A 108,687-nucleotide genomic window follows, 5' to 3' on the forward strand; every position below is an offset into this window, starting at 1 on the left:
CGGCTGGGTAATTCCCTCTGGGATTAGCAGCTATCCCGGGCTGGGAAGCGCTGAGCAGCTGGGAATGAGAGGGGCTGGAAGGGATCCCGAGGGAACATCCCGGGCTCGGGGAGCCTGGGAAAACCGGAGCTGAGGATTCCCCTGCAGGCTCCCGCAGATCCAAGGAGACCCCGATGCTCCTGCTGTCATCCCGCCGGAGCACAGCAATCCCTGGAAACCGGAGATCGGGAATTGACACAGCAATCCCTGGAAACCGGAGATCGGGAATTGACACAGCAATCCCTGGAAACCGGAGATCGGGAATTCACACCTCTCCTTGGCCGAAGGGAAGATCCTGCTCCTCCTCCCTCCTCGGGGTAGCCCGAGGTGTTTGAGGGCTCTGCTCACCCTGCTCCAGGGAAAAGCTTTCCCTGTGAAATATTCCTTTGGATCCCGGGGGCAGAGGCCACGGATTGTGGAGATTCCTGATTTCATGATTCCATGGAAAGAGCTGGAGCCCACCGGGCAGGACCGGGAGCTCTCACCTTGGGAACAGGGAATTCATCCCAGCTCATCCCAGTCCATCCCAGCTCATCCCAGTTCATCCCAGCTCATCCCAGTCCATCCCAGTCCATCCCAGTCCACCCCAGCTCATCCCAGTCCATCCCAGTCCATCCCAGTCCATCCCAGCTCATCCCAGTCCATCCCAGTCCATCCCAGTCCATCCCAGCTCATCCCAGCTCATCCCAGCTCATCCCAGCTCATCCCAGTCCATCCCAGCTCATCCCAGCTCATCCCAGTCCATCCCAGTCCATCCCAGTCCATCCCAGTCCACCCCAGCTCATCCCAGTCCATCCCAGTCCATCCCAGCTCATCCCAGTCCATCCCAGTCCATCCCAGTCCACCCCAGCTCATCCCAGTCCATCCCAGTCCATCCCAGTCCATCCCAGTCCATCCCAGGCTCTGCTCCAGCACAGCCAAATCTCCGCGAATCCAAAAAGAATCGGAGCTGCCACTGTCTGCACCAGGGGAGGAAAAAATCCCCCAAAGTCTCCCCAAATCCCCCCAAATTCCCCCAAATCCCTTTGTCTCTTCCCCACCGGAGCTGCAGAGCAATTCTGGAGCCCGAGGGTTTCACACCCGGCTCCGCGGCCTCCTCCTGTTGAGATTTAATTTGTTTGATGACTCGGGAGCCCCGGGGGTTCCTGCGTGTCAGCTCCCCGCTCTCCAAAGGATTTTCTCTCCGCCCAGAACCGGAGGGATTTGGTGAAATCATCACCAAGACAAGATTTAGGAAATTTCCCCCAAATTCCCGGCGTCCTCTGACGCAGGGACGCAGCGGGAATGCTGGATTCAGGAAAAGGAGCTGCAGATCCCCCTGGATTCCTGTCCATCCACCAGCAGAGCTGGGATAAATCCCAGCCTGGAAAAGGAAAGGAAAAAGGGAAATGTGCTGTGAGATGTGATTTGTGTTTGAAATCCAACCTCGCTCCTGCCAGCCTGGCCTGGAACATCAGGGTGGGAAAAACCGGGATGCTCCAGCCCTGACCGGAGTTTAGAGCTTGGGAAAGAAAGGGGAAGGGAAAAGGTTGGGAATGCTGATGGTTTGTCCTGCACAGAGCTGGGGGAGCAGCTGTGGGGATTGGGAATGGTGGGATGGGGGGGTCCAGTGGGATTGGGAATGGTGGGATGGGGGATTCCAGTGGGACTGGGAATGGTGGGATGGGGGATTCCAGTGGGATTTGGGTTCTGGAAGAGATGGGAGCCCACTGGAGGCTGATATCCTGGAGGAGTTGGGATCCTGGAGGAGTTGGGATCCTGGAGGAGTTGGGATCCTGGGGGAGATGGGATCCTGGAGGAGTTGGGATCCTGGAGGAGTTGGGATCCTGGAGGAGATGGGATCCTGGAGGAGTTGGGATCCTGGGGGAATGGGATCCTGCGGGAGTTGGGATCCTGGGGGAATGGGATCCTGGAGGAGATGGGATCCTGGAGGAGATGGGATCCTGCAGGAGATGGTAGTTCCAGTGGAGTTGGGATCCTGGTGGAGGTGAAGGTCCTGGAGGAGCTGAGGGTCCCAGGTGGGATCCTGGAAGAGAAGGTGATCCTGATGGGTCCCTGTGGGATCTGGGAGTCCCTGTGGGATCTGGGAGTCCCTGTGGGATCCGGGGGTCCCTGTGGGATCTGGGAGTCCCTGTGGGATCCGGGTGTCCCTGTGGGATCTGGGGGTCCCTGTGGGATCTGGGAGTCCCTGTGGGATCTGGGGGTCCCTGTGGGATCTGGGGTGTCCCTGTGGGATCTGGGAGTCTCTGTGGGATCTGGGGGTCCCTGTGGGATCTGGGGGTCCCTGTGGGATCCGGGGGTGCCCGGGACACCCCTGGCTGTGGGACATCCCCACCCCAGCCGTTGGCAGCACCTCCCTCCATTGTTTCCCGAGCTGCGTTTTTCCCTATGACCTCATCTTCCCTCGGCTCCCGCCGGCGATTTTATGATTTTATGGCAGGGAAATGATTGTGCAGCCAAAGGAAAGCAGATCCAGGCTTCTCTTCTTCCCCCCAGCCCGTGTCCAGCCGGGTTTGTTTCTGCTCCAGCAGCAGCACAGGGATGGTGTGAGGCCAGCTCCGCTCAGGAGCGTTTCCCTGTTCCTGCAGGAACACGAGAGGCACCAGGCAGAGCTGGCAACGATTCCCCTCAGGAACCAGCCCTGGACACCAAAGCTTCCCAGTTATCATCAGCAACATCCAGACTGGGACTGGGGTTTATCCAGGCTGGCATTTGGGTTTATCCAGACTGGAATTGGGGTTTATCCAGGCTGGGATTTGGGTTTATCCAGACTGGGACTGGGCTCCTCCAGGCTGGGATTTGGGTTTATCTAGACTGGAATTGGGGTTTATCCAGACTGGGATTTGGGTTTATCCAGGCTGGGATTTGGGCTCCTCCAGGCCGGGATTTGGGCTCCTCCAGGCTGGGATTTGGGCTCCTCCAGGCTGGGATTTGGGCTCCTCCAGGCCGGGATTTGGGTTTATCTAGACTGGAATTGTGGTTTATCCAGACTGGGATTTGGGTTTATCCAGACTGGGATTTGGGCTCCTCCAGGCCGGGATTTGGGCTCCTCCAGGCCGGGGTTTGGGCTCCTCCAGGCTGGGATTTGGGCTCCTCCAGGCCGGGGTTTGGGCTCCTCCAGGCTGGGATTTGGGCTCCTCCAGGCCGGGGTTTGGGCTCCCAGGAGCGCTGGGCGGGGGCAGGGGAGCAGCGGGAGGCGATGCAGCAGCGGCTCGGCTTTAGTTGCGGCGCGGCTGCCAAGCCCAACAAAGCGGCTCAGGAAGAACAGAAGCCATTCTATTCAGCAGCCGCGGGCTGTGGCCGTGCCCAGGGGAGGGGCGGGAGGTGAAATCCATCCCTTTTCCCGGCCCAGGTGACTCAGGTGCCGCGATCCGCCCCGGGCGCGCATCTCGCACCGCGAGCGGCTCCAGCCGCGCTGCCCGCGGGGCTCATAATGGGATTATTGTTCTTTATAGCGTGCAAAGCCTCCGCTGGGGCTGCCGGCCCCGCCCTGGGAACTGCAGCCGCCAGAGCCTCCCCCGGCCCCGCTGAGAGAGCCGGTCCTGAGCTCCTGCAGCCCCAGAGCCCGTCCTGCATCCCCCAGAGCCGGTCCTGCATCCCCCAGAGCCCGTCCTGCATCCCCTGAGCCCGTCCTGCATCCCCCAGAGCTCTTCCTGCATCCCCAGAGCTGGTCCTGAGCTCCTGCATCCCCCAGAGCCCTTCCTGCATCCCCTGAGCCCTTCCTGCATCCCCCGGAGCCGGTCCTAAGCTCCTGCAGCCCCAGAGCCCGTCCTGCATCCCCCGGAGCCGGTCCTGAGCTCCTGCATCCCCCAGAGCCCGTCCTGCATCCCCTGAGCCCTTCCTGCATCCCCCAGAGCCCTTTCTGCATCCCCCAGAGCCGGTCCTGAGCTCCTGCAGCCCCAGAGCCCGTCCTGCATCCCCTGAGCTGGTCCTGAGCTCCTGCATCCCCCAGAGCCCTTCCTGCATCCCCAGAGCCCTTCCTGCATCCCCAGAGCCCTTCCTGCATCCCCCAGAGCCCTTCCTGCATCCCCAGAGCCCGTCCTGAGCTCCTGCATCCCCCAGAGCCCGTCCTGCATCCCCCAGAGCCGGTCCTGAGCTCCTGCATCCCCCAGAGCCTGTCCTGCATCCCCTGAGCCCTTCTTGAGCTCCTGCATCCCCCAGAGCCCGTCCTGCATCCCCCAGAGCCCTTCCTGCATCCCCCAGAGCTCTTCCTGCATCCCCCAGAGCCCATCCTGAGCTCCTGCATCCCCTCAGCCCTTCCTGCATCCCCTGAGCCCGTCCTGAGCTCCTGCAGCCCCAGAGCCCTTCCTGCATCCCCCAGAGCCCGTCCTGCATCCCCCAGAGCCCTTCCTGCATCCCCAGAGCCCTTCCTGAGCTCCTGCAGCCCCCAGAGCCCGTCCTGCATCCCCAGAGCCCTTCTTGAGCTCCTGCATCCCCCAGAGCCCTTCCTGCAGCCCCCAGAGCCCGTCCTGAGCTCCTGCATCCCCCAGAACCTTTCATGCTGCCCTGGCAGCCCCCAGCACCCCCTGGGGAAGAGCCTTTCCCTAAAATCCATCCCAATCCCCCGACGCAGCTCCAGAATTCCCTGTCCTGAGCAGTTCCTGCCCCTCCACCGCCCCCCAGGAGGAAATTCCCCTTTTTCTGGGAAGGGAATCCCTTCCTCTGCCCCAGGCTGGCCTTGGACACTTCCAGGGCTCCAGGGGCAGCCCCAGCTCCTCTGGGAACCTCTCCCAGCCGGGAATTCCTTCCCAATGTCCCATCCAAAGCCGCTCTCCTTCACCTTGGGGCGGTGAGCTGGAGGAAAGGGAGGAGAACCCAGAGCCGGGCATTCCACACCCCGTTAATCCCGTTCCAGAGCCCTAATCCCTGGATAAACGCAGGGCCAGTGCCCTCTCCCAGCCACCAGCCACCTCCATCCTCCCCTGGAGATCTGAGAACCCCAGCTCGCCCCTCCTGGCTCCAGAGGAGCTTCCCTGGGGATTCCTCCAGCATCTCCTCACCGCTCACCCATGCTGCCTGCACGGTTTGGCCTCTGGAACACACCAAAAAAACCAACCAAACCCCCCAAAAAAACCACCAAACCACAATAAAAGCAGGAAAATCCACCCAGCCCCGCATTCCTGGGCTTTTCCAGCGTCAAGGCACTCAGCAGCAGCTCCAGTGCCAGGCACAGACACCTCCAGGCCTGGGAGGAACTGGGGGATTTCCCTTTCTTTTCCCATTCTTTTCCCATTCTTTTCCCATTCTCGGGTCACCCCCCTCATCAGCAGGGCTTGGAAAACCCCAAAACTCCCACAAAAGCAGCAGCAAAGAGGCCACAAACACAGGCTGGGTGATTTTAAACCCCACTGAAAGAAAAATACATTTATTTGGGGGTGTTGAACTTTAAACAGAGAGAGTTCAGAGTTGAAGTTTCCCTCCAAGCACAGCTAAAGTTTATCAGGATTTTAAGACCAAACTCGAGAATCTGAAGGTTTTATTGAAAAATGGGTGGAGGGGAGGGAGAAATGCCCAGCTCGGATTGGGTGTTTTGCTCACAGGAAGCGCACAGGACGTTTCAAACCCCTCCAAAAGCTCGGTATTCCCACGGAAAGGACGGGAAGAGAGGGATGAACCTTCCCTGAGCTCAGCAGGAGCGTGGGGCTGTGATCCAGGGGTCTGTCCCCGTTTTCCAGAGGCAGGGACAGGGGATGGGCCATTCCCAGGGATGGGGAGGGAGCACAGCAATCCCTCGGCTGCATCCTGATCCCCAGGATCTCGTGGGATAACTCTTCCCCTCCAGCCAAGGAGCATCTCCGTGTTCCAGGCCTTGGCTGGCTGTTCACCTTCCCTCTGCTCCCAAATTCCACTTTTCCATGGACATTTCCTTCTCCATTCATTTCAGGCCTGTGGAATGTTCTGCCCTCAGGAACAGGGAGTTAATTCCATTCCCCTCCAAACAGAAAAACAGGGAAAAAAGGGATTTTCCTCTGGGATTTCTGCATCCATCCCTCCCTCCCTGCTCCTTCCCTAGGGCTCCACCCTCATCTGGCCTGGCTGCATCCCGAGGGATTAAATCCTTCTTGTGGCATCATCTCCCAGAAATCTGATTACAAGGCTGCCCTTAACTCTCTAACGGGTTTTTTTTTCTCCACCACATGCCGGGAATTAAACCAGGAAACATCCCTGGCAGGCTGGAGAACCCCAAGCCGTGGACATCCCGGAGGATTGGAAGGTTTTGAAGGCTTTGGGTTGGACACAGAGGGCTCCAAGCTTCCCAGAGCCTGCAGTGCGGGCGGGATTAGGGAGAGCAGTGGGAGATGCTCCAGCCCTGGGAATGGGATGCTGGAAGGGCTCCGGTTCCCGGCTGTGGCTGATCCCTTCCCTCTCCTGCCCTGGGATACAGGGACAGCTCTCACCTTGGACAGGGAAGGGCCTGGCAGCCCCTGTTTATCCTGCTAAAGGCTCAATTCCCAAATTCCCGCCGTGCCTGGAGGGACCAGCTCGCACCTCCCAGGGATGCACGGCCAGGGTGGAACTGCCTTTCCTTGGCTTTTCCCCCTTTTCCCATCCCCAAGGGAGCTGCTCTCCCAGCCGAGGGGAAAGCCAGGAACAAGGAGGCTGGAGAAAGGAAAGGCAGCGGAGTGGAGGGAGGAGGAGCAAATCCGCGGATTTACGGCATGGAAACAACTCCGTGCAAACTCCATTTCCCATTTATTGAAAGCAATCACAGTTAAAAGGTCAAATCCATGGGCAAACAGGAGCTTTGGATCATCCAGGGGGACACAGAAAGGAAATCCAACGGAAAAACAAGGATCATACAAAAAGGGCCAACCCCAGCTCAGTTTATTCCAACCCTTGGGCTCCGGCGGGACCGAAGGCGGATCCGGGATATCCCAGCCCCGCTTCCAGAGGGGCTGAGCAGCAGGAGGCAGCCAGGAGATCCAGTTATTCCCATGGGAGGGCTCAGGGAAGCCCTTGGTGCTGGAGATGGGAGCTGGGATTTGCAGCATCCTTCCAACCCCAGCAATTCCCTCCTGCCCGGGGGACTCGCTGCTCAGCCGGGATCAATCCTCAGCTCCCAGGAAGAGCCATTCCATGAGAAACGCTTGGGAAGCAGCGGGAGAAGGGGCAGAGACCCCCGTGCGTGTTCCTGGCTCTCCGGGTGGGATAATTAATTCATCCCAAGGGATTCATTCGCTCATCCTGGAACGCTCCGGTGCTGGCTCGGCTCTTCCTGCGGGTGACCGGGATAACCCTGGCTTGGCTCTTCAGGGAATTCTGAGTCCCTTGGGAAGGCTGGAGAGCCCCACATGGAATTGCATCCAGGCAGGGCCCGTGTGGAGCCCCGTCACGTGCTGGAAAACGCTCCAATCCTCCTTTCCTGCTGGATTTTCCCCCAGAGAACACCCCGGATCATTGGACACTGCCCGCTGGAGACACGTTTAGGAAAAAAATGACATTTCCCTCTTGCAGAGATCCCAAGGAATTTCATCTTTATTTGCCTGGACTGTCTCCATCCATCCAAACCAATTCCCGAGGAGCAGCAGGACGTGGCAGAGCTGCGATCCCACGCTTTGTCACCTTCTCCACACGGGACAGGGAATTCCCAAGCTCCGATCAAAACCCCGAGTGCCTTTCCTTGGAGAATCCAGCCCAGCTCCATCCAACACCGCTTCCAAGAGGAAAACCAAAGCAGGATCTGGGAGGACCCACCCACGTTTGCACTCGCCAGGAACTCGGAGGGGAGGGGGAGATACAAAATCAGAGGGAATCAACACCAAACCAGATCCCAAAAAAATCTATGTACAGATCCAGTCCCGGGCCGAGGCGCGGCCGGTCCCAATCCCGCGGCACGCGGGGCTCTGACGGCTCCTGCGGGGAACGCGGCGCTGCCCTATCCCAGCCCCACATCCAGGGACATCATCACCACAAATCCCAGCATGGAGCTCCAGGACGCCAGCTTCCCGTTACCGCTGCAGGGAGAGAGGGGAGAGGGGAGTGCTGGAGGAGGGAACGCTGCTGTGTCCCACCCTGCCCGGGATTCACGGGACCCCTCAGCTCCATCCTGACCCTCCCAGGACCCCTCGGCTCCATCCTGACCCTCCCAGGACCCCCCAGCTCCATCCTGACCCTCCCAGGACCCCCCAGCTCCATCCTGACCCTCATGGGACCCCTCAGCTCCATCCTGACCCTCCCAGGACCCCTCAGCTCCATCCTGACCCTCCCAGGACCCCTCGGCTCCATCCTGACCCTCCCAGGACCCCCCAGCTCCATCCTGACCCTCATGGGACCCCTCAGCTCCATCCTGACCCTCCCGGGACCCCTCGGCTCCATCCTGACCCTCATGGGACCCCTCAGCTCCATCCTGACCCTCCCAGCATCCCAAACCAAAGAGATAAAGGATTTGGTGTGATTTAGTGTGAATTCAGTAAAAGCTGTTCAATGTGCTTTGAACCACTGCTTATATTTATTTTTGATTTTGGTTTGGGCAGTCATGCGTTGTTTAATTGGTGGTTTTTGCTTTGTTGATGTATTTTTTGCTTTAAATTTAAATTAAAATTTAAAATTTTAATTTTAAACTAAAATTTAATATATTAAGTTTTATAATTTAATAAAAAAATTATGTGTTTTTTGCTTTTGCAAAAAACTTGGTGGGTTTATTTTGGTTTTGAGGCTTTCTTGATTTAATTGGTAAAAGTTTGAAGTGTCGTCTTACTCGGTTTGATGCACCTGTGTCTGTCAGCAACATTTTTGTTTCTTCTTCCTTCTTGTAACATTAGTTTTTTATTTATTTATTATTTCTAATTTATTATTATTTATTATTTATTGTATATTATTTATTATTCCTGATCAATTATTATACATTATACATAATACATATTATATTATATTATATTATATTATATTATATTATATTATATTACATTACATTACATTACATTACATTACATTACATTACATTACATTATATTATATTATATTATATTCTATTCTATTCTATTCTATTCTATTCTATTATATTATATTATATTATATTATATTATTTGTGTATTATATATTATATATTATATATTACATATTATACATTATACATTATACATTATACATTATATGTCATATATTATATTTCATATATATTATATATTATATATTATATATTATACATTATATTTCATATATTATATTTATTATATGTTATATTTCATATATATTATATTTAATAAATTACATATTATTTATTCTTTATTATTTATTAATTTATTTCTTATTAATTTATTTCTTATTGATTTATTTTAACTTACAAAGATGATTTTATTCTTCAGTTTTAGAATGTTAGGCTGGCTCATTTACTCCATTTTTCCTGTAAATATTTTTACCCCAAACCCCATCTCCAGCCCCGGGACAACCTCCCCCTTCCCTGGAGGATTCCCAGCAGAGCCCATCTCCACGTCCCAGGCCGTTTACCTTCCCTCTGCTCCCAAATTCCCGTTCCCAGGGACACTGCTGGTTCCGGGGGTGGCAGGGGGGTCCCCCAGGAGTGGGGGTCTCACCTGGTGTGCGCCTCGGGGATGGGGGTCTCACCTGGTGTGTGCCTCGGGGATGGGGGTCTCACCTGGTGTGTGCCTCGGGGATGGGGGTCTCACCTGGTGTGTGCCTCGGGGATGGGGGTCTCACCTGGTGTGCGCCTCGGGGATGGGGGTCTCACCTGGTGTGCGCCTCGGGGATGATGTCGTCCATCACCACGTACACCATGGCTCCGGCCGCGAATCCCAGCGCGTAGGGCAGCAGCGGCTCCGCCAGCGCCACGGCCCAGGCGCCCAGCACGCCGGCCAGGGGCTCCACCATCCCGCTCAGCTGGCCGTACCTGCCGGAGAAACGGCCGGGAAAATCCCTGGAGAGCTGGAGAGGAGCTGGCACAGCCTTCCCAAAGGGATAACGAGGCTCCCGCATCCCCGGCAGGAGCTCGGACACCGGGCACTGGGCTATGGTAACAGGCAATTTGACCTAATCCAGCTGGATTTTCCAGGCAGGATCTAATTCCTGCCCCCAACAGCTCCGTGGGATTTGGGGATCCAGCTCTCCCAGGCAGAGGAAACCTTTCTAAGCAGCACAGCTCAATCCCAAAGAGGATTGAGCCACAGCCTCAAGTAGAACAAATCCACGTCCTCCCCGCTCCTTGTCTTTCCCTCTAGGATTGTTCCCAACTCTCTGGACCATGGGAATTCCCTTCCCAGCGGCAGAAATCCTGCAGCACTTCTGAGCTGGGTGGGAGGAAAGGAAAAGAAAACTTTGGAGCAGTTTGGGAGGCTCCCCCTGCCCTCCATCCATCACTCAGGGCAGGAACGCGGCTCCCGCTCCCAGGGTTTGTGCCCTTGGCTCCTGCGCCTCAGGGAAAAGGGGAATAAAAATAGAAGTGGGGTTAAAATCCAGCCTGAAGGGGAAGAAAAATGAAGTGATATAAAGATGAAAATAATTATAATAAATATTAATTAAATATTAATAATCAAAGGCAGTGCAGGATCTGGGAGCTCAGCACAGGCGCTGAAATGGGATGTGGGGATTGTTGGGATCAGGGATTCACCCCTTGGGATGTGGGGATTGTTGGGATCAGGGGTTCATCCCTTGGGATCTGGGGATTGTTGGGATCAGGGATGAATCCCTGGGATGTGGGGATTGTTGGGATCAGGGATTCACCCCTTGGGATCTGGGGATTGTTGGGATCAGGGATTCATCCCTTGGGATCCGGGGATTGTTGGGATCAGGGATTCACCCCTTGGGATGTGGGAATTGTTGGGATCAGGGATTCACCCCTTGGGATGTGGGGATTGTTGGGATCAGGGATTCATCCCTTGGGATGTGGGGATTGTTGGGATCAGGGATTCACCCCTTGGGATCCGGGGATTGTTGGGATCAGGGATTCACCCCTTGGGATGTGGGGATTGTTGGGATCAGGGGTTCATCCCGTGGGATCCAGGGGCTCGGATCTGAGCTCGGAGGGTGTGGAAGGAGCTGGAGAGCTGCAGCACTCCCAGCAGCTCCCCGTGATTCCAGAGGGAAGGCAGCAGCTCCAGAACAAGCCCATCCCAGCTCCCCGATGGAGCAGCCCACGGATACGGGAGGGAAGCAGCGGGCAGGAGGTGCAGAAGGGCTCGTTTTCCCGGGAGCAGCGGGAAGAGCTCACCAGAAGGATTTCCAGGTGGAAAATCCCGCGCCACGCAGAGGCAGGCTGACAGCCAGGCCCTCCGGGAAGTTCTGGATCCCAATCCCAATGGCTAAGTTCCTAAAAAAAGCACAAATACATCTTTTGACTTGTGTTAGGGGCACAGCTCAGCCCAGGACAGGCTGCTGGGAGCAGGGAAAAGGGGGATTAAGGATTCAGTGGAAGTTCTCCCAGCCCCAGGGCTCAAATTTAACAGGATCCCAGCAAATTCCATCCTCCAGCAGCTCCACAGCTTCCATCAGCTCCAGCACCTGCCCATGGAGCAGCAAGGAGCAGAGGGAGGAGAAGAGACTTGTCCTGGGAGGCCCCTGAGGCGATTCCAGCCCGAGGATTCCCGGGAGCAGCGGCATTCCCAGAGCTCGGCATCGGGAGCAGCCCAGGTTTGAGGGAGGGTTGAGGTTCCTCACTCCAGATTTTGCCTTCCCTCTTTTCCCCCTCTCTCATCCCATGGAAAGGGAACAGCCGGACTTGCAGGGTGAAAACCAGCGGAGGGGAGAGCGGGGCTGTCCCTCAGCCGTGGAATCACAGAACCCTGGAATGCTTTGGGTGGGATTTTAAAGCTCATCCCACCCCTGCCGTGGGCAGGGACAGCTCCCACTGTCCCAGGTGGCTCCAAACCCCATCCAACCTGGCCTTGGGCACTTCCAGGGATCCAGGAGGGGCAGCCACAGCTGCTCTGGGAATTCCCACTCTCCCAGGGAAGGATTTTGTCCTCACAGGGAAGAATTCCTTCCCTGAGAAGCTGCGGTTGGGTCCCCGCTGGAGCTGGCACATCCACCTCCCTCCCTCCCAGCTGGCAGGAGTTTGGGATTTCTGGGAATGTTCCAGGCACCAAATAGGGCTCAGGTTTGGGGCTCCTGGGGCTCCGCACGCATCCCTGCTCCACACCTGGAGCGTTTGCTGGGCTGTGTCGGCAGCACCAGGAGCGGGACCATCCTGGGGGGCTCCAGAGGGATCCCAGAGCCTCTCCCAGGCTCAGCTCCCCCTCTGCCAACAGCTCCCAGCTCCCTCCTCTCACCCCCTCGTTTCCTATGAGTAAAATAAGCCCGGTGAGAAAAACCTCTCGGAGTTGTTTAAACTTCTCCCAGGGTTTGGAGAGGAGGGGAAGGAAGGGGGAGAGGCTCCGGGTTCCCCTGGGCAGGACGGGCCATTACAATCACAAACATTATTCCAGGCAAAGAGAGGGAGGACGGAGGGGGAAAACCATCCCAGGCTGGAAAACACTGGAGCCGCTGTCTGGGCCGGGGTTTTTTTCCCTCCTTCCCTCGCCCGGCACAAAGCGGCTATTGCTGCTCCTGGCCACAACAAATTAACGGGGACGGAGCTGTGAATGGAGGGGTCTGTGTGGGAACAGGGGGAGACACCCCCATCCCCATCCCACCGGGAATCAGGACCCCCACGGGGCAGGAGGAGGGGATGGGACCGGGGGGAGATCCAGGAGAAACCCATCAGGGCTTGTTCCTGCTCTCCTTCCCACACACCCCCAGCACAATCCATCTGGGACTCCCAAAACCAGGAATATCCCTGGGAAAATCCATCTGGGACTCACAAAACCAGGAATATCCCCAGGAAAATCCATCTGGGACTCACAAAACCAGGAATATCCCTGGGAAAATCCATCTGGGACTCCTAAAACCAGGAATATCCCCAGGAAAATCCATCTGGGCATCCCAAAACCAGGACCCAGTCCAGCCCTGCAGCTGGGGCTGCAAGGAATGCCCCAGGCCAGGGCAGGACTGGATCCCTTTTCCCAGGAAACCTGGGTGTCCCCATGGTGCTCCAGTCAGGACAGGGACAGAGGCCACCAGGGGCCACCGCTGTCCCTGCACGTGGAGCCTCCACACCACGCTCAGAACGTCCCCACGGCATCTCCTGCCCGGTGCTTCCCAAAGATCCGCTCCCGTTCCCCGCGGAGCGCGGGCTCCTCCCGCCACCGACACCCCACAGCCCGCGGGGCCAGGTGAGCCCTTCCCAGGGACGCTGATCCCGCCGGGATAACTCCGTGAGGAACACTGAGGCCTCCCTGTTCGCCTTGCCCGGCTCACCGAGGGTGAGGCCACCCCTGTTCCCTGCAGCATCCCGGGAGAAGGACGGGATTCACCTCCAGAGCTCCAAAAAACCCATCCCGAGGATATCCCATCCCGAGGGGATCCCATCCCGAGGGATTTCCCATCCCGAGGATATCCCATCCCAAGGATATCCCATCCCAAAGGATATCCCATCCCAAGGATATCCCAAAGGATATCCCATCCTGAGGATATCCCATCCCAAGGGATATCCCGTCCCAAGGGATATCCCGTCCCAAGGATATCCCATCCCGAGGAGATCCCATCCCGAGGATATCCCATCCCAAAGGATATCCCATCCCAAGGGATATCCCATCCCAAAGGATATCCCATCCCAAGGGATATCCCATCTCAAGGAGATCCCATCCCGAGGATATCCCTTCCCGAGGATATCCCATCCTGAGGATATCCCATCCCAAGGATATCCCATCCCAAGGATATCCCAAAGGATATCCCATCCTGAGGATATCCCATCCCAAGGATATCCCATCCCAAGGAGATCCCATCCCAAAGGATATCCCATCCCAAGGGATATCCCATCCCAAAGGATATCCCATCCCAAGGGATATCCCATCTCAAGGAGATCCCATCCCGAGGATATCCCATCCCAAGGATATCCCATCCCGAGGATATCCCATCCAAAGGAGATCCCATCCTGAAGAGATCCCATCCTGAGGATATCCCATCCCAAGGGATATCCCATCCCAAGGGATATCCCATCCCAAGGAGATCCCATCCCAAAGGAGATCGCATCCTGAGGATTTCCCATCTCGAGGGATTTCCCGTCCCTCCCGGCCGTGCACAGCTCACACCTTCCCGCAGCTCCGGGCTGAGGAGGAGGGAATCAAAGCCGCATTGTGTCCGAGGGGAACAAAGGCGCCTTTTGACGGAAATAGGTGGGGATTCTTGGAAGGCTTCCCCCGGCTGCCAGGGAATACATTGGAAAACAGGCACGGACACACGGCCCGGCCCCGGGTGGCACCGGGACACGGGGGACACGGAAACGGGGGATGAGCCAACACGGCCAGAGGGAAAATCCATGGGGTGAAGGGTTTGGGGTCTCTAAAGAGAGGAAACGGAAGGTGGGGTAAGTGGTGGGATCAGATCCCGTCCGGTCGGATTTTCCAGCCCCTGGAGGTGTCCAAGGATGCGGCACTCAGTGCTCTGGGCTGACAAGGAGGGGATCAGGCACAGATTGGATCTTGGAGATCTTTTCCTGGGATTCTGTGGATGTGTCCCGAGCTGTGGCTCATCCCCAGCCTAGGAACGTGAGCTGCTCCAAGGGAGGCACATCCAGGGAAAATCCCACCGGGCTCTGCCGGGGGATGCGCGTGGCTCCGGAAACGTCACCCGGGTGACTCCTCCAGGTGTATCCTCGGAAGCATCACGGAACCGACACACAGCGGGTGTGTCACCGCTCCCAGCTGTGCCTCAACCTCCCCGTGTGTAAAACAGGGCTGATGGCAGCCAGGGGACAGCCACATCCTCCAGAACCGCCCTGACCCGGGCACAGAACCCCCAGCACACCCCCAGGCCAGCTCTGCGCCCTCCACGGCCGCAGAGTGCGGTTTGCAGGAGGAAAAGGTAAATCCATGCCCTCCTGGCTCCGTGTCCCCCGGGACGGCCGGACCTCCTGCCCCCCTCGCCTGCCAACCGCTCCGGCACCACGCTGGGAGACTCCAAGTTCACTTGCAAAAAAAAAAAAAGTTGGCATCTGTGCATATTTGCAAGGTCAAGGCACAGAAAGCCTTCTATAAGCCTAAAGCCTTGTTTTCAAGGGCCTATTCTTTGACGGAGTGATTATGAAAGCAGGCTACATATTCTTAACAAGCCCCTTTTCACTCGGGCTTTCAGTTCCCCCGCAGTGGAGAATGTGCATGTGTATTCTTGCATGGCAGCCCTTCCATACTGTTGGGATTGTTATCGGGGCCGCCGTGAAAGGCCCGATTGTTTGGGGTTGCCGCGATTACATCACGGCTGCCCCCGGGCCGCCCGCAGAGGTGTTTGATCAGGGCTGGCAGGTGGGAAGGAGCTCACGGGGCCCTTTCTCCAGACCTGCCCTACCTGTTCAACCCTGTTCCAGCTGCTCCTGGCCTCTGCTCCGCCGCCTCGCGCTCCAGGAGCGCGGAAAAACCAGCCCCGATGTCCCCCAGATGTCCCCCAGATGTCCCCCAGGCCACCCCTGGTGCCTTCAGCTTTTCTCTCGTGTTTCCCAGGTTCTGCACTGCGCTGGTAACCCTGAACTCCACACAAAGTGTCAGCAGGGTCTCCTCACAGCTCAGGCACGCACAGCAATCCTTCTCCAGCCCCACAGCCAAGGACACAGCAGCAGCTCTGGGCACAAAAATGCAACCAGAGAATTGAGGAGAGCAGCCTGGGAGGGTGGGACTGCATCACCTGAACTGCACAATTCACCCCAAGGTGGAAATGGAGCCAAAACCTGCAAACCTGGAACCGAACCATTTCCTGAGCAATGTCCTCGTTCCAATCCATCCCGTCTCCAAGGGGCTGTTTGTAAAGCAAAGGGGGCCCTGGAGCTGGCTTTAAAGCAGATTTTGTTTGGCATCACCCGGTAAGAAAATGGGTGAAAATGGCTTTGCCTTGCTCTGCTTTTCTCCCTTTCATTTGAAGGTGCTCAGGAAGCGAAGGGAGCGTTTTGGAGAGCAAAGCAGGGCAGGAGAAACCTTGGTGGGGAGGTCCTGGAGAGCTCCATCCCACAGGAACTGGGGCCATCCCTGCATCCATCGCTGCTGGGCTCAGCCCTGAGGGAAACGCGGCAGCTCCGGAGCCTCAGTCCTGCTTTGGGGCTCTCCAAACCCCCAGGGCCGGGGCCACCGCAGCCTCCATCCCCACCCTTCCCAAAGAAAAAGCCTGCAGGAACCCCCCCAGCTCCCTAATAAACATCCCCCTCCGGCCAGGCTAATTAAAGGTGTTTAATGAGCATCTTCCCCCTCTGTTTTGTACCCAGGGGCTTTGTTCTGCTCCCATTTCTCCTGGATCCAGGGAAAGGTGGGAATCCCCCTTCCCTCAGCCCTGGCTGGGTTCTTTCCCACGCCTTTTTCCACGAGGATCTGATGGAGATCAGGATCCCACCCCTCCTTTGGATCCCTCCTCCCTCTGAGCTCCACCGGATCCATTCCCCAGCAGGAGCCAGATCCTGCCAGAGAGAAATTCCCACCGTGTCTTCAGCTGGCTCCCGGGCCACAACGATTCCCATTCATCCCGAGAAAAAGCAGGAGAAGATTTTTGCCTGGTTTCAATCTCCTTACATTACTAAAATTCTTTTTTTTCCTCCCTTATTTTCTTTTTATTTTCCCCTTCCTCCCCCCCCAGCCTGAGAGACACAGCGTGGGAGGCACGGGCTGTCCCATGGAATAATATTTTCCAAGCCTTCCTCAAAGTCTGCCTGTCAGCCCGAAGCCTCTGTGCTGTCTGTTCCACCAAAGCTGGACAGGAAACAATCCGTGGGCACAGCAGATCCAAACAAGGCCGGCATTCCCAGAAAAAAAAAGGGCGGATGAATGGGAAGCATTGTGCTGTGCTGGAGGAAACACCCCCAGCATCATCCGGGGGGTGTGGGGGGGAGATATTTCTGTTTCCATCACTTCCCTGCTCACTCCTGCTCCTTCCCCGCCTGTCCCAAGAGGAGATTTCACGGAGGAAGATGAGGGTGGGGATGGGATGGTCCATGGGAGCCCAGGGCAGGCTGAGCTGGGCACCCCTAAATTAAACACGCTGTAAAACCCCATTTTCTCCTTCCCTGCATGCACAGAGAGCCAGGATCAGACCTGGAGCAGGGAGCAGGGATCCATCCCTGCCCCCAGAGCTCGGGGTTTAGGGAACAACAGCTCAGCAGGTGCTGATCCCCCTTTTCTGGGAAGATCCCAGCCCTGGGACAGAGGAACCCCGGGGGCTCTGTGGGACAAAGCCCCCCCAAACCCCTCTGCCAACACCCCACACCCCAAAAAATCCCCACTCAGCCTCATCCCAAGGCAGGGCTCTGCCAAAAATCTGCCTCCAGTGCTTTGAAGCTCCCCAAATTCTCTGTATCCAGCGGGGAGCTGGTGCCCAGACCACCCGTGGCTTAACAAAACACCTCCCTTTGCTTCCCAAACTTCCAGCCCTTTGTATCTCATCTGCTCCAAGGAATTCAGGGCATTTAACTCCAGACTGGCTTCACTTATTTGAACCTTCCCAGGGGAAGAGCAGCCCCCTGGCAGGAGCTTTTCCAGGGAAAAAGGCACATCTGGGAATGCTGTTGGCTCCTGTGAGACCAGGCACCAATCCCAAATTTGTGGGATGAGCGCTGGGATGGGAATTGTCATCCCAGCCAGCTCTGCATTCCATCACAGGGACAGGGATGGCCTGGGAAATAAAAACTCCGTGGGTTTTTGTGCAGGGAGAGTGCAGGAAATCCATCCCAGCCAGACTTGCAGGGATTTTTTTGCCTGCAAGCAGCCAAGTTATTCCCTGGATCAGCCAGGCCCTGATCCAGCTTTGTTTGGGATGGGATTGGAGAAGCAGCAGTGCCCTGTCCCTGCCAGGAGCACAGGGAAGGTGCCCCAGGATCCTGGAGTGCCAATGCCACGTGAGCTTCCCAAGATCCAAGCAGAAAAATGCAGGGAAAATCCTGGTTTTGGCATTCCCCAGGCTCCATTTTCCAGCTTTAACAGCAACCTTTGATCAAATATTTCCAATTAGACCCAAAAGCGATTGTAAAATAACCCCGAGGCTGCGGGATGGGGCGCTGGGAGCTGCACCCACAGGGAGATATTCCCACTGGAACAGCATCCCTGGAGCACATCCCAGCTGGAAAACAGCTCAGCCAGAGCAAAACCACGACTGGCAGCCAGAGGAATCAGCCAAGGGTGTGCAGGGAACATCCATCCCACCTGCTGGAAACACAGAGCTGTGATTCCTGCTGGAGAGGAAATCATCCAGCCAGGGATTGCCAGAGAAATCCAGCTGGTTCCAAGAAAATTCCGCACCAGATTCCCTTTTCCTGCTCCAATCAGCCAGCCAAGGTCTGTCTGCACACTCCCAAACCTTTCTCCTGTTAAAAGCAAATTCCTTGGCACAAGGTTTTGGGGTTTTTTTTCCAGCAGTTTTCTGTTTCCTCTGCAGCACAACCCGAGGAAATTCATTTTATGGCAAATTTCTCCTTGACAGAAAAAAAAAAATCCTCAGGAAGCAGCTCCGTAAGAAAATGGATTTGGCTTTTGTGTGCTCACCTCCAGCTCGGGGATGAGCTCCTGCAGACAGCAAACAGCTCCTGAGGGGTTTGGGAGGGGCAGATTCAGAATTTGGGAGGGGCAGATTCAGGATTTGGAGATGCAGATTTAGGATTTGGGAGGTGCAGATTCAGGATTTGGAGGTGCAGATTTGGGAGGTGCAGAATCAGGATTTGGAGGTGCAGATTCAGGATTTGGAGGTGCAGATTTGGGAGGTGCAGATTTGGGAGGTGCAGATTCAGGATTTGGGAGGCTCCTGTATCCCAAGCATCCCTCAGGATCACTCTGCTCCCAGAGCGTGGGATGAGGATCAGCTCAGCCCCCATGGAAAACACCCTGAAAGGGGCACTGCCACCATCCCAGGCTGCTCCAAACCCCAGCCAAGCTTCCTTTGGACACTTCCACAGCTTCTCTGGGAATTCCATCCCAAATCCTCACAGGGATCGATTCCTTCCCAATATCCTCTGGCAGTAGGGAGCCATTCCTGTTCCTGTTCCCATCCCCATCCCCATCCCCATCCCCATCCCCATCCCCATCCCCATCCCCATCCCCATCCCCGTCCCCGTCCCCGTCCCCATCCCCATTCCCATTCCCTGCCACAGCCTCTCCCTGGGTTCTCCCCACCCGTGAGAATCCCAGCCAGGCCAGGGGCTCTGATCCAGCTCCCGGAGGAGCCCGGAGGAGCCCGGAGGATCCCGGAGGAGCCAGGAGGAGCCTGGCCGCAGGAACAGAGCCTGCACACCCGGTGGCAGCAAAGAAACGCGCAGGAGAACGGGATGGGCCGGGAATGGGCAGGATGGAGAATCCCGGGATCCAGGATGGGCCGGGAATGGGCAGGATGGGGAATCCCGGGATCCAGGATGGGCTGGGAATGGGCAGGATGGGGAATCCCGGGATACAGGATGGGCTGGGATGGGCAGGATGGAGAATCCCGGGATACAGGATGGGCTGGGAATGGGCAGGATGGAGAATCCCGGGATCCAGGATGGGCTGGGAATGGGCAGGATGGGAAATCCTGGGATACAGGATGGGCTGGGATGGGCAGGATGGAGAATCCCGGGATACAGGATGGGCTGGGATGGGAAGGATGGGAAATCCTGGGATCCAGGATGGGCTGGGATGGGCAGGATGGGGAATCCTGGGATCCAGGATGGGCTGGGATGGGCAGGATGGAGAATCCCGGGATACAGGATGGGCTGGGATGGGCAGGATGGAGAATCCTGGGATCCTGGATGGGCTGGGAATGGGCAGGATGGGAAATCCTGGGATCCTGGATGGGCTGGGAATGGGCAGGATGGAGAATCCCGGGATCCTGCAGCACACAGCAAAGGCAGGACCCTCCCAGGAATTCTCCATGTCCCGTCTGCAGCTGACTGAATTTGCATTGGGATTTTCCTGCTCCAGATGCCACCTTTCATCTCCCATGATTAATGCCCTTGGAAATCCAGAGAAAGCACCAGCTGCTGCTGCCTCCTCAGCTTCCCCAGAGCAGCTGAGGGGGGAAAAATCTCCTTTTGTTCCCGCACCTCCAGAGCCTCCCCTGCCTTTGTGAGGAGCCTTTTATTTCCAAAGGGCAGGGAAACACAGCGGGTAAAGCTGGAGGATCCTGATTTCCTCACCGGGATCTGCGGCAATCCAAGCGTCTGGGGCAGCCAGGGATGTGACAGGGAATTGGGAATGGAAGGTTTGGGATGGGTGTTTGTGGGGCACAGCTTGTGCCTGGCCAGAGGAGGGGCTGGACAACCTGGAGAGGTCCAAAACCAGCCTGGAGAGGTCCAAAACCAGCCTGGAGGGATCCTAAACCAGCCTGGAGGGATCCTAAACCAGCCTGGAGGGATCCTAAACCAGCCTGGAGGGATCCTAAACCAGCCTGGAGGGATCCTAAACCGGCCTGGAGGGATCCTAAACCGGCCTGGAGGGATCCTAAACCGGCCTGGAGGGATCCTAAACCGGCCTGGAGGGATCCTAAACCGGCCTGGAGGGATCCTAAACCGGCCTGGAGGGATCCTAAACCAGCCTGGATGGATCCTAAACCAGCCTGGATGGACCCTAAACCGGCCTGGAGGGATCCTAAACCAGCCTGGAGGGATCCTAAACCAGTCCTGGAGGGATCCTAAACCGGCCTGGAGGGATCCTAAACCGGCCTGGGACCCCACAGATCCTTCGGCAGGAATCATGGAATGGTTTGGGTTGGGATCTTGAAGATCACCCCTGCCATGGGTTGATGGAGATGAGGAACTCATCCTTCCGCTATCCCAGGCTGCTCCAACCTGGCCTGGGACACCTCAGGGATCCAGGGGGACCCAGGGGAATCCAGGGGGATCCCCACCCTCACAGGGAGGAATTTCTCCCTAAAATCCAACCTGATCCCGTTCTCCTTAGGAACAAAGTGTCCGGGCCATGGCAGCAGGTGCGAATTCCAAGGAAAAGCGGGGAGAGCCCGGGCAGGGAGGTGCGGTTTGCCCGGCGGCCACCGAGAGGTGCCAGCGCCTCTCCCAAAGCCTCGGCAGCTGCTCCAGCTCCGCTCCGAAATTATCCCTCGCTCCCGTTTCTCCCAGCTCCAGCTCTGGATGGGCTGGGAATGGGCAGGATGGGGAATCCTGGGATACAGGATGGTCTGGGATGGGCAGGATGGAGAATCCCGGCATCCAGGATGGGCTGGGATGGGCAGGATGGAGAATCCCGGGATCCAGGATGGGCTGGGAATGGGCAGGATGGAGAATCCCGGGATCCAGGATGGGCTGGGATGGGCAGGATGGAGAATCCCAGGATCCAGGATGGGCTGGGATGGGCAGGATGGAGAATCCCGGGATCCAGGATGGGCTGGGATGGGCAGGATGGAGAATCCCGGGATCCAGGATGGGCTGGGATGGGCAGGATGGAGAATCCCGGGATCCAGGATGGGCTGGGAATGGGCAGGATGGAGAATCCCGGGATCCAGGATGGGCTGGGATGGGCAGGATGGAGAATCCCGGGATCCAGGATGGGCTGGGATGGGCGCTGTCCCCCAAGCTCTGCTGGGAGGAGCAGGAAACATCCCAAAATCCCAGGGTTTGGAGGAGCTGGATGTTCCCCCCGAGAGGCACAGAAGGGTTTTCCTGGGAGCACTGCCAGGAGCAGCAGGAATGCCAGGACTCAGGGATTCAGGGACTCATGGATCCAGGGACTCAGGGATTCAGGGATTCAGGGATTCAGGGACTCATGGATTCAGGGATTCAGGGATTCAGGGATTCAGGGATCCAGGGATTCAGGGATTCAGGGACTCAGGGATTCACGGATGCCAAGAGGAGCGAGATCCTTCCCTGCCACCAATTCCAGAATCCCGCGGCCCTGCCTGGCAGGAATGGGAGACAAAGGCACCAGATGTTCCCCAGCAGCTGCTCCCACCTGTTGGGAACGCTGCTTTTAGGGAAAATCCCAGCATTTCCATGGATCCATGGGGAGCAGAGCCAGGGCTGCTCCCAGCTCAGGTGGGACGGGAGGAGGAGGAGGAGGAGGAGGAGGAGGAGGAGATGAAGGAATCCTGCAGGGAGCCACGGAGACAGCGGGCAGGGCACTGGGAAGAGCAGGGTGGAGACTCCACCATTCCTGCTGCCAGCTCCAGGGAAAGGGACTCACCTGGCTGGGATTCCACCCATCCCCAGCCCATTCCCACATCCCCACCTTCCAGCCTTGTCCCTTTTCCCATCCCCAGCCCATTCCCACATCCCCACCTTCCAGCCTTGTCCCTTTTCCCATCCCCAGCCCATTCCCACATCCCCACCTTCCAGCCTTGTCCCTTTTCCCTGCCCTCAGCAGAGCAGCCGAGCATCCTCAGGGATGTTTAACCAGGAGAAGGGAGCAGGATAAACTCCCCAAAATCCCCGTGGGCACCCCCTGAGAGGTGCAGCCCCCACGGGGACACTCAGCTGCCTCCTCCCCAGCTCCAGTGATCCCAGAGAGGGGAAGAAACACCAGGGAAACAACAGCAGGAACCTTTTCTCCCGTCTGGCGAGCGCAGAGTGAGGAAAACGCAGCAGCGCCGGGAATTTCTTCCGCTCCCTTTGCCACCCTTGTGCTTCCAGGGGAATTTCAGGGACCCACGGATCCCCAGCCCTCCTGGCACGGGACAAGGTGGGACAGCCAAGCTCCGAAGGGAAACTCAAAAAGCGGGGTCGGGTCTTACCTGGCGCTTTGGAATGTGGCGGATGCGGATTTTCCAACGGCCCCGAATCCAACTCCCACCGCCAGGCCCTCTGGAACAGCAGGAAAAACCAGTCAGGGGCAGCCCCAGCCCAGCCCAGCAGGATCCAGCTCCTCTGAATCCAGGAGAATCCAAGCCAGCACTGCCCAAAGCGGCCGCTCCCGGGGCAGCCAGCACGGAGAGAAGGTTCTGGATTGAGGAGAGCCAAGAAGGGGGAAAAGATTCCAATCCCCACCAGCTGGAATGGGATTTTTCCAAGGAGCCAAGCACCAAAGCTGGTCCAAAACCTCAGCAAACCCCGGTGGATTCCTGAAGAATCCCAAATCCCAGCGTCTCCCATGGATCCCCCAGGAGCTAAACCAGGATCAGGCTCTCAGCCTCTCTTTCTGTGCCCCAAAACCGGCTCAAAACCAGCACAGCCAGGCTCCAAAGCACCAGGAAACCCAAATTCCACCAGAAAATTCCTGCAGATTGTCTGGTGCAGCAAATCCCATCATTTTAAATACAGCTAACCCCATAAACCCCAAGAACAACAGCTGAAAAGCCTTCCCAGGAAAAAAAAAAAACCCTGATCTTCAGAAAGCATCAAACCCTCAATTTTCTTCCCCCCCCCCTTTTTTTTTAATTTAAAATTTAAATTTTTTTAAATTCCCCCTTTTTCTAAATTTTTAAAATTAATTTTAATATTTAAAATTAATATTTAAAATTTGAAAATCCTCATTTTTGGGTTGGTTTTGGGGTTTTTTTGGTGTTGGTTTTTTTTTTTTTTTTGCAGCCTTCCAGCAAAGGTTGGGGGGAACGTTCAGAACCAAAAGGGGAGGGATTTTACAGGTGAGAATTCCAACAGGTGGGAAAAGTCCCTGGAGCATTTCCAAGCGTCCCAGAGAAGGAGCTCTCAGGGCACCGTGTGTGTGTGTGTTTGTGGCCCTGTGAGATCCCAGTTGCCTTGGAAACAGCAGGAAAAACCGGGATAAATCACAACATTCCCATTCCCTGAGCCCAGAACTGGAACACTCAGAGCCTGGAGCCAAGGACAGGGAGAAAAATCAGAGCAGAACCAGCCCTGAAACGGAGCTGGAGGGAAAAGAGCCCAAATGGGATCCAAAATCCTGGCCTTGGATCCAAAATCCTGACCTGGGGATCCAAAATCCCGGCCTGTGATGCAAAATTTTTAGGGATTTTAGATTTTCAGGGTGATTTTGAGTGGCTTGGGGTGATTTTTGGGTGATTTTGGGGTTTTGGGGGGTGCCAAAGCCGATATTGGGGCGATTTCAGGTGATTTTTAGGCTGATCTGGGGGTGAATTTCTTTCTCCTCCCCTGCTGCGGAGCGGGAATCCCACGGTTCATGGGAGCAGAGATCCCAAATCCTGGGAATGAGGCAGCAGATGGTGCGTGGGGAAGGGAGAGGAGGAGGAGGAGGAGGAAGAGGAGGAGGAGGAGGAGGAGGAGGAGGAGGAGGAGGAGGAGGAGGAGGAGGAGGAGGAGGAGGAGGAGGAGGAGGAGGAGGAGGAGGAGGAGGAGGAGGAGGAGGAGGAGGAGGAGGAGGAGGAGGGGAGGACACGGAAGCCTCGGGGTGTGGCCCCACATCCCAGGACAGGACACGGATCCCAAATCAGCCAGGTGTGGGTGGTCCAGGCACAGCAGGCACATCCCAGCACCTGGAAATCCTCCGATCCTATGGATCCTGTGGGATGGAGCAGGGATCAGGGCATGGAGCAGGGATCCTGGGATGGAGCAGGGATCCTGGGATGGAGCAGGGATCCTGGGATGGAGCAGGGATCAGGGGATGGAGCAGGGATTGCGGGATGGAGCAGGAATTGCGGGATGGAGGAGGGGATGGAGCAGGGATCCAGGGATGGAGCAGGGATCAGGGGATGGAGCAGGGGATGGAGCAGGGATCAGGGGATGGAGCAGGGGATGGAGCAGGGATCAGGGGATGGAGCAGGGATCAGGGGATGGAGCAGGGATCAGGGGATGGAGCAGGGATCCTGGGATGGAGCAGGGATCCTGGGATGGAGCAGGGATCAGGGCATGGAGCAGGGATCAGGGGATGGAGCAGGAATTGCGGGATGGAGCAGGGATCCTGGGATGGAGCAGGGATCAGGGAATGGAGCAGGGATCACGGGATGGAGCAGGGAGCAGGGGATGGAGCAGGGATCCTGGGATGGAGCAGGGAGCAGGGGATGGAGCAGGGGATGGAGCAGGGATCAGGGGATGGAGCAGGGATCAGGGGATGGAGCAGGGATCAGGGGATGGAGCAGGGATCAGGGGATGGAGCAGGGATCAGGGGATGGAGCAGGGATCAGGGGATGGAGCAGGAATTGCGGGATGGAGCAGGGATCAGGGGATGGAGCAGGGATCCTGTGGGATGGAGAAGGGATCAGGGGATGGAGCAGGGATCAGGGGATGGAGCAGGGATCCAGGGATGGAGCAGGGATCCTGGGATGGAGCAGGGATCAGGGGATGGAGCAGGGATTGCGGGATGGAGCAGGGATCAGGGGATGGAGCAGGGGATGGAGCAGGAATTGCGGGATGGAGCAGGGATCCTGGGATGGAGCAGGGATCAGGGAATGGAGCAGGGATCACGGGATGGAGCAGGGATCCTGGGATGGAGCAGGGATCCTGGGATGGAGCAGGGATCAGGGGATGGAGCAGGGATTGCGGGATGGAGCAGGGATCAGGGGATGGAGCAGGGGATGGAGCAGGGATCAGGGGATGGAGCAGGGATCAGGGGATGGAGCAGGGATCAGGGGATGGAGCAGGAATTGAGGGATGGAGCAGGGATCAGGGGATGGAGCAGGGATCAGGGGATGGAGCAGGGATCAGGGGATGGAGCAGGAATTGAGGGATGGAGCAGGGATCAGGGGATGGAGCAGGGATCAGGGGATGGAGCAGGGATCAGGGGATGGAGCAGGGATCCTGGGATGGAGCAGGGATCCTGGGATGGAGCAGGGGATGGAGCAGGGATCCTGGGATGGAGCAGGGATCCTGGGATGGAGCAGGGGATGGAGCAGGGATCAGGGAATGGAGCAGGGGATGGAGCAGGGATTGTGGGATGGAGCAGGGATCAGGGGATGGAGCAGGGATTGTGGGATGGAGCAGGGATCCAGGGATGGAGCAGGAATTGCGGGATGGAGCAGGGATCCAGGGATGGAGCAGGGATCAGGGGATGGAGCAGGGATCAGGGCATGGAGCAGGGATCAGGGGATGGAGCAGGAATTGCGGGATGGAGCAGGGATCAGGGGATGGAGCAGCAGTACTATGGGTACCAGCACAGCCACACAGAGCTCATCCCAAAAAAACTCATCCCTGTGATTAAACAAAGCACCAACACTTCCCAAATCCTGCTCAGCGATGCCAGATCCCGCAGGATCCGCACATCCCACGGCACTGGGACCCCGGGGCTGAGCTGGGAGCTCCGCTGTCCCCTCCCAGACGGATCCTGGAGCTGATTCTCCTGGCTCAGCACATGGAGAGGCTTCCTCCAGGAAGGTTCTCCAGCTGCCAAGGTCTCATCCATTATTCATCCCGCTCTTGGAAGAGCTGTTAAGTTCCTAGTGGGAAATTAATCTTGCCATAATGAGGTTTGGATTTCTCGGAGAGTTTAAGCACTGCCACTCAGAGATTTTTCCCTGCAGACTGAAGCTCAGCTCCCTCCAGGAATCATCGTTTTGCCATTATTGCTCAAGGATTAGCAGATTCCAGGGATTTTCCAGTTTGTAGGTCCCCACCACTTGAGGGTTTGCGGGCTTTCAGGTGGAATTTGGGAGGCAGGAGGAAATCCTGCTAATTCCAAATCCTGGTTTGACCCCCGCAGGAGCCAGCCCATCCTCATCCCACCCTTTGCTCTCTTCTCCTCCTCCCACAAAAGCAAATCCTCATTTCAATCCTCAGTTCAGCTCCACGGAGCTGCTCAACAGGAGCTGACAACTCAACCTCCACCTGATTTGAAAGAATTCCAGCTGGTTTGGAAGAATTAAATCAGCTGTCCAACATCCCCAAACCCCTCCAGCCTGGAAACATCTCTGGGAGCGGAAAACTCCTTCCCAAGTTACCAAAGCAGAACTGAGCTAAAAGCAGGGAGTGGAATTGGGCTGGAACTGGGCTCTCCTGACCCCACAGCACCTGAATCCATCAGAGATATTTAAAGTTTCATTCCCAGCACGTAAACGCTTTCTCAGGCCACTGCTCAGTGAGGTTTAATGTGGCAGAGCTGAGATCTGATGGGGACAAGGCAGGGAAGCAGCTCCCACATGAATATTTCAGTGGAATATTTCATTCCAGCTGGTGAAAATCCTGGATTTAATTGGCTTTTGTCACCTTTGTGGCTGTTGCTGCTGACAAAACACCGATGTGTTAGCTGCCTCCAAATGAGTCTGTGACAGATGAGCTGGTGGCAGGGGGACATCAGGGTCCCCTCCAGACAGTGTGAGCCTGGGAGGAGAACTTCCCAGCCTGGAAAACAGGGAATTGCCTCCAGCTGCCTGCGAGGAGCAGGGGGAGCACTGAGGGAGCTGAGCCGGAGACAACAGAGCCAAAAACAGCCCGAGAGCAGCAGCCACAGCTGGGGTGTCACCTGAGCCCTGGGGATGTCACCTGTGTCCTTCCCTGAGAGCATCACCCACTGCTAGAGATGTCACCTGAGCCCTGGGGATGTCACCTGAGCCCTGGGGATGTCACCTGTGTCCTTCCCTGAGAGCAGCACCCACAGCTGGGGATGTCACCTCAGTCCAGGGAATGTCAAGGAGGTGACAATTAAGGATTAATTAAGGAAAGGTCAAGGGCACCTTTCCCAGAGCAGCCAGGCTCGGGCTGATCCCGGAGAGGCGATCCCTGATCCCGGTGCTGCCGGAACGTTCCGGATGGAGCCGAGTTCCCGGCTCTGCCCCCATCCCCTCCCACCTCTCTTCTCCCCCCGGCTGCCCAGCACATCCCAGCTCCATGGCCAGCAGTCCCTGCTCATCCCTGCTCATCCCTGCTCATCCCTGCTCCCTCTGGAATTATCCCGGAGCTGCCTCGGGAGCCAACCCCAGCTGATTTCTCTCCAGAGCAGAAACGCTGTGAAGAATTCCTGGCTGTTCCAAGGTGCACCTTCCCATCCCTCTGAGCGAGCCTCAGGGCCAGCACTCCTGAAATTCCCTGAAATCCCCTGGAATTGCTGCCCTATGTGCTCCCCACCGCTCCAATTCCCTGAAATTCCCTGAAATTCCCTGGAATTCCATGGAATTGCTGCCCTGTGTGCTCCCCACCGCTCCAATTCCCTGAAATTCCCTGGAATTCCCTGGAATTCCATGGAATTGCTGCCCTGTGTGCTCCCCACCGCTCCAATTCCCTGAAATTCCCTGAAATTCCCTGAAATTCCCTGGAATTCCATGGAATTGCTGCCCTGTGTGCTCCCCACTGCTCCAATTCCCTGAAATTCCCTGAAATTCCCTGAAATTCCCTGAAATTCCCTGGAATTGCTGCCCCGTGTGCTCCCCACCGCTCCAATTCCCTGAAATTCCCTGAAATTCCCTGAAATTCCCTGGAATTGCTGCCCCGTGTGCTCCCTGCACCCACCAACCTTCCCGTACCTGCATCCTCCTCGGAATGCAATGCTGTGCTGCCTTTTCCTCCTTTTCCTTCCTAAAAACAACCCCTCCCAGCAGGAATGGAGGGTGCTCCAAGCGCCCAGGAAGAGCCAGGAGCAGGCAGGGCAGGGGGAATGTTGGAATTCCTGGAAGAGGCATCACCCAGATGAGGCACAGATTAATGGGTGCAGCTCCGGTCCTCACGCTCTGCTGAGCCCCAGTGAGGCTCCCAAATCCTCATTAAAACCAACAATTGGAAAACAGCCTCCATTCCAACAGCCCCACGGAAAATAAAAACCCAAAAAAAAGCCAGAATGTTCCCAGCCTTTTAATGGATCTGGGAGAATATTCATATAAATAATCAGCGCTGTTGATAATTGAGATGCAATCTGGCGCTCATTGCCCTTCCCCCGGGAGCGCCTGTCCCGGGAGGATCAATCCAATCAATTTTTGCTAATGACAAAAGCAGCCAGCCTGGAAATCACCTCCCTTCCCAGGAACTCCAATCTGCCGGCACAGCACGGAACCTCTGCTGCCTGCACAGCCCCCAGCCCTTCCCACCCTCAAATCCACCTCCGTCCCTGGAGCAGCTCTCGGCACCAGGACTGAGCTCTGCCCGAGCCCCGGCGGGATGCTGGGAGGGTTAAAAAGCTCAGAATTCATCCAGAATCCCACCTGGCAACAGCATGGATCAACCACAGGGGCACCACTGCTGAGGGAGCTCACCTGGGGGTGCCAAACCGCACAGGTCACATCCAAACCCCCCCTGGGTGATGAGGGAGCTCACCTGGGGGTGCCAGGGTCACATCCAAACCCCCCTGGGTGATGAGGGAGCTCACCTGGGGGTGCCAAACCCCACAGGTCAGGTCCAAACCCTCCCTGGAGAGAGGGAGCTCACCTGGGGGTGCCAGAGTCAGATCCAAACCCCTCTGGGTGCTGAGGTAGCTCACCTGGGAGTTCCAAACCCCACAGATCACATCCAAACCCCTCTGGATGGAGGGAGCTCACCTGGGGGTGCCAGGGTCAGATCCAAACCCCTCTGGGTGCTGAGGGAGCTCATCTGGGAGTGCCAAACCCCACAGATCAGGTCCAAAACCCTCCCTGGAGAGAGGGAGCTCACCTGGGGGTGCCAGGGTCAGATCCAAACCCCCCTGGGTGCTGAGGGAGCTCATCTGGGGGTGCCAGGGTCACATCCAAACCCCTCTGGGTGCTGAAGGAGATCACCTGGGGGTGCCAGGGTCAGATCCAAACCCCCCTGGGTGATGAGGGAGCTCATCTGGGGGTGCCAGGGTCACATCCAAACCCTCCCTGGAGAGAGGGAGCTCACCTGGGGGTGCCAGGGTCAGATCCAAACCCTCCCTGGGTGATGAGGGAGCTCACCTGGAGCTGCCAAACCCCACAGATCAGGTCCAAACCCTCCCTGGGTGATGAGGGAGCTCACCTGGGGGTGCCAGGGTCAGATCCAAACCCCTCTGGGTGCTGAGGGAGCTCACCTGGGGGTGCCAAACCCCACAGGTCACATCCAAACCCCCCCCTGGGTGCTGAGGGAGCTCACCTGGGGGTGCCAGGGTCAGATCCAAACCCTCCCTGGAGAGAGGGAGCTCATCTGGGAGTTCCAATCCCCACAGATCACATCCAAACCCCCCTGGAGAGCTCTCTCCTCTGCCTCCAGCCCAAGCTCCCCGGTTTCGCTCCCGAATTTCGGCCTCTTTGAGCAGAGGGCTCTGGGAAGGGGTAAAGGGACGTGGCAGAGCCCCCCAAACCTCCCAGAGCTCCACCTGAGGCTTCCTCTCCAGCTCCCAGCGCCAGAAAGCCATTAACGAGCTGGGGTTGATTAATTTTTAATGAGCAGGAGCCAGGGGAGGAGCAGGGCAGAGCGTGTGAGCCGGATTGGGGACAAACCCCAGCCGGGGAGGTGGCACCGTGGGCAGGAGGGACAAAAGGTGACACCTTGAGGTGGTGACAGCTGGGGAAGGGTGGCTGAGACTGCTCCGGGCTGGGGGGAAGGATCCTGCACGCCCAGGTGACACCAGACAAGTCCTGTCCCCTTGGGAGGTGGCAGCGAGAGGAGATGCCCTGGCTTGGCACTGCCCTGGTGGCATTTTGGGGACCCAGGAGGGACAGATTCACCCCAAATTCACCCCAAAAAGCTGCGGGGTGGGCTGTGAGCGGTGCCTGGAACGGGGATCACTGGGGCTGGTGTGGAGGAGAGGGGCAGGATTGCTGCTGCAGGTTTCCCCTGCAGGGAAAGGGATGATCCCGGGATAGGCTCAGTCTGGCACAGCACAAAGGGGGAAAAATGGGAATTTCAGGTTTCCTTGGCAACGTTCTGAGGGTTGGAAGCATCGGAGGAGCCCCGCTGCCTTTCCTGGAGGATGATCCAGGGATGGGGCAGGGCCTGGCTGTCCTGAGCCGATTCTGAGGATGGGGAACACGCATTTCCCAAGGCAGGGAATTGTCAGGAATTTCCCAAGGCAGGGAATTGTCAGCACCAGCACCTGCAGCTCCTCCCTGCCCCACCTGGACACCCACGGGGAGGGACTTGGGCCTGCCTGAGCCACCAAAAACCCCCACAAGATCCCTGAGATTCCTCTGAGGGCAGCTGGGGCATTTGGGAAGGGGCTGGAGCACCAGGAGAGGCTCAGGGATTTGGGATTTGGGAAGGGGCTGGAGCACCAGGACAGGCTCAGGGATTTGGGAAGGGGCTGGAGCACCAGCAGAGGATCAGGGATTTGGGAAGGGGCTGGAGCACCAGGGATCAGGGATTTGGGAAGGGGCTGGAGCACCAGGAGAGGATCAGGGATTTGGGAAGGGGCTGGAGCATCAGGAGAGGATCAGGGATTTGGGATCTGGGAAAGGGGCTGGAGCACCAGGGATCAGGGATTTGGGAAGGGGCTGGAGCACCAGGACAGGCTCAGGGATTTGGGAAGGGGCTGGAGCACCAGGAGAGGCTCAGGGATTTGGGAAGGGGCTGGAGCACCAGGACAGGCTCAGGGATTTGGGGAGGGGGCTCAGCCTGGAGAAAAGGAGGCTCAGGGGGAACTTCTGGCTCTGCACAATTCCCTGCCAGGACCTGCTCAGGGAACAGGGACAGGAGGAGAGGGAACAGCCCCAGGCTGGGCCAGGGGAGCTCAGGGTGGAAGAATTCCCTTGGAATGGGCTGGGGGAGGCACTCAGGGCACTCAGGGCTTCGGGCACAGCTTGGATCCACCCCTGGAGCCTTTTCCAGCCTCAGTGTCTCTGGAATTCTGAGGCTCCAGGGCAGTGAAGATGAGCAGAACAGGCCCTGGGCCTCTCCCAGAGCATGAGGGGCTCCTGCAGCACCTCCACACTGGGGGAACCCCAAAATCCATCAGCAGAACCATCCCTGGAGCATCCGGGGCCCCCAGCCTGGCCTCCCCTCCCAGGGCAGCACAGAGGGAAAGGCTGAGCAGCTCACACCTCGCTAATTGTTATTTGTGATACACCACTAACATTTTAATTAATCCGAAGTCTTCAGCATAACAGCCACCCAAGGTACAAAGCTAAACCAGAATAAACAGGGCTTGATTAAATACATAATTAATGTTCTGCTAAACCAGGCATAGATGAATATTAATTAGCAGGAAGAGTCTGCAGTTTGGCATCTCCTGTCATTATCAATTTATCCTTTCCATTGGCATTCCCAGCTTTGGAACAAATTATCCAACCTCTCCTCCACCAACAGGGAGAGGCTGTGGGAGGCTGGGCTGGGGGTTCTGCTCTCTGCCCTCCACAAGAAGCTGCTCCCAGCCTGGAAACAGAGCCAGAGGCACTGCCAGGAGCAGCCAGCTCAGCCCTAAAGGACGCTCAAAGTCCATCCAACGATTCCCTGCTGGCAGCAAAAGGGGAGCTCATCCCCCAGCGGCACGGGAGGAGAGCAGGGATGGAGCTTGGGGCCCAGCCAGGGGAAACTGAGGCATGGTTTGGGCTGGCAGTGAGGGTTCAGAGCCCCACAGAGGCACTGGGGCAGCTCAGAGACCCAGCCAGGGGAAACTGAGGCAGGGTTTGGGCTGGCAGTGAGGGCTCAGAGCCCCAGGGAGGTGAGTGTGGAGCCCCCTCCCAGGGCTGTGGAGCCATGTGAGCAGCTCTGGGGGCACGGGAAGGATGGAAAACCCTTGGGAATGAGCTGGACACCTCCGTGGGAGTGCCGAGGGCTCCCAGGGGAGGAGAGGGAGCACCAGAGCTGCCAGAGGAAGCTGGAAGGAGAACAGCAGGCTCTGGAGAGAGCCCCTGCAGCACTTTTGAAGCACAAAAGCCGATCTTCCTTAGAAGAGCCGGTAAAATAAAGATGGAGAGCTTTTCACACAGGTGACAGGACAGGGGGGATGGCCTGAAAGGGAAAGAGGGAAGATTTCCATGGAGTGTTGGGAATCAGTGGGAGGCTGAATGGATTTCCCAGAGCAGCTGCTCCATCCCTGGAAGTGTCCAAGGCCAGCTTGGAGCACCCAGGGCCAGTGGGAGGTGGCACTGCAGGAGCTCTGGGGTCTTTTCCCACCCAAAGCATTCCATGATTTTCCCAGGGCTTGGAGCATCCCCAGCACCTCCCGCCCTGCCCAGCACGAGGAGTGCTCACCCTGCAGGAGCCCGTGGTAATTTAAATGAAATTAAACTTAATTAAAGCCCGTGCCAGCCTCTCCTCTGGCAGGGCTGCTAATTGAGGCAGAGATTCCCGTGTTTCCAAACCCTGGGAAAGCAGAAGGAGTTCAGAGCCCCGGATTGCTGCTCACCTGATTTCATCACAGCCTGAATTATTTATCCCCTGCCTGAATTCTTCCTCAGGGCACAGAGCTCCTGGCAAGGGGCTCCGGTTGGGACCTGGAGGTGACTTTGGACAAATCCCCAGGGAAAGGAGGCAGGGCAGGGCTCTGTCACTGCTGAGAGGCCCCAGGGACACTGAAAAGCCTCTGGGAAGGAGCAGGAGGGGGATTGGGGATCAAAACTCAGCAGGGACAGGGCCAGCACCGAGCCCCAGCCTCACACCTCTGCGGGGATGAAGCTTTAATCCCACATTTAAGATATTTAAATAAGATATTCACCCCAGATTTAAGATATTTAAATAAGATATTCATCCCAGATTTAAGATATCCCAGGTTTATTTAAGATAAAATTCTTGAATTCTCCCAGCAGGGGAGAATTTTCAGCATCCAGAGGTGGCTTTGTGCTCCTGAGGAGCAGGGACAGGGCAGCACCAGCCTCCTGCCATGGGTGACACCTGGGCCACTCCTCTGCAGAACCTTCCCCTTCTGCTGCTGTGGGAATCAGGGAGGTGCCACCTGCTCTGAGGGATGAAATCCAGCTACACTTCACTCACTGCAGACATATCCTATTTTATTTTATTTTATTTTATTTTATTTTATTTTATTTTATTTTATTTTATTTTATTTTATTTTATTTTATTTTATTTTATTTTTATTATTTTTTTTTATATTTTTTATTTTATATTTTTATTTTATATCTTTATTTTATTTTATATTTTTATATTATTTTATATGTTTATTTTATTTTATTTTATATCTTTATTTTGCTTTGTTTTAATTTTATTTTTTATTTTATTTTATATTTTATATCTTTATTTTATATTGTATTATATTTTTATTTTTGTTTTATTTTATTTTATTATTTTATTTTATTATTTTATTTTTATTTTATTTTTATTTTATTTTATTCTATTTTTATTTTACTTTATTTTATTTTATTTTATATTTTTATTTTATTTTATTTTGTTTTAATTTTATTTTTTAATTTTATTTTATATTTTATATCTTTATTTTATATTATATTTTTATTTTTGTTTTATTTTATTTTATTTTTTATTTTATTTTATTTTATTTTATTTTATTTTATTTTATTTTATTTTATTTTATTTTATTTTATTTTATTTTATTTTATTTTATTTTATTGTCTATGGCTCATTTAAATCTCCTTCCTGGCCTTTCCTGCAGGGCACCCTCCTCTCCCAGCAACACCTGGAGCTGAACTACAGCACCCAACTTATCCCCCTGGGATTAATTAAAAATAGAGGGATGAGGAGGGAGAAATGTTTTGCTGCTGCTGACAGCCTGGAGCAGGTTAATGCCCAGCTCGTGCTGCTGATGCAACGAGAGCAGCAAATCATTAACTCCCAGCTCCTTATCAGCACAACCCAGCCCAGGAGCAGCCAGGGGTGCCCAGCAGGAGCTGGAAGGAGACAATTCCCAGCCCAGGAGCAGCCAGGGGTGCCCAGCAGCAGCTGGAAGGAGACAATTCCCAGCCCAGGAGCAGCCAGGGGTGCCCAGCAGCAGCTGGAAGGAGACAATTCCCAGCCCAGGAGCAGCAGGAAGCTGGAGGAGCCAGAGGAGGGAAAGGCCAGGAGCTCTGTGTGTGTCCCCTTGGGTTTTGTGGCTCCCAGGGAAAGGCAGGAGCTGGGATTCCACATCCACAGCGGAGCCTTCCCCTGGCAATTCCCCTGCTGGAACTGGGGATGGATGTCCTGATTTACAGATCCACCCAGCCAGGCACAGAGCAAAGAAGGAAGAAAGGCAAGGCAAGGAGAGGAGGAGGAGGGAAGAAACCAGGAAAAAAACCCTGGAAAAGCTGCCTTATTTTACTTTCAACATCCCCAAGAACTGCAGAGCAGCCAAACATCCTGAGCTGTCCCAAACTGATCTCACCATCCTCTGTTCTCCACCAAGCCCGGCCTGGCAGGACCCAGCCCTCCAGAACCTGCAGCTCCGTGATTTTCCACCCCTTGTCCAAACCCAGGCCTGGACCGAGGAAACAAACCCCAGTGCACATTCCCCTGCAGAGACCCAGCGCCCTGAAACCCATCCCTGCCTGCTCACAGACACAGAGAGCCAAAAGGGAGCGGGATTTGTCACCTCTCCCCATCCACCCCGGGGAACTGCGATTGTCACCCAGGCCGGGCTGGCAGGAGCGGGGCTGCAGCTGCTGCAGGCTCCCCCCGAGCCCCCTCCCCAGCCGGGTTCTGCTGCCAAAGCCTCCCGTGGCTCAGCCCCACGGGATCTGCGATGGGATCCTGGCCAAAGGCGCCCACTCTGCGAGCGCCATCTGCGCCGGAGAGCCGGGCTGGGAGCCTCGGGATGGACTCACCGGGGATGTTGTGGATGGTGATAGCCAGGATCATCAGCGTGATCCTCCTCCAGCTGCTGCTCCCGGCCAGGGCGGCTCCGTCACGGGGAGCCGGGAATGCCGGGGGGTCCTCGGCAAGGGGGGACCCCACTCCCCTCCTCCGCTGGTAGGGCTCCCCGTTCTCAGCCTTGTCTGGGGATAGAAAACACCGGGGTGAGGAAAAGTGGGGAGAGAAATCACCGGGGTGAGGAAAAGTGGGGACAGAAAACATCAGGGTGAGGAAAAATGGGGACAGAAAACATTGGGATGAGGAAAAGTGGGGATAGAAAACATTGGGGTGAGCCATGGTGGGGATAGTAAACATCAGGGTGAGGCACAATGGGGACAGAAAACATCGGGGTGAGGAAAAGTGGGGACAGAAAACATTGGGGTGAGGAAAAGTGGGGAGAGAAAATATCAGGGTGAGGCACAATGGGGACAGAAAACATCGGGGTGAGGAAAAGTGGGGAGAGAAAATATCAGGATGAACTATGATGGGGACAGAAAACACCAGGGTGAGCCATGGTGGGACAGAAAACACCGGGGTGAGGAAAATTTGGGATAGAAAACACGAGGATGAGGAAAAGTGTGTACAGAAAACACTGGTGTGAGCCATGGTGGGAACAAAAAACATCAGGGTGAGGCACAATGGGGACAGAAAACATCGGGGTGAGGCACGGTGGGGACAGAAAATATTGGGGTGAGCCATGGTGGGATAGAAAACATCGGGATGAGGAAAAGTGGGTACAGGAAACTCTGGTGTGAGCCAAGGAAGGCAGAGCTGGGCAGCTCCTGCCTCCCTTCCCAGAAGGAAAAAGCAAAGGAAAGGAATCAAACCGAGCAGAGCAAGGGGTCCCCCGCACCCCCAGGCTCTGCCTGCTCCTCCTCCAGGGACCTTCCCCTGCCCCAGAGTGCTCCAAGCTGGCCTTAGACACTTCCAGGGATCCTGGGGCAGCCACAGCTTCTCTGGGAATTCTTTTCCAGGGTGTCCCAGCCAGGAATTCCTTCCCAATATCCCATCTAATCCTCCTCTCTTTCAGTTTGAGGCCAATCAACAAGACTAAAACCAACCCCAGCTCTGTCACTGCCAGCTCCTCAGGTGCTCAGGTCCAGCTCATTTCCATCAGATACCTCATTAACTGTTCTTTTATATAATATAACTTAATTTTATTTAGCCTGCTTGGTCCTGTTGGGGGTGAAAATGATGAAAATCCCCTTTTCCGAGGAGACCCGAAGCCCCTCCAAGGCCTGGGGTGACAAAGGCTGGGGGGGACGCCACGGGGGCGAGGAAAACAGGGAAAAGCTGTGGAAATGAAAAGGAATCGGTGTGGTTTTCCCAGGGAAAGTGAAGAGGAGGGGGTTGGAGGGACAGTTTGAAGACAAAATCGCCTCTCCTGTAAACGATCCCTGGATTATCCCGGGGATAAAGGCAGCAACACCAAAAGCAGGGAGACAATCCCGGCATCGCTTTCAGAGGAGTGTCACACACAGCCTGCTCAAGGGATGGGCTCTACTTCCCAGTCCTGCTGGAAAAGAGGATAAAAAGGAAAGGATAATTACAGAGCAGCGATGGCACCACTGCCAGCTCGGGAGGGAGCGGGACAGGAGCATTCCCAGCTGGAAACGCCGGGCTGGGGGAACAAAACAGTCATTAGGGATAAGCACGGGCTTGGCTGGGAATCAGGAAAGCCTCAATGGCAAATTGGAGTGGAGATAAGAGCAGAACAAGGGCTGGGCTGTAAAGAAGAGCTGACACCACAGACAGGCTGCTCCCAGAGCCTGCCAAGACAATTAGGTGGCAAATAACTCCCCGTGCCACAGACATTATTTTAAATCTTGTTCACAAAAAGTCCCTTAGATATTCTACTCGATTTATCATTATTGAATTTCTTAGCAAAGCTGCGGGGCAAAGATTCTGCCAAAAGTTTAATTACATACATGCAGCCTGCTGCATTTTTCATATCCTCTGCAGCCAGCACTGGAGAAAAGATAAATGGCTTTGAGCGTGGCTTAAACTGCTGCTGAAGTGAAAAAAACGACTGGCTCCTTATCAGCATGTGAAATGGCTTTTTATTTTTGATTATTTCTTAATGAAAACTGTTTGCATTAGCCGTGAGCTCAGCTTTGGTGCTCAAACAGACCCGAGGCTCTGTTGACTCCAAACCCTGCTCCTGCCCTCCCTCAGCTCCCAAATCCAAACCCGTGGAGCTCTCCAGTTTTCCACACTCGCTCCACAGCCCTTCTCCTCCTCCCCACTTAGGCCTGGCTTTAACCTCTCCTAAGCCCTGGAGTTCAGAGTGCTCTGAGCTGTGGGGCTGGCTTTGGAGCCCAGGCAGCCCCTCTGAGCGGGTTTAGGAGCTGGTTTAGTCCTGGCTTAGCTGCAAAACCCCTGCAGACAGCCCAGGGGACAGGAGGGGCTGGATCCCTCTGGCACAGGCTCCTTCTCCAAGGAGGAAGAGGCAGCCCAACATCTCCTCTCTCCACGCTGGCACAAACCCACCGAGGCCAGCCTGGAGCTGGAGATGCTGCAAGGAAAACCATTCCCAGCTCCAAACCCCTCCTCTCCACCTCTCCCCCATCCCATCCTTCCAACAAGGAAAAGCTCTGGAGAGACCTCCAGGCCTGGGGACTCCGGGAATTCTTCCTTCAGCCGAACTTCCAAGGGCTGAGCTGCTTCCCCTGGTCAGATCTGTCAGCTCCCATCTCTGAGGTGTGGGAGAAGGGGAGGAGAAGCAGCTCCAAGCTTATTAAAATCCCTAATTAGCTGCTGCTCGCTGGCTGTTGGTGGGAATTATTTGCCGTTGATGAATATGGGAAAGGCGGGAGAGCCTCAAATGTTTCTTCTGTTGTGTAATTCTGATTCCGCCGGAGCGGCTGCTCCAAGCTCGGGCAACACCTGGAGGGAGCAGCAGAGCAGCAAAAAAGCTGCTCCAAATTCCTCTCCGAGCCTCACAGCACCCCCTCAGCCTCCTCATTCCCTGCAGCTGGAATTCTGCCTTAGTGCTGCCCCAGGAAAAGCAGGAGAGTTGAACAGCTTGGGATTCCAGCCGTGTCATCCCTCAGTTTTCCCTTTTTAAGGGCTTTTTCCAAGGATTTCCCCATGTCTTCCCTCAGCTTTTTCTTTTTAAGGGCTTTTCCCAATGTTTCCAGTCATGTCTTCCCTCAGTTTTCCCTTTTTGAAGGCTTTTTCCAAGGATTCCAGCCATGTTTTCCCTCAGCGTTTCCTGGTTTAAAGGTTTATCCAATGATTCCAGACATGTCTTCCCTCAGTTTTCCCTTTTTAAGGGCTTTTCCCAACAATTCCCCCATGTCTTCCCTCAGCTTTCTCTTTAAAAGGGCTTTTTCCAAGGATACCCCTGTATCTTCCCTCAGTTTTCCCTTTTTGAAGGCTTTTCCCAAGGATTCCAGCCATGTTTTCCCTCAGCTTTCCCTTTTTAAAGGCTTTTTCTAACAATTCCCCCATGTCTTCCCTCAGCTTTCCCTTTTTATCCAACGATTCCAGACATGTCCCTCAGCTTTGCCTCTTTTAAAGGCTTTTCCCAACGTTTCCAGCCACGTCTTCCCTTAGCTTTCCCTGATTTAAAGGCTTTTTCCAAGGATACTCCTGTATCTTCCCTCAGCTTTTCCTGGTTTAAAGGTTTTTCCCAACATTTCCAGCCATGTCTTCCCTCAGCTTTTCCTGGTTTAAAGGTTTATCCAACGATTCCAGCCATGTTTTCCCTCAGTTTTCCCTTTTTAAGGGCTTTTCCCAATGTTTCCAGCCATGTCTTCCCTCAGCTTTTCCTTTTTTAAAGGCTTTTCCCAAGGATTCCAGCCACGTCTTCCCTCAGCTTTCCCTGATTTAAGTGCTTTTTCCAAGGATTCCAGCCATGTTTTCCCTCAGCTTTCCCTGTTTTTACTCAAGGATTCCAGACATGTCCCTCAGTTTTCCCTTTTTAAGGGCTTTTTCCAACAATTACCCCATGTCTTCCCTCAGCTTTCCCCTTTTAAAGGCTTTTTCTAAGGATTCCAGCCATGTCTTCCCTCAGCTTTCCCTGTTTTCAGGGCTTTTTCCAACAATTCCCCCATGTCTTCCCTCAGCTTTCCCTGATTTAAGTGCTTTTCCCAAGGATTCCAGCCATGTCTTCCCTCAGCTTTCCCCGTTTTTAAGGTTTTTCCCAAGGAATTCTGTCCTCTCTCGGGGCTGAACCCAGCAGTTCCCCCTCAGCATCCACAGAATCCGGCATCTCCCCCTCCAAACTTCCCCACATCCCCCTTTCCCTCATCCCATTCCCACTGCAGGAGGAATTCCAGGGAGCACAGAAGGTTCTGGATGCCGGGGAGCAGATGGGGCGTCAGGGAGCATCTGCTGCCGCGCAGGGAACGCTGCTCTTATCTCCCACCTCCAGAAGAGGTTTTAATTAGTGCCGCTAATTAAGCACAGCACGTCTTGGGGGGGGGGGGACGGCTGCCAGCCCCTCGCAGACAGGTACAGGGAAAGCTGCATCCCACGGGCTCCCAGCCAGGAGAAATCCCGGGATCCACACCTCTGGCAGCTCTGAGGGCACGGATCCCAGCCGAGCTGGAAAGAAGGAATTTTCCAGCCAGGGAAATGATGGGAATGAGCCCCCGAAGCTGGGCAAAGCCAATTCTTGGGAAGTTTACTCTCAGGCAACAAAAATGCTGGAAAAGAGGCTCCGTGGAGCTGCCCAACTATGGTCAAAATAAGGGTTTCTTTTTAAAAATAGCTTTTATTTATTGCTAGGAAGGCTCAGGGTGCTTGAGCAGAGAGCACAGGCTTCCCATGCTCCAGAGCCCTGGGATTCGGTGGGAATGGGCCAGGAGCCCCCCGTGCAGGGTGTGTGACTGCAGCCCCATCCTGCCGGCCCCACACGGAACAAAACCATTTCCCAGCGTTTTTGGCAGATCCAAGAGGTGCCTGCCCGTGCTGAGGCCTTCAGAGGAACAGAAACAGAGAGTCGGGGTTTGTTGGGAGCCTTCATCCACCCCAGGGTGCCCAAGAGCTCTTGGAAAAGGCTCAGCTCCCATGGGTTATTCCTGGGATCCAGGGGGGTGCTGGGGCTGTGCCTGCATCACATCAGCTCCCAAATTGGGGTCCCAGTCACCAAACACAGGGAGTTCAACACCCAGATTCCTCCTGAATGGCACTCGGGGCAAAACACCCAAATCCCACCCCAAACATCACCCAGAGAACAACACCCAAATCCATCCTCAAACATCAACCAGAGAACACCCAAATCCCACCCCAAACATCAACCAGAGAACAACACCCAAATCCATCCTCAAACATCAACCACAGAACACCCAAATCCCACCTCAAAAAATCATCCAGAGAACAACACCCAAATTAATCCTCAGACATCAACCAGAGCCCAACACCCAAATTCCTTCTCAAACATCACTTGGAGTCCAACACCTTAATCCTACCCCAAACATCACCCAGAGAACACCCAAATTCCTTCTCAAAAAAATCACAGAGAACACCCAAATCCCACCCCAAACATCATCCAGAGAACAACACCCAAATCCCACCCCAAACATCACCCAGAGAACACCCAAATCTCACCTCAAACATCATCCATAGAACAACACCCAAATCCATCCTCAAACATCACCCAGAGAACACCCAAATCCCACCCCAAACATCACCCACAGAACACCCAAATCCCACCCCAAACATCACCCAGAGAACACCCAAATTCCACCCCAAACATCATCCAGAGAACAACACCCAAATCAATCCTCAAACATCATCCAGAGAACACCCAAATCCCACCCCAAACATCACCCAGAGAACAACACCCAAATCCATCCTCAAACATCAACCAGAGCCCAACACCCAAATCCCACCCCAAACATCACCCAGAGAACAACACCCAAATCCCACCCCAAACATCACTCCAGGAACAATCCAGCCCCAAAAGAGCCCCAGGAGCTCCTGGTCCCCCCCACAATTCCCCACTGGATGGGGGAGATTTCCCTGGCCAGGCACAGAGGAGCTCACGGTGCCGGTGCCACCAGGGCCGCTCCCACGAAGGAGCAAAACCCAGAGGTGGCACAGCACGAGGTGACACCGCCGGTCCCTGGGCTGGCAGCACACAGGAATAATTCCCAAACCTTCCCCGACCTCCCAGCTCCGTGGTTAAGGATTAATTCCCCGGGCAGGAGCGGCGGCACCGCGGCCGGCGGCGTTACACGCACCAGCTCCTTTTACTAATTCCTGCTCCTTTCCAAGAGCTCCTGAAACAGTTCCCAGCAGATGAAGTGCTCGGCTGAATCATCTGATGCTGAAATTTTACACATCCCAGTTAATTTAATCACTTCATTTCCAAGAGCTGAGCCATGCTCGCGTCTCCCAGCCTTGGCAGGGAGCGGCTTCTGACGGGAGCGGGATCAGACACAGGGAAAACCACGGCCTCGTCCCCACTTGGAAAGAAAAGTGGGATTTGGTCAGGAGCTCTTAGGGAACCAGGCAGCACCAGGCTGGGATGACAATGGGGATGGGATGAGAGATTTCTGCTGCCACTCCCACGGGATCCTGCCATTCCCACGGGATCCTGCCATTCCCACGGGATCCTGCCGTTCCCATGGGATCCTGCCATTCCCATGGGATCCTGCCATTCCCACAGGATCCTGCTGTTCCCACGGGATCCTGCCATTCCTGCAGGATCCTGCCATTCCCACGGGATCCTGCCATTCCCACGGGATCCTGCTGTTCCCACGGGATCCTGCCGTTCCCACAGGATCCTGCCATTCCTGCAGGATCCTGCCATTCCCACGGGATCCTGCCATTCCCACAGGATCCTGCTGTTCCCACGGGATCCTGCCATTCCCATGGGATCCTGTCATTCCCACGGGATCCTGCCATTCCTGCAGGATCCTGCCATTCCCACGGGATCCTGCCGTTCCCACAGGATCCTGCCATTCCTGCAGGATCCTGCCATTCCCACAGGATCCTGCCATTCCCACAGGATCCTGCTGTTCCCACGGGATCCTGCCATTCCCACGGGATCCTGCCGTTCCCACAGGATCCTGCCATTCCTGCAGAATCCTGCCATTCCCACAGGATCCTGCCATTCCCACGGGATCCTGCTGTTCCCACGGGATCCTGCTGTTCCCATGGGATCCTGCCGTTCCCATGGGATCCTGCCATTCCCACGGGATCCTGGTGTTCCCATTGGATCCTGCCATTCCCACAGGATCCTGCCATTCCCACAGGATCCTGCCATTCCCACAGGATCCTGCCATTCCTGCAGGATCCTGCCATTCCCACGGGATCCTGCCATTCCCACGGGATCCTGCCATTCCTGCAGGATCCTGCCATTCCCACGGGATCCTGCCATTCCCGCAGGATCCTGCCACCCTCCCAGCACCCCCAGGAACACCTGCACACATCCCAGCTGTGCCCCCTGCCCAGGGAGGCTCTGGCATTTTCCCACACACACCTGATTTATTCCATTTTTTGCCACGTTATTCCCAGCTCGTCTTCCCTGTCTTTATCCGTGGAAATCCACGGAGCGGGAATTGGGGCTGGCACAGGCTCCAGGAGCAGCCATCAGGACAAACCCAGCCACACACCCCAGGTGCTGCAATCCCAGAACAGGACCGTGCTTATTCCCACTTGGATTTCAGCACTTCCAAACCAGGGACAGGATGAGCAGCTCAATTCCTGTTCTCCGTGATTCCTCTCCTTCTTTCCTCCAGGCATTCCCACTATCCAAAAGTGGGATATTCCAAAAGGACACGGTGGCTTCAGCTGGAAAAACTCTCTGTGCACATTAATTAAATGAGTTTAGAAATGAAAATAAATTCATAAAAGCATTAGATCCCAGAGGGATGAGTAGAGATGGAAGTGACCAATGGAGAAATGCCCGTAATTATGGAATGTTTTGGGTGGGATCTCAAAGCCCATCCAGTTCCACAGGGACACCTCCCACTGCTCCAGGCTGCTCCAAGCCCTGTCCTGGGGCACTTCCAGGGATCCAGGAGCAGCCACAGCTTCTCTGGGAATGCCATCCCCACCCTCTCAGCCAGGAATTCCCAATATCCCACCTGTCCCTGCCCCTCTGTCAGTTCAGAACTCCTCCCTGCACAGCAGCTCCTTGCAAGCAAATTCCTAGAAGGAATTCCTCCGGTCCCAGACTGCTCAGCAGCTCCCAGTGCTCTGGGATAAACCCACATCTGGAATTCCCATCCTCATCTCCCACCCAGCACAGGGAAACTGCACCAATTCCCCAATCTGGGGCTGCCAGGGCTGAGCACACAGCTGGGAGAAGGGGGCCCCTCTCAGAGCTGGAAAAATAAAATAAGGAATTGATTTCTGAGGAAAATAAATAAAGTGCTCCTTTGTTCTCTGCCCTTGGACTCACAAAATCAATCCCAGCTCCCTCTGGAGGGACAAACAGATTGGATTTTTGCCTGTTCTCCAGGAATAAGCAAAGCAGGAGGCTGCTTCCAGGAGCACAATCCATCATCCAGGCAGGTGGGATGGGGAGCGGGATACCCTGGTGGTACCACACGGCCCTGAAGGAATCCCACACACCCCCTTCATCCACAAGGGAGCAAATTCCAGCAGAACTACAGGATTTCAAAGGGACTGTGGGATGGGAAGAGAGCAGGACAGCCTGGAGAGGGATCCCACCACATCCCTCCTGTGGGATTTTAACAGCCTGAACCCCCCCAGAGGGGCTGGATCCCAACAAATCCCACAGGGAGGAGAGCAGGATTGCCCATCTCCCACTTCAGAGGAGCAGGAAAAACCTGCAGCAGGGAGGGAAAGGGATCTGAAGAGAGCCCTGCTGGCTGAGCAGGAGACACTTCCCACATTCCTGACAGGATCCCTGTTTTATTCCAAGTGCAGCTCTCTCCAGCCCTGCCCAATGTTCCCTGCTCCTCTTTTAGGGATAAAAGCAGCCAGGCAAAGCCAGGCTGGGGGTGACGTGGCCAAGGGAAGGATTGGGGAAGCTCGGGCTCCAGGCCTGGGATTTTTCCTTCCATAAACTCTGATTTATGGATGTGGGATGAGAACTCCTGTCTCTGGCAGGAGCAGCCTGTGGCTCCAGCCCAGAAATCCAGGATGGCTCCGGCGGGATTCCCTCGCTCCAGCCCTGCAGGAAGGACACGGCACTTCCCAGGGCTGGGACAACGTCTGTCCCCACGGAGGGGACACAAACCATGCCCAGCATCATCCTCACACCAACCCCAAATCACAAATAACCCCAAATCCCAAATAATCCCAAATCCCAAATAATCCCAAATCCCAAATCCCAAATAATCCCAAATCCCAGCGGCTGCTCCGGGCACAGAGCTGGGGGAGGGCAGCAAACAGCACCCCAACTCCATTCCATAAAAAAGCAGGATCTGGAGCATCCCTGGGGTTTCTGGCAGGAGGAGCTGGGTTCTTTTTCCTCCTCAGAATCCAAAGCAAATGGATGGCCCTGAGCCCGAGGTGGGAGCGCAGGGATGACTCAGCCGGAGCTGAGCGGGGAGGGAACTCAGCCGGGAAGCACACATGGAAAAAAAAAATCCTCTTTTTTCCATTTGCCTCGTGTTTTTCCATAAAGGATCATTTCAAACACCTCTCAGCCGCCTTTCCACGGAAAAACCCTCGGGACTCAGCGCCCCAGGCTGCTCCTGCTTCCCTCCCTGACCCCTGCACACAGGATTCGGACGTGCCTGACAATCCCAAAGCAGGAAAAAGGGAGCAGGGAATGATGGATATTGTGGATATTGGGTACCCTGGGCAGAAACCCTGAGCCATCTCGCTGCCCCCTGGGAAAGCTGCTGAGATCCACCTGGAAAAGGATGGGATAAAGGTTGGAAGAGACCTTTAAGCTCATCCAATCCTACCCCACAGCCACAGGCAGGGAATTTCCCCCTATTTTATCCCTATCCCTATAATATCCCTGTCCCCAGGGAATTTTTCCTTATCCCAGGTTGCTGTGAGCTCCATTTCAAACAAAAACCAGGAATTCCCCAAAGTGCCCCCATTCCCACCCTAGAGAGGGATTCCAGGCTGGAAAAGATCCCCACACTTCCAGGCTGGATTTGAAATCCCAGCATCTCCTGTAGATGCCAGGAATTCCCTCCCAGCTCCGGGGAGCAGCAGCAGTTCAAAGGGAAGCCAAATAAATAAATGAGCCCGGTTTTAATTGCACTTAATTGGGAATTCAGGGCTGCCTCATCCCGACTTCCAGGCAGCTCTCACCATCTGCTGCCACCGAGCCATCCCAGGCCTCTGAAGGGAAACAATCCCAGCTCAGCTTCTCCTCTCCAGAGGCCCCTGGGGTCGGAGTTGTGTTATTTATTTATTTGTTATTTATTTATCTGTTATTTATTTGGTATTTATTTATCTGTTATTTATTTATTTGTTATTTATTTGGTATTTATTTATCTGTTATTTATTTATCTGTTATTTATTTATCCGTTATTTATTTATCCGTTATTTATTTATTTGTTATTTACTTATCTGTTATTTATTTGGTATTTATTTATCTGTTTTTTATTGTTATTTAGTTGGTGTTTCTTCGTTATTTTATTATTTATTTGTTATTCATTTATTTGTTATTTAATTGCTATTTCTTTGTTAATTTGTTGTTATTTATTTATTTGTTGGTTTATTATTTATTATTTATTATTTATTCCTTTGTTATTTGTTCATTTATTATTTTATTTTTATCTATTTATTTATTTTATTATTTATTTACTTGATATTTATTTCTTTGTTATTTCTTTGTTATTTATTTCTTTGTTATTTATTTCTTTGTTATTTTATTATTATTTATTTATTTATTAATTATGTGCTATTTATTTATTTGTTGTTTTATTTATTTGTTGTTTTATTTATTTGTTGTTTTATTTATTTGTTGTCTTATTTATTATTTATTTAATTATTTCTTATTTATTTCTTTATTTGTTATTTATTTCTTTGTTATATACTTATTATTTTAGTGTTATTTTTTAATTGTTATTTATTGTGTTATTTATTTATTTGTTATCTATTTTGCTGCTATTTATTTGTTTTTTATTGTGTCGTTATTTATTTATTTGTTATTTATTGCATTGTTATTTATTTATTTGTTATTTATGGTATTGTTCTTTATTTATTTATTTGTTTATGGTATTGTTATTTAATTACTTATTTATTTGCTATTTATGGTATTATTTATTTGTTATTTATGGTATTGTTCTTTATTTATTTATTTGTTTATGGTATTGTTATTTAATTATTTATTTATTTGTTATTTATGGTATTGTTATTTATTTATTTGTTTGTTTGTTTGTTTGTTATGGTATTGTTATTTAATTACTTATTTATTTGGTATTTATGGTATTGTTCTTTATTTGTTTGTTTATGGTATTGTTATTTAATTATTTATTTGTTTGTTATTTATGGTATTGTTCTTTATTTATTTGTTTGTTTGTTTGTTATTTATGGTATTGTTATTTATTCCTTTGTCTGTTATTTTACTGTTACTTGTTTATTATTTGGTGTTTATTCTGGGCTGGTTTCAGTGAGCAGCAGGCAGGAGGGCAGGGATGGGCTCTGCCTTTGCAAAATCAATCCCAAATTCCCAATTCCAGGAATTTGGAATTCCAGGCAGGGCCTGGGAACGCTGGGAGCACAGATCCCTGAGCGGAGCAGGCATTTCATCCCTGCAGCAGGAATTGTGTGCCCCCCATTCCATGGATTTCCTTGGAGCTCCCAGAAATCCACATTTATCCTGGACTACAGAAGCCCAGCCCGGAGCCCGGGGGATGGTCAATAACCATTTGAAACGCTTCAGAAAGGGGCAGGAGGATGTTTTTTAATCAATACAGACACTGCCATGGGCATTTCCCACCCAGGCTGGCTCTGGAGCCTCCAAAGGAACTGATGGCTGCTGAAAGAGGCACTTTTGTGACAGGAGCACGGTGTGAGGGTGTGGAAATCACCACAGACAGAGCTGGGATCCCCAAAAAACCCAGGAGCACTTTTCAAGCAGGAGTTTCACCTTATGTACGCTCCAAGGGCTTAATGAACCTTTTGGATGCACACAGGAGGCTCTGGCTGAATGCCCCCGATCAATCCCCAGGGTTTGGATCCATCATTTCCCCCTCACGGCCGCTGCTCCTGCTCGGGGAGGGAGGGAATGAGGAGAAAATCCGCAGGGAAGCTGCCCTTGCTCCTGTCAGAGGAACTGAGCATCCCTGGGCAGCTTTTCCCCTCAGCACAGATCAGGGAAAAAAAAAAAAAGAGCTGGGTTTTCTCAAACCAGGTGGTGCATCCAGGAGAAACAGGGAAAAAAGGGAAATTTTTGGCTCTAAGGACAAGCCCCGTGGATGTGCTGCCTCCAGCATCAGCGCCAAGCCCAAAATTCAGCTCTGCTCCCCCTCTGTGTTTGTTCCCCAGGGGTTTTTGTCTCCTCTTCTCTCCCCAGCTCACTTCAGTGCACTGATAAAAAGAGAAGCTTCCTGTCCTGGGCAGCCCTGGTGCATGGAAATTTCCTCTGGAGGGGAAAAATATGGCAAAAAAATGGGAAGGATGAGTTTGGGAAGGGGGAGATGGTGCTGGAAGGGGCCCAGCAGGTCCTGGCACCACAGCAGGGCTGGCCCTGGGGTGTCCCCAGCCCAGTCACCCCTGCTCCAGGGCTTCCCCTGCCAAATCCCCACCCCAGCCTCACATCTGATGCAGAAGCTCTAATTTAAGGGGAAAAAAGCACAATTTCTGCGTGATGAGGTTTCTGTGTGGTGCCCCCAGAGCTCCTGGCTCATTTAAGTAATGAGTTGAAAACAAAATTTCATTTCTTACAGACGCTGCTGTGAACACGGGGCTGTTTTTCCAGCTATGAAATCCATCTGGATTTGCTCCCTGAGCAGCCAGGCAGGGATGCCAGGGCACCATTTCCTAAATCACAGCCCAGCAAAAGCCAACTGAGTCATTCCAGCAAGCGCTGATTGCCTTCAATAACATCAGTGAGTTCACACTCCTGCAGCCAGAGGCACAACAGACACCACCAGGGAAGGGAAATTAAAAATGTTCCAGTGGATCCACGGGCAGGGACACTTTCCACCAGCCCAGGTGGCTCCAGCCTGGCCTTGGACACATCCCAGGACGGAGCAGCCATGGCTTCCCTGGGAATTCCATCCCAGCCCCTCCCCACCCTCACAGGGAAGGATTTTGTCCTCCCAGGAGGGAATTTCTCCCAGAAATCCATCCCAAGGCACTCCCAGTCGGCTGGAAGCTGTTCCTCCTGGTCCTGTCACTCCGCACAGACACTCTTCCCTGGCCCTGGGCTGGGGATGAGCAGCAGAGATGCTGCATTTGGAGCCCAGCTCAGCAGCCAGCACAGAAATTCCCTCCCTGGAGCCGTGCCGGGCACCGAGGCCGCTCCTGGCCGGGCACCAAAGGGATATTTGGGATTTTGTGCAGTTTCACAGCCACACTGCCGTGCCCTGCTCTGCCCCAGCACTGCCCTGGAGCCGGGGGATGTTCCAGGAGGAGGCTGCTGGGAACAGCATCTCCCACTCGGCTCCAGAACGGGATTGGGATCTGAATCAGCATCAGCTGTTCCATATCCAGCTGTCCTGAGTCACAGCTCGGGTTTCCAGGTGCTCTGCTGCCTGGAAATCCTTTCTGGGAACTGCCCCAGAACACAGCGGGGTCAGGCCTGGCCTCCAGCCCGCGCTGACCCTGCCCCGATTTCCTCTGGATCCAGCGCCTGGAAAACGCAGCAGGATGGGCTGGACCCTGCCCCGGGCTGCCCAGAGGGGTTTGGGATCAGGGCAGAGGGGCACAGCCCACCCAGGGCACTCATAGGACCCCAGAGGGCTCCACCAGCTGGGAACAAACCCCCTGAGCTCCATCCATCCATCATCCATCATCCATCATCCATCCATCATCCATCCATCATCCATCCATCATCCATCCATCCATCATCCATCCATCATCCATCATCCATCCATCATCCATCATCCATCCATACATCCATCCATCATCCATCCATCCATCATCCATCCATCATCCATCCATCCATCATCCATCATCCATCCATCCATCATCCATCCATCATCCATCCATCCATCATCCATCCATCATCCATCCATCATCCATCCATCCATCATCCATCATCCATCCATCCATCATCCATCCATCATCCATCATCCATCATCCATCCATCATCCATCCATCCATCATCCATCCATCATCCATCCATCCATCATCCATCCATCATCCATCCATCCATCATCCATCATCCATCCATCCATCATCCATCCATCCATCCATCCATCCATCATCCATCCATCCATCCATCATCCATCATCCATCCATCATCCATCCATCATCCATCCATCCATCATCCATCCATCATCCATCCATCCATCCATCATCCATCCATCATCCATCCATCCATCCATCATCCATCCATCATCCATCCATCATCCATCCATCATCCATCCATCATCCATCCATCCATCATCCATCATCCATCCATCCATCCATCATCCATCCATCTATCATCCATCCATCATCCATCCATCATCCATCCATCCATCATCCATCCATCCATCATCCATCCATCATCCATCCATCCATCATCCATCCATCCATCCATCCATCCATCCATCCATCCCCACCTGCTCCCAAGCACAGGAATTCCAACTGCAGCCCTTGCTGGAGCATCAGAGACAGGGTTGGATTCCCTCTCCCTTGGAGTAATGAAAGCCTGGTGATTATCCCACTCATCAAACACAGTCTAGACAGACTTTTCAGTGCAATTCAGGGCGAATCCACCCATCCTCCATTCCCCAGGGATACACACTCCTTCCTCCACGCACCCACCAGGCACAGCCAGCTTTTAGCACCTCCCCAGAAAGTCTCATTTCTACCCAGGACAGGCTGGAGAGGGGCTGGAGCAGAGCCCAGGCACACACAAGTGATGGAAACCCCAAGGATTTGGGATGATGGGGAAGAACAGCCATGGAATGGTTTGGGTTGGGAGGGGGCTTAAACCCCTGCCACGGGACACCCTCCACCAGCCCAGGCTGCTCCAAAACGCTGCTGATTGAGGGGAAAAAAGGCAAAATGAGGTTTTTTTCCCTCATCCCAGAGCAGGTGAGGGACAGGTGGAACCCTCACCTTCCCTCCAGCTCCCTCCCCAAGGTCTGAAGGAAAGCTCCTGGCTCGGGGGGAGCTCGCAGGGTCCCGGCCCTGGGTGTGAGCACAGCCCAGAGCCTCCCCCAGCCAGGCCAGGGATTCATCCCCAGCTCCACACGAGGCACAGCAGAGGTGCAGAATTCCTCATTTCCCACCCATTCCCATCCCAGCTCCACACGAGGCACAGCAGAGGTGCAGAATTCCCCATTTCCCAACCATTCCCATCCCAGCTCCACACGAGAGGTGCAGAATTCCTCATTTCCCACCCATTCCCATCCCAGCTCCACACGAGAGGTGCAGAATTCCTCATTTCCCATCCCAGCTCCACACAAGGCACAGGAGAGGAGCAGAATTCCACCTTTCCCAGCCATTCCCATCCCAGCTCCTCACCCCCATCCATCCCCCAGGCACCGAGGCAGAACCAGGCAGCTGCTGCTTTGGGATTTTCCTTTGTTTTTGCAGCTTTAGCGATTTAAAAAGATGTAAATATGAAGGAAGGGTCAATGATTCAACAGTGATTAAGCCTGAAATATTCCACTTAGTACCCATTAGACTTTGAAAACACCCATTATGTTCCCAGAGCTTCCCCAGAGCCCAGGCAGGCATTCCCAGCCCTGGGGAAAGCAGCTTTCTTGGAAGGCTGGGGTGAAAACACCGAGTTTATTTCAGTAGAAAAGAAAAGGGGGAATAAAAAAGGAAAAGACAATAAAAGAATGAATGTGTTGTAGCTTCTTAATACCATTTCCCCCAGAGAGAGGGAAAAAAAAAAAAAACAACACAAGCCTAATGGAAATTTTCTACTCCCAAAACCATTTGCACTGTTATTGTCTGCAAATAAAAGGAGATGGAAACATAAAAAAAAACAACCCTCAGAACTGGAGGGCTGAGCATTTCTGCTTTCCCTGGAAGAATAAAATGAAGCTGCACCTGAGAAGGAGAAGTTTCCACCTGCCAAAAACATCGGCAGCTGCCTGTGGAGAACTCTGAGGATACAAAACTCACTGCATGGAGCAGGAAAAACCCTCCTGTCCCTCTGGAAAAAGCCAGGCTGCTCTTCCACATCCTGAGGATTTTGCAGCATTTTAGAAAACCTTTTATTATTTCTTTATTATTTCTTTATTATTTATTTATTTATTATTATTTATCATTTATCATTTATTATTTATTATTTATTATTTATTATTTATTATTCATTATTTATTATTCATTATTCATTATTCATTATTTTAATTTAAAAAATGAAGCAATGTGGTTAAATAAAAGAGGATGATTTAAGAGGGGAGCCACTCCTGGCAAAAGGAAGGAGCATTCCTTCAAATCAATCTGCTCCCCGTTGCGCTGGTGATGTTTTAAAACCACAATTCCGACCAAATATTCACAGGGGGAAATAAAATTAATGCACTAAATCAGGTTTGCTTCGTCTCCTGGAAAGCTGATGAGTGGAGGAGGAGCCAACTGTGGGGCTGTGGGTCAGCACCCACCCCAAACACACCCTGGGGGGCTGGGGGAGGCCAAGGAGGCACCCAAAATTCCTGCTTTAAAATATAAACATTTAAAAATTTAAAATTAAAAAATCAAAATCTAAAAATTAAAAAAAACCTAAAATTTAAAAATTTAAAAATTAAAAATATAAAAATTAGAAGTTAAAAATTAAAAATTAAAATTAAATTTAAAGTTATAAATTAAAAATATAAAAATTTAAAATTAAAAAAATAGAAAATTTAAAAATTAAAAAAAAATAAATTAAAAATGTTTAAGGAGGAAAGAGCTGCCAGCAGGACCTTGTGTTGCAGCCTCTGGCAGCCAGGACTGGATTCAGCCCCGGAATGAGGAGGGACAGCCAAGCCCCAGCTCGGCCTGGGGAGGCCACGAGGGCCAGAGGCAGAGCTGGGCAGGGTCAGGGCTGGAAAAAACCCGAGGGTTTCACTCCTGCAGCACAGCAGAGAGCTCCTGATCAATAATTCACAGCCCTGACAGCACAAGTGGCTTTGGGAGCCCCAGGAGAAACAGCAGGAACAGCAGGGAGAGACACAGAGAGGAGAGGGGAAGGGGAAGGGGAAGGGGAAGGGGAAGGGGAAGGGGAAGGGGAAGGGGAAGGGGAAGGGGAAGGGGAAGGGGAAGGGGAAGGGGAAGGGGAAGGGGAAGGAGAAGGGGAAGGAGAAGGGGAAGGAGAAGGGGAAGGAGAAGGAGAAGGAGAAGGAGAAGGAGAAGGAGAAGGAGAAGGAGAAGGAGAAGGAGAAGAAGGAGAAGGAGAAGGAGAAGGAGAAGGAGAAGGAGAAGGAGAAGGAGAAGGAGAAGGAGAAGGAGAAGGAGAAGGAGAAGGAGAAGGAGAAGGAGAAGGAGAAGGAGAAGGAGGAGAAGGAGCCCTGGGCATGGGCAAAGCCCTGGGGTTTGAACCCCAGCCCTGGTGCCAAGGGACAGGGACAGGGGGATGTGGCTGGAATGGTACAGGGACAGGGACAGGGACAGGGACAGGGACAGGGACAGGGACAGGGACAGTGTGGATGGAAGGGGACAGGGACAGGACAGGGACAGTGTGGATGGAAGGGGACAGGGACAGGGACAGGACAGGGACAGTGTGGATGGAAGGGGACAGGGACAGGGACAGGGACAGGACAGGGACAGTGTGGATGGAAGGGGACAGGGTGCTTGCCTGGCTGCAGCCCAGCTCTGCCTATCCTGATGGACAGCTCGCTCCCGACATCCCGACATTCCTGCTTCTCCTTCAGGGCTCGCTGCTCACAGCTCAGCGCCAGGGCAGCGTGGGAAGGGCCAGAGAACCCCTGCAAGGCAACACAGACACGTCAGGACATCCCAGAGCTGCCCTCAGCCTCCTCCAGACCCCGGGCTTTGGGATCCATCGGGATCCATCAGGAGGTGTCGCAGCAGCTCCTCACCACTGCACCCAGAGCTGCCATTCGGGCCTGGAAGGGACCTGAGAGTCCAGCCAGGGCCACCCCCTTCACTGTCCCAGGTGCTCCAAAGCCTGTCCCATCTGACTGGGGACACTCCCAGGGATGGGGAAGCCATGGCTTCTCTGAGAATTCCACACCAGGGAAGAATTCCTTCCCAACATCCCATCCACTCCTGCCCTCTGGCAGCGGGAAGCCGTTCCCTATTTCCTGCCACTGCAGCTGCTAAGGAATAATAAATAATAATAGACAGGAATCCAGGGTTGGTGTTTGTGGGCGTCCTCAGGTTCCTCAATCCCACCAGGAGGAACCGTGGGATTAGAGGCACCAGAGCTGGGAGAAGGGAAGACGTCCCACAGCAGTGATTTGTGACCTGGTGTCACAAATGTGTCACCCTGAGCCCCCTCCTCCCTGCAGGGCTGGGAATCACCCCCCGGAGCAGGAGAGCAGGTGGGATCACCTGGAATTACCCCCAAGGAGCAGGAGAGCAGGTGGGATCACCTGGAATTACCCCCAGGAGCAGGTGGGATCACCTGGAATCATTCCCAGGAGAGCAGGTGGGATCACCTGGAATCATCCCCAGGAGCAGGAGAGCAGGTGGGATCACCTGGAATCACCCCCAGGAGAGCAGGTGGGATCACCTGGAATCATCCCCAGGAGCAGGAGAGCAGGTGGGATCACCTGGAATCATTCCCAGGAGAGCAGGTGGGATCACCTGGAATCCCCCCAGGATCATTCCCAGGAGAGCAGGTGGAATCACCTGGAATCCCCCCAGGAGCAGGGGGGTGCTGTTGCAGCAGAAGCACCCGGCACCCCCGAGGCAGAGCAGTAACAGGAGCCTGCCTGGGGGGGTCACACCAACCCAAAATAAAGGTTAAAGATGAATAACTCAATTGGCTCCTCTCGCCTCATTTGCATAATGAGTCTGAGCAGGGCTATTAATACTAATCACATATCTGCAGTTCAGCCAGGAGCTCTCACCTCCACTAACCCAGCAGCTCCAGGCAGAGGAGCTGGGGATTAAATCCCTGTGGGATGTGGGAGATGCTGGGATCACCTGCAGCAGCTGGGACAGCAGCCAGGCCCGGAGGAGCTTCCCAGCAAAACCTGGATGCTGAGACACCGGAGAGGAAATGGGGAATTCTGCTTGGATGAGGAATGGAGGGAGTGGGAATGGCAGCTCAGGGGCTCATCCTGCTGCAGGGTGGTGTCCCTGAACAGGACAGAGCCGTGGAATCCCGTCACAGAATCCTGGAGTGGTTTGGGTGGGAAGGACCTTGAAGGCCATCCCATCCCAGCCCTGCCATGGCAGGGACAGCTCCCACTGTGCCAGGAGCTCCAGCCCCGTCCAGCCTGGCCTTGGGCACTGCCAGGATCCAGGAACAGCCCCAGCTGCTCTGGGAATCCCATCCCAGGCCTTCCCCACCCTCCCAGGGAAGGATTTCACCCCAGGATCCCATCCAGCCCTGCCCTCTGGCACTGGGAGCCATTCCCTGTGTCCTGTCCCTCCATCCAAAGCCTCTTCCCATCCTCAATCCACACGGATTTCCACCTCTGGAAAAGCAGCAGCATCCCAAAACAGCACAAAGCTGCTCCGAGGTGGGGACAATTCCTGGCCAGGCGCCCTCCCTGGCAGCAGGGACAATTTGGGACATTGGTGACCTTGAGGAGAGCACACAACCCACCCCAAAACCGCTCTGAGTCATCCCAGCCCGGAGCCTGCAGGAGTTCCTTAATTGGAATGTGTCAGTGGGTTAAAAAACATCGAGGAGAGGAAAGTGGCATTAATTAGTTCATGGCAGTAATTAGCGTCAGCTGAAATAACCACGGGGGTTGATTATTGCAAAAAAAAAAAAAATAAAAAAAATAGATAAATAAGCGAGAGGCAGGGAGAGATTTGGACAGGAAGAACTTGGAGGAAAAACTATTCTGGGATGTGGGAGCTCCCACTGCACTGCTCTGCTCGTGACTTGTGGGGTTGGCCTGACCCTGTGTGGAAAAGCAAATGAGGGGGAAAAAAATATCCTGAGCATAACCTCTGCCACGACAAAAACAAATGCACAGGAATGTTTTCCCTGCTTTTTGCCAAAATAAACCAAAAAAAAAAACCCCACCAATTTCTTCAGCAAACAAACCCCATCCCTGCAACATCAGGAGTTTCCTGTCACCAACCTCCTTCCCACCAGGAATCCTGGAAAAAACCACAGCCAGCAAATTCCTTTTTCAGCAGGTTCACTGCTCCGAGAGGGGAATTTGAGCCAGGTAAAAGCAGTTTGGATGGAAATCCGCTCCCAGTTGTTTGCTGGGAGGAGATTTGGCTGCTCCAGCCCTCCAGGGGTGTTGATTCTCCCCTCAGTGTTGTCCTCAGGACGTGGCACTGAGGTTTGTGCCAGCCCCACAGCGTTAACACAGCCGAGGTTTTCATTTGAGATTTTGAATTGTTTGCAATCGGATGGGATCGACAGCAGCCGTTCTGCACACATTTATTAAACCCTGAGTGGGAGCAGTTCCACCCCTTCTCCCACTCCCTGCCCCCTTCCCACGTGGATTTTCCACAGGGTGAAAAGAGGAAAAGCAAAGCAAACCTTTAAGCACCAGCCCCTTCCTGCCTGGAATCCCTCGGGATGGATTTTGCCGAGGGAATGGCTGGGGAAGGGCGAGCTTTGGGAGCTCTGGCAGGATGCAGCAGGGCTCTGCCACATCCATCAGTTCTCAAATGCAGAGCCAACACCGTGCCAGCAGCGCCTGTAATCCCATTATTTTAACACACGGCTTCCTCTGGATCCTCACGATCCCTGGGCGAGCAGCTCCAGCCCCTTCTCCCACATCCCAGCCCAAGGATGCATTTTCTGGGGTTTTGCCCCTCTCCACGTCCTGCACAGCCCAAAACCAACCAAAGAGCACCAGAATCCCCAGAGACACCGGGTTTTCCCAACAAATCCACAGGATCTGCCCTTCCTTCTCCTCCCTGAGCGCAATTAATGCCGTCCCTCGTGACAGAGGGGACGAGGAAATTCCCCACCGGCAGAAAGGAGAAGCCAAACCCGTGGAATCACGGAATGCTTTGGGGTGGAAGGACCTCAAAGCTCATCCTGCCCCATGGGCACCTTCCACAGGAGCAGCTCCTGTCCCAGCTGGCCCTGGACACTCCCAGGGATGAATTCCTTTCCTTTGGGAGGTCCAAGAGCAGACTCATCCAGGGGGAGCCAGGGGATCCAGCAGTGCCACCCTGGTGACAACCAGAGCAGCCTGGGGGGACAGCAAAGCCCAGCTCAGGGCTTTTCCCACCCTGAGAGCCCAGAGGACACAGCCAGGCCAGCCCAGCCCCGTGTCCCCTGTGGGACAAAGGACAGACAGACACCCCTGGGCTCCCACCCAGAGGAGCCTCATCCACAGCCTCAGCAGGGAGGAAATTCCTTTTTTCCCCCCCTCCCAAATTTCCCAGCAGTGTTTTCCTCCCCAGCAGCTCCTCAAGCCGTTAAAAGGCACAACAGGGAGAACAAAATAAATCAAAATCCCACTGGATTAAAAGCCAAGCTGGTTCACAGCCCTGAGCAGCAGCCAGGAGCCGAGAGCAGCTGCTCAGCATCCCCTGGGAATGGTGAATCCCCCCTTGGGAATGCTGATTCCCTGGGGAATGCCCTCCCTGGGAGCACACAGAGTTTATCCTGCAGCTCCAGAGCCATGGGGATGGTTTTCCAGCTCCCCTCTCCCTGCCTTCCCCCCCCAGCCAAGCCTCTCCTGCTGCTTTTTCCCTGACATTTTAATGGCAGGTTTGCTTTTCACCGTGGAGGAATTAATTTGGGGTTGTGCTTTGAGCAAATTCAAAGGCACGTTCGGAGATCAGGGAACATCTGGGGGAGCACCCGGAGCACCCGGATAAACAGGGACGGGGGCAGGAGGCAGAGGAGGGCAGGGAGGAGATCCTTTTGTGCTCTTCCTCGTGGGAAACTTCTCCTCTTTCACACTTCTGAGCCAGCCCCAAACACAAACCGACCTGCAGGCAGCACAGGCTGAGCCAGGAGCAGGGAAAAGCCCATGGAATATCAGGAGCCTTCCCAGCAATTCCTGCTCCAGGGGGGGAAAGAGGCTCAGGATGGGGAAGGGAACGATGGAGGGAGCTCAGTCCAGAGCAGCAGCTCGTGGGATGAAGGATGAATCCAGCTTTTCTCCTGCTTTTTTTCCCCAGAGGGATTTTTGTTTCCCCCAGATCCCCTAAACCTGAGCAGGGTGGGAGGGAATTTAACCCCTCCTGAGGACCAGGGAGCTCTGCAGCTCCAGCTTTGGAATTATTTTATTCCCAAATAATGTTTTTATGGAATGCTTGGTGCATTAACGAGAGAGATTTCTAATTAAGAGCAGCTGACAAATTGCACTGCGGCAGTAAATAAGCCTTTACCTCCATTAATAAAATGAAATGCTTTGGTAGAAATTAGGATAATTAGGATTTTTGTGGGGGTTTTTTTTTTATTTTTTGACAAATAATTCCAACCTATCCCAGCAGATTTCAAGCACCAAAGCGCTGCATGGGGGCAGGGCAGGGGTGGGAAGCAGCCAGGTTTTCCATGGATTCCATGGAGAAAGAGATTGGAAAGAAACCTTTGGGGTTTCTGAGCCTTTCAGAGGATGCCATGGGTGGGTTGGGATTTTCATGGCTGGGACAGGAGACAGGGATCAATCCCACGTGGATCTCTGGGCTGGGGTTAATTGATAAATTAATAAAATCCCAGGTGACTCTGGTTTGCTCAGAGATGGAAGGGAACGACGGTTCCCAATGGAAGGCGTTCCCACATTCCCAAAAAAACCAAGTTTCTCTTCCTTGATCCTCAGAGCTGGATCCCTCCTTCCTCCCCCAGCCTGTGGAAAAGGGCCAGGGCTCCACAAAACCAAACAAACACCAGGGCTGCTGTTTATTCTGCCCTGAGCAGAGGAAACCCGAGCAAAGCAGGAATGCAGGAGCCAGGCTGGGAGCTCCATCCTCCCCCTCCAGGAGGGAAAAGCTCCTGCAGCACCACTCCAGGACTTAACAAAGCAGAAAATCCACGAGCCCTGGGCTGAGAGCCCTCCACCTGCCCTGACAATGAGGATGTGCAGCTAATTAACTTCCCAGGAGTCCCAGCAGAACAGGAAAAAGCGAATTAAAATGGGAACGAGCCGAGCACATCCCGCAGGAATGGGAAAATTGCATCGGAGCAATCTGGAGCTGGTGATAAATTATCGGTGCCCAACACGTTCTCCACGTTCTTCCTGCCCCCTGGAAGGATGAATCCATCCAGTCCTGACTCCTGGAAGGGTGAATCCATCCAGTCCTGGCTCCTGGAAGGGTGAATCCATCCAGTCCTGGCTCCTGGAAGGATGAATCCATCCAATCCAGCCCCCTGGAAGGATGAATCCATCCAGTCCTGCCCCCCTGGAAGGATGAATCCATCCAAAGCAGGAGTGGGACAGGCAGGAACAGCTCCCCAGCTCTGGAGGTGGGAGCACGGACAGGAGGATCCCAGGGATCAGCACCCAACCACCTGCCTCGTCCCTCCAGGTGGAGAATCCCAAAATCCCGGAGTTACTGAGGCTGGGAAAGCCCTCCAAGACCTCAGAGTCCCAGCTGTGCCCGATTCCCAGCCCAGAGCTCTGAGTGCCACCTCCAGCCGTCCTTGGGCACCTCCAGGGATGGGCACCCCAACCCCCTCCAGTGCCTGACGCCCTTTCCAGGAAGAAATTCCTCCCAAAATGCAGGAATTTACCAGGAATCACTTCCTAGTGCTCCCTCTCCCTCAAAAACAAAAGATGCTCCCCATGGTCTAATCCAGCTTAGCCCTGAGGGAAAAAATTGCGATTTTAAACAGTGTGCAGCTACACCTTGATGCTCCTTCCTCCTCCTCCTCCTCCTCCTCCTCCTGCAGCCTCAGCCATGCACAATTCCCAGCTTTCCCTCCCAAAAAGGGACTTGAATGGATTTAGAATGCAAAATATTCATCCTGAAGGCACATTCATCACCGGACAGGAGAGGATCCTCGGGGCTGTTTATCGAGCTCTCAAAGCCTTCCCAAGAGCTCTTGCCCAAAATAGCCCAAAATTCACTGAGCAAAGCATCCAGTCCCAAACCACATTCCCAAAGAGCCTCCAGCCCTGACCTGCACAGCCAGAAAAGGGCAGAGCAGCGAGGGATTCTGTTTGGAGGGGTGAAGGGGATGCAGCTCCCAGCAGGAGCATCCTGAGGAATTGCAGATCCTCACCCTGCCTGAGGAAAGCTCAGAGCCCAAATTATTCCCAGGACAGGTGGGAGACACATCCCAAAGAGGGATTTTGGCTGTGCTGGTTCTTTGGGGTGAGGAATAAACACCAACCCCACCAAAGGCTTTTAAAAGGCACTTTAGCCACTGTTTGTTTAAATCCAAGGAATGCTCTGCCCATCACATGAGGCTATATCGATTTCCTCTGCACTCAGGAGCAAAAAAACCACCAAATCTGTACCCAGCAGACAAGGAAAAAAAATACAAAATCCAATGGAGATGGTATTTCCAGGCTGGAATTGCAGCCCTGGCTCCACACCCTCCCTCCCCCATCATCTTTTACACCCCAAGTATTGGCAGGCTCCTGCTAAGAGCTGAGTGATGACCCAGCAGCTCTTCCCATGGATTATCCATTAACTCCTGCTGCTCCTGCAGCCTCTCCCTGCTCCCAGGGGAGAGCCACGGACCCCAGCAAACACGGGATCCCAGAGGGGAGGGATGGATGGATGGATGATGGATGGATGGATGGATGGATGGATGGATGGATGGATGGATGGATGATGGATGGATGGATGATGGATGGATGGATGGATGGATGATGGATGGATGATGGATGGATGGATGGATGGATGGATGGATGGATGGATGGATGGATGGATGGATGGATGATGGATGATGGATGGATGATGGATGGATGATGGATGGATGGATGGATGATGGATGGATGGATGGATGATGGATGGATGATGGATGGATGGATGATGGATGGATGGATGATGGATGGATGGAAGGATGGATGATGGATGGATGATGGATGGATGGATGGATGGAAGATGGATGATGGATGATGTATGGATGGATGATGGATGGATGGATGGATGGATGATGGATGGATGATGGATGATGGATGATGGATGGATGGATGATGGATGGATGGATGATGGATGGATGATGGATGGATGGATGGATGATGGATGGATGGATGGATGGATGGATGGATGGATGGATGGATGGATGATGGATGGATGGATGATGGATGGATGATGGATGGATGGATGGATGGATGATGGATGATGGATGATGGATGGATGGATGGATGGATGATGGATGGATGGATGGATGATGGATGGATGATGGATGATGGATGGAGGATGGATGGATGGATGGATGGATGGATGATGGATGATGGATGGATGGATGGATGGATGGATGATGGATGGATGGATGATGGATGGATGGATGGATGGATGGATGGATGATGGATGGATGATGGATGGATGATGGATGATGGATGGATGATGGATGATGGATGGATGATGGATGGATGATGGATGATGGATGGATGATGGATGGATGATGGATGGAGGATGGATGGATGGATGATGGATGGATGGATGATGGATGGATGGATGGATGGATGGATGATGGATGATGGATGGATGGATGATGGATGGATGGATGATGGATGGATGGATGGATGGATGGATGATGGATGGATGATGGATGGATGGATGGATGGATGGATGGATGGATGATGGATGGATGATGGATGGATGATGGATGATGGATGGATGATGGATGGATGGATGGATGATGGATGGATGGATGGATGGATGGATGATGGATGATGGATGGATGGATGGATGGATGGATGATGGATGGATGATGGATGGATGATGGATGGATGGATGATGGATGATGGATGGATGGATGGATGGATGGATGGATGGATGGATGATGGATGGATGGATGGATGGATGGATGATGGATGATGGATGGATGATGGATGGATGGATGGATGATGGATGGATGGATGATGGATGATGGATGGATGGATGGATGGATGGATGATGGATGGATGATGGATGGATGGATGGATGGATGGATGGATGATGGATGGATGATGGATGGATGATGGATGGATGATGGATGGATGGATGGATGGATGGATGGATGGATGGATGATGGATGGATGGATGGATGGATGATGGATGGATGGATGATGGATGGATGGATGATGGATGGATGGAGCACCTCCCTGCACAGATTCCTGAGGAGAATCCAGCCTGGAGGGAGAGGGGATGAGGCTGATTAAGCCTCATTATCCTAATTAGTAATGATGGCAGCAGTGGGAAGAGCAGGAGCTGAGGAGGGGCTGGGGCAGCCCGTGGGGGTCTGCAGCTCCCACCAGGATTCTTCCCTGTCCCTGCTCCTGCCCCAGTCCCAGCAGGGAATTCAAAGCAAAAAGCAGGGGCCAGGGAGCTCCTGGAAGCAGCCAAAGCACCCCCCAAACCCTCAGAATTCCACAGGAACACCTGGACAGCTCCTGGGAATTCAGCAGCTCCAAAACAAGGGCAGCTCCCAGGGAACTGAGGGTGGGAAAGGCCCCTGAGAGCACCGAGTGCCACCAGGTCCCCGTGTCCCCGAGTGCCACACGCACACCATGCAGGGATGGGGACTCCACCACGCTCCCAACGCTTCCACTTCCCCCCTGCACACAAAAATCCAGGAGCAAAAGCAGCCAGGGACTGCCTGAAAGGCCTGGAGGAATCCTCTGGGACACTGCCCTGGGAAGGGGGAGACCAGAGCAGGAAAAGCCACCAAAACACCAAAAAACCAACAAAACCAACAAAACCCAGCCGAGTCAGCAGAGCTGCAAGACAGATTTGAGGGATGGGAATAATAACACTTAATTCCAGCGTTCTTATGCCTTTCAGTAGACCCAAAATAGCTGCTGAGCCATCAGGGACCTGCTGCTCTGAATTTTTAAGTAAACTTTCCCTCGGAGGCTTTGGGTTTGGCAGTGAAGGCACCGAGCCACGACCCTTTTTAGGAAAGGCTCACACAGCCCCATCAGCTGCACCCAAAACCTCCTCAAACCCCAGCTGAAAGGAAAAATGGGGGGAAAAAAATTAATTTAAGGAAAAAAATCAGGTTGAACAGGAGGCTCCGTGCCAGGAGATTTGGCAAAACAAACCCTGGGATCTGGTTCTGCCCTCCAGGATCTCCTCCTCAGCTGGAGGATGAACAAACACATGAAAAGGCCAAGATGAAGATGTCAGAGATGAGATCTGCCTTTGGTGAGGAATGTAATTCTCCAGCTGCTCGGCATCATTAACCCTCCCTCTGCCACCAGCAAACCCCAGGATGCCCCAGCTGCCAAACCCTTCCCGCTGCTGCTGGAGCAGGATGAGGAGTCCATAAAAGCTTTTAGAGGTCGTTGTTATCCAGCCTGGAGCTGTGCCAGGCTGGGAATGATCCCTGAGCAGCTCCAAGGCTCCCTCCTGCTGCCCCAGGAGCATCCACAAGTCGGGATGGGAGGGATTCCCAAAACCTCACTCTGGGCTCCCCAGGAAGGGAGAGGGCTCCAGAGCCACATTCCCAGCCCAGGCACGGCTCAAGCCTCTCCAAACCTTGTTTTTCACTTTGGCACATTCAGCTTCAACCTCTGCCCGTGTTCCCCTCACAGCATCCCCCGTGACCTCTGCTCTCTTCCCAAAAAATCCCATCCTGAAGGCACTGCCCAGCTCCAGGAGCTGTTCCTGCTCCTGAGCACAGCCCCACCACCCTCTGCCAGCTCTCCTGACCCTTCCCAAGGTCTCCAGGGGGAGGAAAAGCAGGGTTTGGATCAAACAGACCCTGGCAGGGTGGTTATCCACATGGAAATGAACCCCAGCACAGGGACAGCTCCTTTTCCAGGAGGAAAACACAGCAGCTGCACTATTCTGGGATAAAATCCCCTCCCCGAGCTCCACGTGGAATTCCCACTCAGCAGCACTGGGATGAGCTCCCAGGCTGGAATTCCCACTCAGCAGCACTGGGATGAGCTCCCAGGCTGGAATTCCCACTCAGCAGCACTGGGATGAGCTCCCAGGCTGGAATTCCCACTCAGCAGCACTGGGATGAGCTCCCAGCCACAGAATTCCCACTCAGCAGCACTGGGATGAGCTCCCAGCCACAGAATTCCCACTCAGCAGCACTGGGATGAGCTCCCAGGCTGGAATTCCCACTCAGCAGCACTGGGATGAGCTCCCAGGCTGGAATTCCCACTCACCAGCACTGGGATGAGCTCCCAGCCACAGAATTCCCACTCAGCAGCACTGGGATGAGCTCCCAGGCTGGAATTCCCACTCACCAGCACTGGCATGAGCAGGTCAGCCCCGTACACGAACGCTGCTCCTAGGGCAAAGCCCGCAGCCACCGGGAAGAAGGAGAAGGCTCCGAAGGCGCCGGACTCCTCGGCCAGCTCGATGGCCGGGGCCAGCAGGGACCAGTAGGACGCTGCCAGCATGACCTGGGGACAGAAGGGCAGTGGTGAGACCCCAGGGGACACAAGGGAAGCTGAAATTCCAAAGGATGCAGCAGCAGGACGCAGCGGGAAGGAGCGAAGCGATGCCAGGTGAGGATCTGGGCTCCTGCAGGGGGATGCTGGGGGAAAGGTGCCCACAACTCTCCTGAAGTTCCCCTTGCAGGATGCCCAGAATCCCAGAATGGCTTGGGCTGGAAAAGACCTTAAAGCTCATCCAGTGCCACCATGGGCAGGGACACCTTCCTCTATCCCATCCAACCTGGGACACTTCCAGAGAACAATTCCTTCCCAATTTCCAAGCCAAACCTCCCCTCTCCCAGCCAAAGGCACAGAGGAGGAGCTGCTGCCCAGCACGAGGGCTCCGAGCAGCCTCTGCCATCCCCAGCCCCTGCTCAGGAGGGGAGGAAGGAGCTGCCTGTGCTGCAGACACCAGTCCCTGGGGGGCTGTGTAAATCTGAGCTCGCTGTGAGTAAGAGGAACGAGGCTTGTCATGTCAGGCTTAAGCACGGCTGTCAAACCTCATATTTCAAATGCCACCTCCTTTAAAAAACAACCACACACCCCAACGTGGAAACACAGGCAACAGGGAAAGGCTCTGGAGAATTATGTTGTCAGCTCATGTTAAGATATCATTTTCCCCACGGCAAACAGAGCCCTGACAGAGCTCAGCCTCCAGATCCTGGCAGCACCCAAGGCACAGGATCCAGGGGAGGTGATGCCACAGCTCTGAGCCAGCCCAAGGTGAAGGAAAAGCCATTTATTCCAGCTTTAATCCCTAAACCCAGGTGCTGGGAGTCGTTGTCACGGATTGACAGAACATTCCAAGCTGCAAGGGAGCCACCAGGAGCCTTCAGCTTCCCCCCAGCCCATCCCTGAGCTCGGGTGGGATTTAGGGGTGCGGGATTGAGGGGAGCAGCGAGCTCAGGGCAGTGTCAGAGATCCCAGACAAAACTGGAGCAGCTCTGCCAACAACCCCATTTAATGACAAATTCACACAGATCCCGAAGCTCTGGGATGGCCCAGCCAGGGAGAAGGGCCCTGGTGACGGGAATGAAAGAGGAAAAACCCCTGGATCAATAAAGCCAAATCAATAAAGGATTTTCCACCCTTGCCCTCGCTCCAGCCCCACTGAGCCAGGGACCCCCTGGGTCATTTGGGGCATTTTCACAGCCTTTGTGCTCCAAAGGGGCACCAATGCCACAAATCCAGCAGCAGTGGGGAAACACAGAGGGGTGGGAGCAGAAAGTGAACCCAGCTAAGCTGAATCAGCCAAAGCAGCACTGGGGGAGCCCAAACCCTTCCCGGGGCTCCAGCAGTGGGACAGAAAAACCAATCAAGGGAAATGAATCCAGCTCGGTGCCCTCACTCTGCTGGGAATCCCTCCAGACACCTCTCCCAGGGCTGGGCATCTCCTCCCACAGGGATTCACTGCAGGAATCCCCGGAATTCTGGGCTCCAAACTCTCCTCAGCTCCCTCCAAACCCAGGGATGCAGCAGTGCCCCAGCTCAGCCCCAAATCCAGAATAAATCCTCACACCCAATCCCTCGTTAAAGCAGGGATTCCCGGGATGAGAAGAGAACGGGGAGCAGAAATCTGGGAAAAGGGGATGGGAAAGGCAGGTGGAAGGTGAGACACTGGCAGGGCTCTTTCCTTGCCAAACTTTTCCACTTGGCTTCATCAAGGCTCCAGCAAGGAGGAGCAGGCTCAGCAGAGCCCTGTGGATTCCTGGTTTATTTCATTTTTATTTATATTATTTATTTATATTATATATAGTTTATTTATATAATATATAATATATAATATAATATACATATTATAATATATAATATATAATATATAATATATAATATATAATATATAATATATAATATATAATATATAATATATTATATATTATATTATATTTAATATTATATAATTAATTATATTATATTTAATATAGTATAATTATAGAATAATTATATTACTATATTATATAATATTATATAATATTATAATATATTATAGTCTATATTATACATTATATATTACACATTATATATAATATATTATATTTATAATACTATTATATTATATTATATTGTATTATATTATATATAAATATACATCATTATATAATATTATATATAAAATATATTATATAATATATAATGTATAATATATTATATATAATATATACTATACTATATATAATATATAGTATATAATATATTATATATTTTATATATTATATTATATTATATTTATAATACTATTATATTATATTATATATTATAAATATACATCATTATATAATATTATATATAAAATATAATATATTATATAATATATAATGTATAATATATTATATATAATGTATAATATATTATATATAATATTTACTATATTATATATAGTATATATATTTCTATTATATAGAATATAATATATTATATTTTATATAATTAATATATAAATTTAATTCTATTTTATTCTATTATATTTCTGGGAATATTCCACCCCACTGTGCTTGGGGAAGGTTGAGGTGATTTCCTGATCTGGAAATCCAAACTCCAGCTCAGCCAGAGGAAAAGGTGCAGGGGAATGGGGCTGCAGGTGTTTGTTCCTGCTGGTGTCTGAGCCCTGCAGCACCACAGGGAACTGCTGGGGAATAAAAAAAAATAATAATAATAAAAAAAAATCTCATTTAAGGATATCAAGATTTAAGAGAAAAAGCAGAATTTCACATCAGATGCCCCAGCAAGCAAAGCTTTGTCTCTATGGAAACACATCACCTCGGAGCCTCCTGCATGCAAAAGCCTGGATTATCTGGGAGCTCCAGAGAGGGAACTGAGGCAGGGAAAAGGCAAAGCCAGGATGGGCAGGGACAGCAGGATCCATCAGGACGCTCCCAGCTCAGCCCAGATCAGCTCCCAGGCTCCCAAAACCACGCTCTGCAGCCTGGGCCACCCTCCCTGGGGTCCCCTGCGCATCCCCTCAGCCGTGGCACGGACTTTGGGAATTCATCCCGCATTTCTGCAGCTCCCAGAGCAGGGAAATGTTTGGCAGGAGGGTGAAGAGCCAGCCCAGCTCCAGCAGCACGCGGGTGAGGGCAGCTCCCACCATCCCTCTCCCCACAGGGCTGGGGCAGGGGGTGATTTCTCCTCCAGGGACTTCTTGTGAAGCCACCAAACACCAGGAAAAAGCAGGGAGGAAAAGGCTCCTTAAATTAAATCCTTTAAATTTGTTGTTAAATCTTCTCAGGCAGAGAAAAGATGGAGACACAGCTGAGGAAATTCAAACTCGGGGGGATCCTGGTGCCACCAGGGCTCCCTCACTGTCCCCTCCAGGCACCCCGGGAACAACTCCCTCCTCACGCTGCCAGCTGAGAGAGCCCAGGGAAAAGCAAATGTTTGCAGGAGTTCTGCTTGCTGAGCCACACCTGGGCCAGGCAGGGGTGACTCAGAGCTGCTGGCAGGTGACGTGGTGGCCACAGCAAGGACAGCAAATCCTGATCCTGCTGGGGTTCCTGCAGGAAACACAGCCCAAGGATCCCAGGGCTGAGCAATCAGGGAGCAAACCCAGCTCTGTCACCAGCAGGACACAGCCCAGGGGTCCCAGCACAGGTGGGAAGGGGCAGCTCCCTCCAGAGCACACCCCCAGCACCTGCAGGGAACGGCTGGGGCAATAAAAATAATAATAAAAAAATAATAATGGACTCAAAGGATGGATTCAGTCTTTAAGGAGGGAAACAAAGGTGATTCAAGGAGTCTGGATGAGGCCCCACCTGCCCAATGCACATTCCCAAGCCCCTACACAACCCCAGGCCCCACATTTCCAGGTTTTCCTTCAGGAAAAGCTGCCTCGTGTCCCAGATTTCCCGTGCAGCTTTCACGGAGAGCTGCAGCTCTCTCTTCCCTCTCCTCCCCGGGGCTGAAAGCATCCATGGGGAAGCACAAAGGCAGTGAGGCACAGCATCCCCCAGCCCAGCACAGCCCCCAGCCCAGCACAGCCCCCAGCCCAGCACAGCCCCCAGCCCATCTCCATCGCTCCAGGAGCTGCTGAGAACCCCGAGGAACGAGGGGAGTTTCACCCCAGAGAGGCGTGGGCAGCCCGGGGGCCTGGTGATGGTGCTGCTGCCACCTCCACCCCCAGCCAGGAGGAACCAGGACAGGAGCAGACTGAGGCAGAGCCCTTCCCTGGCCTCGGGGAGTTATCCAAGGGATTCTGACTCCACTGGGCAGCCAAACCGGGCGTGGAGGGGCAGAGAACACAGCAGGAGGAGGAGGAGGAGGAGGAGGAGGAGGAGGAGGAGGAGGAGGAGGATGATGATGATGATGATGATGATGATGATGACGATGATGATGCACTCACCCCCGCAGCAAAGCCCAAGCTCCCATCCAGGATCCGCCTCTGGAAGAGAGAAACAAACACAAACACCTTGAACTCCTGCTGAAACCACTGATGGGAGAGGGGTCACCAGGCTGGAGAGGGATTTTGGACAAGAGGGAATGGCTTCCCACTGCCTGAGGATGGGGTCAGGTGGGATTTTGGGAAGGAATTCCAGCTGGCAGGTGCCCAGAGCAGCTGTGGATCCCTGGCAGTGCCCAGGGCCAGGCTGGATGGGTTTGGAGCAGCCTGGGACAGCGGGAGCTGCCCCTGCCCATCCCAGGGCAGCATTTTTACCCCTCCCAAGGGAGCTTCACTTCGCAGCCACCCCCTGAATAAATCATCACAAGACCAAGGCATAAATAATAAATCCATCTGGGCAATTTGGAACACCCAGGCGAGGGGGCCTCTCTAATTTTGGATCCAGGATGACTTAGAGCTCAGCACTTTGCTCGTTCTGAGCACGGACTGACCCAAATCCTGCCCTGGAAATGCAGCAGCAAAACCAGGTTAGAGCAGGGGAGCTGCTGTTCCCAGCAAACAGCCCCAGGAGCGCATTCCACAGCCCAGGCTCAGCAATTTGATTTCCTTCCCCTCCTGTGTGTTGGGAAAGGAGCCGGATTTTCATCTCCTCCAAGCTGGGAGTAGGCAGCCAAACCCAGCCATGAGCAGGGCACAGCCCTCGGGTCTGGATCCTGTGGGATCCCAGGGCTCAGGAGAGGATCCCCAGGGCTCAGGAGAGGATCCCAGGGCTCAGGAGAGGATCCCAGGGCTCAGGAGCCCATCCCAGGGCTCAGGAGAGGATCCCAGGGCTCAGGAGAGGATCCCAGGGCTCAGGAGAGGATCCCAGGGCTCAGGAGAGGATCCTCAGGGCTCAGGAGAGGATCCCAGGGCTCAGGAGAGGATCCTCAGGGCTCAGGAGAGGATCCCAGGGCTCAGGAGAGGATCCCAGGGCTCAGGAGAGGATCCCAGGGCTCAGGAGAGGATCCCCAGGGCTCAGGAGAGGATCCCCAGGGCTCAGGAGAGGATCCCCAGGGCTCAGGAGCAGATCCCAGGGCTCAGGAGAGGATCCCAGGGCTCAGGAGAGGATCCCAGGGCTCAGGAGCCCATCCTAGGGCTCAGGAGCCCATCCCAGGGCTCAGGAGAGGATCCCAGGGCTCAGGAGAGGATCCCAGGGCTCAGGAGAGGATCCCAGGGCTCAGGAGCCCATCCCAGGGCTCACCTGCCCACTGGAGAACACGAACACCAGCGCTGACCCTGCCGCCGTCAGCCCCCAGGTGAGCAACGTCCCCAGCACCGCCTGCAGCACTGGCCCCAATCCCGGGATCATGCTGACCTAGGGGACAGCAGCAGCCTCAGGAGAAGAGCCAGAGAAACCCAAATCCCACCCAAACCCCTCTGCAGCACAGGGATCAGAACCAGCTCCACCATCCCCCCCTAAACTCCTCTCTCCCCCCTAGGCCAGGCTCTGCAACCCAAGCCGAGCTCACCGGGACCCAGCACAACCCCAGTGGGATTTTGGGGCTCAGACCCCGCCCAGACCCCGTTTTTGTGCCCCCAGCCCGGTTTTGCTGCTGTGGAAGATGCTGCCATCCCCTGCAGCTCGGGAAAGGGGAGCAGAGCCCAGGGACAGGGAATGAGCACTGGGAAGGGCCCAGGGAGCAGCACTGCCAGGGAAACGGGGATGGCTGAACTGAGAACACATCCCTGCCCCGACAGGTTTGTGTGTAAATAAATCACACACGGGGATCTATAGATTCATACGGAAGTGGAGTATGAAATATGAATATGGAATATCAGAAATAAACACACCCCCCAAATCCCCCCCAACCCTACACCGGCAGCTCCACACCCCCGGGGCCAGGACCACAGAATCCTCCAAACCCAGAACCCCCGGCCAGTGCCAGGATCCCCAATCCCCCCTCACCTGAGGCCGCCGGACCCCCGAACCCCCCGAGCCCGACCCCCAGGGCCAGCCCCAGGACCCCCGGACCCCCCAATCCTGAACCCCTGGCCTGTCCTAGGAGCCCTGAACATCCCAAACCTGGATCCCCGGAGCTCCTGACATATCCCAGGAGCCCTGAACATCCCAAACCCGGATCCCCGGAGCCCCTAACCCATCCCAGGACCCCCATACCCCCCAAACGTGTCCCCCCCAAGATGCCCTGGCCGGTTCCACGACCCCCGGCACCCGCAAACCTGGAGCTCGGGAGCGGTGCCCCCTCACAGCTGGAGGCCGTGGCCCGTGCTAGAACAGTCCCAGTCCCAGTCCCAGTCCCAGTCCCAGTCCCAGTCCCAGTCCCAGTCCCAGTCCCAGTCCCAGTTCCCCCCGTACCGCAGCCCCGGGCCGGTCCCGCCGCCACTTCCGGGTGCGCACACGTGTCTGCGGGCTGGCCCCGCCCCCTGCGGCGCTCAGCCAATGGGAGCGCGGCGGGGGCGGGCTGCCCGCGGCTCTGCGGTTGGCGTTGGCGCGCGGGCCACAAAGCGAGGCGGGCGGGCGGCGCGGGCGGGCGCTGTCACTGTCACTGTCACCGTCACTGTCCCCTCCTGTGCCGCGCCAGAAGGAGCAGGGGGTGGCAGAAGGACACGTCTTTATGAGTTTATGTGACACAGCCTTTGATCGGCCCCCGGTGCCCCAGCTAGGAGAGGTCAGGGCCGCTTGGAACCTCCCTCATTTATTATTTAATCAGCCTGGCGCTGTAATTGCGGTGGCGCTCATTAGCTGCCAGGGCCAGATGCAGGTGACAGCTGGGAGGGACACGGGGACAGACACACCGAGCTCACCCCGGGGACCCCCGGCCGGCGGTGCTGGCAGGGCTGGGGACAGCGGGGGACACGGCTGGGCTGGCCCTGGGGACACGGCTGGGCTGGCCCTGGGGACACGGCAGGGCTGGCCCTGGTGACACGGCAGGGCTGGCCCTGGTGACACGGCTGGGCTGGCCCTGGTGACACGGCAGGCAGCGATGGCCCTGCCTGGGGACGTGTGGGTGGCGTTGGGGACAGCCACGGTGATGCAGTAGCGTCAGCAAAATCAACTCCCACTTCCCGTCCCCAGTGTCACTTCTGTGTGCAGGGACACCTCAGTGTCACAGCTGTGTCTGTCCTGGTGTCACAGCCCTGTCCCCTCAGTGTCACAGCTGTGTCTGTCCTGGTGTCACAGCCCTGTCCCCGCAGCGTCACAGCTCTGTCCCCGCAGTGTCACAGCCCTGTCCCCGCAGTGTCACAGCTGTGTCTGTCCTGGTGTCACAGCCCTGTCCCCGCAGTGTCACAGCTGTGTCTGTCCCCTCAGTGTCACAGCCCTGTCCCCGCAGTGTCACAGCTCTGTCCCTGCAGTCACAGCTCTGTCCCTGCAGTGTCACAGCCCTGTCCCCTCAGTGTCACAGCTGTGTCTGTCCTGGTGTCACAGCCCTGTCCCTGCAGTGTCACAGCTCTGTCCCCGCAGTGTCACAGCCCTGTTTCCGCAGTGTCACAGCCCTGTCCCCTCAGTGTCACAGCCCTGTCCCTGCAGTGTCACAGCCCTGTCCCCGCAGTGTCACCGCCCTGTCCCCGCAGTGTCACAGCCCTGCCCCCGGAGTGTCACAGCCCTGTCCCCGCAGTGTCACCGCCCTGTCCCCGGAGTGTCACAGCTCTGTCCCCGCAGTGTCACCGCCCTGTCCCCGCAGTGTCACAGCTGTGTCCCCTCAGTGTCACAGCTCTGTCCCTGCAGTGTCACAGCCCTGTCCCCTCAGTGTCACAGCTCTGTCCCTGCAGTGTCACAGCCCTGTCCCCGCAGTGTCACCGCCCTGTCCCCGCAGTGTCACAGCTGTGTCTGTCCCCGCAGTGTCACAGCCCTGTCCCCGCAGTGTCACCGCCCTGTCCCCGCAGTGTCACAGCCCTGTCCCTGCAGTGTCACAGCTGTGTCTGTCCCTGCAGTGTCACAGCTCTGTCCCCGCAGTGTCACAGCCCTGTCCCTGCAGTGTCACAGCTCTGTCCCCGCAGTGTCACCGCCCTGTCCCCGCAGTGTCACAGCCCTGTCCCCGCAGTGTCACAGCCCTGCACAGCAGCGCTGGCAGCTCCCCCCCGGGCCCTGTTCCAGCAGGGAAGGAGGAGACCCAGAGCCCCAAAAACTCTCTCTAAACACCAAAAGTGACACAAAGCCGGTGCCACCTCCCATGGAGGTGACCGAGACCTTACAAGGGGCAGCTCCAGGGACCCAAATCCTTTGGGATTCTTTTCCACAAAACTGTCACAAATGAGAGGCACATCCCGCGCAGGGCTGCAGATGTCCCTGGGAGCAGGCGGAGTGTCCCTGCAGTGTCCCCTCCGTGCAGGCTGGGCTCACGGCCGGGCTCTTTCCCAACCCGGATCCATCTGGAGCCAGCCTGGACGGCGAGACGGGCAATGAGGACATCAAGGATGTCCCCAAGGACAGGGCAGAGGCAGGGCCAGCCGGGGTGACGGCCCCATGCCGCGGGCTGAGGTCACCTGTTTGTCACAGGGCACGAAGGGACGCTCTCATCCCTGTCCCCTGCCCTCGGGGGGGACCCGAGGGACCCTCCTGGAGGCTGGGGGAGCTCCGGCAGCTGCTCCGAGCGGAGCGGATCAGAGCGTGCTGTCACCAGCAGCGACATTTCCAGCTGGAACAAAGCCCGGCTGCCACAGCCAGCCTGCTCAGCCCCGATTTAATGCGCAGGAGCCTCCAAGGAGCCGGGCACAGCGGGGACGAGCGCAGGCAGCAGCCGGGATCTCGGGCCGAGGCTGCCAGAGGCTCATTAGTGCCCGGGATATGATTCACAGCGAACGCGAGCTGCCCCGGCCCCTCCAGAGATCAATAAACCAATTAGAGAGGCAAATAACGGCGGGGAGAGAGGGGGAGGAAGGGAGAGGAGGGAGGAACAGCCCGTGGGGAGGTCTGGAAGGAGCAGGAGCTGGAGCGGGGTGTGGAGGGGAGACCCCCGAGGGTGCGGAGAGCGCTGGATTGAGGGGTGGGGATGCTGCCCTGGATCCCTGGGTCTGGATCCTGCCCTGGATCCCTGGTCCTGGATCCTGCCCTGGATCCCTGGGTCTGGATGCTGCCCTGGATCCCTGGTCCTGGATCCTGCCCTGGATCCCGGGATGTGGATGCTGCCCTGGATCCCGGGATGTGGATCCTGCCCTGGATCCCGGGATGGGGATCCTGCCCTGGATCCCTGGGTTTGGATCCTGCCCTGGATCCCTGGGTTTGGATCCTGCCCTGGATCCCGAGATGTGGATCCTGCCCTGAATCCCGAGATGTGGATCCTGCCCTGAATCCCTGGGTCTGGATGCTGCCCTGGATCCCTGGGTGTGGATCCTGCCCTGGATCCCGGGATGTGGATGCTGCCCTGGATCCCGAGATGGGAATCCTGCCCTGGATCCCTGGGTCTGGATGCTGCCCTGGATCCCTGGGTCTGGATCCTGCCCTGGATCCCGAGATGGGGATCCTGCCCTGGATCCCGAGATGGGAATCCTGCCCTGGATCCCTGGGTGTGGATCCTGCCCTGGATCCCGGGATGTGGATGCTGCCCTGGATCCCTGGGTCTGGATGCTGCCCTGGATCCCTGGGTCTGGATCCTGCCCTGGATCCCAGGATGTGGATGCTGCCCTGGATCCCAGGATGTGGATGCTGCCCTGGATCCCGGGATGTGGATCCTGCCCTGGATCCCGGCAGCTCTGGATGCTGCTGCGGGCGCAGGTGAAGGCGCGGGCGCCTCTCCCTCGCCATCCATCAGCGCTGCAGACGCTCCCGATTAGATCTGGCAGCCACCAGCCGGGTCCTGCAGCGCCTCGGGGTGCGGGGACATGGCCCAGACTGTTTGTCTGGCTAATTAGCAGAAAGCGAAGCCTCCCCCCAGCCCGGGCATCCCTGAAACGCGGCCAGGCCGCCTCCAGGCAGGAACCAGCAGAGCCACCGGGGCTGGAGCTGGGAAGGGAACAGGCAGGGAAAGGGCAGCGCCAGCCCAAGTGTCCCCGGGGCAGAATCACCGCGGTCACCCCTGCCTGTGCTGGCCTTGTCCCCACGGCCACCGGGTCCCTCTGAGGGCAGATCCTCAAGGATCCTCGGGCTGGCTGCACGCAGGAGCAAATCCTCCCCCTCCTGCCAGCCGGGGAGCAGCAGCTGCACCCCCTCACAGCCCAGCCCAGCCCAGCCCAGCACAGCACAGCACAGCACAGCCCAGCACAGCCTCCCTCATTCCTGCAAAGCGCCGGAGATCTCCCGCCTGCAGCCCACGGATCCAGGAGAAAGGCCAGCTCACCCAACCCCTCCGTTGGCATCCCAGCCCCAGCTCCTTACAACACTCATTTCCAGGACAGGGGTCGACGGCGCCGTTTTCCACAGGGACTCCCAGGAACGGCTGGGAATGGAAATGGCAGAAAACTTGGAAGGGCTTTTAAAGCCTCTCTGTGGTCACGTAACCCCCGTGCTCCTCTCCCAGGGGTTATTTCGGCTGTGTGGGAAGGGGCTGGGTGTTCCTCCTCTCCCCAGCCCTGCCAGTAAATTGCTTTTCAGCGCAGTGGATGCTTCCCAGGCAAAAGGACAAAGAAGAGTTTATCTGCCAGCACCAAACCAGCTGCTGGTACAGCGTCCCTCCGAACCAGGGACCACCCAGGGACGCAGAGCAGACTCTGCACTAGGCTTTAATTCAACCCCAAAACCAGGCAGAATGAGGAAAAAAAAAAAAGGAAAAGAATCCCTTCAAAAGGCTCAAGGATGGCTTCCTGACTCAGCCAGCTGCTGCTGCCCTCCTCCTGGATGGAGATCAGCTCCTCAATACCCACCGGGCCGTTGTTTCATTAATTTTACGGGGTTTTTAATGAAGATCAGATCTGGGTTCAGCCAGGCTGAACTGGCTGGATTCCCCCAGCTCCCTGGCCCCGGCTTCCCGATGAGGTGGAAGTGAAAGGCAGGGAGAGGCTGGAGCCCTGATGCTCCACAGGCAGCTCCAGCCAGCTGGAAGCACCCTGGGATCTCTCCCGTGCTCGCCCTGCCTCGCTGCTCCAGCCCTCTGGATCCCCTCAGGCCGGGAGAGGCTCCTGCCAGCCCGGCCTGGGCTGCTCTCGGTGCCAGGGCTTGGTGACCGAGGATCCCAAGGCGGGGACGTGGCAGCGTCCCCCGTTCCAAGGGGAAACTCGGGGAGGCAGCGCTGGGAGTGCACAGCGCTCCTGGCCGCAGGAACCAGCCAGGAGGGGATGAAACAGCTCCGGAAAGGTCACAAGGCACCAAACCCCTCTCCTGGGCTGTTCTCCCTCCTCCCCTGCACGGGGGGCCGGTGCCAGGGATTTCCCTTCCTCGGGACAGCCCAGCGGAGATCCGACCCTCACTCCCGAGCATCTCCTTCACCCCCTCCCTCCATTCCCGGGACATTAATTCCCACATCAGCTTCAGCAGAAGCAGCCTTTTCCTGCCTCCTAAAGATTAATGAGGCTGATAACGACTCTGCCGCTGCTCCAGGACCTGATGTCTTTAGATCCGCCTTGGGAAGTGGATGGCGAAGTGAAAACGAGAAGCTCCAGCCGCACTCGGCGGCGTCAGCGCGGGGCTCTTTGTTCACAGTCACTCTTAATTTCCTGCTCTCTATTGTCTCCTGGACAAGGGATGGAAAGAGGGGCAGGAATGGAGATAATTTAATTGCTCTCAAGATCCCAAACAAACCAGAGCAGAGGTTATCTGCCCCAAACCTCTCCTTTTTGGTCTTTCCCCTGCAGGGAGAGGCTGTGGCAGGAGCCACCTGTACTGCACGAGTCCCCAAAGACACCAAATATTTCGGCATCACCTTCCAGCCTCTCCCAGATGGGAGGACCAGCAAGGACCTGCCCTGGTTTGGCTGGGGAGGCGAGATGCAAACTCCTGGGGCCGAGGCATTTCCAGCGCTCCCTGGAGACTTTGGGGCTCTCAGAAGCCTCTTGGGTCACCCTCCTGCGGGGTCACAGCGTGGCCATCACGCTGCCACCTCCCTGCCCATCTCCTGCTGGCTCTGGAGAAGCCACGGCTGCACCCAAAACGCTGCCGGACAGCGGGGTGGGCAGGGCTGGGGGCAGAGCGGGCATTTAAGGGTGGGACAGCAGCGGGGTCGGTGTGCAGAGCGGGCAGGGTGGGCACTGCAGGGTGGGCAGAGCAGGGTGGGCAGAGCGGGCAGGGTGTGCAGAGCAGGGTGTGCAGAGCAGGGTGGGCACTGCAGGGTGGGCAGTGAGGGAAGGTGGGCAGAGCAGGGTGGGCACTGCAGGGTGGGCACTGCAGGGTGGGCAGTGAGGGAAGGTGGGCAGAGCAGGGTGGGCAGAGCAGGGTGGGCAGTGAGGGAAGGTGGGCACTGCAGGGTGGGCAGCTCCGGGCGCTGCGGGCTGTCCCCGCCCCGGCCCCGCAGAGCCGCCCCGTGCGGGGCGGGGCGCAGCCGGTGCGCTGGTCCAGCGGCGGAGCCGCGCCGGGAGCGGGTGCGCGGAGCCGTGCGGAGCCGTGCGGAGCCGTGCGGAGCGGAACCCAGCGGAGCCCAGCGGAGAACCGGCGCTGCCGGAGCCTCCCCGGTGCCCGCCGGGCCGGGCCGGGCCGGGCCGGGCTGGGCCGGGCGGCGGGAGCAGGTGAGCGGCGGGGCAGCACCGCCCGCTGCCCTCTGCAGCGGAGACACGGAGCCGGGGATGGGGGGCTCCGCGCAGCGAGTTCGTCGCCCACCGGAGCCGCCCGGGCTCGGTGTGCCGGTGCCGGGGGGGAGGGAAGGGGCTGCACCCGCCCAGCGGCAGAGAGAGGAGGAGGTTTTTTTTTTCGCTCGGTGCTCCCGGGCATCAGTCGCACCCACCGGGACGCACGGATTGGATTTGCGGAGTCGCAAAGGCTCCGGGATCGGCAGAGCCAGGAGGAGCTGTGGTGCGTTCGGGCAGGCTGCTCCAGGAGGGGACGTGGGGAGCTGGGGTGGGAACACCCCTTGCAGGGAGCCTCTCTCCCGCTGAGCTTGGCAGCAGGATGGACACATCCTCCCCAGGAATCCCTTCATTTTTATTTACTCCCTGGATTTCTAGAATCTTCTCCTCTCTCCCCAGAGCCAGGGAAGATGACATCTCGGCTCCTCTGAGCCTGCAGTGCCCAGGGAGCAGCAGAACCATGGAGCTAGAGTTCGAGCTGCCCAATGCCACCGCCTTCTGGTTCTCCCCGGCGTCCCCCTTTGACAACTTCTCCCTGGAGGCGCCCACCAACACCTCCCAGAACGCCACGGGCCAGCACTTCGACCTGACCAGCAACGCCATCCTCACCTTCATCTACTTCGTGGTGTGCATCATCGGCCTGTGCGGCAACACGCTGGTCATCTACGTCATCCTCCGCTACGCCAAGATGAAAACCATCACCAACATCTACATCCTCAACCTGGCCATCGCAGACGAGCTCTTCATGCTCGGGCTGCCCTTCCTGGCCATGCAGGTGGCCCTGGTGCACTGGCCCTTCGGCAAAGCCCTCTGCAGGATCGTCATGACGGTGGATGGCATCAACCAGTTCACCAGTATCTTCTGCCTGACGGTTATGAGCGTTGACCGGTACCTGGCTGTCGTCCATCCCATCAAATCTGCCAAGTGGAGGCGGCCCAGGACAGCCAAAATGATCAACGTGGCCGTTTGGGGCGTCTCCCTGCTGGTGATCATGCCCATCATGATTTACGCTGGGGTGCAGCACAACCACGGCAGGAGTAGCTGCACCATCATCTGGCCGGGAGAGTCGGGCGCCTGGTACACGGGATTCATCATCTACGCCTTCATCCTGGGCTTCCTGGTGCCTCTCACCATTATCTGCCTTTGCTACCTGTTCATCATCATCAAAGTCAAGTCCTCGGGCATCAGGGTGGGCTCCTCCAAGAGGAAAAAGTCGGAGAAGAAAGTCACCAGGATGGTGTCCATCGTGGTCGCCGTCTTCATCTTCTGCTGGCTCCCCTTCTACATCTTCAACGTCTCCTCCGTGTCCGTCATGATCGTGCCCACGCCCGTCCTCAAGGGCATGTTCGACTTCGTGGTGGTCCTCAGCTACGCCAACAGCTGTGCCAACCCCATCCTCTACGCCTTCCTGTCCGACAACTTCAAGAAGAGCTTTCAGAACGTGCTGTGCCTGGTGAAGGTCAGCGGCATGGACGAGGCCGACCGCAGTGACAGCAAGCAGGACAAATCCCGGCTCAACGAGACCACGGAGACGCAGAGGACCCTGCTCAACGGTGACCTGCAGACGAGCATCTGAGGGGCCAGCGGGCTCCGGCCTGCCTGCGCCCCTCCGCTCCCCGCTGGCTCCCGGCTGCAGCACGGGGGTGGCACCGCGGGGTCAGGGCAGGAATGGCACCCGAGGGGACGGCTGGGAGCACCCGGTGGCCTCGGGGATCCTCTGCTGGCTCCTGTCTGAGTGCTGGGAAGGATACGGGTCAGGAGGAGCTGCCTCGCCAGGAAAACAAAGACGACTCAGGGCGGCGCGGCGCATTTGGACACCGAAGTGCCACCGTGGGCACGGCTGGGCCGGGGGGGCTCTGCCGGGTCCCCCGTGGCACCCTCGGGGCCGGCGGGTGGGCGCACCTGGACACTCAGGGGGACCACAGGAGGAGCCGCAGGTGTGTGACAACAGGGGACGCGCCGACCTGGTGGGAGCTCCCTGCCGAGGACACCGGGATTATTTGGGATTGCATTTTCCCTGGGATGTTCCTCGCTCCGCAGCCTCCCGGTGCTGTGTGACTGCCGCAGCCGCCCCGCCCGGAGGGGACACGCCAGCACGGAGGTGACATCCCCACGGGAGGCAGCTCTGCCCCCGCAGCAGCCCCTCTGACCTCAGCCCTGCCGTGTCCCGCTGCTGCAGAGCCCTTGCCCTGCTCCTGCAGCGGCGTCACCTGCCCGCAGATTTTCTCCTCGGATGGAGAATTTCCCCCTTTTTCCCTCCCCGCCGCCCCTCCCACCGCCCGCATCTCCCGGTCCCACGGTGCGCCGGCAGCCGGGACCGCTGCTCCGGGCACCCGCGGCACCAGCGCTCCGCTCCCTGCTGGCAAATCCTTGGAAGCGTTCGAGCAGCGGTGACTGGCTGGAGAAACCTGGCACGGGCACCTGGCGCTGCCAGCGGCTCCTGCGCCCGCCTGAGCTCGGGGTTTGTCCGGCCACGGCTGCGAGGATGGCTCGGGTGACTCCTCCCGGCTCCTTCCAGGCAAGTCAGGCCGGAGGCAGGGCCGGTGGAGAGGACGGGAACAGCAACGGGGGTGCCGGGGGCTCGGTGCCCACCCTTGTCCGAGCCGAAGGGAGCGGGCAGAGCAGAGCTCGGGCCTCCCAGCGGCTCGGTGTGAGGAAGGGCAGCAGGGATCCATCCCCCTGGATCCTGCACTGTGGGAGGGGTGGCAGGGCTGGCCCCACATCCGCTCTATTTGGCTTCCCAAGCCTGTTCCGAAGCGTTCGGCTCTGTCCCTGTCCCTGTCCCTGTCCCTGTCCCTGTCCCTGTCCCTGTCCCTGTCCCCTGTCCCTGTCCCTGTCCCTGTCCCTGTCCCCGTCCCTGTCCCTGTCCCTGTCCCTGTCCCTGTCCCTGTCCCTGTCCCTGTCCCTGTCCCTGTCCCTGTCCCTGGCTGCCCTCCCAGCTCAGCAGAACCCCGGGGCTGAGGGTCGGGGCTCCAGGGAGCTCCAAGGAAAGCCCAGGGGAGAGGGAGAAGTGCCGGTTTCCTGCCCGAGCACCCGAGCGGCCGGATCTGTTCACAGCCCCCGTTCCTGAGCTGAGCCGTGGGAACGCGGGGGGTTTCGGTGGAGAAAACAGCCGGGGCTCGGTCACCCTGCGCTGTCCCAGCCCACCCCGGTGTCACCAGCAGACACGGAGCCCTCACCTGGCAGCACAGCCAGTGTGGGAGGCGAGGCTGAGCTGCCACCTGCCCTGGGGTCCCTCCTGCTCAGCCACGCACCCCCAGGCGATGCTCCCTCAGCACCAGCTCTGGCAGAAGTTCTCCCATGGCTCTGCCCAGCTCCTGCAGCAAATCCCGGCCTGGGGCATCCCATCCTGCCAGCTCCCCAAAAAGGGCTGAGTGCCAGGCTGGGTACCTGCTCCTGGCTCTGTGGGACGCGGCTCAGGCATTTCCTGCAAGACAAAGCAGAGCCATGCCAGCGATTGTTTGCTTTTAACTCTTTCCTGCCCCTCCGAGGAGCGGTGACAGCGATCAGTGCTCGTGTGGCACCTCCCTGTGCCCTGGCTGGGCGCTGGGCACAGCCCTGGTGTGGCGAGTGAAGCTGAGCCCGGGCTCAGAGCTGATGCTGCTGATGCTGCAGGTCAGGCAGGGCACGGTGAAACGCTGCCTGGGGAGAGCCGGGAGCAGGGATGGGCTGGGATGAGGCTGGCACAGCCCAGGCTGGGAGCAGGGATGGGATGAGGCTGGCACAGCCCAGGCAGGGAGCAGGGCTGGGCTGGGATGAAGCTGGCACATCTCAGGATGGGAGCAGAGCTGGGATGAGGCTGGCAGAGCCCAGGATGGGAGCAGGGCTGGGATGAGGCTGGCACAGCCCAGGATGGGAGCAGAGCTGGGATGAGGCTGGCACAGCCCAGGATGGGAGCAGGGCTGAGCTGAGCCTGGCACAGCCCAGGATGGGAGCAGGGCTGAGCTGAGCCTGGCACAGCCCAGGATGGGAGCAGGGCTGAGCTGAGCCTGGCACAGCCCAGGATGGGAGCAGGGCTGAGCTGAGCCCGGCACAGCCCAGGATGGGAGCAGAGCTGAGCTGAGCCCGGCACAGCCCAGGATGGGAGCAGAGCTGAGCTGAGCCCGGCACAGCCCAGGATGGGAGCAGGGCTGAGCTGAGCCTGGCAGAGCCGCAGCGATGCGTCAGTGCAGCCGTGGGCACTCCGTGGAGGAGGTGTCTGCGTGGAGAGCGGTGGGGAGGGGGACGTGTGGAGCCCCCAGCAGTCACCTGCAGCCAGGCCAAAGCCAGATTTGCCGGTGGGGGACTCCATCCCAGCCTTGTCCGTGCAAGCCCTGCCACCAAAATCGCGATGGATGAGGGGGAGAACACCTGTTCCCAAGTGTATCCCCTGCAGGAGCCTCCAGCTAGGAACACCCTCCCTTTTGATGTGGAAATACAGAAATCCTGGGAATTCCCAGCCCTGGGAAGGACCCGTGCCCAGGTCAGCTTTGTCCTGGAAATGCCAGGGACACTTCTGGGTGCTCAGAGCTGTGATCTGTGTCCCTGCTTTGCACTGGGGGCTCTGCTGGGATGGGGATAATGGGGCTGCAGGTGAGGAATGAGCTGCCACCAACATCCCAAAGAGCCACCAGGGCAGGATGTGACAGGGCAGAGGCACGAGGCGGCTCCTGGGGGCTGCCAGGGCTCTCCTTGGCCACCTTCCCATCGAGGAAAAAGGGCAGGAAAGCAAAATGTGCTGCCTTGGAGTGCTGGGAGGGAGCTGCAACAGCGGCTGTAAAACCAGCAAAATAAAACCTTCTGCTGTTCATTGCTGACTAATAAACATCAGCACCGCTGCTGCTGCTGCCAGTAACGAAGTTTTCCTTCCCAGCCACTTGATTTTAGTGGGAACTTGACCTCGGATTGGATCTGCTCTGCAAAGCCTCGCAGGGCTGCTGGTGGCAGGATGAGAAATCTCTGCCGGTAATTGCAGAGCCAAGAGACTGAGCCTGCAAGTGCTTCACACACAGGCTGGCCCTGGGCAGCGGGGATTAGTGACAGCTCCTGCCTGCAGAGGCAGGAAGGGCGTTTATCCAAATCCGAGGTGATGGGAAGCATGGATCGGGGTGTGCCACAATCTCCCCGGGACGCCGGGAGCAGGGATCTGGGTCACTCCTGCACGAGCCTCCCAGCCCCAGCGTGGCCTCCCCAAAGCCTGTGGGAAGCAATTCCCCTTTTCCTCCTCACCACTGGTTCCCCCAGTGAGGCTGAGGGGTGGCCCCAGAGCTCCCCGATCCCACGGGATCTCTCCATGGAGACATCCCTGCTGTCCTTGTGTGCGGAGCCAGGGCTGTGCCTGGCCATCCCCCGGTGTCCCCCTGGGACCCAGCCTGGCTCCGGGCACTGTGGCCAGTGCCCCGCTGTGCTCCAGAGCCAAATCCTGCTCGGGTGGGCAGGAGAGGCTGGGGTTGGACTTGGAGCCTTCCCGGAGCGTCTCTGCAGCCGCTCGTGTCGGCTCCAGCGCTGCCCTGGACTGAAATGATCTCCTGAACTGCACTGCCGTGTCTCTGGGGGGCTTCCCCACCCTGCCAGATGTGAAGAGCCCTGTCTGCGTGGGAGGCTCCACGGAGAGGTCCCTTCCCTCCCAGAACTGGAGAGCCCCGATCCAGCCTTAGAGCCCTCGCTGTGAATGAGCCGATTCCAGACTGCTCAGGGAGAGTCTCCATCCCCTCCCTGCCCCTGCTCCAAGGGGGAATCACCAGCGAGGCACGAGCAAAGGACACAGCAATTCCCAAAGCGTCCTTCCTGCTGCCGGGTCTGGAATGGGACCTGGGTGCCTCTGACAACCGGCCTGGCACCTGCCTGTCCTGAGGGATTCCAGCTCAACTCCCTGCCTGCTCCAGGACCTGGACTGTGGAAAGGAAAGGAGAGCCAGACTGGGAGGATCCTCATCCAGCCGTGTCCTGACCAGGAGACACTAAGGGATGCAAAGCCTGGCCATTCCATCCATCCATCATCCATCCATCATCAATCATCCATCCATCATCCATCCATCCATCATCTATCATCCATCCATCCATCATCCATCCATCCATCATCTGTCCATCATCCATCCATCCATCATCCATCCATCATCCATCCATCCATCATCCATCCATCATCCATCCATCATCCATCCATCCATCATCCATCCATCCATCATCCATCCATCATCCATCATCCATCCATCCATCATCCATCCATCATCCATCCATCCATCATCCATCCATCATCCATCCATCATCCATCCATCCATCATCCATCCATCCATCATCCATCCATCATCCATCATCCATCCATCCATCATCCATCCATCATCCATCCATCCATCCATCCATCCATCCATCATCCATCCATCCATCATCCATCCATCCATCATCTATCATCCATCCATCCATCCATCCATCATCTATCATCCATCCATCATCCATCCATCCATCCATTTTCCATCCATCATCCATCCATCCATCCATCCATCCATCCATCCATCCATCATCCATCCATCCATCATCCATCCATCATCCATCCATCCATCCATCCATCCATCCATCCATCATCCATCCATCCATCATCCATCATCCATCCATCCATCCATCCATCAATCATCCATCCATCCATCCATCCATCCATCATCCATCCATCATCCATCCATCATCCATTATCCATCCATCATCCATCCATCATCCATTATCCATCCATCCACCCCACGCTGTGGCTGGCAGGAGGGACGGGATGGCTGATTGTAAATATGTGTAAATTGTATATAGGGTGTACCCAGAGGGGTTTTCCATTCACTGACACAGCCCCACAGGGGGCCCTTGGCTCCCCCTCACCCTCCCTGTGTGCCAGGGGTGTTGGTGGCACCGTGCCCGAGCTGGGAGGGACCATGGAGGCTGCTGCCGCTCTGCCAGGTGACTTCTGCAGGGCAAGGGAGGTGAAGTGAGGTCTGTCCACTCCCTGCAGAGATGCAGGGCCCCCAGCAGCACCGTGCATCCCCCGTGCCCGTAGCTCTGCTCTGGCAGTGGATTCCTCGTGACCAGGACGTGCCCAGGGCGTGTCCCTGCTCCCAGCCCTGTTTTCCTCCCCACAAATCGTTCCTGGGTGTGGGACTGAACCTTTCCACAGCAGCGAAGGTTCCCGACCTCCACGGCCTGTGCCACGGGGAGGGGGCTGTGGATGGGGAGGGAGGGAAATAAAAGAGTTTTCCTCCAGTTTCTGGTTGTTTGTGTGTGTTGGAGCTGGGGTGGGGAGCAGAGCCAGGCTTGGACACCTCCCTGGGAGAGCATCCCAGAATTGTTCAGGTTGGAAACCCCCTGAAGATCACCGAGTCCAACCTTGGCACTGCCAAGGCCGCCACTGACCGTGTCCCCAAGTGCCACATCCGCACAGCTTTAAATCCCTCCCTGGGCACTTTAAACCCCTGCCCTGGGCACTTCCAGCCCTTTCCATGAAGAAATTCCCCCTGATGTCCACCCTGACCTTCCCCTGGCACTACCTGAGGCGCTTTCCTCTCATTCCATCCCTGGGAGCAGAGTTTATTATCGTGTCTGGAGTGACAGCGGCACCCGCAGGCCGCAGAGCCCGACCCGTTACCCGGGAAACGGGGAAGAAAAAGACAACGCAATTAAATAAATAAACAAACGAAGTAAAATAAATAAAGCGGTGTTTTCTCCCTCTGGCCGCGTCGCTGTGGCAACGCAGCTCTGCCCGGCACAAAGATGGCGGCGCTGCCATGGCAACAGCACTGTGGCGCAGCTGTGCCTGACACAAAGATGGTGACGCTGCCATGGCAACGGCACTGTGGCGCGGCTGTGCCCGACACAAAGATGGCGGCGCTGCCGTGACAACGACACCCAGATGTGACTGCCCGGCACAAAGATGGAGGCGCTGCCATGGCAACGGCACCTGGCTGTGACTGTGCCCGGCACAAAGATGGCGGCGCTGCCATGGCAACAGCACCTGAAAGTGACTGTGCCCGGCACAAAGATGGCGGCGCTGCCATGGCAACAGCACCTGGCTGTGGCTGTGCCCGGCACAAAGATGGCGGCGGCGCCCCGCGGGTGACGCCCGGAAGCGCCGTCCCCTTCCCGTGCCGAGATGGCGGCCATGGCGGCCCCGGGGGTGCGGCCGGCTGTGGGTGCCGGTGCTGTGGGTGCCGGTGCGGTGGGTGCCGGTGCTGTGGGTGCCGGTGCTGTGGGTGCCGGTGCGGTGGGTGCCGGTGCGGTGGGTGCCGGTGCTGTGGCGGCCGTGGCGGTGCGCGGGGCCGAGGCCGAGGCGCTGTTCGAGGCGCACACGGCGGCGGAGCTGCGGGCGGTGGAGCGGCGGCTCCGCGCCGGTATCGAGCAGAAGCGGGAGGAGCTGCGGCAGATGGTGGGCGAGCGCTACCGCGACCTGATCGAGGCTGCCGACACCATCGCCGAGATGCGGCGGAGCGCCGAGCGCCTGCTGGGCGCTGTGAGGGGGCTGCAGCGCGGCTCGGCCCGGCCCGGCCCCGCCGGAGCGGTGAGGAGCACCGGGGGTACCCGCACAGTCCCTCCTGCCTTCCCTCCCCGCTTCTATCCATCCTTTGTCCCGCACTCCATCTCCCTCCCTGCTCCCTTCTCCCCCTCCGGCCGCTTTTCCCTCCTCCTGTGCGCTGTGTGTTCGCTGTGACCCGGTGTGCTCTCTGCAGGTTCACCCCCCAGCCCAGCAGAGTTTTTACGGGGCTGCGGCGCAGCTGAAGCTGCTGCTGGAGGTTCCCGAGCAGGTGTGGGGGGCTGTGGAAGGCGGCCGCTACCTGCCCGCGGCCCGGCTCCACCTGCTCGGGGCTCACCTGCGCCGGCAGCTGCAGCTGGACACCCCCCGAGCCCGCTCCAGCCCCATCCTCGCCCGCTTCCCCATCCTCCTGCGGCAAGTGGCGGCCGCCAGCCACCTCAGGTGCGCCGGGAACGGCCCGTGGGAAGGGCTGGATGGGAGGGGGTGAGGTCCTGGCACAGGTTACCCGGAGGAGTTTTGGCTGTCACATCCCTGGAAGTGTCCCAGCGCCCCGTGCTGCGAGCTGGATGAGACTTGGGGCAGCCTGCTCTAGGGATTTGGAGCTGCTTGATCCTAAAGTTCCCTCCCAGCCCAAACCCTTCCCTGCCCGTGGCACTCGCTCAGACGCAGCCCAGGGAAGGCAGGACAGAAACTGGCTGCAGCATGGTGGGAGAATTCTCAACCTGCCCCAAGAGGCAGCGGCAGCTGGAGCCCCAGGACAGCCCCAGGCAGGATCCCGGGGCTGGGGCAGGTGTCAAAGCCGGGAGCTCTGGGAATGCCCTTGGGGGCCGGCAGGCAGGGAAAGAGGCATGTGAGGGAAGCACATCCTGAGGGTTCCATCAGGTGACGGGACAGGAATGACAGGGATTCAGGGAAACCCCTTCCAACCCAAACCATTCCACGAGCCTGGGACAAAAACCATCGCAGGGGTCCTGTAATGTCCATATTGCAGTCTGGAGAAAGGAGCACTTTGGCAGTCAGCACACGAGCCCAGCTGAGTGCGTGGCTCAGGCAGTGACTCCCAGCTGGTTCCCGTGGCAGATCCACCATCCTGCAGGAGAGCAAGGCGCTGCTGCGCTGCCGGACGGGCTCGGACCAGGCGGTGGCAGAAGCTCTGTGTGCCATCATGCTGCTGGAGGACAGCTCCCCACGGCAGGCCCTGGCTGACTTTCTGCTGGCCAGGAAACTGGCCATCCAGCAGCTGCTCAACCAGCCCCACCACGGTCAGTGCCACGGGGAGCAGGGATGGGTGGTTCCCGTGAATCTGATGGTGGCAGGGACACTGCCAAATAGCACAATTAACAGATAAATGAATAATTTTTAACGGTTCTCAAGGGCTTAGGGCAAGCCCAGCTGTAATGGGGAAGCAGGAGGAGCACGAGGCTGAGTCCTTTTGGCCTCCAGCCCTTCTCTTGGTGCCTCTGACCTGTGCTGAAGGGCTGCCTCGGCTCAAAGTCACCTCTCTGCAGGTGCAGGTATCAAAGCTCAGGTGTGTTCCCTGATGGAGCTGCTCACCACCACGCTGTACCAGGCCCACGCTCTCTTCTACACCGTGCCCGAGGGGATGGCCCCGGAGCCAGCCCTGCCCTGCGGATTGCTCTTCTCCACCCTGGAGAGCACCACGGGCCAGAACCCCGCAGGTGAGCCCTGCCCCTGCCCGGCTGTGCAGGCAGGAGGCTGATCCTGGGCTGATCCCTGACTGGGATTCCAGGGAAAGGAGGGGTGCTGGAGGAGGATCTGAAGCTGAGCAGCTGGTTCAAGTACCTGCCCGAGTCCGTGGTGGAATTCCAGCCAGCCCTGCGGACCCTGGCACACCCCATCAGCCAGGAGTACCTCAGGGAGACCCTGCAGCAGTGGATCAACATGTGAGTGGGCCAGGGCAATCCCAGCCTGGCTGACTTCCTCCTCATCCCCTCATCCTCCTCTTCCTTCCCCCTCCTTTGAGCAGCCAGAGGCAGCACAGCACAGCCAGCAGCCGGGCACCCCTGCCAGGGCCTCGCCCCCCTCACCGGGGTGAAATTCACCTCCAGGTGCAGTGATGACATCAGGACAGGGGTCAGGACCCTGCTGGTGTACGTGAAGAGCATGAAGGGGCTGGCAGGGATCCGTGACGCCGTGTGGGAGCTGCTGTCCAGCGACTCCAGCAGCCACAACTGGGAGGCCGTGTGCCGGCGCCTGCTGGACAGGCCCGTGTCCTTCTGGGAGGAGCTGCTGCAGCAGCTTTTCCTGGACAGGCTGCAGGTGGGTGCTGTGCTGGGGACACTCCCAGCTGTTGTTTCACCCAGCCCACAGCGTGCTGAGGGTGTGTTTAAGTGGCACACTGACGTTCTCTCTCCTGGTTCCGTTGCAGACTCTGACCAAAGAAGGCTTTGACTCCATTTCAGGCAGCTCCAAGGAGCTGCTGGCTGTAGCCTTGCAGGAACTGGAGGTGAAAGCTGGCAGCGGTGCCCTGAGCAAGCAGATGCAGCTGGAACACAACGTGGCTCTGTTCCTGTGGTCAGAGAGCCCCGGGGACCTGCCCGGGGATGCGGCGTGGGTCAGCGTGGGGCAGCGCGGGCCCTTCGCCAGGAGCGGGCTGGCCATGAAGGCGCAGGCGCTCACCCCGTGCGTGCAGAGCTTCTGCTCCACGCTGGACTCCAAGCTGAAGGCCAGGCTGGAGGATGTCCTGTCCTACCTCCCCGGGGATGACTCTGTCCCCAAGGAGCCGGCGGTGCCGGCGCGCCCCGCCTTCGACCGCTTCGCCGACGCCGGCACCGTGCAGGGGCTGCTCCGTGAGCGCTGCGTCGCCTGCACCCAGCACCTGCTGGGCTGCGTCCGGGAGCAGCTCCAGAGCCGGCGGGACACCCCTGGGGACACCAAGCTCAACGCCGTGCTCTTCATGGCCAGGCTGTGCCAGGCCCTGCCCGAGCTGTGCCCTCACCTGCAGCGCTGTGTGCTGGGCCAGGCGGGCGGCGCCGCCTCGGCGCCCAAGGAGCCACGCTCGGCCAAGAAACTGGGCAAGGGCAAAGCCCAGGAAGTGTCCCCCGAGCTGGCCAAGTGGCAGGGGGTGAAGGCAGAGCTCCTGCAGCAGAGCCTGCTGGCTTATCAGCTCTGGAGCTCGGCTGTCACCAAAGTAAGGAGCTGTTTTCCTCCTCAGAGATGCGTTTTGGGGAAGGGTTCCCTTGGTGGGGCTCCCTGGGCAGAGAGGGGTGGCTCCAGGGGGATGGTGTCTGGAAGATTGACTTTGGGAGCTGCAGGGGTGCAGCAGGTCACAGGCAGGGTGGGCTGGCTGGTTTGGGCCTGGCAGAACCATCCTGTGATTGGGGCTTTTGTTTTTGTGCTCCAGGGTCTGGTTGAGTGCTTCACCCACACTTTGCTGCTGGACACAGCTGGGTCTGTCCTGGCCACGGCCACCAACTGGGATGAGATCGAAATCCAGGAGGAAACCGAGTCTGGGAGCAGCGTGACGTCAAAGATCCGTCTGCCTGTGCAGGTATGAGGAACAGCCCAGCACGGCGCTCCAGAAGCACTCACTGAGCTGCTGGGGAGCGTGGTTGGTGTCACAAGCACAGGACAAACACTCCCTGGTGCTCTTTGAGATACTCACCTCGTGAGGACAGAGGTCAGGGGAAGGAAATGGGTCATTGTCGCTGTTTATCTCTGTGAGTAAGGTTGGCCCAGATCCCCTAAAACTGAGCCAGAGGAGGACTTAGGCCTGATTTAAACACAGAGGTCCCAGGGGAGAGATTCCATGGAAGCTGGAAGCACTGCAGGACAATTGGAGCAGTGGGACTGTGGAATCCTCAGGGAAGTCGTGTGTCTTCCCAAGGGTGTGGTGGTGGCACAGGAAGGAGCTCACAGGGACAGAGCAGGTGGCAGGAGGGAGGAGGGCCAGGCCCGGAGTGAGTTCTGTGTTTGCACAGCACAGGAGGGGCTGGACATGGAAATGCAGTGAAATTTATCCAGTAAATTCCATTATCTGAGGGCAAAAGCAGCTGGATGAGAATTCAGGAGGCCCAGGGAGTGGGTGGGCTGAGCAGGGTCTGTGCTGGCAGAAGATGCACAAGGAGTTCTCACTGCACTCAGTGTCTGGTAAAGTCCTTGTGGGACTTTGGGAGCTGCTGTAACCCAAAATCTGGGGTGTCAGTAAAGCAGACCCTGTGAGATACAAGCTGTGGGGCAGAGCTTTGTGGCTGCTGAGAAGGTGGGACACTCCCACCACCCATCTGAAGGGATGTGGGAGGGAATGGAGCGCACAGAGCAACTGCAAATAACCTCTGTTCTCCCGCACAGCCCTCGTGGCACGCGCAGTGCCTCCTGTTCAGCCTGTGCCAGGAGGTGAACAGGGTGGGTGGGCACACCCTGCCCAAGGTGACGCTGCAGGAGCTGCTGAGGAGCTGCATGGCAGAGGTGCTGGCTGCCTATGAAAAGCTGGTGGAGCAGAAGCAGGAGAAGGTACCTGGGTGTGGGATGGGAGCTGGGAATGCAGGGACACATCCAGCTCCTGCAACAGAAAATACCTGTCTGTGCCAGCTGGGAAGGGGACACCCTTACACCCACCCTGCCTCCCCCAGAACTCAGGCAGAAGGGGAGCAGACCACGTTTCACACTCTGGTTGTGCCTTGGGGTTGGTGTTCTCAAATCTTCTCCCTTGGGCCGAGGGGGAGCCCCATTCCTGACTGTCCTGTTTGCAGAGGCCGGACAGCTTCCCCCTGACCCAGAGCAGAGCTCTGCAGTTACTCTACGACCTGAGGTACCTCAGCATCATCCTGACAGCCAAGAGTGAGGACACAAAACCCAGCAGGATCAAGCAGGACTCCGGGTATGGCACATTCTGGGGTTCACATCCTCCAGCAGTGCTTGGGGGGCTCTAGAACAGCGCAAGCTGCACAAACACCGAGCTCATCTTCAGAACACAGGGGGGGTGGGATTCTGTGGCCAGGGGCTGAGGCAGTGGGCTGGTCCCGCTCCTTGTGGCCATAGGATACCCTCAGAGGATGCCCCTGGAGAAGCAGTTAAGCTTCCAGCCAAGAGTTAAAGCCTTGTGTTAGCTCCAGCCTTGGGGGTACCGTGGGGAGCAGGTTCCTGTAGGAGCTGGAAACCCTTGGGGCAGCTGCTGTTGTGCCAAGTAATTCCTGTTCTGCTCAGTCACCCCAGACAGGAAATCCTTGGCTGCTTCAGAGCTGGCATCAGCAGGATGCCACCCCTGAGAGGAGCCCTCTGCTCTGCCTGCAGCATTGAGAAGGTCATCGACTTCCTGGAGGGACACATCGATCCCTTCGACCTGGATGTCTTCACCCCACACCTGAACAGCAACCTGAACCGCCTGGTGCAGAGAACCTCGGTAGGGAGCAGGGCTGGAGCAGGGAGCAGGGCTGCAAATGCCTCCAGCAGGGCAGCTGGGGGTGCCTTTAAACTGTTGAATGCCTCAAGATAAGCACTGGCACTTGCTTGGAAGGGGGAAGAGCGCTCAGTGCCAGCTGCAGATAAGAGGAGCTGGCTGAGCCGGCCGCACGGCCCCGCGTGTGGGGCTGGCTGAACTTTATCTAACAGGATTCACTGCAGCCTGTGCAACACTAATCGGGTTAAGGAGTGCTGAAACAGGTCTGGGACTCAGCTGTGGGAATAATTAAACACAAGAGTTGGGAGGGGGAAGGGAGACACTTCATGTTCAAGCTCAGTGCTGATGGTGTGTCAGTGGACTCGCCACGTACTGAGGGGTCAACTCTGCAGGAACCCCAAATCCAAACAGCTCCTGGCACCTTCCAGCTTTTCTTCCCCAAATCCAAGCAGCTTCTGGTGCCTTCCAGGTTCTCTTTGGCCTGCTGACTGGGACAGAGAACCAGTACACGAGCAGGGGCGGCGCTCTGAGCTCGCAGGAGCTCCACAACATCCTGCCCTTAGCATCCAGCCAGATCAGGTGAGGCACCCGCCTCTTCCAGACGCTCTCCTGCCTCTGGGAAGCTGCTTCCCACATTTCCCACATTTCTTTCTTCCATTCCTTAAGGTTTGGACTGTTGCCACTGAGCATGTCGAGCTCACGGAAGAGCAAGTCCAGTGCCAGGAGCACAGAAAGAGCCCAGGTTGGTGTTTGAATTGAACTGTAAAAATAGGAATATTTTCCCAGTATTCTTTGTCCCCCCCAACACTCGACTTTGTGGGGAAAGAAGAAAACAGCCAAACATTATTTCACCTGATTTTTTTATTTTCAGTGAAAGGAATCATTATGGCAGCACAGCAGGGGATGGGGGGGATTTCCCCAGGACCCTCCAAACCCCCACCCTTTGCCCAAAACCGTGGGCTCTGTGGCAGAGCAGGCAGTGAGGGCAGTGCATCAGAGACAACTCATTAAATAGGGCTGCAGGAAAGGCTGAAGGACAGTAGCTAATGCTTGGACTCCTTTCCAGTGGGATGCTGCCCTGTAAGCCCCGAGGAGGCCTGGCCAGGTACCCCAGCTGTGTGAGGAGTGTCCTGCTGCTCTCCTGCTGCTGAGCTGTAGCAGCCAATCTCTCTGTGGCTCCGTTTCCCCCAGTTTAAAACATCTGCTTAGATGGAGCTCTGTGTGCTGGGTGAGAGCCAAGGAATACCTCACTGCTGTGGCAAGCAGCAATTAATGTTTCCTTTACTTATTACCAGCCCAATCTATCTCTGGTGGTCTTGGCAACTGGGACAAGTTGTTGGGTCTTGTCAAGAGCCTGGTTTTTTACCAGTGTCATTTGAGATGATGTTCAATTTGCAGCTCTCCATTACTCAGAGCCATTAAGGACCAGACCCAGCAGAAGGGGTGTTTGAAAGCCCAGAACTTCCCAGTGAAGGTATTCCTTACCTCTCACAGCTCACCCCGACTAGAGCATAGAAGTGTGCAGTGATGTCTGGCTCGTTCTGTCACTCCCCTCAGCTGCTGTGCTGTGCTCAGCACACCCGTGTCCTGTGCTAGCCACATCCCAGGATCCCTGACAGATGCTTGCTCCTTCTTCAATGCTAAAACTCCTCTGGAGAGGTTAAAATCTGCACTTCTCAAAAAAAGCTCCTGCAAGGGCACCAGCTGTGTTTCTACTACGCTGTGATCCCTTGCTGTGAGCGCAGCAGCCCCTGCCCTGCTGCTCAGAGGGTTTTGATGACTGTTCAGGCGTTTTGTGAGCATTGAGTGACATCTGCCAAGTGCCTGTTGCCACCAGCAGCCCCCAGAGGTGGCCCCGTGTGTGTCTGTCACTAACCCAGCAGCGCCACCGCTCTGGCTGCGGCTCCGGCTGCCTGCCCGGAGCGTTTGTACCGCGGCTCCACCTGGCAGCTCATGTTTCTGAGGGGACAGAGGGAGCCCCGGGGGTGCTGCAATGGTCAGAGTCACTTTTGTGTCCCCAAAGGGCCCGGCTGCAGCCGCTGTGCTGCCCAGAGAGGACGAGGCGGCGCGCCCGGGCTCCCTGTTCCGGCAGCTCATCACCGACGACGAGGACGCGGCGGCACCGTCCCTCTTCAAGCTGGGCTGGCTCTCGGGCATGACCAAGTGAGGCAGCAAACAATAAACCTGCTCTGGGTGTTTGTCTTCACTGAGATCTCTCTGTCCCCTTGGCAGGAGCGGTGACACCTCCGGGATTGTCAGTGCTTCCCATCCTCGGGCAGAGCAGGGCGTGTCACAGGAAGCAGGCACAGCTTGGATTGTCCTTGTCCCCTGGCTGCTGGAACAGAGGTGGAGCTGCTTTTTCACCTCCTATCCTTATATTGTTGAAATCAAATTGAAGAAATAAAAAAAAAAATAATAAAAACCAGCCAAAACAAGCTACACACTAAGAGAAAACATTTCAGAGCTGGAAAGGGGTGCTGGAGCAGGGTAGGACACCTGTAGCCTCCAGGCACCACCACTCTGCTCTGAGTGGCCCCTGCAGCACCTGCCCGACCTGTCCTGGCTCTAATTTCACATTTCCCTTCCAGTCCTGCAGCAGTGAAGCTCATCAGAGAACTCACCCCGAGCTGGGTGGGAGCTCACAGGCCTAAAGGACCTGCACTCGCTGCTCCTATTCTCGCTAACTCTAAATGCTCAAAAAATTATGTTGCCAAATCATTTTTTAACTAGTTTATTGAAATTAAAAAAAGACTTATAAAACTGAAGAGGAACGCTTAAGAGAACTTTACAGAAAGCAACAACTTGCTAACAAACAGATTAGGCAGTCGATTGGAATTGGACAGTTTGCAATCCTATAACACACATGTGGACTCCTCAGTCTCCTCTTGCCACGTACTTTAGAACCACCCCAAAAAGAATCCTATAAAAATTGCTCCAAAGCCCCTTTTGCATTGCAATAGTGCAGCAAACCACAAGTAAACAATCTCCTGTTAACCTGTTATTTCAAATATAGACTGAAAAGGCAACAGGCAATTTTGTGCAATTCCATTTTAACAAACTTTGAAGTTGAAATATCAAATCTACACAGTGCTGTCCCTTCACAGAAGGCAGGGAGCTGCTGGGTCATCATGTAGGGAGGCGTCCCCGGCTCTGTAGGCTGTGGAAGTGGGCTTCCTTCAGGATCTGGTTGATGTGGAAGTAAGGACCTTGGCTTAGTGCAGACTGCTCGTGGAAGGGCTGGGAAGAGACAGGGCTGGATCCTGCAATCCTGGGGTTGAGGCTGGACTCTGCTCTGTCGGGGCTGTTGATGCTGCTGCTGCTACAGCTGCTGCTGCTGCTGCTCCCACTGTCACTGCTGGAGGACTGGGACACACAGAGGGTGAACAGCAACATCAGACACCTCTTCCTCACCCCACAGAAGCAAACCTTTAGGATAAATCCCTCCCTTCCACATTCCCAGCCTGATGGACTGAATAAATCCACCTTGGCACGGAGAGGTTGTTGTTGCCCACACCGGTGTCACAGAGCTGAAGGGACAAAGCCTTCACCCAGAGTTCAGTGACCTCCAGGGTGTTCCAGCATTTCAATCCTTCCCAGTTAAACCCTCCAGCTCTGCCCCCAACCCCACGTTTGCACTAGTGAAGTTTGCTGCAGTGATCCGAGAATTGGAAAATGACATTCCCAGGCAGGCAGGGCAGAGCTTTGAGGGAGGCACCATGCAAAGCATTTTCCTACAAGGCAATCCTCAAATGAGATCTGAAGCATCCAAAGCAAGAGGTTGTGAGAAAGAAATGCACACAACACCCAGTTTTAAGTCTTTGAACACCCTAACATCAAATACTCCCAGTTCTCTGTGGCAGGGTTAACTGGAAGTGTTCCACAGCAATTCCACACCAATTTACTTGACGTGACTGTGAAAGAGCAACAGGCACCAAGGAATTCCTCATGCAGCAAAAAGAACTCAGCATTTGATTGGAATAAGAGGCCAGGGCTCATTTGCCAGCATTTAGGACAACCACATCTCATGGGAATGGCTGGAAGAGCATTTGCCATCATCATAAGGGATTCAAAGACAGAAAACACCATTTTAAGGGTTGCTAAGGAAAGGTTCCATTAGCTCCAGATGGAATATTTTAGTTTGTGTGAGCTGCAAATATTTGGGTGAGTCAATCAGCAAGTGGCTATTCTGACACCCCATAAATGATTCATAAAAGTGACAGCAGCTAAAAAAAATAGACATTTTTGTAAGAATTGAGCCACAGAAGTCACAGCTTTGTGGCCACAGCAGAAGAGGACAAATTTCACGGGATCCTCAGGGATTTACCAGTCAGCACCACTTCCAGAAGGGCCTCCCCTGGAGTAAATCAGGAGTGGTACAAACTGCACCCAGCAGCGTGTTTGGAGTAAATCAGGTACAAACTGCACCCAGCAGCGTGTTTGGAGTAAATCAGGTACAAACTGCACCCAGCAGCGTGTTTGGAGTAAATCAGGAGTGGTACAAACTGCACCCAGCAGTGCTGCAGGGCCCAGGGAGGCACTGCGGATGTTTGGGGTGGAACACAACCCTCCCCCCCAGCTCTGATCCACCATCGATCCTGATCATCCAACCCTGACAAATTCCTTTGTTTCGCTAAGCACCAAAAATGCTTCAGCTCTGTGGGAGCACAGCAAGCCAAGCCAAGGGCCCCGGGCTGCGAGGAGAGAGAAACACACAGCGGGGTCATTCCCGAGGGAGCACAGATGGAACTACGGGAGCAACCAGCTCCTCTTCCTTAATCTAGAGAGGGAGAGAGCCCCGGGAGGACAGGGAGGAGCTGGGGGTGGTGCTGGGCAGCGCAGCTGCTGTTGCAGAGCAGCACAAAGAGTCACACGCGATGCTGGAAGGGGTCACAGCAGCCTCGGAGAGAAACCCACCGCACAGGACACTTTGTTTCCTTTTAGTCTGCGCTCCTTAGTGAGCTTCGTTACAGCCACCTTCTGCAAATCAAGGTAAAAATCCAAATGAGAACCTGGCCTCGCTTGCTGCTCACGTTTCACATCTCAACAGGCGTTTTCCAGCTGTTAGTAGTGATTATTTTGTGCATTCCGGAGGTTTGTGAAGCTGGCAGCGTGTCCTGGGACAGATGGGGTTTGTCAGACCCTCTTGATTTCCAGTTCTCTAAGGCAAAGATTCACTAGCACTGGCACCCCTTCAGCACTGCCCACATCCCACGGAACACCTACCGTGTCCCCAGGCTGTGGTGCACATTCTGTAACGCATTTGGACTACAATCAGACAAGAAAAGAATCCTTAAAGTCATCGAGTCAGCAAAACAGGCATCAACAAAGCTTTACAGGGGCAAAGGAAAGCAGCCCAGTGACATTTATGAATATTTTAACTATCAGAAGGGCATCTTCAAGGTTTACTGGGCTCTTTGACCCTTAACATCACACTTTAAAAGTTTTAAAACAAACAAATGTTCTGTTAAATGTGCAGATCTGAGACAATCCCTCGTGACAGGAACTGGAGAAAGAGCCACTCAGCCCCTGCTGCTCTCAACATCTTCCAAGATGAGTTGAACAGAGCCACGATCTGGTTTTAGTGGGAACTGAAGAGCAGCCCTTCCCTGGACACTGGGGGACAAGAACTTCGATTTGATCTCTGCCAAGAACCCGGTGGTGTTCCAATCCTGGCCAGAATAAAGAGGAACTGCAAGAAATTGGGCTTTGCAGCAGTTATTCAGGAAGGAAAGGGTCAGCCAGAACACTCAGACTCGCTTCCTTCCCTCAGAAAATGAGAGCAAACGGTTTGCAGTGGTGATTCCCCAGGCTGCAGAGCACAGCTGGGAATCTCAGCATTCCCATCAGCAGGATCCCCTTGGAGGATCCACTCCAACCTCTCCTAGCTTGGTTGAGGGACCAGCAATGGATTTCTAACCAAGCACAGGGCAAACAACCCAGCTGAGCTCCTGGAAAAGGGAGCACAGGCTGAACAGGAAGCGAAATTCCGTGGCAAAGGCTCTGCCTCGCTAATGTTTAACACTGGCTGTGGCTCCAGCCCCGTGCCTGTGCCTGTCCATGGCCTGAGCCCAGAGCAGAGGTTTCTGTCACCCGCAGGGTGGCTGTAACCTGGGAGTGGCTCCTCCAGGAGCAGCAGGAATGGCACATCCTGACAACAACTGGCCAAAAAGCAGCACTGATGGAGACTGGAGAGAATCTGTTTCCATCCTGTGAAAACTGGGGTGCTGCCTGTCCTGGGTGAAAGGACAATCCAGAGGGACAAAACAGCAAATCCTTTGGAATTGGGTGTGATTTGGATAAGCAGTGGGACTCAAAGTGAGGGATCACAGAACAGCCCAGTTCCCAACTGCCACTAAGGACAAACCTCCCTTCACCTTGTTCTCCAGGGCAAAACGTGCAAGACAAAAAAAAGTGGGAAGAGATCCTGCCAAAAGCCAAGTCCTGTTTAAAATGCAGCTGCCATCCTGAGGTTGTGTTCTCAAAGCAGCCTCGCTCTGCAAGAGGGAACAGCCAGTCTGAACCAAAACCAGCCAGAGGAATCAGGACTTCAGGTAATGTTTCACAAAAAGCAGGTGTGAGACGCCCTGCGATGAAAAGAGACTCTCACGTGCTCTTCGAAGTCACAAATTGCTCCCACTCCCCCTTTCCCAGGGAATATCCCAAAACCAGTGGGGATTTTGAACCAGCAAGAGGTGTCTTTGCACACAGCAAAATACCAGGAAACTAAATCCAAGTGTTCCAAACTGGCTGAGACTTTCCAAGCGGCACCAACTGGAAGCACTCGTGCACGGTGAGCACGAGGATTTCTCCCTTTGGCACAGGAAGTCCTTAACCAAATGTTGGAATAATACAGATTTAATCTCGTGGCTTGAATTTCTGAGCATGCTCAGTTCAGGGATCCAACAAGAAAACAAGCCAAAAAAAAAAAAAAAACCCAAAAAGAAAAAGCTCTATTCATCAGGAGAAAACATTGGGAATTCTGTTTGCTGGAGAATGGGGCTGTTTGAGGAGCTTTGTCCACGTTCCTCAGCAGTGAGAGCTCCTCCCTGCCTCACAGCAGGGTTTGATGTGTTAAAACCAGACTTTCAGCAGGCAAGTGCATGCAAGAAGCAGAGTCTCTGTTAGGCTGAGCAGTGACCTTGCCCGTGCTGTTCCCCTGCAGGAAACCAGGCCAGCTTGAGGCCACCCCTCCTGTGTGGCCACAAGCCCGCTGCCAGTCCTGCTTTTAGTGGCTCTGCCCAAACACCAGGTGTTTACACGACAAGCAAAGGTGCTTCTGCCACTCACCATCAGGGGGTTTTCCTCATATCCTTAATTTCATTACTCCTACTTCAATCCCTTGTTCCACACTAAATCCGTCCTCCTCCCGCCACAAAGCTGCTTTAGCCTTTAACTACTCTACACACACGGAGGGGTTTGACCTGTTGGACAAGTGATTCAGTGTCAGATGGCAACAAACCGGGGCTGCTTCTCCCCAGCACAACCCCAAAATGCAAAGTTCTCCCTCCTGAAAACACAGCAGCACGAGGCAGTTGTCATCCCAGAGGATTCCTTCATGATGGACAGCAGCTCTTAGAGCATTTCCAGCAGTGTCCTAACACATAATCCACTTGTACAGGTTAAGAGAGAGTCTCCCTCGCAACAGGAATGTAGAAATATCCACTGGAAACTGTTTCCAGATTATAAAAGAGCTCAAAATTACACAGCAACTAAATATTTTCTCCCAAGTACAATTAATAGTTGAATGATTGGGTTAGTTCTGTAATAATTCAGACTGTAATTGCTCATTACAATCCACCTTCAAAGTCAGGAGGCTCTAAAAAGCCAAGGATGTTTCCAAAACTTTCAAAGAAATTAATTTCATTCATTTCATTAGCTTCAGAGAGGGAGTCTCTGCTCTGCACCCTCTTTTCCATGAATGTTTTGCAACACAAGGACGTTGCTCACGGTGAATTTTCAGGTGATTCACCCAGGTGACATCTCAGGAAATCTGGCAGCAGTTGAGAAATCAGCAATTCCTTTTTTTTTAAGAAAAAAAATCTCAAATTGCACAGAGAGAACACCTGTTTGGTGAGGGGTAAGAAAACAAGAGAGTTTATCCCACATCCAGCAAAAAATCATGGAAAATATGAGAAAAAACACAAAGAGTTTTGAGTTTGAGTGTTTTAGCTTAAGTGAACAAGTCTTGCTTAAACTGAGCAGCTCTACCAGAGCATTTTTTCCACATCAGATAAGGCCTGCCTGGAATGTGTTTTGTCTTTCTCCCACAGAAAATCACCTGACTGTAAGGAAAGGCAAAGTTGATGGTCAGGCAGAGTGAGCACAGGGTCACATCCACCCTCAGCATCTCCCCAGCTCTGGTCACAGCTCATCCCACACAGCAAAACCAGAAACAGCAGGAAATTATTTCTTTGGGTGCTGCAAAGCAGGATTTGGAATTTCTTCCCAGAAATCTTCAGGCCAGGGATAACCAGGCTCACTGGAAATGCTGATTTCCAAACTGATTAAGTCCTGATTTCAATCTCTGATGTCACCAAGTCAAACCTCACGACCTCAAACACAAAGCCATGAAACAACAATGAAAGAAATGCACAGGATATTCCAACTGCTGCTGAAATGCAGCATGGAAGGAGGCTGGGTTTGCCTCGGAAGGCTCTCACCTCAGTGTCCCACGAGTCCTGGAGGACAGTGTTCCTGGTGCTACGTTTGGTCTGGGGAACGTGACCATCATCTTCATTACCATTCCTTCTCCTCTTCCTGCAGGAGAATATAAATGATCAGCTCACTGATCTACCTTCTGCTTTGTCCTCTGCAGGCACCCAAAAAAGCAGCAACACCTGATAAATGAATGCAGGATGTCTCCAGCCCCCTGAGCTGCTGGGGACTCGCATGTTCCCCGTTCAGCTGCTGCCTGGGGCACAGAGGAAAGGATCCTGTTCCTCACGAGATGTCTCCTACCAGTTTGAGGGACCCACATTAAACCCATCCTTCTAAATAAACTCATCTAACAATTGTCAGCCTTGCACATCTAAAAATAATGCCTGGGCTCAGAGTGACACCTGACAGGCTGGGGACAGCACTGGGATGAGTGGCAGTGACCGTATTTCCCATTATTCACCTCTCACATCACCCCACAATGACTCTTTAGTCTCTCCACTCTGACAGTGCTTGGAATCAAGTCACATTCCAAAACAATCGCATTTCACCTGCGGAAATAAGGTTTTGTCAGGAAACACCTCGTGGAAAACAAACTCCTCTCTGTTTCTGATGTATGTGCCACTCTCTCATGACACCTGGGGTACAGGTTTTAACCTAATTTTTATCCAAATCTTTGCAGGCATCAAGGCAAAGCAGAGTCTGGAGGAAGATGATGGGATGGAGGCGGTGCTAATATTCCCAGATTAGAGGAGATGAAGGGAAGACCTCAAAGACCAGGCTGGACAAGATTTGGAACACCCTGGGACACTGGAAGGTGTCCCTGCCCGAGGCAGGGGGTGGCCCTGGATGAGACTGAAGGTCACTTCCAAGCCAAACCATTGTGTGATTCTGTGACACCACCACAGCAGCTGATCCCCAGCAGCATCCCAGAATTCCTACACAAACATCAAACGATTCTCCCCACTGTACAAACGTGACAAGTCAGCCACGATCTCAGCAGCCTCCAAAAAAAAAAAACCAACAAAAAACAACACACGATGGAGCTGTTTTGGTGTGCCTAAAATTAATCCGTGCTCGAATGAGTCAAAACAGACTTGAGGGAGGTATTTATAACTGGCTCCTTTCTTCCAGCCAGGCTGTGCAGCAGCCTCAGCTGCCAGGATTTGGCCCACGCCTACAGCCTGGAGCTGCCTCCCTGCTCCCCATCGCTGGGATCACAGCACCAAACGCTGTCCATCTGTCCTGGAACACGCTCTGGGGAAGGGATATTCCTCCCTTTGCCTCTGGATCCTTCTTTTCCTCCACACCTGCAGTGACCTCGACAGCTCGGACGAGGCTTGGAGCACCCTGGGCTGTGGAAGGTGTCCCTGCCACGGCAGGGCTGTTATGGGAAGGGCCTTCAGGTGCCTTCCACCCCATTCCCTGTCTCCACAATCCCTCACCTCCTCCCAGCTCCCAGCCACTCCACGATCCCTCTGCTTCCTCCCCCAGCACGCAAGAATCTCCCCCGAATCCTCCGCATCCCCCACGTCCCTTCGCCCTCCCGAAGGCTCCCAACCTCCGCGCCGACCCCTTCAACCCCTGCCAGGGCTCGGGGAGCCGCTCTCCCCTTCCCCAGCCCTCCCCGCGCGGCGCCCCCGGGGCCGCTCCGAGCGGCCGAGCCCCCTCCCCTCAGCGCGGCCCCTCCTTCCCGCCCTCCCTCTCTCCCTCAGGCCGCGCTGCCCTCGCCCACCTCTGTCTCGCTCCCCGCTCGCTCGGCAGCGGCTGCCGGCAGCTCATGGCGGGTCGGAGCGCGGCGGGGCGGGCGGAAGGCGGCGCGGAGGGGCCGGAGGCCGCGGTGAGGGCCGGAGGCCGCGGTGAGGGGCGGCAGCGCGGCCCTGCCCGGCCCCGAGCGCCGCTTCCGCCGCCGCCGCCTCGCCCCCGTGACGTCACGGCGTGCGCCCGCGCGGGCGGGGCTGCGCCTTTGTGACGTCACAGCCCGCGCCACGAGGGCGGGAGGGCAGCGGGGCGCTTGCGCCATTGTGACGTCACCCGGTGAGGGGCGGGGGGACGCGCGGTAATGGCGGCGGGGCCGGAGCTGTGCCCGCACTGCCAGCGGCCCTTCAAGCGGCTCCGCGCGCACCTCCCGCACTGCAGGGCAGCACCGGGACCGCCACCGGCACCGGGAGCGGCACCGGGAGCGGCACCGGGAGCGGCACCGGGAGCAGCTTCAGCCGCCCGCCCGCCCCCCGCACCGCCATCGGCCAAGGGAAGGAGCCGCCAGCCCAGCCCCGCCACCGCCTCCCGCGCCGTGCGGGACGTGGCCCGGAGCCTGGATCTGCACCCCGAGGAGGTGCGGGACGTGCCCGGGAAGCTGCAGAAGGGGGTGAAGGTGGTGATCCACAAGAACCGCGCCAGGGTGCTCCGGGAGAAGGAGCCGCGGAGCAGCGGGGAAGGGACGGAGCCCGGCCCCGCTCCTCACCCGCAGCGCCGCAAAACCGCCCAAAAATCCACGAGCAAGGAGACTCCGAGCCAGGGAGCCGAGGGGAGCGGGAGCTCCAAGGGACGGAAAAGCGCTTTAAAGGCAACAAAGGCACCTGCAGAGTCCCCCGAGAGCAGAAATGGCCTCGGTGACCTGGGCCAGCGCGGGGGAAGAGACAAATCCACGGCAGGAGAGGAGCGGGGGCGCCTGGAAGTTGGGGTGGGATCTGAACCCCCCGTGTCTGCCTCGCATCCCAGGAACCTCCTCCGTCTGTCACTGACGGAGGCGTTGGGAGCTCACGGCCGGGGAACAGCCAGAGATGAGCTCAGCAGCCTGCAGAGGCCGCGGGACAGCGGGGAGCAGCTGCAGGGAGCCCCCGAGCCCACCCTGAACCTGGGCACAGCCCCGCAGCTGCCTCTGCTCCGCACCCCCAAGATCCAGCCCCCCTGCTCAGCCCAGGCCTCTGGCTTGGAGTGGTTTCCAGAGCTGTATCCTGATTATGAAGGGCTGAGGATTTTCCCAGGGAAGCGTTTCCACGAGGATGTGAGGATGGCTGCTGAGGCACCCCAGGGTGCTTTCACACAGGGCCGGCAAGGTAACCAAAGCCTCCCTGCTGGGATTCGCTGCAATGGGAGAGGAGGGGTAGGGAACGCTGGGCTTTCCCCAGGGAAGGATCCAGGAGAATCCAAGGAGGTTTAACTGCAGCCTGCAAAGCTCATGGATGATGTTTCTGTGGAGGCTGGAACTGACAGAGCCCAAACTTTGTGGGAGAGGTGATTCCCTCTCCTTTTCCAATCCCAAATTCCACACCACACAGCAGCTCCCCTGCTGTGACCACTGTGACTTGTCACCCCACAGGTCCCCTCTGGGAGAGGCCCCTGATGGAGGTGAGGCTGGGGGAGCTGCACACCTGGATCAGCACCTGCAACTTCTCTCCCCAGGGGCTGCTGGGAGCAGCGCAGAGAGGTGAGAATTCCTGGCTCTCGGGGCAGATCCATCCATCCATCCATCCATCCATCCATCCATCCATCCATCCATCCATCCATCCATCCCACTTCCCTGATTTACTTTATTGATCCAGGTAGCCAGCCTGGATCTTTACAGAGCACAAATCATGGGATGGTTTGGGAGGGACCATAAAGATGATCCAGACACCTTCCACTGTCCCAGGTTGCTCCAAACCCTGTCCTGCCTGGCTTTGGGGACACTTCCAGGGATCCAGGAGCAACCACAGCTTCTCTGGGAATTCTGTGCCAGGGCCTCACCCCCCTCACAAGGAGCTCCTTCCCATCTATCCCTGCCCTCTGGGAACAAACAAACACCCCCAACATTTTAGCTTTGTAAAGCTGCATGGAAACAGCGAATCCCCAAGACCAGCCCGTGGTTTATCCCTTTCCTTTCTCTCCCAACAGCCTGGAGCAGTTACTGTGCCAAATACATCCACGTGAGGCAGGGGGGACCTGCTGGAATCTCCATGCTCCTGGCTGGGTACTGCCTGCTCAGCTATGGCTGGAACTATCAGCACCTCAGTAAGAATTCCTTGGGCTCTCCTGTTTCAGGACTCCTTCCTTTTGCAGCACTTGGAAAGCCTGTTTAGCGTAGCTGTTAATTAAAGCTCGGGAATAATTTAAATAATTGAATTATTTAAATACTTCCCCGCTCAAGACTAATACCAGAGCTCAGAGAGCAGGATTCCCGAGGTGGGGAGAGGAATTTGGTTAACAAAAGTGCTGATAGCAGTTGCTGACTCACAGCTTCTCCCTGGAGAGCTCCAGGAGTGGCAGGAGCACTGGGAAAAGCCTGCACAGGGCAGAGGGAGGAGATATTCCAACAGGAGCTCCTGTTCCCTGCATTTCCTGACAAATGGCAAGGGATTTGCTGGTGTTTGGGTGGTTCCCCCTTGCAGCACGTGAACAGAGAAGCTGCAGTCGGGCTCCTCACCCCAGCTGGAGCCCCCAGAGAGATCCCTCTGCTAACACTGCAATGGTTTTCTCCTCGTTTTTCCAGAGCGGCACCGCTGGCGAAAATATCACTGAAGGAGCTGGAGCAGCAGCCAGGGAACAGCCACAGCTCTTTGGGAGGCTGCAGAGCAACCAGGACCAGGATCCCAGCAGGAATTGGCAGCTGCAGGGGCCTGGCTGGGGCTGGAGCTGAGGAGGGGCTGCGTTGCAGGTCAGCTGGTGTAGCAGGGAGGTGACAGGGACAGCCTGTGCTCACCTCTCCATGCCTCAGGCAGCTTTGAGTAGTGAAATGAAGAAGCATTAGAGGCACCCTGAGAGATCTCCAGGACAGCTCCTGGAGGCTGCAGAGTCCCAGATCCCTTCTTTGGGACATGGGACAACCCCTCATGAGTTGTCATTAGAGATGATTTGACAATTCTGCTGTAGCTGAGTGTTGTAGCAGGGTGAGCTTCAACCCCAGTACTCATTCCCTTCAAATTCAGAGCTGTGCCTGGCCCAGCCCAGTTTGTACTCACCCCTGGTACTGGTGGGACTGGCCAGGACCTGTGTGAAGGCGCTGGAGTAGCAGCTCAGACCACAGCGCCCTAATTCTGGGGAAGAAAACTCCAAGGGATGAGCTGTTGTGCCCAGAGGGCAAACCCGTGCCTGCAGCAGACAAAGCAGGACAGTCAGGAGTGCTAGTTGGAGCCTGCCATCCCCAGACATGTCTGGGAAAGGGTTGGTCACGTTGCAGGCACGAAGGGCAAAAAGAAAAGCCAAGAATTAAAAGTCTGAGCTCTTTATTCTGCTGAGTGCAGTAGTGCCGTGCACAGAGGTGTTGCACCAAAAACTCTCTCACCAGCGATAAAAACCTGTGTGGATTTTCCTTTCCTGCTTGGGTTGTGATGTGAAACGTGGTGCTTTGTGCTCCTTTCCCAAGGGGTGAGCACATCCTCACCCCTGTGCCCAGGATCCTGGCACCAGCCAGTCCTGCACCCCTGAAAACCTCGGGAATGCTGCAGCTGCCCCGGCCTGCCCTCAGCCAGCAGTGCCAGGGGGAGCAGCCAGCTGTGACTGCCATGGCAGGGAGTGATTTCTGTGCTGCCTGTGCCAACTGTGAGCTGGTGCTGGCCAAACCCTGCTGCCCTTTCTAGTCCAGCCGCTGCCCCGGTGCCGTGTCCGTCGTGTTCCGTGGTGTCCTCCTTCCCTGAGCCGTGTGGCAGCGCTGGAGTCACTCTCCCAGCAGCATTCCCAGCGGAGTCCTCCTGCTCTCACTGGCACAGGGACTGCCTGATCCGCTCTGGAGGCACAGGGAATGGTTTGGGAATGGTTTGTGCTGGATCAGCCACTGCCACACGTGTGTTCTGACCCCGTTTCCAATGGAATGGGATCATGGAAACAGCTCTGAGACCTCCAACACCAGACCTCTAACCCAGAAGGATTTGTTGTTCCCCAAACTTCTGACCCAGAAGGATTTGTTGTTCCCCAAACTTCTGACCCAGAAGGATTTGTTGTTCCCCAAACCTCTGACCCAGAAGGATTTGTTGTTCCCAGGGTTCTCACCACCGAAACCCCTTCCCCTGCTGGTTCCCACCCCAGCTCCAAGGGCCAAATAACACAAGGAAAAGACATTTCCAGTCAAAGAGGCTGTTTTGGGAATCCCCACAGCACCTGCTGCCCCTCATCCTCCCCCTGCAAGGTGAAACCGCTGCTCCCAGCCCTCCCATTCCCCAAAATCCCTCACCTTGGAGCGGGTTCCTCCTTCCAGCAGGCTCTGTTGGCTCTGGGGACAGCGGCTGGTGTCCCACAGAGGAGCTGCCAGGTGCTGGGTGCCACATGGAGGTGGCTCCTTGGGTGGCTCATCCTCACCTCCCATCTCCTCTGCAGCAGCCAGATCCCGCTGTACCAGCCCCCATGGATATCCAGCTTCCTGGGGGGGCAAAAAGGGGCCAGGAGGGGCAGTTGGCAGCTGCTGCTGCCCCACAGGAGTTGGGGGACAGCTGGGGCATCACCCCCGTGGGCACAGGGAAAACAGCTTCACCTTGGCTGGCTCTGTGCTGCTCGTCATCAGCCCGGCCTTGAGGCTGGAGGGGACACAGAGGACAGGCAGTTACTCCCTGAGGTGCCCCCACAGCCCCTCAGGGGTGCCCTGGAGCTGGCACCTCCATGGGGACCAGAGCTGTCCCCTAGCCACCCACCGCTGCCAGCAGCACAGCTTGGGTGTGGGGTTTGGTTAATTCAGACCCTTTGTGTCCTTGTCCCTGACCCTGCAAGGGCCACAGCCACCTCAGGGAGGGGATTTCCTCCCCCCCAGCCACCTTCCAGTCCCCCCCAGCCTGCCCAGTACGTACTGCACGAATTTGCACTTGGGTCCCTCGGGGCAGAAGCCCACCAAGTAGTTGGCACACATCACCCTCCTGGTGTGCTTGTACTTGCACAGGGGACCTGCCAGGCAGAGGGGACACTCAGAGGGACACGGCATCACCCCGGGACTGGGCACCACGAACCCTCCCCGGGGCTCCAGCCCCTTCCCAGCTCACCGTGCCTGCAGAAGCCTCGGTCATACCAGGGACAGCCCACGGTGCTGGCGGTGCCATCGAGGTGCAGGAAGGGACAGTCCTTGTTGCTGCACTCTCCTGTCGGAGCAAGGCGTGGGGCGTTTGGGACAACGCGAGAATCGCTCAAAGAGGGGCTGGATGGAAGGAATTGGGGTGCCCTGGGAACTGCCAGGTCTGGGGGGACCCTGGCTGTGTGACAGTGACACTTCTTGGCGCAGTCAGGAGGTGGCACCAGCCGCTTGCTCCAGGCCAGGCCCGAGGGATGTGAGAGGGGTGGGAAGAGGCTCCCTGGGATGCCCAGCCCCGCACCTACCGAGCTTGGAGTGCAAGCAGCACTCGGGCATCCTGCTGGCATCCGAGTCGTGCAGGAAGCCGCAGCCGTCGCCCCTCTTGCAGAGCCCTCGCAGCCAGTGCTTGCACACCGTGGGCTTGGCCCCGCTGGGCTGGGGGTGACCCTGGACACCTGGGACAGCCCTGTCACAGCCAGCCTGTCCCCTGTGTCCCTGCACACCCCATCCCCTGTGTCCCTGCACAGCCCTGTCACAGCCAGCCTGTCCCCTGTGTCCCTGCAGAGCCCTGTCACAGCCAGCCTGTCCCCTGTGTCCCTGCACACCCCTGTCACAGCCAGCCTGTCCCCTGTGTCCCTGCACAGCCCTGTCACAGCCTGTCCCCTGTGTCCCTGCACACCCCTGTCACAGCCAGCCTGTCCCCTGTGTCCCTGCACACCCCTGTCACAGCCTGTCCCCTGTGTCCCTGCACACCCCTGTCACAGCCTGTCCCCTGTGTCCCTGCACACCCCTGTCACAGCCAGCCTGTCCCCTGTGTCCCTGCACACCCCTGTCACAGCCTGTCCCCTGTGTCCCTGCACACCCCATCCCCTGTGTCCCTGCACACCCCTGTCACAGCCTGTCCCCTGTGTCCCTGCACACCCCTGTCACAGCCTGTCCCCTCTGCCCCAGAGGCCCTGGGGAGGGCCTCAGCTGCCACCCCCAGTGCTGGGACCACACTGGGGACCCTGGCACTCCCGGACAGCTTTGCCATCCTTGAGGGAGCAATGCCTGGAGCCAGGATAAAACCACCCAGGTGGTGTGGGAGGGCACTGAGAACTCCAAAAGACCCCACAGCCCTGTCCCAAACTTACTGTCCACCCCCAGGAAGGGCAGGGGTCGAGCTCCGAGCTCCTCCACGTCAGCCTCCGAGTCAAACCTGATCTTCTCCACACCAGCCACCAGCTCCTGCATCATCCCTGCTCGGGGAAGAGCCTACTCCAGCACGGCACAGACAGGGGAGGAGGCGAGGAAAGAGGCAGGGCAGAACAGCTCCCCAAGGAAAACACCTCTCTCCAAAGGGAGCACCCCACTCCAGAGGTCCCTGCAGCCACCCCAGACCCCAGCAACTCTCCAAAACCCTCCTCTTCCTCCTCCCCAGGCAGAGCAGAACCAGCCCGAGCAGCCCTGGAGTGCTGCATTTAGAGGGGGAAGCTGCCCACATCTGATCCCAATTTGCAGCCCTGATTGCCTGGTGCCGCAGCTGGGGAGCTCAGCCCCAGGCAGCCCCTCTCACTCCCCGCTCCCACATCTGCTTCTCCTCCAGAAAACGCGGCTGGGGCTGGCTGCGAGCTGCGTTAACCCCTCACTTCCAGGCCTTAAATGGAGACAAATCTGGCCAGACTGCTGAGATTGAGCGTTCCAACAGTGCAGGATGGGTGCTGGGTGTGTTTTGGTGTGCTCTGGGCACTGTGAGCACTGCTCAGTGCACAGCAGCACCAGCCCCAGGCCTGGCAGGGCACACCCACATCCCTGGGCTCCTGGAAGGGGTCGCACCTTCATCCCACCAAATCACAGAATGGTTTCTTGTGGAATGGGCCTTAAACCCTTCTTGTTCCATCCCCAGGCAGGGACACTTCCACTGGGCTGCCCAGAATCCCCTTCCAGCCCTGCTTTGGGGCTTTCATGGGTGCCAGGCTCCAGTGGCACATTCTGGGCATGACCAGGGCTCTGGAGCAGCCCCAGAGCCACTGGATTTATCCCAGCTCTCCATCCCTGTCCCAGGATTCATCCCAGCTCTCCATCCCTGCCCCAGGATTTATCCCAGCTCTCCATCCCTGCCCCAGGATTCATCCCAGCTCTCCATCCCTGCCCCAGGATTTATCCCAGCTCTCCATCCCTGCCCCAGGATTCATCGCAGTGCTCCATCCCTGCCCCAGGATTTATCCCAGCTCTCCATCCCTG

At 55.9% G+C, this 108,687-nt stretch overlaps 6 protein-coding genes across 14 annotated transcripts; 3 read left to right on the plus strand and 3 right to left on the minus strand.

The window, feature by feature from the left end:
- Positions 1-6,713: 6,713 nt before the first annotated feature.
- On the minus strand, positions 6,714-71,514 carry SLC39A11 (solute carrier family 39 member 11). Of its 3 annotated transcripts, XR_015278075.1 has the most exons (11): positions 70,713-71,514; positions 69,600-69,713; positions 68,363-68,401; positions 63,835-63,993; positions 53,211-53,340; positions 35,404-35,574; positions 22,705-22,774; positions 18,201-18,361; positions 11,204-11,302; positions 9,728-9,886; positions 6,714-7,994 (listed from the first exon to the last, which is right to left on the minus strand). XR_015278075.1 is itself a non-coding variant. In XM_086857602.1 (10 exons), exons 2-10 carry the CDS (start codon positions 69,705-69,707, stop codon positions 7,916-7,918), a joined length of 1,014 nt encoding a protein of 337 aa, XP_086713728.1. In that variant the 5' UTR covers positions 69,708-69,713; positions 70,713-71,514; the 3' UTR covers positions 6,714-7,915. The 3 variants fall into 3 exon arrangements, 2 of the variants coding, with proteins under 2 accessions (XP_086713728.1, XP_086713729.1); XM_086857602.1 differs by lacking the exon at positions 18,201-18,361; XM_086857603.1 differs by lacking the exon at positions 18,201-18,361 and having other exon boundaries at positions 70,577-70,741.
- Positions 71,515-76,780: 5,266 nt separating this feature from the next.
- SSTR2 (somatostatin receptor 2) lies at positions 76,781-78,663 on the plus strand. Its single transcript, XM_086857604.1, has 2 exons — positions 76,781-76,948; positions 77,405-78,663. The coding sequence occupies exon 2, from the start codon at positions 77,466-77,468 to the stop codon at positions 78,579-78,581; it is 1,116 nt and encodes a 371-aa protein (XP_086713730.1). The 5' UTR covers positions 76,781-76,948; positions 77,405-77,465; the 3' UTR covers positions 78,582-78,663.
- A 6,056-nt stretch (positions 78,664-84,719) lies between these two features.
- Positions 84,720-100,539, plus strand: COG1 (component of oligomeric golgi complex 1). 6 transcript variants are annotated; one of them, XR_015278073.1, is made up of 15 exons: positions 84,720-85,507; positions 85,677-85,921; positions 86,561-86,742; positions 86,989-87,159; positions 87,231-87,384; positions 87,550-87,760; positions 87,870-88,631; positions 88,845-88,991; positions 89,792-89,953; positions 90,193-90,320; positions 90,734-90,842; positions 91,309-91,418; positions 91,506-91,581; positions 91,711-91,944; positions 92,863-93,045. XR_015278073.1 is itself a non-coding variant. In XM_086857599.1 (15 exons), exons 1-14 carry the CDS (start codon positions 85,103-85,105, stop codon positions 91,921-91,923), a joined length of 2,880 nt encoding a protein of 959 aa, XP_086713725.1. In that variant the 5' UTR covers positions 84,916-85,102; the 3' UTR covers positions 91,924-91,944; positions 92,863-93,274. The 6 variants fall into 6 exon arrangements, 4 of the variants coding, with proteins under 4 accessions (XP_086713724.1, XP_086713726.1, XP_086713723.1 ...); XR_015278074.1 differs by lacking the exon at positions 92,863-93,045 and adding an exon at positions 93,072-93,274 and having other exon boundaries at positions 84,839-85,507; XM_086857599.1 differs by having other exon boundaries at positions 84,916-85,507; positions 91,906-91,944; positions 92,863-93,274.
- Positions 91,683-101,434, minus strand: VCF1 (VCP nuclear cofactor family member 1). 2 transcript variants are annotated; one of them, XM_086857605.1, is made up of 4 exons: positions 101,230-101,412; positions 99,500-99,596; positions 95,754-95,816; positions 91,683-94,202 (listed from the first exon to the last, which is right to left on the minus strand). In XM_086857605.1, exons 1-4 carry the CDS (start codon positions 101,274-101,276, stop codon positions 93,966-93,968), a joined length of 444 nt encoding a protein of 147 aa, XP_086713731.1. In that variant the 5' UTR covers positions 101,277-101,412; the 3' UTR covers positions 91,683-93,965. The 2 variants fall into 2 exon arrangements, with proteins under 2 accessions (XP_086713731.1, XP_086713732.1); XM_086857606.1 differs by lacking the exon at positions 95,754-95,816 and having other exon boundaries at positions 101,230-101,434.
- Positions 101,435-101,462: 28 nt separating this feature from the next.
- MTNAP1 (mitochondrial nucleoid associated protein 1) lies at positions 101,463-104,784 on the plus strand. The gene is made up of 4 exons (XM_023938984.2): positions 101,463-102,553; positions 102,817-102,924; positions 103,371-103,487; positions 103,966-104,784. Exons 1-4 carry the CDS (start codon positions 101,557-101,559, stop codon positions 103,992-103,994), a joined length of 1,251 nt encoding a protein of 416 aa, XP_023794752.2. The 5' UTR covers positions 101,463-101,556; the 3' UTR covers positions 103,995-104,784.
- Positions 104,682-107,949, minus strand: CPSF4L (cleavage and polyadenylation specific factor 4 like). The gene is made up of 7 exons (XM_086857608.1): positions 107,598-107,949; positions 106,770-106,919; positions 106,439-106,534; positions 106,250-106,343; positions 105,940-105,982; positions 105,643-105,828; positions 104,682-105,198 (listed from the first exon to the last, which is right to left on the minus strand). Exons 1-7 carry the CDS (start codon positions 107,698-107,700, stop codon positions 105,130-105,132), a joined length of 741 nt encoding a protein of 246 aa, XP_086713734.1. The 5' UTR covers positions 107,701-107,949; the 3' UTR covers positions 104,682-105,129.
- Positions 107,950-108,687: the final 738 nt, after the last annotated feature.

Source organism: Cyanistes caeruleus, chromosome 19 (assembly GCF_971803275.1).
Source record: "Cyanistes caeruleus chromosome 19, bCyaCae1.hap1.1, whole genome shotgun sequence".
Taxonomy (NCBI): Eukaryota; Metazoa; Chordata; class Aves; order Passeriformes; family Paridae; genus Cyanistes; species Cyanistes caeruleus.

Bases quoted from the DNA above. Each gene is read 5' to 3' on its own strand.
- CPSF4L (XM_086857608.1), bottom strand. From the start codon at position 107,700: ATGATGCAGGAGCTGGTGGCTGGTGTGGAGAAGATCAGGTTTGACTCG. The intron at 105,829-105,939 runs GTGAAGCTGTTT...TTGCCCCCCCAG, and splicing joins GCAGCACAGAGCCAGCCAAG to GAAGCTGGATATCCATGGGG. The intron at 105,199-105,642 runs GTGAGGGATTTT...CTGTGCCTCCAG, and splicing joins AAGGAGGAACCCGCTCCAAG to AGCGGATCAGGCAGTCCCTG.
- SLC39A11 (XM_086857602.1), bottom strand. From the start codon at position 69,707: ATGATCCCGGGATTGGGGCCAGTGCTGCAGGCGGTGCTGGGGACGTTG. The intron at 35,575-53,210 runs GCAAGCACCCTG...TTCTATCCCCAG, and splicing joins CAGAGCTGGGCTGCAGCCAG to ACAAGGCTGAGAACGGGGAG. The intron at 9,887-11,203 runs GTGAGCTCTTCC...TTTCTCCGGCAG, and splicing joins TCCACCTGGAAATCCTTCTG to GTACGGCCAGCTGAGCGGGA.
- COG1 (XM_086857597.1), top strand. From the start codon at position 85,103: ATGGCGGCCATGGCGGCCCCGGGGGTGCGGCCGGCTGTGGGTGCCGGT. The intron at 85,922-86,560 runs GTGCGCCGGGAA...TTCCCGTGGCAG, and splicing joins GCGGCCGCCAGCCACCTCAG to ATCCACCATCCTGCAGGAGA. The intron at 88,632-88,844 runs GTAAGGAGCTGT...TTTGTGCTCCAG, and splicing joins GGAGCTCGGCTGTCACCAAA to GGTCTGGTTGAGTGCTTCAC.
- VCF1 (XM_086857605.1), bottom strand. From the start codon at position 101,276: ATGAGCTGCCGGCAGCCGCTGCCGAGCGAGCGGGGAGCGAGACAGAG. The intron at 99,597-101,229 runs GTGGGCGAGGGC...ATTCTCCTGCAG, and splicing joins GAGCGGGGAGCGAGACAGAG to GAAGAGGAGAAGGAATGGTA. The intron at 94,203-95,753 runs GTGGGTTTCTCT...TGTGTGTCCCAG, and splicing joins GAAACAAAGTGTCCTGTGCG to TCCTCCAGCAGTGACAGTGG.
- MTNAP1 (XM_023938984.2), top strand. From the start codon at position 101,557: ATGGCGGCGGGGCCGGAGCTGTGCCCGCACTGCCAGCGGCCCTTCAAG. The intron at 102,554-102,816 runs GTAACCAAAGCC...GTCACCCCACAG, and splicing joins TTTCACACAGGGCCGGCAAG to GTCCCCTCTGGGAGAGGCCC. The intron at 102,925-103,370 runs GTGAGAATTCCT...CTCTCCCAACAG, and splicing joins GCTGGGAGCAGCGCAGAGAG to CCTGGAGCAGTTACTGTGCC.
- SSTR2 (XM_086857604.1), top strand. From the start codon at position 77,466: ATGGAGCTAGAGTTCGAGCTGCCCAATGCCACCGCCTTCTGGTTCTCC.